The following is a 121,896-nucleotide window of genomic DNA, read 5'->3' as shown; positions in this document are numbered from 1 at the left end:
GAAAAAGATTGGTATGATGATCCTAAGATGTCTTGTCTTGAACTTGAGAGATAGTACAGGGGTTAAGTACTTGCCTTGCACACACCAAACCTGGTTTTAGCCCTGTTACTGCATATAATTTCCTAAGCACTGTCAGCAGTGATATTTGAGCACTGAATCAGGAGTAAGCCCTGAGCACTGCAGAGCATACCCCCCATAGACCTCCAAAAAGATGTCTGGTCATAGTCAATGACTACATGGCCAAGTTTTTTTTTTTAAAGGAGTTTAAAAAAAGAGAATAAGAAACTAGTTTCAGGGTCATACAGACAGTATAGTTATAGTATAGATATACAGTTGCCTATCATGTGGCAGTGACATGAACTCTGGTTCAAATCCTGGCATCACATATGGTACTCTGAGCATTGCCAGATAGCACCTCTGAGCAATACAGGGTGCACCCCTCCAAGAACCTAAAAAGCCCATAAAAGGCAGAACTGCTTTCAGAAGAGACAGTTTCAGAAGAGCTCAATTTTTACCATCTCAATTTGGGTATCATCTAGCAGATCCTCCTTTTGGAACACTGAGCTGCACATAGCAGCCTCTGAAGCCAAAACAGATGTGTTTAGTCAGGGAGAGGATGAAACAAGGTGGCTACTGAGAAATTAGTCATGGAGAACACAGTTCTAGGGAAGGAGCACGTAGTAAAGAGGGAGAGAGGTGAGGAATCAAAACAGAGGCCCGGTTTATGAATGAAAATTATTTTATTTCATTTTATTTTTGGTTTTGGGGACACACTTAGCTGTGTTCAGGCTTACTTCTGTACTCTGTACTCATGTCCCCCTGGTGGGGCTTGGGAGGGACCATATGTAGTACCACGGATCAAACCTGGGTTGGTCTCTTGCAAGGCAAGTGTTCTACTCATTCCACTATTGTTCTGGATCCAAAAGTTATTCTTTAAGGACAAGAAAGATACAGACTTAAAAGGGTTAATCACATCTGTTGATTCAGAAGTGCTGAAATGTTCAGTAGACTCTGGGGTCAAAGTCTCATAAAGACATGTTTAAGAGCAAAGGAGGAAGTGAGGAAATGGATTGTTTTTTTTTATAAAAAATATTAGCGACTTGGAAAGGATAGAACTATGTGTGGCACCAGGTTGGAAGGAAAGGACAAGAGTCAATTCTTAAAGCTGAGTCTCTGACAAGATAGGAGATGTGATCAGTCAAATGAAGATGAAGTTTGGAGAGGGGAAGGTGATGAAATTACAAAAATGTAGGAAATTGAGGTCAGGCAGTCACACCTTATAGCCTTTGTTTAATGAGAAGAGGCAGAGTCTGCAGAGATGACGGGCAAAGGCGGGGCGGGCAAACAGGTTGGTGAGGGGCTGGAGTGATAGCACAGTGGGTAGGGCGTTTGCCTTGCATGCAGCCAACATGGCCGACCCAGGTTCAATTCCCTGCATCCCATATGGTCCCCTGAACACCGCCAAGAGTAATTCCTGAGTGCATGAGCCAGGAGTAACTCCTGAGCATCGCCGGGTGTGACCCAAAAAGCAAAAAACAAACAAACAAACAAACAAACAAAAACCCAACAACCAAAAAACCAAAAAAAAAAACAAAACAGGTTGGTGAAACAGTTTAGGAAAGTGGGAGAGGAAAAGGAAAACAATTACTGTGAGATGCTGAGAGCATTTGTCTAAGAATTTCATAGTCATCAGTATAAGAAATATTCCTCGCTTGCCTTGTATGTATGAGGCCCTGGGTTCAGTCCTGGGATTGACCCAGGGCTGAAGCCAAAACAATCTTAGTCCCCAACAAAATAAAATACCATTTCCTTTCAATTCAGTGTACAGGGTGTAAGGCATAAAGGTGACAGATAGCCGAGAAAGAGTTACTGGCAAGGTAAACCGCCTGGTTGAGAGCCTATGAAATGCACCATACATTGTGCAAAGAGGAAGTACATCTTCCTCTTTGTACTCTAGGACAAGTTCAATAGCTTTTGCATTCCAAGGTCTTTAAGGAAATTTAGCCTGCCTGTCTTCCTTCCTTCCTTCCTTCCTTCCTTCCTTCCTTCCTTCCTTCCTTCCTTCCTTCCTTCCTTCCTTCCTTCCTTCCTTCCTTCCTTCCTTCCTTCCTTCCTTCCTTCCCTCCCTCCCTCCCTCCCTCCCTCCCTCCCTCCAGATAGGGGCCATTACTCACGGTATTGAAGTATGAGGCACCCAAGATAGCAGGAATCCAATGTGGGACCTTACACATACTCCACCAGAACTATCTCCCTGCCCCAGCTGGAACCGTTTTTACTTATTTTAAACTTAAACAATCTTGCAGGGCGAGGGGGCTCCGAGGCAGCGTTCAGAGGCGCCAGGGGCCTCTCCCTCTGGGAGATGCTCAGCCCACTTGGCATGTGCTAGGGCTGGAGCCTGAAGACGCGGTGCTGCTCCAGCCCTGCGGAGCGTTGGAGTTTGCGGGGCCATTCTGTTGGTGTTGGGGACACTCCAGTGTCGCTGGAGGCGGGGATGACGGATGGGATGGTGGGGGATCAGGTGGTGCGGGCGCTCCCACCGGGTCCGGTGCCCTGCAGGGGCCCTAACCCTACCCTGCTCTCTCCCGGAGCAACCCGGGAAAGCGAAGGATGAGCTGCCGACGGAGCCCTGCCTCGCAGATCGATCCTCCGGGAGGCCTGGCAGGTGTCTGCTGCGGGTCGCGGGTGGAGCGGGGCGCCCGGGAGGCGGAAGCGCCTCTGCCATTGGCCCGGAGGCGCCTTTTACCTGCGCGCTGCCCGCGGGCTGGAGCGCAAAGTTCGCGGCGCGAGGCCCCGGAGGCGGCGATCGGTGGCAGCGCAGGTGGCCTCGGCCGTCGGTCCGGCAAGATGCCTTTCGGGTTGCGGGGAAAGGACAAACGCTCGTCCAAGGAGACCGCCCGGCTGGTGGACGGCGAGGAGGGGCCGGGGGGCGCGGAAGGCGGCCCCAAGGAGCCCGCGCGGCGGCTGGAGTTCCACGCGCAGCTGGCGCACGGCAGCCCCACGGCCCGCTTGCAGGGCTTCTCGAGCAACCAGGAGCTGTACGAGCAGATCGCCGGCGCCTTCTCCCTCTCACCGGCCGAGGTACGGGCGGGGGAGCCCAGGGGGCACTGGCAAGGGACGGAGGTGCCTGGGGGAGTCCCCCCGCGCGCAGAGGCTAGGCGTGGGACGGCCCTGGGGCCACCTGCACTTCTGCTCGTGTGCCCCCCCCCCCCCCCCCCGGGTGCGGCCGAGGCGGGCGTGAGCGCTGGTCCTGCTGCGGGACACGGACACGCCCACGTCGGGTGGACTTTGCTCCGTGGCCCTGGGGGGGAAGGGGGGAGGGGGAGCGGAGAGACCCATTCAGGCATTCAAAGCAAAGAAAAGGTGGGGAAAGCATTAGATGGGGTTTAAAGTAGAAGGCAACCAGTCTTATAAGAGAAATATATTTTTTACATATATATGCACACAAGGTTCAACCTTTAATAACATATTAGTAATCTCTTATGGAAGGGCTTAATGGCCCCAGGGTGAAATACAACAATCTTCACACACTCTCCCCTAAGGAAAGTTTTTGGGAGCATTTTCAGCAGTATATTCATAACAAACAATACCAAATAAATGATTTCGGTTCTGCTTGGGGGCAGGGATTGGGGTTTGGGATAGAAACATGCGAAATATGGTGGTGGGAATTTGTCATGGTGGGATTGGTGTTCGAATATTAAATGTAATCAAATCTTTTGAACTACTTTATAAAAATAAAATAATTTAACTGAAAAAAATAGATACACACACAAAAAGAAAAGGTGGGGAAAAGAAGTCTTTTGTAGAGGGCTTGCCTTTGAGGCCCTCCCCCCACACAGATTGACTCCTGGGTATTCTTCAGTCTCCCAGAAGTTTGTTATTACAGGGGCCTGCTATCTAAGTGATGGGTTTCAAGCATTTCAGACAGTTCTCCATTGTTTTGCATCAAGTGGGTACCTGTCAGAAGCTTGAATAAGGGACTGGCATTTTGCTTTCCTCAGGTGACCTGGGGCAGGAGTTTTTGCTTTATCAACGATCCAGGGAAGCACTAGTGTTTGTCACATCTCTCTCTATCCTGCAGGTGCAAGCTGCAAAATGTAGGTGTGAGCAATTAGTTCCAGAAAATACTTTGTCACCACACCTAAGGGATGTGTGACGTTTAAGAAAAGCATGCTAATTTGTTGCCCAGGACTCCTGGGCTTGCAGTGTGCTTGCCTTTGAGGGCTCTAGACTGATGTGTGGGTATTATTCCGTAGTGTTTATCAAGTTATGTTCAAAGGAAATTGAGGGGGAGGCGAAGTTCCAAGAGATGAGAGTTTGATGTTATTTCAGGTACTGAGGGTGAATACAAACCGATTTTGTGAATTATGTGGATATAGACTAGTGCAACAACAACAATAACAATAATAATAATACTTCTGACATCTGAACAAGACTTCTCATTGAAAAAGCACTACACAGGAACAGTTTCCTTAACGTTTGCTAGGAACAGGTGGCAGGGGTCCATCAGCTAGTGAATGTTGATTTGTAGAAGGATAAACTTGAATGTAGATGCAGTTCTACAATTTAGCTTGAACAAGTTTAACTTTTCCTGTTACAACCATATGTAAAGCAGATAAAAATGCCTATCGTGAAGGATTATTGTGAGGAATAGAGTCCACAACCCTCCCAAATTTCATGATGTGTAGTCAATGGTTATCATATTTGTGATAAACTAATACCTAACGGTAAAATTGGGGGGGTGGGTGCGGGCCTGACAAAGAATGACTTGGCCTTGGCCAACATCATAGAGCTAGCAAGAGAAAAGCTGGGATGCTTTTAAAACCTGGCTCTACTGGTTTCTAAGCTAGTGAGCTAACTTCGCATACTTAGTTCACAACTTTAAATATATCTCCTGGGTTGTTCCCACTTGAACTTCTCCCCCGCACTTGTGGGAGAGTCTTTGCTACTTTCTCTTTTCCTTAAATAAAGGATTCACTTTAGTCTCTAGCAGGGTGGTTGCCTCCTCCAAAAAAAATAGAGAGAAAGGGGGAGAGAGAGAGAAAGAGAGAGAAAGAGAGAGAGAGAGAGAGAGAGAGAGAGAGAGAAGAGAGAAGAGTCTCCAGATTTACTTTGCATTAATAATTTTCCTCCTCCTGTGTTTAAAATGCCTGATTTTATTCAATCCACTTATCCTTGAGAATTAGGCCTACTTTGTAGCAGAAGCTGGATTTAAGTCTAGGTTCTTTTCTGACCCGACAATCCATAAAGTTATTTTGTCATTCAACCTCCCGAATTTCCAGTGTCTCAGACATAATCAGCATTTTCAGTTGCAAGGTAAAATTTTAAGATAGGATATAAAAATCAGATGTTTTGATAGGTTATATCGAACTTCAGATTTTTTATGACCTCTATATGTTTTTATATATATTTATACATATATATGTTTTGCATATATTTATATGTTTTACACATATTTAAATGTTTTACATATATAAGTTTTGGGGTGACACCTGGCAGTACTAAGGACTTACTCCTGTATCTGTGCTGAAGTATCACTCCTGATGGGCTCAGGGATCATATGACCATTTGGAACTCCCTGGATTGAACTGTATGCAAGGCAAGTGCCTTACACACCATGCTATCACTCTGGCCCATATGTCTATATTTTTGCATTTAACCAACATTAATGCACATGGAGCGATAGCACAGTGGGTAGGGCATTTGCCTTGCAAGCGGCCAATATGGCCGACCCCAGTTTGATTCCTCCGCCCCTCTCGGAGAGCCCGGAGAGCCCGGCAAGCTACCGAGAGTATCTCTCTTGCCCGCCCGGCAGAGCCTGGCAAGCTCCCCGTGACGTATTCGATATGCCAAACACAGTAACAACAAAGTCTCCAATGGAGACGTTACTGGGCCCGCTCGAGCAAATCCACGATCAACGGGAGGGCCTTTACCTTACCTTACCTTCACAAAGGGTTAGGTTTCATCGTTTCATTTATACAAGTAGGATGAATTATTGTTGTAATATAGTATGCCATAAGTATCTCAATAGTTATTATTTTGTTTTGTTTTGTTTGGAGGCCACATCTGATGCTCAGGGTTTGTTCCTAACTATACACTCTGGGATTATGCCTGATGTGCACAGGGGATGATATGGGGTACCAGGCATTGAACCTCGGATGGTTGCCTGTGTGCAAGCTCAGCATCCTACCCTGCTGTACTATTCTCAGTACTTGTGATAAAATGCACACTAATGAGCTCCTACTTCCTGTCCTGTTCATCCAGCCAAAGGAAGAATAGTGGTGTAGATTTTTGAGATGTAAGTGAGAACAAAACCAAAAATTTCTCCACTTTGTAGGTTGAACAGATAGATGATTAACTCTCTGTTGTTTTTAGAGAGGTGGCTGTGTAAATTAGTACAATATATGAAGAGCTATATCCTCTTTATTAAAGGGGAAAAAGGAAAGAACTTGACTTTGACCTAATGTCAGGCAGAGCAGTTTCAGGTAGATTTTACTTGACATTTATCATGTGCCGGGTCTGTGCTAAGCCCGTGTTTATACCATGGTCATCTCATTTTAGCATACCACAGAGGTATGGATTCTTCTTAGCTAAAGTTGCGCTAAGTGGGGTTTTGAGAAGTCAAGAAATTTGCCCAGTTACTGGCCTGCTAAGTCAGAGTGTCAGGTGGGGTTGCTAGCGGTGGTGTCAATGAAGCCATGATGGCAATTGTAGCCTTGGGTACGGTTGAGGGGGCATTTTCTGTTTGTTTAAAAAAGCTGAATTGGGGCTGGAGCAATATCACAGAGGGTGGGGCGTTTGCCTTGCACGCGGCCAACCTGGGTTCGATTCCCAGCATCCCATATGGTCCCCTGAGCACCGTCAGGGGTAATTCCTGTGCGCAGAGCCAGGAGTAACCCCTGTGCATTGCCGGGTGTGACCCAAAAAGCAAATCAATCAATCAATCAATAAAAAAGGTGAATTTCCAGAGGGTGGCTGTGCATTTTTCTCATCCAAAATGGTGCTCAGGCTTCTTCCAGTTACATTCCTCCAGGGTTCAATGCTTGGAACTGAAAATGCGGTGCTGTTGGACCCTACTGAGTGAAGGGTCCTCTGGACCACATCTAACAAAGCCCAGAAGGCCACATGGTGCTAGCTATTGTTCCAGGTCAGATGCATGCAAGGCATGTACTCTTAACTCCTGTCCTGCCTCTCCAATCTCCTGAATATCTTCCCAGCCTCACTGAGCAGCAGTTCTTCCCTGATGAAAAGTGGGCAGCATACCAAAATAGTTTGTGAACCTCAAACCGTCCTTAGTAATTACATAGAAATTAATAAATTGTTCTTTTAAAAACAAGTTGGGCCAGAGAGGTAATACAGAGGTTAAAGCATTTGCCTTGTGTGCATCCAATCTTGGTTTGATCCCTGGCTTCGCATATGGTCTCCTGAGCACTTCCAAGAGCAACCCTGGAGCACAGAACCAGGAGCAGTCTAAAAACCTCCCAGTGTGCCTAATAACCTCTCACCCCTCCTCAGAACAACAACGACTACAACAACAAACAATACAAAAGCTCAAATCAAAATCAAACAAGCAAAAAGTGATCTTTTCAATTAAAGCCTCAGATTCAACCACAAAAATACTTACTTACAGTCTCAGAAAAGTTCCATTGTGAAGCTGACACTTCTGGCTAACTTCAGCTTTCCTGATGGAGGAAGCTAATGCAACATATGAATCACTTGAGATTTCTTACCAATTTGGTACAGTCTGTGAACATTACCTTGAAACAGATGGTCAATTGTGCAAAAGAATAGCAACAACAAAATAAAACAAAAAATCCCCAAGCCCTCATAACTGGTGTCTTTTCCTCCCTAAATACTAAATGAGCAATTAAGGAAAAAAAGAAAAATCTCTTCTAAAAAAATAAAGAACAGTTAACTCATAATAAAAGTATGTACACTTTTACAAAAGGTCTAATTCTATTCTTTTGAATGTTCAGGTTACATATGTGAGTTGATCTTTCAACATGCTGTAAATCTTAAAATTTTTGAATTGGCATATTGAATCTAGTACTTGTTTGGCAAGTAGTTTGTGCCATGATGTGTTTTCTTAATTCTTTATTATGTGAAAAAGTTATAGGATAAGGTAATAATTTGAAAGAGTTGCTCAAGGAAGTCAAAATTTGAAAGAGTTTTCAAGGAAGTCAGTTTGTAATTAGATGCCTTATATGCCTAGAAATGGAAAACTCAGCCTTTAAAATCAGAAACTATTTTCTTTTACTTGGTCATATTAATTTGTACATAATACTAAATAGTTTATTGAATCAATGGTTACCAAATAAATATACTCCTTTTTTGATACGTATGGCCACGTAGATGGGGGATCTGGGGGATCTGGGGGATCTGGGTGGAGGAGGCCCAGTCCCAATCCGAGCAGGCTTGGACATCTACGCCCTGGGCCCTGCACACCTGGGTTTTTCTGCCAGTTCCTTCATGCGTGAGGCTCATCCAAACATATGGAGAGTGGTCTTAAGCATGGCTGTGGCTGGAACCGGAGATCTTTAGCTGCTGGGGCTCTGTTTGGGGGGGGGACTCAACCCACCCTCCTCCAAGGGGCCCTGGTGAGGACAGCTAGGCGCAGAGGCAGGAGACGCTGTGCTGTTCTCTTCTGGGAGCAGGGTTTTATAGTCTCTGGGTCTTGGCCGTTGATGGGATTACATGGCGCCCGGGGCAGTTGGTGGGTGTACTGCTCGGATTGGGACTGGGGCCTCCTCCACCCAGATCCCCCATCTTCCAGGCGTTACACCCACCAACTGTCCCCGGTGCCGTGTAATCCCATCAACGGCCAAGACCCAGAGACTATAAAACCCTGCTCCTGGAAGTGTGTGGCGGCGAATGCAACATCTTATTATCTAGTTTTTACTCTGAAGAACCTGGCAGGCTACCAAAAGTATCCTGCCCACACTGCAGAGTCTGGCAAATTCCCCATGGCATGTTCGATATGCCAAAAACCAGTAACAATGATGGATCTCATTCTCCTGATCCTGAAAGAGTCTCGAATGTGGCACTTTTTAAAATCTCAGGGCTAGGATGAAGGAAACCTTACTGGGGCCTGCTCGAGGCAATCGATGACCAACAGGATGACAGCGATACAGTGATGGCCATGTACTTGGAAAGCAGAAGAAAATTGTGATTAAACAAACTATGAACAGGAGATGTGTTTCCATTTCTTCATCACTATCACTATCACTATCACTATCACTATCACTATCACTATCATCCTGTTGCTCATCGATTTGCTCGAGTGGGCACCAGTAATGTCTCCATTCATCCCTGTCACGTGCTAGTGTAGCCTGATGGCATATTGGGGGCTCTTTCAGGGTCAGGGGAATGAGGACCATCATTGTTACTGTTTTTGGCACATTGAGTACGCCACGGGTAGCTTGCCAGGCTCTGCTATGTGGGTGGGATACTCTCGGTAGCTTGCTGGACTCTCCGAGAGGGATGGAGGCTTTTGGGGCAGCCTCTAATCACCTTTACAGGTGTTCCCAGTGAGGAATATATGTGGGCAGGAGACTCTTGGTAGCCTGCTGGGTTCTCTGAGAGTGAGAACTAGACAATAAGAGGTCTTGTGGCTGTGAATGCAGCCTTGTGCTTCCGGGAGCTCAGTTTTATAGTCTCTGGATCTTGGCCATTGATGGGGTTACATGGCAGTTGGTGGGTGCAACTGTCTAGCTACTGGAAGATGGGGGATCTGGGTGGAGGAGGCCAGTCCTGAACCAAGCAGGCTTGGAGATCTCAGCCCTGGGTCCCGCACACCTGTGTTCCTCTGCCGGTTCCTTCATGCATGAGGCCTGTCCTAGTGTGTGGAGAATGGTCTCAGCTTGGCTGTGGCTGAGTCCCGGAGGTCTTCAGCTGCTGGGCCTCTGCTCAGGGTGGAGAGGAAAACTCAAACCGCCCCCCTCTAAGGGGCCCTGGTGAGGACAGCCAGGCACAGGGGCAGGAGACTGCGTTGTTCTCCTCCGAGAGCTTGGTTTTATAGTCTCCGAATCTTGGCCATTGATGGGGTTACACGGCAGTTGGTGGGTGTAACTCTCTAGCTACTGGAAGATTTCCATTTCCTCATGTCCTCTTTTATTTCTTGAAGTAGTGTTTTGTAGTTTTCTTTGTATAGGTCATTTACCTCTGTAGTTAAGCTGATTTCGATTTTCTGAGGCACAATTGTGAATGGGATAGCTTTTTAAATGTAACTTTCCTCTCTTTCATTATTTGCACACAGGAAAGCCATGGACTTTTGGGTATTGATTTTATGGACTGTGACTTTACTATATAAGTCTATTGTTTCTAGGAGCTTCCTGGTAAAAACTTTAGGGTTCTCTAAGTATAGTATCAAGTTATCTGCAAATAGTGAGAACTTGATTTCTTCCTTTCCTATCTGGATGCCTTTAATATCTTTTTCTTGCCTAACTGCTATGGCAAGAACTCCCAGTACTATTTGAATAGAAGTGGTGAGAGTGGGCATCCTTGTCTTGTCCCTGATCTTAGAGGGAAGGCTCTTATTTTTTCCCTATTGAGGATAATGCTTGCCATGGGCTTGTAGTAGATAGCTTTATAGATTATATTGATTAAAAAAACAAACAAACTTGGAACCCTATTATTTAGCATACAAACATGTTGCTACTTCCCTTAACAGCAATTCTTTGCTGTTACCTTATTTTTCTTTCTTTATAAATTTTATTTTATTTTTATAAAGTTGGGCTGGAGCGATAGCATAGCGGTAGGGCATTTGCCTTGCACGCAGCCAACATGGCCGACCCGAGTTCGATTCCTCCGCCCCTCTCGGAGAGCCCGGCAAGCTACCGAGAGTATCTTGCCCGCACGGCAGAGCCTGGCAAGCTCCCCGTGACGTATTCGATATGCCAGACACAGTAACAACAAAGTCTCCAATGGAGACGTTACTGGGCCCGCTCGAGCAAATCGATGATCAACGGGAGGGCCTACTAGCTACTACTAGCTACTAAATTTTATTTTTATAAAGTTGGGCTGGAGCGATAGCACAGCGGTAGGGCATTCGCCTTACAAGCGGCCGACCCGAGTTCGATTCCTCCGCCCCTCTCGGAGAGCCCGGCAAGCTACCGAGAGTATCTCGCCCGCACGGCAGAGCCTGGAAAGCTCCTCGTGACGTAGTCGATATGCCAGACACAGTAACAACAAAGTCTCCAATGGAGACGTTACTGGGCCCGCTCGAGCAAATCGACGATCAACGGGAGGGCCTTTACCTTTACCTTTTTTTATAAAGTTGTTCAGAATCATTTATTGTATTCAATATTCTAACACCAATCCCACCACCTAAATTACACCTTCCCACCACCATTATTTCCAGTTTTCTCAACCACTGCCCAAGCTCATTTTTCCTTTATAGCAAAACTCAATAGTTTCTACCTTCAATAATATATACTCTACCTGTTTTTTTCTTTTTTTTTTTTTTGGAGTGGTGGTGTTTGTATAAGGGTTTAAACCCATTGCCTTGAACCTGCAAAGCTGTGTGTACAACCCTTGAGATACAGATTTTCTGTATCTGATCTCTCTGTTAAAAACTCTCCAGTAGCTCCCCAGTGCACTCAGAACAAAGGCCAAAAATTCTATGATGAGCTACTGGCCCAGTTATCTCTCCAATATCATTGTTTCTTTTTTCTGGGCAGTTTGGTCTCTTGATTCTTCCTGGAACACTGGAAACTTTGTGCTTCCACATTATTGTCTTTATCAGAACATTTTTCTGCAGAACACTATTATCTTTATCACAGCACTTTTTCTACATTAAGTCAGCTCAGATATACCTTCTCAGTAAGGCCGCTACTGATCAACCCATTAAAAATTCTAGCACTCCTGTTTCCTTCCTCGCTTAATTTTCCTTCATGGCATACTAACAGCATAAGTGTATTAAATTAATTTCATATTTTTTCTGTTTTTCTCCTCCGTGATCTAAAATGTAAGTTCCACAAAGGCAAATATTTTATTTACTGATGTAACTTGGAGGTTCAGAACTCTGGAACTTAGTTGATATTTTAAAAGTGGAATAGAAGTATCCCCATTAATTTAGCTTTTAAAATCTTGATCTGTGAATAACATAAAACATTAGTAAAAGTTATAGCACTCGTAACTTACATCGCCATTAATTTCATCAAGATCTAATGTGAGGAATGAGTAGTGTTTGAAGTGGGGGTGGGGTGGGGGTGTGGGCCGGGGAGATAGGAGTGAGAAGCACTATGAACTTGTAAGGGTAGATTGAAGTATAGACCCTGCAAAGCTATGTTAGTTATTTATAGCAAACGTCCACCTAGCTGCAAATTCCAGTAATCATGAAGGAAGAGGTTCTGTTTGCAGGCAAATTCGCCTTCTAAATTAGCATTTGCTTCCTTTTCTTAGCTTACTGGCACTGGCATTGAGCTTTCATGAAAGTCAGTATCCTGTACTTTCGAGATCCTGAATGCTACAACACGTAGCGTTTCTAGTCTACATTCAGCAACTATAGACTGAACACAATACCACTCAATACCTCTATTGCAAACTACAACACCCTAAAGGAAAGAGTGAGCAAAAGGGAATGCCCTGCCACAGAGGCAGGTTGGGATGGGGGGGATGGGGTGTGGGGGTAGGAGGCCTACTGGGATTATTGGTGGTGGAGAATGGGCACTGGTGAGGGATGGGTACTCGATCATTGTATGACTGAAACCCAAGCACGAAAGTTTAAGTCTACAACTGTACCTCAAGATGTTTCACTAAGAAAAAAAAAGACATAGCATTTCTCAGCATTGCAGTTAACTGGCAAATAGAACTATGAGACTATGAGAAATCTTCACAACTGGGAAGAGAAGAATAGAATGGGGCGCACTGACATGTGCCCGTCTTTCTAAGGAAAAACAAAACTCCACCAAAGACGAAGGCATTAGGATTCCATTGTGAGTTTTATCTTCAGATGACAGACTACTGAGCCAGGGGTATAGCTCAGTAGTAGAGCACAGTTTACTCCCTGACATTGTAAAAACAAAAAGATTCCAAGGACTATGAATCAAGCCCAACAAAAGGATTGAGAGTATAAGAAAAAAAGCTTCACCCACACAGCTGGGAGCTGCTGGTGTGGCATTCTCCTGTTGGGCATAGATGAGTTCACAAAATAGCAACATCAGATAAGATGCTTTGACTGATGAACCAGAACAAAAAAGACTGTTCTGTAATTTTCTGAATAGAATAAAAAACATGAACATTGTCCAGACCACAAAACGACCAGGTGTCCCCCCTCCCCCTTGCTTTGACTGATTTAAATGATTGCTGCTCCTTTAGTAATCTCGGCTTTAGCTTTGATCCTTTCTCACTCATTAGATAAAGCTTTACTAAGATTGTCATGAACTTGCTCCCATGTACTGACAGCACCTGAGCAAGCACAGGCTTTTTATATTTTGCTGGAGGGCCTCGCCCCCCTCCCCCAACACTGCTGTAATCTACCAGAACAATACCCAGTAATAGAGGTCACTGGTGCAAGGGATTGTGCCTGGGGCCCTGGGCATGCCAGGCATGTGTCCTAATCTTTCACACTACCTCTTAGGCCTATATGTTTATTTGAATCTACCTCCAATTCACCTAATACAGAGGTTTCCCAAACTTATTTGGCCTACTGCAAGCCTGCTTTCTTTTTACACAAATAAAAAGTCTGGGGCCGGAGCTATAGTCCAGGAAGTAGGGCATTTGCCTTGCATGTGGCCGACCTGGGTTTAATCCCCAGCATCCAATATGGTCCCCCAAGCACCACCAGGAGTAATTCTTGAGTGTAGAGCCAGGAGTAAACCCTGAGCATCACTGGGTGTGACCCAAAAAGCAAAAAACTAAAAAAAAAAAAACCAATTTCTTCCTCCCAAAAAAACCCAGTCTGTTTGTTGGGTCAGAGACATAATACAATGGGTAGAACACTTGTCTTGCACACTGCTGACCTGGATTCAATCCTCAGCACTTCATAAGGTTCACTGAGCCCCACCATGAGTGATCCATGAGCACAGAGCCAGGAGTAAGCCCTGAGCACTACAGGGTGTGACACAAAAGCAAAACAAAAGTTTATCAAAACAGAATGTTCCCAAAACAGCCTTTGAGGCCACTACCCGCTCCCCACATTGTTTCAATGGAGGGAGGGAGGGAAACCACCTACTTTGGAAAATAACCTAATGCAAGTTCCAAATTCTTCCCACTCTCTTTACTGAGCTCTTCCTAGGCTTCCCTTGTTACGAGGATCAATAAATGAGAGCTGTTTTGGTAGAAGGGCACTGACAACATCCCTGTTTGGATTTTTACAATGCAGATTCTAAAGAGGTGCCCTAAATATGGTTTTCCTGACTCTGCCCATATGTTTTACTTTTTCGATGCTTTCAACATAACAAATCCTAAAGATCTCCTGGTCTCCCAGTTACACTGCTGTTTTACTCCATTTGTGCTGATGTTCAAAAATACCACTGATTGGGTGGTTTAAAAACAAAAAAAAATTATTGATTGCAGTTCTAGGGGGAGGGTAATTTAAGATCAAAGCACAAATCCTGCTCCCAGTAGTTGGGGCCCAGTTCCTGGTGCATAGCTGGCACCTTCTAGCTGTGTCTGCAGCTTGTAGAAGGGACTAGTGATCTCTTTGGAGCCTCCTTGGTATTAATTCTCCTCATGAGTGCTCTGTCCTTCTGATTTAAGCAACACCCACAGTACCCACCTACTACTACATTCCATTTTGAGGGTTAAGATGTCAATATTTGCATACCAGGAGATGGGGGTTGGGGGGATGAGGACAGAGACATGCAGTGCATAGCACCTACAAATAATTCACTCCAGCAAGTCTCCTGGTTCTGTTTATCTTTTGAGTCATGTCCTGTTTATGCTACTCCACTCATTTGTATGTTCCAGGATATTTAACTCTTTTATTTCTGTGTATTTTGTTATGCTGTCACTTCCTAGTTCTAGTCTCCCCTTTATCCTAGCTGTCACTTCCGCTAATAACCCCGCAGTGGGATAGAGAGATAGTACAAGGATCAGGCCTTATGGGTAAGGCATTATCTCTGATATGCCTGGTGCCCCAAGTTCCACCACGAGTGATCCTTGATCACTGAGCCCGGAAATAGCTCCTAAGGACTGATAGGTATGGCCTCGAACTACCACTTCAAGAAAGACCTACCTTGCAAAAGCATCAATTTAAATTATATAGCAGATATATTACTACTGTTGTAATCAGTATTATAATTAACCACTAATATAGTCTATTAATGATTAATGTATCATTAGAGGTGAAAATTAATCATTAAAGGTAATGATTATCATTGAATTCAATGAATTTAATTGCTACTTTAACTCTTCCTGAGTCCTAGAACTTTTAAAAATATCTTTTGCTGGTTGCTTTAGTTGTTCCACAAAAGTTTTGATAACTAAGCAATGGATGCTATAGAAGATGGAGCTGAAGAAGCTAAAGACAAGGAAGCAAGACCACAAATGTTCTGGGAGCTATCCAGATATTATTCTCTAAATACTGAGTGTAACTAAAATATTTCTCAGTAGAGGAGCAATCCCAACTGCATTTTGTAAAAGCAGAAATACATCGCCTATTTACTCTATTTTCTTTATAGATAAATGTGTGGTAAGGTGAATATAATGGTGTTTTGTGGAATTGCATGGTACCAACCTAAGAAGTTCTAAATATATCACAATCATTATGTGAATGCATGCTAAACCTCAGGAGCATCAACCTCGTTTTTACATGAAAAACTTAAGCAAGAGAGAAAAACAACCCGTGACTCATTTTGAGAAGTAGGAGGATGATCTAACCAGCTGCCATACAGTCCTAATTGCTATCAGGAAGATAAGAAGTAGATGATGATTTCTTTTTTGTCCTGGAACTTTCTTGAAGGTGTATGAGCAATTCTTGGATATAATTCAATAATGTCCAAGTGTCTGGGCAGAGACTCTCTCCCCAAATCCCTGCTTAGCTCATCAACCGTTGGTTGTCTTCCCTCACCTGCTTCCACCCTTCCAATTATCTTGGGTGAGCTTGGAAAACTCATGTAGGTTGTCGGAGGTGGAGTTCCTCAGATTAGAGCAGTTTGTACATGAGTGTTTATTACTGTAATCCTGTTTATAGCCAGGCTGTATTAGACTGTCATCTGATCCTGGTACACAATGGAACAGACTCAGATGCTTCTGTTGCTGCCATGGCCTGCATTCTATGGCTCAGGAATGATGTTAGGAATATCCAAATGACCATTGGCAGTAAAAGGGTCCCCATCCTAACTTAAAGGGAGGTAAGGAAGCACTGAAGAACCTATGTAACTGCATATTCAGGATCTATGAACAGCTGCACTAATTTTCAGGCTCAGGTGAAAATAGTAAATTCTAGAGAACCAAAAGCAAATCAAGCTGAACTTCGCTGTCACCTCCCATCTTCTCTTTCCTCCCTGACTTCCCCATTCCTTCTCTCCCCTTCTTTTTCTCCCCATGGCTTCTGTGCTTCCTGCCCTCCCCCACTCTCTAGGCCTCATTCTGCCTCAAATTTAAATGTGTGCTGTTATATTGGCGAGTCTGGGTACAGTTGACTGGAGAGATTGAATGCTTAGGCCTGTGAGTCAGGGGCTTATTTCTGGTCCACTCCTTGTGGGAAGAAACTTATTGCAGAAGACAGTGGGCATGACAGATATTTGGAGAATTCTTGAATAAGGAGAGAGGCAATTATCTTCCAGACCGGTGTAGACCTTGACATTAAGTTTTTGGTTCTCTATGGCTTTTATGTATTGCATTATGATTCTTATGCATTTTATGCATTCCTGTTGCTTGACAATCTCTTTTTTCTCTTTCCATCTTTCTCTTTTTCTTTCTTTCTTTCTTTCTTTGTTTCTTTCTTTGTTTCTTTCTTTGTTTCTTTCTTTCGGATAGGTGGGGAGGTGCACACCAGGCAGTGCTCAGGACTTACTCCTGGCTCTGTGTTTCTGATGATGCTCCGGAGACCATATGTGGTGCTGAGGTTTGAACCTGGGCCTGCCTGTGTGCAGTTCTGTCCTGTACTACCTCTTTCACCCATTTCTTAGAAATCTTTTTCCTATTTCTTTCCCATTAAAAGTTAGACTGAGGCCTATGAAAAAGAGTTTGAGCAAAAATTGATCCAAGTTGTACAGTGTGGAAGCAGAAGTGGTCAAGAGTGCTCCACAGACTGAAGTTGGGCTTAGGTTTCGTGGAGAAATCACAGAAAGCAAGGAATTTGTCTGACACCTATGGAGTTGCCTGAGAAAGCCAACATAAAGTGTTGACTGGAAAAGCTTGGTTGGCTGTGTGTGATGAGTTGTCCCCAATTTTTTTTTTGATCTTGAGGCATTTATAAGCTTAAGCTTTGGCAGCCAAATTTAGAGGGCAGTAAAATCATCTCAGTTATAAAAGGGCACCTTGTGTATTTACTTGAACAACTTTTACTTAGGCTGTGGGACTCAGGGCTCACTCATTTCCAAAAATAAAACCTTCCTCCATCTCAGGATTGGATTTTGTGCTTCCCTGAGTTTCCATACCTTATATCAGACATAATGGTAATCACTGATTTACTGTCTTATCTCTTCAGCAAGGTTAAGAATTGCTCTGTCCAGGGATTAGCAGTTGGCATATGTTATTCCGGCCCCTCCCCTCCCCCATTTAATAGTGAAATCCTAAATACATGCAAAAGCATAGTAAACTTGGGGCTGGAGAGATAGTACACGAAGTAAGGTGCTTGTCTTGCATGTACCCAACCCCAGTTCAACCAAGCAATGTAGGGTGTGACCCTCAAATCAAGCAACAACAAAAATAGTGTAATTAACTTTCTTTGTACCCAGCTTCAAAGACTCACTATCTTGTTAACACTTTTCCTTTCCATTTCTACTAAAATAAGCTTTATTAAATGTAACACAACCAGAGAAAGAAACAGAAACCAATTGTATGACTTAATAGATAAGCAGAGACCTTGTAATCACACCTGTGTGAGAAGATAGAGTTTGTCAGCCTTTCTAGAATGTTCTGTGTACTCCCTTTCACCAGTACCTTGCCAATAATCACTGTTTTAATTTCTATAATCGATCTCTTACTTTTCTTTATAGTTTTATTACCTAAATTTAATTTTCTAAATATCTTAATTTCAATTGATTTTGAATCTCTAATAATCTATAGATTCCCTCCCATCTTAACTTTTCCTTTCTAACACATTTGTTGATAAAAGTTATTTATCCTGTATCATTTTTACTGTTTGTTTTGCAGGTGCAGTTGTTTAGTGTAGTTCTGCTTTCTTGTCATTATAGTGTTCGTAAGTTGATAGTTGCACTTAAAATTTTTCAAATTTAATATTTTTTCCCTTGTTGGTATACATACCATATCTTCTTTCTAGTCATCTGTCTCCATATCCTAGCTATTGTACAAAGTGCTGCAATGAACATAGGTATGCATACATATTTTTAAGTTAAGACTTTTGTGTTTTGGGGATAGATGAGACGTGGAGACACTGCATCATATGGAAGCTGTATTCTCACTTTTGGGAGAAACCTCTATACTGTGTTCTATAAAGACTAAACCAGACAACCTACCCAACAACAATGAATGACAGTTCATTTTTTCTCCTCATTCCTAATGATTCTGGTTGTTTCCAGTCTTTTTTTTTTTTTTGTGATGTAGGAGTACTGCTCTTTATTCCGCCATTGATTAAGTTGATTGAATTGGGCATGAACTCCACATTACTTTTTTTAAATTCAGTATGTTAATTTTATTTAATTATTTGAAATTTTTAAATTATTATTTTTAATCACTGTGAGATATAGTTACAAAGCTTCCCTGTTTGAGTTTCAGTCATACAATGATAGATCACCCAATCCTCCACCAGTGCACATCTTCCATCACCAAGGTCCCCAGTACTAAAGAGCCAATATTACTCCCTGCCAGTCAGATCTATTTTTTAAAAAGTGAACATGGAGGTGGGGGCTTGGTGAGTTAGTACAGTGGGTAAGATACTTGCCTTAAGGAGTGATCCTTGGGTGCAGAGTCAGAAAGGAATAAACCCTGAACACTGCCTACTGTACTTCCTCAAACAAACAAAAGACATTATATATTTGATAAAAGAATCTTGGAAAATAGAATTCCATATATAATATTCATTAAGCCATAGTATAATAGGTGTTTAAAACAAAAAAAATTAAAACGAATGCATTTTTTTGAGTCACACCTGGCGATGCACAGGGGTTGCTGGCTCTGCGCTCAGAAATTATTCCTGGTGGTGCTCGGGGGACCATATGGGATGTTGGGAATCGAACTTGGGTCAACCACGTGCAAGGCAAACGCCTTACCTGCTGTGTTATCACTCCAGCCCCATGAGGCATGTTTTCTGCTTTTTTTGACATCACATGCATTGGGAGATTTTGAGCTGCTTCAAATTCTTGAGTATGGGCAAAATCGCAATCATTTTTTAAGACCTTTTCCTTGACTTATCTGTTTAATCATCCTCCTGTCAGTGTTCATTGTAACCTGCCTTTTGGTTCCTTTTCTCTTTATTCATACTACTTAGCTGTCAGTTAATAAGTAAGGGTACCTGTAATGTTTGACCACAGATCACTGAAATAAAGTGGTTTTTTTGTTTTTGTTTTTGGGCTACAATTGCTTTGGCACTACTTCTGGTTCTATGCTTGGGGATTGCTCTTGGCAGTTTTCAGGGGACCATGAGGTGCTGGGATCAAACCTGGAAATCCTGTATGCAAAGCTTACCCTTAGCCCATTGAGCTATCCCTCTAGTTTGAAAGTGGGCTTTGGTTTTAATTATTCAATGCAATTACTAGTAAAAATAATCTGTATGAAGCAGAATCCACGGTGAAGCTTCATAGTACATGACATTATAAAAAACCAATTATCATTTAATTTTTTTTGCAGGGGTGGGGGCTTCCATGCAGGGCACCAGGGACCTGGGAACCCACTCCTGGCAAAACACAGTTTAGTGCTAGGTTCGTTTCACTGTGTACTGCACTGGCCTAGCAGTGCTGGGGTAGAGTTTCTGGGGTCAGATGCGGAAATTCTGGGCATTGAACTTTTGGCCTTCTGCATGCAAAGCAAGTATCTAAGACCCCTGAGCTATCTCCATAGCCCCAGACTTGTTTAACTTGAACTGAAAAAAAAATGCTCATAGAAAAAATTTCAGCGTGGGCCATTTTGAACTACAATTTTCTAGCCCTATTCTCCAGAAGCATCTACTGTCTAATTTTTTCTCTAGCTTCCAGAAAAATAGTACAGCAGGTAAGCCATTTGCCTTGCAAGCAGCCAATATGTCTGGCCCGAGTTCGATTCTTCCGCCCCTCTCGGAGAGCCCGGCAAGCTACTGAGAGTATCTCGCCCACTCAGCAAAGCCTGGCAAGCTACCCGTGAAGTATTCAATATGCCAAAAACAGTAACAACAAATCTCACGATGGAGATGTTACAGGGCCCACTTGAGCAAATCGATGAATAATGGGAGGAGCGTGACCATGATCATGACCAGAAAAGTACTCTATGAATTAGAGTGAAAGAAAATGAATATCTGTGAGAACTCAGTTTCCCTTCCACTTTTCTTTAAACCAATAAGGAGCATGTAAAATTTTTTCTATACAATTGATAGTGACAGAAGTAAAGGAATGGACCTAAGAGAGATGTCGAGGTCTAGAAATGGCAGAAGCAGTGGGATCTTTGCATTGTTCAGAGGGCCACCAGAGCATCTTGCTGCCAGGAGAGCCGATAATATGCCTTTTAATGAGATTAGTTCCCCGGCTCTTTTATCCCCCCTAGTACCAGATTAAATCTAGGACATTATACATGCAAGACTTATCACTGGGCCACATCCTTGGTTTTGATCCAATTTTTAATACTTTCTAAGAAGTCTTTATGTCTTTCTGTGTTTCCATTGCTTTCCCCTGACTTCAGTGATAAACCCTCATCACTGGGGTAACTAAAGGTCTTCATTGAAACTACTTATTCAGATAGAAGCAGTTAACATTGACCTTTCGATTGTTTCTTGGGCTTCCATGTTGTTAATTTATGCTCTATGTTTTATTAATTCTTTCCTTGGCCAAATTTGTGTTCGTTTTGTTAGTCTTTTTCTAAGATCTTGAGCTTTGAGGTTAGGTTATCTATATAGGCCCTTTCTTTCTTCCTTAGGAATTCTTGCAAAACTAAATTTTCCTCTTAACATGGCTTTAGCTGCATCCCATAGGTTCTGGTAGCTCGTGTCTTCATTCTCATTTGTTTCAGGTATCTTTTGATTTCGTCCTTGACTTCCTTCCTGACCCACTCATTGTTCACCATTGAGTTGTTTAATTTCCAGGTATTTGATTTGTTTCTCCGTGTCTTTGGGTGATTCACTTCTATCTTCAGCGCATTGTGGTCTGAAAAGATTGTTGATACTATTTCTATCTTCCTGATTCTATTGAGGTATGTTTTGTGGCCTAGCACATGGTCTATTTTGGAAAATGTTCTGTGTGCACTGGTAAAGAAAGTGTATTCTTTCTTTTTGGGGTGTAAAGCCCTGTATAGGTCTATTAGCCCTCTCTCTTCTATTTCTTCCTTCAAAGTCAATGTTTCCTTGCTGAGTTTTTTTCTTGTTGATCTATCCAGAGGTGATAAGGTGATGTTGAAGTCTCTGACTACTATTGTGTTGCTAGCAATGTCCTCCTTAAAATATGTTAGCAATTGTTTTAAGTATTTAGCTGTTCCCTCATTAGGTGCATATACATTTAAGAGTGTGATTTCTTCCTGTTGTACATATCCCTTGTAGTTACTGGTTGTAGTTACTGGTAACAGTGCAGAGATGCGATCAAAGAAGACCTCAAAGAGAGAAGAGCAGAAATGCTGGTAGATGCGGCAGAAGCAGGGAAAAGTATTCGTAATGCCCACCTGTCCTTCGCCAACTACAAGACCAAGATGACTGCCCTCTGACATCCTGATGGATCTATCACATCCTCCAGAACGGCAATGGAGAAGATTATCCATGACTTCTACTCAAATCTCTTCGATAGCCATGTCCACTTGCCAACATACCAAATTCCACAGGACGGATATGTCATTCCCAATGTTCTCCCTTCCGAAATCTGACACGCCATTTTGTCAGTAAAGAAACGAACAGCACCCGGCCCAGACAAGGTCAGACCTGAACACCTGAAGATCCTGCCATCAGTACTCATCAATACACTGGCTCGGTTCTTCACACGCTACCTGTCTGAATGCAAGGTTCTGTCCCAATGGAAAACCAACAGGACTGTACTGTTCAAGAAGGGAGACATCCATGACATTGGCAACTATCGCCCGATCTGCCTATTGTCTGTCATCTACAAGTTGTTCACTCGAGTCATACTAAACAGGATTGGCAGAACACTAGATGAAGGACAACCATGTGAGCAAGTCAGGTTCCGCAAAGGATTCAGCACCATCGACCATATCCACACAATAACCAAGCTCATTGAGGTTTCTCGGGAGTTCAAGATGCTGCTCTGTCTAACGCTCATTGATTTAAAGAAGGCCTTTGATTCTATTGAGACGGAAGTGGTCATTGAAGCCCTGCCAATCAAGTTCAATACATCAAGATCCTCCATGAGCTGTATTACGGATTCACTACCAGGATCTCACCATTCTACAAAGAGGTAATCATCAATGTCAAGAGAGGGGTTTGGCAGGGTGATACCATTTCACCAAAACTCTTCAGTGCCACCCTCGAGAACATCATGCGATGACTGGAATGGGAAGGAATGGGAGTGAAGATAGATGGTCGGCAACTACACCACCTCCGCTTTGCTGATGACATTGTTTTAATAACACCAAACATCAGCCAAGCGGCACAAATGCTGGCCGACTTCGACCCTGAGTGTGGAAAGGTCGGACTACAGCTGATTCTTACAAAGACAGTGTTTATGAGAAGCAGCCTCGTTCCTGACGCCCCATTCATTCTCAATGGAATGACTATCTCCGAATGCAACAGCTGTGTGTACCTAGGTCGAAAAGTCAACATGACAAATGACCTGGCACCCGAGCTGCACAGGAGGAAGAGAGCAGCTTGGAACGCCTTCAAGAGCGTCGAAGAAATAGCTAAGAGGACGAAGAACCTCTAGCTCCGGGCACGTCTCTTTGATTCCACTGTTCTTCCTGCATTAACATATGTCTCAGAGACCTGGGCCCCACGCAAACAGGATGAGAACGCTATTCGGGTCTCCCAAAGATGAATTGAAAGAGCTATGCTTGGAATATCACGTTTCACTCAAATGAGAGAAAGAATCCGGAGTTCCGACATCCGTCGATGATCAAGAATCGGGGATGCTGTCTCGTTTGCCAAGATATCAAAAATCAGATGGGCTGGTCACGTAATGAGATTTAAAATGACCGCTGGACTAGAGCTGTTACCGACTGGATCCCACGGGATGTCAAAAGACCGCGTGGCCGCCCACCTACCAGATGGTCAGACTTCTTCATCAAGATCATGAACGATCGGTTTGAGGCTCTTCGTGTTCCTAGAGTGAACAGACACCATTGGGCTACACTAGCACGCGACAGGGACAAATGGAGACGTTACTGGCACCCGCTGGAGCAAATGGACAATTAACGGGAAGTCAAGTGATCAAGTAATCAAGTACATATCCCTTGATAAAAAAAATGGTCTTTGCTGTCCCTTCTAATTTTTTCAACCTGAAATTTATGTTGTCGGATACTAGTATGGCCACCCCAGCTTTTTTGAGGGAGCTGTTTGCTTGCAGGTTTGTTTTCCATCCTTTATCTTTGGGTCTGTGTTTGCTCTGACTGTTCAGATGAGTTTTTTTGTAGACAGCAGAATGTTGGTTTCAGTTTCTGGATCCATTTTGCCACTCTGTGTCTTTTGATTAGTGCATTTAGACCATTGACATTGAGAGAGATTATTGTCATGGGGTTTTGGCCATCTTTCTGTAGTGGTTAGTTTTGGTTATAAGTGTTTTCCTTCTTATCTTACAGGAGCCCTTTTAATCCTTCTTTTAGGTTTGTTTTTGAGTCGATGAAGTTCCTAAGCTGTTGTTTATCTATAAAATGGTGTATTGTTCCATCAAGTTTGAGTGAGAGTTCAGCTGAATAAAGTATTCTTGGTGAGGCATTCATTTCATTGAATTTTTTCACTATATCTCACCATTGTCTTCGGGCTGGAGGGTTTTCACTGATAGGTCTGCTGTAAATCTAAGGGGTGCTCCTTTGTATATGATTTCCTTCTTTGACCTTGTTGCTTGCAAAAGGTCAATGAAACCAAGACTTTGTTCTTTGAGAACATAAAAAAGATCGATAAACCACTAACAAGACTCACAAAGAAAGAGAGAGAAAGAACCCTAATAAACTAAATCGGAAATGAAAAAGGGGGCATCACGACAGAAACCAATGAAATTCAAAAGATCATCAGACAACTTTGAGAGTCTGTATGCCATGAAACAAGAGAAACTGGAAGAAATGGGTAAATTCCTGGATTCCTATAATCTCCCAAGATTGAACAAAGAAGACTTTGTTTACCAGAATAGACCCATTCATACCAAGAAAATTGAAACTGTTAACAAAAGTCTTCCCAAAAACAAAAGCCCAGGCCCAGATGGATTCACTAGTGAATTCTTCCAAACATTTAAAGAAGAGTCTCCTGCCCCCGTGCCTGGCTGTCCTCACCTGGGCCCCTTGGATAGAGGCGGGTTGAGTTTCCCTCCCCCCACCCCCTGAGCAGAACCCCAGCAGCTGAAGACCTCCAGAACCAGCCACAGCCATGCTGAGACCACTCTCCACATGTCCGGACAAGCCTCATGCATGAAGGAACTGGCAGAGGAACCCAGGCATGTGGGTCCCGGGGCTGAGATCTCCAAGCCTGCTTGGATTTGTATTGGGCCTTCTCCACCCAGATCCCCCATCTTCCAGTAGGTAGGCATCACACCCACCAGCTGCTGCCAGCGTCAGTTTGGTCCCATCAATGGCCAAGATGCAGATACTATAAAACCCAGCTCCTGGAAGAGAACAGCACAGTCTCCTGCCCCCGCGCCTGGCTGTCCTCACCAGGGCCCCTGGGAGGGAGGTGGGTTGAGTTCCCCCACTCCACCCTGAGCAGAGCCCCAGTAGCTGAAGACCTCCACAACCAGCCACAGTCATGCTGAGACCACTCTCCACATGTCCAGACAAGCCTCATGCATGAAGGAACTGGCAGAGGAACCCAGGCATGCGAGTCCCGGGGCTGAGATCTCCAAGCTTGCTCGGATTGGGATTGGGCCTTCTCCACCCAGATCTCCCATCTTCTAGTAGGTAAGCATCACACCCACCAGCTGCCACCAGCGCCAGGTTGGTCCCATCAATGGCCAAGACACAGAGACTATAAAACCCAGCTCCCGGAAGCGCGTGGTCACATTTGTGGCTATGCAACATCTTATTATCTCGTTTTTCCTTTGGAGAACCTGGCAGGCTACCCAAAGTATCCTGCCCGCATGACAGAGTCTGGCAAACTTCCCATGTCACACTCAATATACCAAATACCAGTAACAATGATGAGTCTAATTCTTCTAACCCTGAAAGAGCATTGAATATGACTCTTTTAAAATCTCAAGGCTAGGAAGAAGGAGATGCTACTGGTGCCTGCTCGAGGCAATTGATGAATAACAGGATGATCGCGATCATGATCGTAATTTAAAGAAGACCTGTTGCCAGTTCTCCTCAAGCTTTTCCAGGAAATTGAAAAAACAGGAACTCTCCCAAACAGCTTCTCTGAGGCACGCATCTCCCTAATACCAAAAGCATACAAAGACACCAACAACAAAGAAAACTATAGGCCAATATCTGTAGTGAACACAAATGCGAAGATCCTCAACAAAATATTAGCAAATAGAATCCAACAACTTATCAAAAAGATCATACACCACGACCAAGTGAGATTCATCCTAGGGATGCAAGGATGGTTTAACATTCGGAAGTCAATCAACATAATCCATCATATCAACAAAAGTAAAAATAAAAACCATATGATCATATCAATAGCCACAGAGAAAGCTTTTGACAGCACCCGTTTATGATGAAAACTCTCACCAAAATGGGTTTTGAAGGAACTTTCCTCAAGATAGTCAAAGCCATCTACAACAAACCCATGGCAAGCATTATTCTCAATGGGGAAAAACTAAGGGCCTTTCCTCTAAGATCAGGGATGAAACAAGGATGCCCACTATCACCACTTCTGTTCAATATAGTACTAGAAGTACTTGCAGTAGCAATTAGGCAAGAAAAAGACGTTAAAAGTATCCGGATAGGAAAGGAAGAAATCAAGCTCTCACTATTCGCAGATGATATGATACTATATCTTGAGAATCCTAAATCCTCTACCAAGAAACTCCTAGAAACAATAGATTTGTACAGTAAAGTCGCAGGCTATAAAATCAGTGCCCAAAAATCCATGGCCTTTCTATACACAAATAATGAGAGAGAGGAAAGTGACATGAAGAAAATAATCCCGTTCATAATTGTGCTCCAGAAAATCAAATACCTTGGGATCAGCCTAACTAAAGAGGTAAAGGACCTTTACAATTAAAACTACAAAGAGGTACTCCATGAAATAAAAGAGGATACGAGGAAATTGAAACAAATCCCCTGCTCATGGATAGGAAGAACTAACATCGTCAAAATAGCAATATTCCTGAAAGCATTATATAGACTCAACATGATCCCTATAAGGATACCCATGAAATTCTTCAAAGAAATGAATCAAGAACTCCTGAAATTCACATGGAACAAAAATGCCCTCGAATAGCTAAAACAATTCTTAGGAAAAAGACGTGGGGAGGAATCACCCTCCCCAACCTCAAACTCTACTATAAAGCGGTAATAATTAAAACAGCATGGTACTGGAACAAAGGCAGGGCTGCACACCAATGGAACAGGGTGGAGTATCTGTACATACAACACCAAATGTATGAACATCTAATCTTTGATAATGGAGCAAGAAATGTGAAGTGGAGCAAGGAAAGCCTCTTCAACAAATGGTGCTGGCATAACTGGACAAACACATGCAAAAAGTGGGCTTACACCTCGACCTAACACCATGCACAAAAGTCAGATCAAAGTGGATTAAATATCTCAACATCAGGCCAAAATCCATAAGGTACATTGAAGACAAGGTCAGAAAAACTCTCCACGATATTGAGGCTAATATTATCTTCAAAGGTGACATGCCACTGACCAACCAAGTGGAAACAGATAAACAAATGGGACTATCTTAAGTTGAGAATCTTCTGCACCTCAAAAGAAACAGTGACCAAAATACAAAGACAATTTACAGAACGGGAAAGGATATTCACCCAATACCTATTCGATAAGGGGTTTATATCAAGGATATACAAAGCACTGGTTGAACTTCCACAAGAAGAAAACATCCAACCCCATCAAAATGGAGCGATGAAATGAACAGAAACTTTCTCAAAGAAGAAATCTGAATGGCAAAAAAGGCACATGAGAAAATGCTCTACATCACTAATCATCAGGGAGATGCAGATCAAAACAACAATGAGATACCATCTCACACCTCAAAGACTGGCCCACATCCAAAAGAACAAAAGCAACCGGTGCTGGGGCAGATGTGGCAAGAAAGGGACTCTCTTTCACTGCTGGTGGGAATGCTGACTGGTTCAGCCCTTTTGGAAAACAGTATGGATGATTCTCAAAAAATTAGAAATTGAGCTCCCAGTTGACCCAGCAATACCACTCCTGGGAATATATCCCAGAGAGGCAAAAAAGTATAGTCAAAATGACATCTGCACTTCTATGTACATTGCTGCACTGTTCACAATAGCCAAAATCTGGAAAAAAACCGAGTACCGAGGCAAGCTACTGAGAGTATTGGATATGCCAGACACAGTAACAACAAAGTCTCCAATGGAGACGTTACTGGGCCCGCTCGAGCAAATCGACGATCAACGGGAGGGCCTTTACCTTTTACCTTTACCGAGAACAGATGACTGGTTAAAGAAACTTTGGTACATCTACACAATGGAGTACCCTGCAGCTATTAGAAAAGATGAAGTCATGAAATTTACATAAAAGTGGTACTGTATGGACAGTATTATGCTAAGTGAAATGAGTCAGAAAGAGAGGGACAGACATAGAAAGAGTGCATTCATCTGTGGAATATATAGTAACAAAATAAGAGACTAACAACAAAGAATAGTTGAGATAAGCACCAGGAGGTTCACTCCATGGCTTGAAGACCAGCCGCACATGCCAGGGGAAAAGGCAGCTCAGATAGAGAAGGGAGCACCAAATAGAGGGTGTTGGGAGGATCCTCCCAGGATGGGAGATGCATGATGAAAGTATAGAACAAACATGATTGCCACTCAATGCCTCTTTTGCAAACAGCACCTGAAAGGAGAGAAAAGAACAAAAAGGAATGCCCTGCCATAGAGACAAGGTACAATGGGGTGCTGAGGGTGGGGTGGGAGGGTTACTGGGATCATTGGTGGTGGAGAATGGGCATTGGTGGAGGGATGGGTACTTGACCATTGTATAACTGAAACCCAAGCACAAAAATTTGTAAGTCTACAACTGTACCTCATGGTGTTTCACTAATAAATATTTAAAAAATGAACATAGTTACATTTAAAAAATAAGCAGTCAACATTTGGGTTGCATGTTGGCTGAGATTGACAAAGACAAGAGAAAAAACAAATAAGCAAGGGGGTGATGGTGCTTTACTGGATTGAGATCTAAGAAGTTGTCCTTTTTCTGTCATCTCAGAAATGCTGGCTCTGCTGGTTGGGAGTCTATTATGCACTCTGAGGTTGTGGAGATTATGATGTGGAGTAGAAAGCTGAGATTTGGGCATGACTAATACCAGGGAGGTTCTGTGGCTTCTAAGGACATGAAAGGAAGAAGGGAGACCTTGGCAGTGGTAGAATTGTTAACTTTTAGAAACATGCCTGACCTTCAGTAAATAGTGGATAAAGAGCACAAGAATGAGAGTATTTAAAGAGTGTATTTGTTATTTATGAAAGTCTGCCAGGAGATAATTAGAACACACATAGAGGAGCAAACCAACTTCTTCAAAATGGCCCAAGTCCAGATTCTATATCTGTAAAAGTCACAAGTTCTTGAGTTACAGTGTTAATTTTAAGTGGCCTTAAAGGGATACACGGGAACAAAGTTGAGGAACTAGTAATGATTCTGTGTTCATTCTTTAAACAATTTGCACATGCTCTCAAGGCTTTAATGCAATATTGATTGTGTGATTGGCTTTATCATATATTTTTAAATGTATCTTAAAAGTATATCTTTAAACATCCAGGGTCTAACTCTTAAAATTGAACCTCTAATGTGAAGCTTCTCACCTTAATTTTTGGAGGTTATTAGATGCTGGTTATGATTTCTGTTACTTTATTTCTGCTCTTTATATTTTCCCCCTTTTTATCTTAACTTTCCCTCCTTTATGCAAGGATAAGTTGGGGGAGGGGAGGCATATTTTGAAAACTATGGAGAAGGGAATTATTATTGAATGCCCATTATCATCACTTACAGTATCATCATCTAACATGTACTATCATAATCAGAAATATAAATTCTTTATAAAAAGTCCAAAAATGATTACAATCTATAGATGATGCAGTTGGATCCCAGAGCAAAAGTAAATAAGTTCATTCATGCAATTCAAGACTGTCTCTGATCTTAGTTTTGTCTAAAGCCAAAGCCTGTCTCTTTCATACAAGAAGTTTTATCAGAACTAAGGATCTCCACTAATAAAAAAATTATATTTGAGCTACCCTTATCAGTGCTCAAGGCCTACTTCTTATTCTATGCTCAGGGATTACTCCTGGTGATGCATAGGGAATCATCTGGAGTGTCAGGGATTGAATTCAGACCAGCTGTGTGCAGGCCAGCTCCCTGCCCACTATACTATCTCTCTGGCCCCTAATATAAAGTATCTTATGATATAATTTTATTTAGCCTGAAATAAAGTTTAAATATTACCTAACTATACACATAACTTTAAGTTGATGTATTTTTTAATTCTACTGTTAGAAGGAAAATTGAACTTTAACATGCAAATGCTTAGGAAAACTATTTTATAGACAAATGACTATGTGCTTATAGCTATTTATAGTAAATATTTATTAATTTTAAAAAAGAACAAGATAGTAAACAATTGAATGTTGGCTTTTCTGTGGGTGTGCAACACCCGGCAGTGCTTGGGATCATTCCTGATGTGGTACTTTTTATAGGTCACATTTTCAAATAAGGGACAAATATATGCTAAATAATTACCATAATGTGACAGCACTAGGCACAGGCAGATATAAATGTTTTAGTAAAAAAAAAAAACTTCAAGCATCAGGAACAGCATTGCTGTCAATGACTTGTTTTTCTGAAATGTTAAACAACTTGGTAAGATTCTGCACAAACCAGTTCTTTTCTTAATTTACATGGTGATTATGTTTGGGGAAAATTCATAGCAAAAATGTTTACCTGTAACAAAGTTAGGTCTAGAATTTAATCATTCCTTAATTTTTTCCCATCATCAATTTATTGTGGGACATTTGAAATTCAGCTGGAATGTCAAGAGCTCTTCGGGGTGCTGGGCTAATAAAGTACAGAGTGTATGCAGTATCTCCATCCCATTCTCTGTCACTCCCAAATGCAGGTGCCATCACATAATCATTGGAACAGCCAGAAGGCCCCTACCTGATTTCAAGCTGTTTCAGAAAAGGACACTCTTATTCTTCCCTCTAGCATCATTGTTTTACCCCAGTTTGTCTGAGGTTCAATATTTTGTCTATACTTTAAAGCTGATTTAGGGGAAAAATGTGAAAACAATTAAAAAATGAGAAAGACCTCTTATTGATCTCATACTTTGAGTTTTATGATAAGTCTTAACAATTATAATTAAATAGAATAGAACATGTAATAGGTTGGACAGACTTAATGTCCCAAATTTAGGGAATAGCTCAAAACAACATGTTACAGTGGCTGATAGGGCTGATAAAGTCAATTCAGGGTAGAATGACAGAAGAGTTTTCAGATTAGTCCTGTGGATAGGTGGGTTTTAGTGTGGGATGGCATGCCTTGGGGTTAAATATCGGAGATACAACTCTCATACAGCAGTTTTCTTTCTGGCAAAATGTATAAAGTAATATCTTCCTTACAGAATTGTTGTGTCTAGAGCAGTGATTTAAGAGACAAATATTATATCTCTTTATTTTCCTAAAAACTATTAGGATTATACTGACATTTTTGGGAGGAGTCTTCCAAGCAGTGCTTGGGGAGGGTGGATCTACTCCCAGAATACTTGGCCAACTCAGCTGGATGGTTCAATGCTAGGACCCAGTGATGTGGCACTATTCAGGCCCCCCTTAGGGGTCCACCAGGCCTGTACCTCCAAGGACCTCCAGGTCTGTTATACTAAGCACTGTTTGGGGCCCATCTGCTGCCAGAGATCAAACTCTGGGCCTTGTGCATGTGCCTGACCCCTTAGAGCTATTCCCTGGCCCAAATTTTTATGGTAAAGTTTTCCTTTCAACTTTTTTTCATTTTTCCTTTCAACTTTTTTTCATTAGCCTGGGGATGCTCAGGAGTTTCTTCCAGATTAGAGCTCAGGAGGCTCTCTGCAGTGATGGTCGGTTGTCCATGTGATGGTGGGTTTCAAGTTTAGAACTCTTCTATACAAAGCATTTGCTCCAACCTGTTGAGCTATTTCTCCAGTCCATCTTATAACTTTTCTACTCTAGATATGAACTATTTTTTATTTTCCCATCCTTTGCCTAAATCTAGAAAACAAGAAAAACAGAATTGAAGGTATATCTCAGCAACTGATCTTCAAACTGAACTAGCTCAGTGTGAAATTGTGTTCAAATTCTGGCTTTAGTTAACAAAATAAAAAAATATCAGTTGAGAAATATTATGATATGCTAAGGTATTTTTTAATAGTCCAAGTTAATAGTCCAAGTTAATTAACAATACTGGGTCATTTCTAGAGTTAGCTAATACCTATGAGCAAATTGGCCTTGCATAAAATTCTATTATTTTGTCATTTTTCCTCTAATGAACTTGTAGATGTCATTTCCAACTTCCCCATCCTATGTTTCCTTTTATTTTAATTGTGTTCACGTGATAAGCACCATTATATGCTTCCTGGAAACTTCTGGTAAAGATCACTTTAATGCTAAGAATTAAGAGAAGAACTTCACTAGTGCCTTTCCCCAATTTCCAAATGAAGATTTCTTCTTTTTAAATCATGTGGGCTTAGCCTTAGTATCCTGAAATGGCAACATGCTTGTTTGGTCAACTTAATCGAAAATATAGAGAGATCCTGTAATCGATTGTAACTCTAGAGAGTAAGCAGAATGATATTAATCACTACTCTGGGACAACGGCATAAGCTGGGCTTTGGAGTCTCCTTATTATAACCATATGGCCTTCGAGAAAAAGAAAAAAACTATGATGTGGAAAAGTTTATCATACATTTGTGAACCACGCAACACCACATATGCCAGTTGCCTGGGCAGTCAAGAAAGCTCTTGCATTATAGGTGTTGGAAAGGGAGCTGGGGTGAGGTATGTGTCTTAATCCAAGTAGAAGCAGGTAGAGATGGGTGCAATGTCAGCAACCTGACAGGAGCCATGAGACTCTGGTACTGCCCGTCCTGGCTCCTGCTTGGTGAGACATTCCTGGGAGCTGAGGATGGAGACCTTTGGTCATCTGCCAGCTACTTCGGGAAGTCTCCCGACCCTGCTGGGTCCTATCCTCATCTTCACTCACTGTCCCAGCCCCAGAAGTCTTGCAGTCAAGAGTGCCAGTAATGCTGGCATGCAGAGGGTGAGTAAAAGCTGCCTTGGGGCGTGGGGAGCATATTTAGTCATAAATGCCAAGCAAAGGTGAGAGTTTTTCAGTTGGCATGTACCTAAATGTCTCAAGTTTGTGACAGAGTTCTGTTCCTGACAGTCACTCTCCAACTCTTGCCCATTTCTGCTCTTAAGGCTGTCTGTCCCTGGGTGGTTCAAAGCCAAGCAGCTCTAGAAGAAGCCTCACACATGTTCCCAAGATTGAGGGCTAACCATGTGTAGTTATTATGTCCCAAAGACTTTATCCAAGAGTGATTTTATTTTTCTGTGTTTCTCAAGCTTTCTAATGAATAATTTAAATGTTTTCCTCCACCCTTTGCCATGGCTCAGCTAGTGTACCTATAGTACACCTTTCTTTCTCACCTCTTACCCCATCATCTGAGATTATATTTTCTCAATGTCTCTCACACGTCTTAATTTAGAATAAAAGTCAGTTTTTTTTTCAAAAAACCTTTACCAAGATGTTTCTAGTTTCTCAAATGTCCCACCTGTAGGATAAAGTGTTCATTTTTTTTTCCTTGTGAGTTTCTATTGTGGGGACTAGAAGGACTGGATCATGTTCCATCTTTATTCCACCTTGACACCTAGATGGCTCACCAAGCTTCCCTTCCAGTTTTCCATGATTCATTTGAGTGCTTTGTAAATATCACATGCTTTGTTGGCATTTCATATTGAGGCTGGTAGGTAGGTCTGCTTCCTGGACTAGTACGAACACAGTGTCATGTGAACACACACTAATTAAGAAAATACAAAAATGGTGTCAAAAATGGTAATTTTTAAAAGGTATATTCATGTACTTATTTTGGCAAATGTGAAGGGTTCATCAAATGTTTTAGTAGAAATGTGAAGGGTTCATCAAGTGTTTTAGTAGAAATTATAATTTATCATGTTTCAAGGGCCCTACTACACTATGCTCAGATGTAAGATATCTCCTTAATTACAGTTTCTTCTTGCTCTTTTCAGTTGTCCTCCTTGTAAACTGTCAAAAAAATAGGTGATTTTTTTTTTTTTAGAGAAGATAAGTGCTTTAGAAAGCTAGAAAATTTGAGACAGCACTGTACAGGGGGAACGACAGTGATTTATGATGTCTTTAAAAATGGCATATAACTTGCAACATTATTAGACTAGCACAGAGCACAGATCCCTCCTGATGGAAGAATATTTTGGAAGAGTTATATATATTATATATAAGTGTATACATATATAACATATATGATTACATATATATATCTATATATCTGTATCTGTCTATCTATCTATCTATCTATCTATCTATCTATCTATCTATCTATCCATCTATCTATATCTGTATTTATATATTGTTACTGGCGCCTGCTAGAGCAAATCAGAGATCAACGGGATGACAAGTGATACAAGTGATATCTGTATCTCCACATGTCATTTCTCCATCACTTTCACTTTGGTGTTTTATGATTAGTTTGGAACTTTGACTTTCTTAGGTATACATTACTTGAATTAATTTATACTGGCAAAAAAAAAAGCTACACAGGGAAGCTACTTGGTAGGTTAAAATAAAATTGAGATTCTATTTATATTTTTGGATATTATTTTCTTATTTTCTTATTTTATTTCCTAAACAACTGGAAAATAGTAGTTGTAGCAGAGAGGAAAGTGTGCAAAGGATGATTCACCTTTTATTTAAGACTTGGCAGTGCTGACCCAGGTCAGCTAATTTAGAAGTGAATCATTTTTAGAAAGTTCTACACAGTTCGAGTCGTGCTTTGTATAATATCCTCATGAAGGTCTAAATAAAGCTTACAGTATCAGGTTTCTAAATATGTCTGGTTGCCAATTTTATATCTTTTCCAAACTCTGGGATGTGTTTCTGGAAGACTGTAGCCATTACTAGGGTGAAAACAAAGATATTATATATATGAAATAATGTATATTTAAAAAGAATCTTAGAAATTTAGTATATGTGTTATGCTGGAAAAAGAATAGGCTTGATGTTTTATTTGTGCATTTTTTTGTTTTTGTTTTTTGGGCTTTACTACCTAATTCTGTGCTCAGGGGTCACTCCTGGTAGTGTTTGGGGGACCATATGTGGTGTCAGGGCTAGATGGCTGAATACAAGGCATGCAACCGACTTGACTCTTGTACTATCTCTCCGGTCCCATATTTTAAGACTATTTATAATATCACTGTATCACTGTCATTCTGTTGTTCATCAACTTCCTCGAGCAGGCACCAGTAATGTCTCCATTCATCCTAGCCCTGAGATATTAGCAGACACCACATTAGAGGCTCCTTCAGTGTCAGAGGAATGAGACCCATCATTGTTAGTAGGTTTTGGCAAATCAAATACGCCACAGGGAGCTTGCCAGACTGCCATGTGGGCAGGATACACTCGGTAGCCTGTCGGGTTCTCCAAGAGTGATAACTAGACAATATTATTATATTTTATTATATATGTATTATAAATGTGTTATTTATAATACAAAAATATAAATGTAGCTAGCCAACTTAAAAATTAACTGCAGAAACGAAATCTAATGCTGTAAATAAAATCAAGTAATATACAATTATTTTGGGTTCATATAGAGCAAAATGTTTCCGCATAATCTCTTATTTTTAGGTTTTTCCATTAATTTTTTAAATTGAATCACAGTGACAAAATGCTTTCTATTTTCAAACTCAAAGCTGAGTTTATAGAATGGTAACAGGATTGTGGGTTATAAAAGGCCCCCAGATTTGGGCCTGACTGATAGCACATACCTTGCATATTGCCAACCAGATTTGATCCTTAGCATTCCACACGGTTCCCAAAGTCCATCAGGAGTGATCCCTGAGTCCAGAGTCATTACTAAGCCCTGAGTAGCAGTGAGTATGGCCCCCAAACAGAAAAGGTCCCTAAGTTTGAATTTTGTTCTGACACTATCATATATTAGCTATATGACCTTCAACAAATGATTTAATATGGCTAAGGGATATTCTTCCCCTGACTGTTGACAGTGGTGCCTTGCCCTCCTGGCCCGACTCTCGAGGATTGGTTGAACTGATTTTTTAGGAAGTGATAACAACAAGTCTCATGATGGAGACGTTACTGGGCGTGCTCGAGCAAATTGATGAACAACAGGAGGACCGTGACCGTGACCGTGATCAGTAATTTATATGTCTCTTGTAAATTTTAGATGTCAGATAGTCAAGATTTCTGAAAAAGAGCTTGGAGTTGGACAAGGGTTGGAATTCCATTTGCACTGGATGTACCCTGTGGCCCCATATAAGCCATTTTATTTAAGTTTAAGAAAATATATCTGAATGTTTTAAGAATATTTAATTGAAATATAGCACTTATTTTTATGTTAGACTATTAATTCAGTATTTGTATATATTATGGAATGATTTAAAGTCTAGTTACATCTGTTATATACTTAGCTACTTAATTCTGATTTCTTTAATTCACTGTCACTGTCACTGTCCTCCCGTTGTTCATCGATTTGCTCAAGCAGGCCCAGTAACATTGTGAGACTTGTTAGTGTGTTTGGCATATCGAATATGTCACGGGGAGCTTGCCAGGCTTTGCCGTGTGGGCGAGATACTCTCGATAGCTTGCCAGGCTCTTGAGAGGGGCGGAGGAATCGAACTCGGGTTGGCCATGTTGGCTGCGTGCAAGGCAAACGCCCTACCCGCTGTGCTATCGCTCCAGCCTTTTATTATTACTATTATTATTATTATTATTCCAACTGCAGTTTGTTGCTTTTGCTGTTATTTGCAGCTGATAAAGTTTTTATTGTTAAATCAAGACCTTATAATATTACTGAAGATACAAGACACAAAAATTCAACTGCTTAACCTTTCTTATCAGTCAGATGCTAAGTTTACCTTCCCTTTTTTCTTTCTTTCATTTTTTGATTTATTGCTCCCAGTGCTTAAATAATATAAAATAATATAAAAATAATATAATTACATGATACTTTTTACACATATTCATATATTTTTGACTTCTAAAAACACCTATCAAGGAGAGACTTATTCACAATGTACAGAAGGGATCATGACTGTTAAGCAGCTTGACTAGGAGCCAGAGAGGCCATTTGTGTGTGATGATTTGGGGTCTCGTTGGGGTGGGGAGGACAGGACCGGCTCCCCCCCATTTTGTGAGACCCTGAATGTCTCGTCACTGGGGGCCCAACATGATTGTCTGATGCCTCTGAAGGATGGCGGCCACTGGGGAACAGGCCAAGGCACGAAACCTATTCCCACCTGGAGTGGCCCAGCACTGTTAACCTACTGCAGGGACCAGACGCATTTCTGCCAAAAGCCGCTGGGTTTCCAGATTTGTTTCTGAGTCTCTGGGATCATGGCTATTAAGCAGTTCAATCAGAAACCAGAGAGGCCATGCCTCCAATTATATAGCTGAGCTGGAGGTGGTTTGTGGGTGTGTTTCCCACATACCTAACTTTTGGCCGTTTACTTTCTTGGTAAACTTTGCTCCAAGTTTTTGGGGTCTGGCCAAAGGCACAGCAGCAATTTTGGGGTATATGAAAGTCTGAAGGCGCCATCAGGCTGCTGATGCACTCGCCTTACAGGTACAAATTCACCTGCTGGCGGCACTATCCCCCCATACTTGCTTATATTTAAAGGCAAATCCAGGGCCAGAGAGATACATTGGGTGGGGCATTTGTCTTGCACCTGAATGACACTGATTTCATTCCTGGTACCTCATATTGTTCCTTGATCTCTGATCCAGAAGTAAGCCCTGATCATCACTGGGTGTGACCCAGTCCCTGCCAAGAAAAATCCAGTTTACAAATAATATAATTCCAGTTACATAAACGCATGATTTCTTCCAGAGCTTTCTTGGAACATGTAGAATTTTAAGCCAACTCAGTTCCTGTTTAAGGAAAGCATGAAACAAAGGAGAGTTGGAAATGAACTTCCTGGAGTTTTAAAAATGAATTTGGTGTGTTTTTGGAGAGATTTTTTAAATTGTGGGCAGAATGTCTTTTGAAACATACATAAAGAAATTATTTGTTTACTCCAATTATAAAGTTATATTTGTGGAATATATAAGGGTGCCATCAAAAAGAAAATCAGTGCCATCAAAAAAGAAAATCAGTATTCATATTAATGGCTTAACAGTCATGATCCCTTCTGTACATTGTGAATAAGTCTCTCCTTGATAGGTGTTTTTAGAAGTCAAAAGTATGACATAAGTCATTTAGCCATACTTAATTTCAAGAGTGAATGATTATAACCTCATTTGGGAATTGAAAGATAGCAGTTGAAGTAGAAATGTGCGGTATGGAATACTATTTACAGTTCCAGGGATGCAGTTCTATATTAGAGTAGTTTGCCTTGTAAACATGAGGCATTTAGTTTGATCCTCAGCACTGCCACTGCTGCTGCAAATGTTCCCAGTGGCCTTGCTGTTCTTAATTCCTGGTGATACAACAAAAAAGTGCAGTAGGGTTTGTGATGCAGAGTCTCCTGCCCCCGCGCCTAGCTATCCTCACCGGAGCCCCTTGGAGGGGGGCGGGTTAAGTTTCCCTCCCTGCCTGGAGCAGAACCCCAGCAGCTGAAGACCTCTGGAATCAGCCACAGCCATTCTGAGACCACTCTCCATACGCATGAAGGAACCGTCAGAGGAACACAGGCATGCGGGTCTGGGGCTGAGATCTCCAAGCCTGCTCGGATTGGGACTGGGCCTCCTCCACCCAGTTCCCCCATCTTCCAGTAGGTAGGTGTTACACCCACCAACTGCCCCCAGTGCCAGGTAATCTCATCAATGGCCAAGACCCAGAGACTACAAAACCCAGCTCCCAGAAGAGAACAGCACAGAGTCTCCTGCCCCTGTGCCTGGCTATCCTCACCAGGGCCCCGTGGAGGGGGGCGGGTTGAGTTTCCCTCCCCGCCCTGAGCAGAACCCCAGCAGCCGAAGACCTCTGGAACCAGCCACAGCCATGCTGAGACCATTCTCCACACGCATGAAGGAACTGTCAGAGGAACACAGGCGTGTGGGTCCTAGGGTTGAGATCTCCAAGCCTGCTTGGGTTGGGACTGGGCCTCCTCCACCCAGATCCCCCATCTTTCAGCATTTGTGGCACGTGACATCTTATTATCTAATTCTTACTCTGGAGAACCCTGCAGGCTACCGAAAGCATCCTGCCCACGAACTCCCCGTGGCGTACTCAATATGCTAAAAACCAGTAACAATGATGGGTCTCATTCTCCTGACCCTGAAAGAGCCTTGAATATGGCACTTTCTAAAATCTCAGGGCTAGGACGAAGGAGACGTTACTGGAGCCTACTTGAGGAAATTGATGAACAACAGGATGATCGTGATCGTGATCATGAGGATTTGTGATGTAGCCCAATGGTTGATGAGCATGTGTGAGGCTCTGGATTTGATCCCAGGCATGGCACATACATGCGTGCATGCACCCACACCCACACCCACACACACATGCTCACACAAAATAGAAAGAAATGTGAAATTTTTGGAACATTACAACCAAGTGTATGTGAGAACCACAATTAAAGTGTGTGATTACCCACTGAGCACCACAACTAAGCATTTAAATATTGCTCCAACTAAGTCACTGAGGGGGGAGGGGTATGTTGTTCACAAGTTACCTTTCCATCACAACAATTTTGAAGGATAATTATAATTTACAGGGGACAATGAAATCCATCCTGGTTATGATATTAAAAAGAACAATATCTGCTATCTCCAGGGAGAATCATACAATTTAAGAAGCTGTCTTTAGCTAATTTTTTAAAAATATTATTCTGCAAGAACTACCTTGTATACCAGGATAATAATATACCAGGGATAATAAAAAACTTTAGAACAATTTTTTTATAAAAGTTTTTATTAGTGAGACACCATGAGGTACAGCTGTAGACTTACAAATTTTTGTGCTTGGGTTTCAATTATACAATGATCAAATACCTATCCCTCTACCAGTGCCCATTTCCCACCACCACGGATCCCAGTATCCCTCCCACTTCAGAATATTTTAAGGTCGGAAAATATTTTTTTTTTATTAGTGAAACACCATGAGGTACAGTTGTAGACTTACACATTTTTTTTGTGCTTGGGTTTCAATTATACAATGTTTGAGTACCCATCCCTCCACCAGTACCCATTTTCCACCACCACGGATCCCAATATCCCTGCTACCCTCCAGCCCCCCATCCCACCCTGCCTCTGTGGCAGGGCATTCCCTTTTGTTTTCTTTCTCCTTTTGGCTCTGCGGTTTGCAAAAGAGGCATTGAGTGGAAATCATGTTTGGTCTATAGTCTACTTTTAGCATGCATCTCCCATCCTGGGAGGATCCTCCCAACACCCTTTATTTGGTGCTCCCTTCGCTATCTGAGCTGCCTCAGAAAATAATTTTTATATACATTCTATTTTTGTTTCCCTACTCACCCCCCAGAGCATTGTTACTTAGGGGTTGTCTCAACTATACTTGTGGACCATGTGGTGCCAAAGATTGCATCTGGACTCCCAAATACAAGACAGTCTTTCTCACCAGCCCAATCGTGTTTTATTGAGTGTTTGTAACTGTGATATAGGTGAGATAATACTAGTACCATGATGGACATGCAGGCCAAAGAGGTTAAAAGATTAAGCTCACAGCATACAAAGTTTGAATTGATTCTAGTTACTCAGCCCATAATCTGTCTCTCCCTCCTTCCCTTCTTATAGTTTCCCTACAGGTGGTTCTATTAAACTTGACCTTTATGAATGTACTTTCTCCAAATATGAAAGCTAATTTATGCTAATTTATGCATTTATTGTGGTTTAGGTAGCATGGCTATAATATCATTAATGTTCATGGTTTGGTTTGGATGTTCATGGTTCACCTTGAGTCTGGAGCAGTAGTACAGCAGGCAGGGTACTTGCCTAGAATGTGGCTGTCCTGGCTTCAGTCCCCTGGCACCAAATCTGGTCCACTGAGCTCACTAGGATTGATCTCTGAACACAGAAGCTAGGAGTAAGCCCTGAGCATGCCAAGTGTGTCCCCCAAATGAAAACAAGAACAAATAAGGTTATTGCACTTCACTACCACCAAAGTGCCCGAGATCTTCCGTCAGTGTCTGATGCCACTTATAGTCCACCTCTTCTTTATTACTCAACCCTCTTTTCCCACTGCTTGGGAATCTCAGTTTTGTAACCTAAGGCCAAGGTTTGTCATCATTTGATACTGTATATTCCCTTGGTTCTCTCTATTGTCTATTCCTTTATTTCTCTCTATATGACAGATGAGTGAGATCATTCAGATTTTATTTAATTGTTTAATATTTCAGGGTGGAGCGATAGCACAGCAGGTACAGCGTTTGCCTTGCACATGGTCAACCTGGGTTCGATTCCTCCGCCCCTCTCGGAGAGCCTGGCACGCTACCGAGAGTATTCCGCCTGCACGTCAAAGCCTGGCAAGCTGCCTGTGACGTATTTGATATGCCAAAAACAGTAACAACAAGTCTTACAATTTGTTGTGAGATGTTACTGGTGCCCGCTTGAGCAAATCGATGAACAACAGGAGGACAGTGCTACAGTGCTACAGGTTAATGTTTCATTCAAGTTGAAAGGAACTGCAGTATTTCATATTTTTCATACCTAAATAGACTCTCCCAAAGAAGACCTATGAAGGGCCAGAAGGCATGTAAAAACTTGTTCACTACATTGTCAAAAAATGCAAATCAAAATGATAATGATATATCATCTCTACACCAATGAGAATGGCACTTATTAAAAGGAATTGAAACAACCAGTATTGGCAGGAATGTGGTGAAAAAGGAACTCTTATTGTTGGTGGGAATGTCATCTACCTTAGCCTCTTTTGCAAAGCATTGTGGTGCTTCCTCAAAAATAAGTGCTATTAGAGCCTCCATATGATCCAGCGATTCAACTTCTTGGAATCTACCCCAGAAGAGAAAAACATTGATTAAAAATATATGTGCACATGTATGTTCATTGCAATAATAAGTGCAATGGCTAGTACGTGGAAACAATCCAAATATCCAATGACAGATAAATGCATAAAGTTGTGACATATATACACAATGGAATTTTATGCAGTTGCGAAAAAGGTGAGATATTGCAGCTCACTGTTAACTTGAGTGAACTGGAAAGTATTGGATTAACTGAAATAAATCAGAAAAAGAAGGACAAATACCAGTTAATCTCATTCATCTGTGGTATATAAAGAAAGAAAACTAGGGAATAGCAATGTTGAATATAACAAACCCTTGACTTTTGATTACAAAACTTTTGATTCCCAAGTAGTGGGGGGAGTGTGTTGTTGTTTTTGTTGGTGGGGGTGGGGAGAGATAGACCAGAATTGACATAAGGATAGTGATCTTGTTTGCCTGGTGGTAGTGAAAGCATAATAACTTTGTATATCAAACCACCAACATTGACAGTATTTTAACCATGTACCCAAACTGCAGTAAAAATAGAAAATTAAAAATATGTATGATTTAGACATAGACTGAGAAGACCCTGTTTTAGACACTGTAACAGAAGGATGACTAGCATCTCTTAGAGGGAAAACACCTGTTAAACTAATCGAACTTTAAGGCAGGATGACTCAGATACTCCAAATGTTGTTCCAGATATAAAGTGTAGTAAAATGTAAAGGGAGATTCCTCTTGAGCAGTCATATTTGAGAGTATCTTAAATAGAAATGGGTAGATTACCATCCGCTTTAGATTTTGGATTGAAGGAAATATATGAGTTACGGTAGAAAGTTCACAATATGTACATTTAAGGTTCTTTTTGCTTTATGTATTTGTAATTCTTGTATTTTACAATTGGTTTCATGTTGCCTCACTAACATCTATCAGCCTGGGGGTTCCTTTTGTATAGAAACTGTCATAATCATTATACATGCAGTATGCAGTGTAGGACCTGGTAAAAAATAGGTTTCTAATAGGTAATTGTGAGTTAATGAATGACTGAAACTTGGTAGCATTAGAAAGTGGTATATTCTTTTAGTTCAAAATGTGATTTTGGCTGTAGAAGACAGTCCAGAGTTAATGCTCTTCCTATGCATACAGCTGACCCCAGTTTAATCTCCAGCACCTCTTGGTCCTCCAAGCATTGGTGAGAGTGACCCTGAGCACAGAGCTGAGACTAGCAACCACTAAATAGCACTGGATGTGGCTCAACCTGCTAATTCTATTAAAAACACAAAACACGATAAGTTATTTATGAAGATGTGTTTTATTGCACAGCGGGTAGGGTGTTTGCCTACCCGGGATCGATTCCTTTATCCCTTTCGGAGAGCCCGGCAAGCTACCGAGAGAGTATCCCACCTGCAAGGCAGAGCCTGGCAAGCTCCCCGTGGCGTATTTGATATACCAAAAACAGTAACAAGTTTCACAATGAAGACATTACTGGTGCCCACTCGAGCAAATTGATGAACAACTGGGAGGACAGTGCAACAGTGCTACAGTTTTATTTTTCAGGTGCTCACTTATAGATACGTTTACTGATAGTGTGTGTAGAGATTATGTGTTGAGGTTTTGATTGTCCTTTGAAGAACTGATCTGAAATCATGGAGCTTTAGCTACTTGTTGCTACTGAGGGTTCTCATTTTAACTTCCCAGACACTGTTACATTTCTCTAGGTTTTGGCACAACTTTCTAGAAAGCTCCATTCAGAGGTTTAGCCGGTTCTATCTCTTCTAACAGAAAATGATTTCTATCCTGCCAACTTTTGGCTGTCTGGAATGAGGCATTATTCTTTTGCATGGGAGGAAGCATATGGAAAATGGTCATACCTACAGGAAACCTAGTATTTCTCTGAAGCAAAATGTTTGAAAAATTGAAGGAAGCAGCCTAGTAACCAGACATTCATTTTGTGTGGGATTTCCTACTGAGGACTTTCCCGTTAATAGCATATCACTATCTTCCAGTGTTTTGTTTCTTGTCTAGACTTCTGCTTTTTATATTACTGGTGTTTGGGCCTCACATTGAATTCTACTAGCAGATTTGTGGGCATGAAAAGAAAACTTTTGACTTCACTTTCTCCATAATTTTGACAAAGGAAGCAAAAAAAAAAAACCCATATTCTATGTATGCTCCTTTTGCTCTTTACCTACTATCAATTGTTTTTTGTGAGTGGAAAAATTATACCATTGATCTTAGAGTAAGAAATAGCTATTCTTGGCTTTTTTTCTTTTTACTTTTTTTGAGTAATATAATTTTACACTAAAATAACCTTGCAAAAACAGACTTTCATCAGAAAAAACACAGGGATTTTACTAATTAGCTCCTCTCACTGCAGACCTGGATGAAATGAAGAATGGGCAGGATACTTTTTTTCTTATAGCGTGTCATTGTTTTTGTACCCTGTGAATATTTGTCTTCATCACTGTCTCTTTTCATCTACCTCTGCAGTTGGGTCAGAGCTTTTTTGACTTTGCTGGACCTTTGATAGCATGATGGGGAGGGCTCTTCAAACTCACAATGGAGACATTTGTTATGACCTAAAACACTTAGTAAATGTCAATTATATTGTTTCTGAACTTGAGGACATATCTATATCTAATATATTTTTTAGAAACTCGAGGATTTATATACATAGATATATATTTATATATAAATATACAATATAAAATATTTCCCTCCCGTTGATCGTCGATTTGCTCGAGCGGGCCCAGTAACGTCTCCATTGGAGACTTTGTTGTTACTGTGTCTGGCATATCGAATACTCTCGGTAGCTTGCCAGGCTCTCCGAGAGGGGCGGAGGAATCGAACTCGGGTCGGCCATGTTGGCCGCTTGTAAGGCGAACGCCCTACCCGCTGTGCTATCACTCCTGTGTATATATGTGTGTATATATACCTGGCGTGCTTAGGGGATCCTATGTAGTACCAGAGATTGAGCCAGATCAGCTGCCAGTGGGAATCAGGAGTGTTATAAAAACTCAGGATTCAGGGTGAGGATTGAAACTGAGGGCTGAAGCAAAGCTTGTAGAAGGGTTAGCTATCTGTAAGCAAACCTTACTTGGCAATGAATAAAAAGTTTCCCTTAGCTATTTTTTCTGTGAACACATGAATTACAAAGTTATTAATGATTGGGTTTCAGAAGTACAGTGTTTTGGTACCAATCCCTTCACCAGTGTTCTTTTCCCTCCACCAATTGCCGCCACCCCCATTTCACTCCCACCTACCTGCTTGCCTCTATGAGAGTTTTTTTTTAAATAGCTTTTGACACTGGTTTACAGCACTGTTGTCAGAACAGTTTCATGCATAGCACTTTATTATCTTTCAACACTCTCTTTTTAAAAAATTTTTATTAGTGAAACACCATAAGGTACAGTTGTAGACTTACAAATTTTTGTGTTTGGGTTTCGATTATACAATGTAAAATACCCTTCCCTCCACCAGTGCCCATTTTCCACAACCATGGATCCCAGTATACCTCCCACCCCCATCTCCCCCATCTCACCCTGCCTCTGTGGCAGGGCATTCCCTTTTGTCTCTCTCTCTCCTTTTGGGTGTTGTGGTCTGCAAAAGAGGCATTGAGTGACAAACATGTTCAGTCCATAGTCTACTTTCAACATGCATCTTCCCTCCTGGGAGGATCCTCCAAACACCCTTTATTTGGTGCTCCCTTCTCTGTCTGAGCTGCCCTTTCCCCTAGCATGCCCGGCTGGCCTCTAAGCCATGGAGTAATCCTCCTGGTACTGATCTCGGCTATTCTTGGGTATTAATCTCCTATTTTGTTACTTTGTGTCCCCCAGATGAATGCAATCTTTTTATGTCTGTCCCTCTCTTTCTGACTCATTTCACTTAGCATGATACTTTCCATGTAGTACCACTTGTATGTAAATTTCATGACTTCATCTTTTCTAACAGCTACATAGTACTCCATTGTGTAGATGTACCAAAGTTTCTTTAACCTGTCAGTCATCTATTCTTGGGCACTCAGGTTTTTTCCAGATTCTGGCTATTGTAAAGAGTGCTGCAATGAACAAACAAGTGCAGATGTCACTTCGACTATACTTTTTTGCCTTTCTGAGATATATTCCCAGGAGCGGTATTGCTGGGTCAACTGGGAGCTCAATTTCTAATTTTTTGAGAATCGTCCGTACTGTTTTCCAAAAGGGCTGAACCAGTTGGCATTACCACCAGCAGTGAAGGAGGGTCCCTTTCTTGCCACATCCGCCCCAGCACCGGTTACTTTTGTTCCTTTGGATGTGGCCCATTCTTTGAGGTGTGAGATGGTATCTCATTGTTGTTTTGATCTGCATCTCCCTGATGATTAATGATGTAGAGCATTTTCTCATGTGCCTTTTTGCCATTCGGATTTCTTCTTTGAGAAAGTTTCTGTTCATTTCATTGCCCCATTTTTGATGGGGTTGGATGTTTTCTTCTTGTGGAGTTCAACCAGTACTTTATATATCCTTGATATCAACCCCTTGTCAGATGTGTATTTGGCGAATATCCTTTCCCATTCTGTAGACTGTCTTTGTATTTTGGTCACTGTTTCTTTTGAGGTGCAGAAGCTTCTTAGTTTAAGATAGTCCCATTTGTCTATCTCTGTTTTCACTTGCTTGGCCAGTGGCGCGACATCTTTGAAGATACCTTTAGCTTCAAAGTCATGAAGGGTTTTGCCAACTTTGTCTTCGGTGTACCTTATGGATTCCGGTCTGATGTTGAGGTCTTTAATCCATTTTGATCTTACTTTTGTACATGGTGTTAGGCAGATATCTGAGTCCATTTTTTTTTTTTTGCATCTAGTTGTCCTGTTTTGCCAGCGCAATTTGTTAAAGAGGCTTTCCTTACTCCACTTCACATTTCTTGCTCCTTTATCAAAGATAGATGATCATATACTTGGGGGGAGATGTCAGTATATTCAACCCTGTTCCATTGGTCTGCAGCTCTGCCTTTGTTCCAGTACCATGCTGTTTTAATTATTACTGCTTTGTAGTAGATTTTGAAGTTAGGGAGGTTGATTCCTCCCATTTTCTTTTTCCCAAGTATTGCTTTAGCTATTCGTGGGGCTTATTGTTCCATATAAGGAGTGAAGATAGATGGTCGGCAACTACACCACCTCCGCTTTGCTGATGACATTGTTTTAATAACACCAAACATCAGCCAAACGGCACAAATGCTGGCCGACTTTGACCGTGAGTGTGGAAAGGTAGGACTACAGCTGAATCTTACGAAGACAATGTTTATGAGAAACAGCCTCATTCCTGACGCCCCATTCACTCTCAACGGAACGACCATCTCCGAATGCAACAGCTATGTGTACCTAGGTCGAGAGGTCAACATGACAAATGACCTGGCACCCGAGCTGCGCAGGAGGAAGAGAGCGGCTTGGAACGCCTTCAAGAACGTTGAAGAAATAGCTAAGAGGACGAAGAACCTCCGGCTCCGGGCACATCTCTTTGATTCCACTGTTCTTCCTGCATTAACATATGCCTCAGAGACCTGGGCCCTACGCAAACAAGATAAGAACGCTATTCAGGTCTCCCAAAGAAGAATAGAAAGAGCTATGCTTGGAATATCACGTTTCACTCAAATGAGAGAAAGAATCCGGAGTTCTGACATCCGTCGATGATCAACGATCAGGGACGCTGTCTCATTTGCCAAGGTGTCGAAAATCAGATGGGCTGGTCACGTAATGAGATTTAAAGACGACCGCTGGACTAGAGCTGTTACCGACTGGATTCCACGGGATGTCAAAAGACCGCGTGGCCGCCCACCTACCAGATGGTCAGACTTCTTCGTCAAGATCGTGAACGATCGGTTTGAGGCTCTTCATGTTCCCGGAGCGAACAGATGCCATTGGGCTACTCTAGCACCCGACAGGGACAAATGGAGACGTTACTGGCGCCCACTCGAGCAAATCGATGACTAACGGGAAGTTAAGTGATTAATTGATTAAGTGATTGTTCCATATGAATTTCAGGAGTCAACACTCTCTCTTTATCCCAGTTGAACACTGCCCTCTTCCATTGTTATAGTGGTCCTTTCTCTGTCCATTCCCCTGCTATCCCCAAGTGGCATGCTTCCTACTGAATACCACTTCTCATGTTTCCTGTTTCTGTTGCCTTCGAACATTTGTTATTGCACTGCTCTGTTTCATTATACCCTAAATATGAGAGAGATAATTCTGTGCTCTTCTCTTAATACTACATATTTTAGTAAGTTCATCGTATTAAATAAAGACTTGGTAAATAAGAAGTATGTTCCTTTAAAAGCTCTACAGCTTTCTACCATTCCAGTTTCTTTTTAATTTATTTTTTACTATGGTGTGAATTTGAGCAAGTTGTCTCAACCTCTGCAAGTGATCCTCTGATCCTTCTTAAAACATAAGGAAGTGGATGTTTTTTAAAGTTCATTTTATTTTATTTATTTTTTTTAAAAAATAACTAGTTATGATCGTCAAATGAATGATGTTTAATTGGGGATGATAGCTACCCCTTGCTAAGGGACATTTTTTGAATCAAAGTTCCACAGTACTTACTTTCTTTTGGCTTTGGGGTCATACTTGGTACCTGGGGGTGTTTATGGTGCCAGCATTTGAATTGACACTCCAGCATACACAGCATGCACCGTAGCTTTTTTGGGTTATTTTATATGTATTTTTTGAGGGGGCACTCTGGTGCTTTGGGGCTATTTCTGGCCTGTGATCAAAGGTCACTCATAGCAGTGATTAGAGAACCCTATGTGGTGCTGGGGATAAAATGAGGTTTGGCTATAAGCAAGGTAAACACCTTACCCCACCGTGCTATCTCTCTGACCCCTTCTTTATTTACAAATTGTCTTTATTATTTTTGATCATCCAAGCAGTGTTCAGAGGCCTTGGGTCCATTCCCTGTGATACTCGTCCAGCTATGCTGCAGTCTACCCCCAAGTAATGCTCAGAGGGCCATTTGTTCCTGGAAGTTGATTCTGAGACCTGTGCATGCCAGACATGTGCATTTCTCTGAGCCATCTTTCCAACCAGGGTTCAATTTAGACATTTTCATTTTTAATACCTTATTCACTAATTACTTACCTCAACTACTGCAATGCAAAATGAATGTAAATTAGCACAGCTTGGTCTATAGAAATTTCTCAATACTTGTTATCTAATGTTACTGTATAATAATATGTCCAATATTCCATTATTCAATAAATTTTCTGATGTAACTCTCTGTATTGTAAATGGAGGATTCTTTTATTTGATAAATATTTGTGAAATTAATGGCCAAAATGTTTTCCTCATCAGATACTGACCTAGAATAATTTCCTCTTCTCTTTTCAGATCTTATACTGTACTTTAAACACACCTAAAGTTGATATGGAAAAACTCTTAGGATCACAATTAGGTCTTGATGACTTCATATTTGCCCATGTTAAAGGGCTTAAAAAAGAAGTGAATGTATATAAATCTGAAGATTCACTTGGTCTTACCATCACGGATAATGGTACTGGCAGTGCTTTTATAAAGGTAAGTTTTAAATAAGAACTATGTGACATGAGGGTAACATCTAGGAAACTGTACCAAATCAAAGAAGCTTGAAGATAAATTTTAGAGTGACAGCTGGTTCAGTAGGGATGGAATGGTTCAGCAATATTTTATTTAAAAAAATAAATGCTTTCAGGGGTCAGGGATTGGGCTCAAGTGGTAGAGTATGTACAAGGTTCTGGGTTTGGTACCCAGCATTATTATGTCTACCCCCAAGTAATGCTCAGAGGGCCATTTGTGGTTGTGGTGGCCCCGAGTCTGTCCTGCCTTCATCACTGTCCATTCCAGGCACTGCCCCATCCTAAAACTCAGGGATAGCCACAGAGACCCTTTCACATCACGAAATATGGCTCTTAAAAGAAAAAAAAGATTTCAGTGATATCATTTTGTTAAGCCTTGCTTTGAACTTTTCCCTTTCAGTTTAAACTTTCCCCAGAATTTAGAACTAATCGAAAAGGAAAAACAGATTTGGTGTCCACTTATTATCCATATGAGCTCTTGTTCATCTATTGCAAATAACCACTGGATGATGATTTTTTGTGCTAGTTTTCAGTGGCTTAGTGTTATTTCCAAGTATATTTATTTTGGTCACCCTCTTAACTTCTTTAAAAATACTCTTCATGGCCCAGAAGAGAAGCCCCTAATAGCAGCCAAGGTTGCCTGGCCTGTAAGTGTCCAGTCACAGATTCAAAGGCCTGGTGTCCGCCATGCAGTGAGTGTGTTCCTGGTGGCTCTGCCATCTGTGAGTCCCTGTGCTGTGAGTGATTTCTTTCTACACCACAAACAGGTGTGTATGAGTTCTACAAAAATGTGGGTGCCCCCAAAGCAAGAATTGCAGCTGAAAAGATGTGTAAGCAGAACAGTCAGGAAGTGTGACCCCTAGGAAGTACATATGTGAAACACCACTGGGATTCCTGGTGGGCACCACAACCAGAACTTGTGTTCTTCAACCAGGCAAGCCCTGGTGAACATATAAAAGCTGCACAATTCAAGGAATGCAAGCCTTGGTGAGCACTTTGATTAAGTATGGAGGCATTACAGCCTGATGTGCAGTCACCAGTGAGATGCACAATAAAAAATGGGGGAGATGGGTCTGGGAGTTAGTATAGCACTTAAGTAAAAGCACCCGTCTCTGGTACCCCATGGCCTCCCAAGCACTGTTGCAGTTATCTCAGCACTTTTAGCACTGTGGACAATGCTCTTGGTCCCTCACATTTAACCACTGACAAAACAGGACAAATATTACTGGGAGTGGCCTTTGACCCCCAGATCACTAGTAGAAGTCCCCCCTTTCCCTCCCCCCACCCCAAAATAATGTGGAAGCACCACAGCCAGGATGGTGTCAAGGACAACTCCTGTCGTTGCAACAACAGTAACAATGACTAAGTGATATTGCGGGGGAGAGTATTAATATTGAATACTCCTTTAGTATTAGAACATTGCTCTTAGGTTTTTTTTTTTAAAAAAAACTTTTGATTCCTTCATTTACATGTAGAGAAAACAATATAGATATGCAAAGGCAAGAGAAGGAAATTTGAAGTGTCATGGAAAATTTCAGAACTGAGATAAAAAGAAGAGGAGATTCATCTAATTCCATTTTTGTAAAAAGTAATCAGAGAACTAGAGAGATAGTACAGAGGGTACCTTTTCTTAGCATGAGGTCAACCCAGGTTTAATCCCAAGCACCTGAGGGTCTCCTGAGCCATAAGGGTGGAAGCAGAAAAATCAAATAGGATGCACAAATAGCCACCCCCTCCCTTTGTTCCCCACCCTAAAGAGTCATTATAATCATAGCTGACTGGTGACTAATACCATAGACTAGGCATTTTGCATACTTTTGGTCCTTTAAAGCTTATAATTCCACTGGGTTGGTTGCATTTTCTTTTTATTTGATTTTTGCTGAGGTGTAAGAAATTTCTGACATACACCTTTTTGAATTTATCATACTCAGTCCTATATAAGCACCACCCCAGTCAAAGGACATTGCTCTCTTGTGCCTGTTTGTAGGAAATTCTTCTCTCATACCAATGGTAGCCGTTGCTTGGTCCCAGCCACAATAACTGCTTGTTTTTGACCTTCAGATAAATGAAATCATTTGTACTCTGCTGTTTCCAGCTTCTTTTATTCTGTATAATGTCTGTGATATTCATTTGTGTGTAGGGGCTATTCTCAATCTGTATTCTACAGAGATTGATTTAGAGCCAGGAAGGGTAAGTAGCTGTCAAAATCAGGATCTGAATCTAGGAGCTTCCATTTTAGAGACAGTGTTCCTACCCACTGAACAAAGATTTTAGGAATAAAATACATTTAACAAAGCACATTTCATGCCTTTGTTTTGTTCAGATTATTTGAATTACTAACACTTTGTGATTTAGAAAATGGTCTTAGGGACGTTATCTTCGTCACTGTAAATTGTACTTTATTTAACTTCCCACTTGATAGAATGGCTATTTTTAGCTCTGCAAAAGATATGACTGTGCTGAAGATTGAGTGGGTGACCAAATGGAAAATCCGTGAGTTGGGAAAGTCATGTGGTATTATCTGGGGGAAGCTCAGGACATGAAGTACATGTAGCAATGCCCTTCTAATGTCAGCAGGGAAGGGCTTGGAAGTTTGGCAAATCGTATGTGGAGTTTTTAGATCATAGTTGCTGATATTCAAAACTTGTGTTCTTTTTTCCTTCCTTCCTTCTTCCCTCAATTTCTTTCTTTCTTTCTTTCTTTCTTTCTTTCTTTCTTTCCTTCCTTCCTTTCATATTCCCTTTGTTATTTATTTATTTATTTTTTAAAAAAGAAATGCTTTTTATTATAATGTGCCTGTCTCTGAATGCTAGCCACTAGCCTTCGGAGACTGCCTGGTGACAAAGAGAAAGTGGAACATAAATTAAACTGCCGACATGTAATTCAAATTTAAATAAGAATTATTATGCTGTGAACACAGTTAATGCTACTTTTAAAAAATGGGGAGATAGTGAAGATTTACTGAAAAGGTAACAATACCCAAAAAAAAATTCCAAAATACCCTATAATCCAAATCTCCAAGTTTTCCAACTTGCTACATTTGCTTTATTGTTCTTGCTTATACTTCTGGTATATGTAATTTTTCTGAACTATTTGAAAGAGTGAGTTGCATATATAGACACATATGTGCATATATGCATATATATTGCATAAATACTTTAAATACTAAATAAATTAAAGTATTTACCCTTTAATGCTTCAGAATGTAGCTGCAAGAATGTAGATATTTACTTATAGTACAGTTATAAAATTCAGATTTTTTTATTATTGATACAGTACTTTAAGCTAATTTACAGTTCATATTGCATTTATGTTGAATATTCTAATGTTTGGTATGGCATATTTTTTTTCTGGTATAGATCCATGCCAAGATTATGCATTTTACCTACTAATGATATCCTTTCAATTGTCTTTATTCTAGAATATAGTTTCTCAGCCATTATAGATGTTAGAATTTTGTTTCTTTATGCTGACATGTATCTTGTACAAGAAAATTAGGTAAAGAATATTGTGTCTTAGTAGTATATACCACATCAGAAGGTGCACTGTTAACTTGTCTTATTATTTATGATGTTAATTTTTGATGTTATGATAACTTATGAGGTTAATTAACATCACATATCTAAGGTGTTATCTGCCAGTAATTGACTTGTAACTTCAAAGTTTTATTTTATTTTGTAATACTTTTTGAGTAGATACTTTGATTATGAAAATAACCTGTTTTCTTGTACCACAAAGACTTGGCATCTGTTGATTCTGTTTAGTCTTATCTGAATCCAATTTTACTCTAAGGATTGCAAAGTGGGGATTCTTTATTACAACATTTGAATCATCAAAAAAGTCCATTTGTTTACTTACCTTATGATTTTCTATTTTATTTAATGGTTTATAATCCATTCCCAGAATTAATTTTCTTGCTTAATTATTTGGAAATAGTCCTAAGGGTCCATGCTGATTTTTCAGTTAAAATGTTTGCTTTTAAAATTATTGAACTATTTATTGATTTGTTTATAAAATATATACAGAATCATTTCAGAATCGCCACATCTATACTACAGTGTAAAATAAGAATATGAAGAGTTTAATATTTGTGTGTGCCTTTGTCTTTAAGTTTATATATACATATATATAAAATCAAAGTATTATATCCTGAAGTGACTTAAATATAAGTTCTTTTCTGACCTCTGGCCTGTAGGCAATTGTTATTTATTTGAAATATTGAATTCAGTGGCTTCTCTTTGAATAGAGTTTGAGTTTTGCCTCTTAATTTTGGTTGATTTAATTTTATTTTCTGAACATGAAAAATATTAAACTGACTCAAAAATCAGTTATATCAAACATCACTTATTATTATATCAGCACCATTACTCATTCCTGTATTCCTTCTATTCCATTACTCATTTCTCCCACTCTTTAGACATAATCAATTTAATCAATTTTGGCCTACCCTTCTAGTCTTTCTTTTTGCCAAGATAAGCAGAATAAAAAGTGAAACGTTTCAAGAGTTTGTCTGTTACCCTTACACAGGGACCGTGTTAATCTGTTCTATATGGTTTCGGTTTTAGTGCCTGTGCTGCTGATTTAAGTGTTTATTTACTCTCAGCAGTGATCCGAAGAAGGAGAATGGTATAGTAGGGATTCAGACAGTGGTAAGGAGGCAGAATTCCATGTTTATAAAGGCAGTGCACTGTGAAGCATGGGAACATGGTCTGCAGAATCAGACAGCCTTTCACTCATGGTCAAACAGCTGTTTGCTTGCATATCACCATGGACAAGTCATTAAACTCCTCTGAATCCTATCAAATAGATCATCTACTTGGATCTAAATAAGGACAGATATTACGTGTTTGATAGCTAATGCTTTTTATAAAAATAGCAGAATTATATCATTGCATAGTTAGAAGGTGAGAACAATGGCAGAGAAATGTATTCAATAGTACTTCCTAATTCTCTTCAGGTCAAGCTATTTTTTACAGCAGGCATAATCATTCATGAAAGCACTCATAATTTTAGTACCTAAGTCTCAATATTTCTTGGAACAAGAGTATATGGACAATAACAATAAAAATATGAAAATTTTGAATATATTTTAAAAATCTTTAAATTTCTAGAATAGTTTGAATCATTTAAGACTTAAATTGGTAAACATTTTCTATAAAGAGATAGATGATATATATATATACATATATGTATGTAAATGTATATTCTTAGTGGTTACTCCTGGCTCTGCACTCAGGAATTACTCCTGGCAGTGCTCAGAGGACCATATGGGATGCTGGGAATTAAACGTAGTTTGGGTGTGTGCAAGGCAAGTGCCCTACCAATTGTTTTATTGATCAGCCCCATGTATACATTTAAAAAAAGGTATTTATTTTTAGAGCATGCCTGGCATTGTTTGGGGGCTTTATAGTACAGGGGATTGAACCTGAACTTCCTGCATGCAAACCATTTGCTCAGTCTTTTAAGCTATCTCTCTGGCTCCTAGATGGTAAATATTTTAGATCCTCTCATAATTAAGGTCATACAGTATTTGTTGGTAAAATCTTGATTTAATAGAACTGAGTTCTATTGTGTATTTGGTTGTATTATTTTAGTCAAGCCATATCATAAACTGTGGCTTGATTTTCTCATTCATTAATGGAATGAGGTTATAGTGAGGACTAAATAAAACTGTTTGCTATTAGGATAGGAACATAGGAACATTAGGACGATGTTTTGGAGGATCAGATGCACAGAGGCTAAAGGTGCTAACCATTGCAAAAAAGCATTCAGCTCAAACAGCTTTGACTCTATTGCTTAAGACTTGGAGGAGGTTGGAGGTCACCCAAAAATTCTGTTGGACTCTGTGAATTAGAAGACAGTTTTAGAAATATATGAGATGGGGAACCTCTATGGCTAATGGAAATTCTGTCTCCTTCCAATATTTATTTTTGCTTTTTTGGGCCACACTGGCAGTTCTGAGAGCTTACTCCTGTGTCTGCACTCAGGGATCACTCCTAGCAGTGCTTGGGAGAATCACATGGGGTGCTGGGGATCAAACTTGGGTCAGCCGTGTGCAAGACAAGCACCTTAACCACTGTAATATCTTGCCATCCCCGTCCCAAAAATATTTCATAAATCTTCTTTGCCATTTGTTATACCAAAGCCAGATGAAAGTTCTAAGAATTCGAATGGTATTATGGTATTAAGTTACTTAATGGCATTAAGTGACTCAGCAAATTTAAGTGTAAAATTAAGGCCTCATACTTTTTTCTTTTTAGTCCTTTATGCCCTTGAGCATGTCTAGCAATTTTATTAATCTCTATCAAGTTATGGTATGGTTATCAAAACTGTGTTGCTTTCAAAAACTTTGCTCAAGTGCCCCATCATCTTTATCTTACTCAGGAAGTTAACAGGATGACCCGCAGAGCATATAATCAATACCACCCAATGTGCTGCTATATCTGATTCACCTTCAGATACAGAAGGTGGTGCTTTTCTCCAAGTTTTCTATATTGATTTTTCTGTCTCTTCATCCTAGATCCTTATCTGCTACTGCCCTTGATAATGACTTATGCTTTGACTTTTCTCTTGCCCACCTGGACTCTAACTTTGCTGCCTGCTCCAACTTCTGGTGCATTTCTTTCCTCTGTGTGGCATTCTGCTGTGAGCTCCATGGCAACTCGCAGGGCCAGGTGATCTGACTTTTGTTATTTGGACCTTTTAATTCATGGTAAGATACATACATATCTTTATAGTCTTTAAACTTTATTTTTTTTTGCAATTTTTTTATTTGGACGCTGTGATATTCAATGTTGTTAATAGCAGTGTTTCAGGCATACAGTGTGCCAATACCATAGTCCACCACCAGAGTGCCAGTGTCCCTCTAACATTGTCCCAGATTTCTAGATTTGCTTCCAGTTCCCCCACCGTTACCTACTTGGCAAACTCTGCTCTGGAGTCCTGTTCTCAAGGGATGTTACAATTATCCATTGGTTTTTTATTATTTTGCTTTTTGGGTCACACCCAGTGATGTTCAGGGGTTATTTCTGGCTCTGCGCTCAGGAATTACTCCTGGTGGTGCTTGGGGGACCATATGAGATGTTGGGATCAAACCTGGGTAAGACCCGTGCAAAGCAAATGCCCCACTGCTGTACTATCACTCCGGCCCCTTTACTATGTTTCTTTATGTAGTTTCTGATTTTAGAGGGGTCTCACCCATGGCATTCATGGGTCTCCAAGACTACATCTGGCAGTGTGTGTGTAGGAGGCTATGCAGTGCCAGGGATTGAACCCAGGGCCTTATTGCTAGTCATGTTTTCTAAATCCTTGAGCTATATCCCCTGCCTCATGTTTATTTTAATAAAATTGTAATAAAAAGTCTTAAAGCTAAAATGTGGTAGGCACTATAACTTGATGTTGTCAAAGCAAAAAGGTCCAATAGATAATAAAAGATGAGTTAGAATAAAAACTAAGGAAAAAGTCAGTTAGAATTTTTATATTATAGCAAATTAAAAATGTAGTTGAGGGAATATTTAATGTTTTTGCTTTATTACAGCTTTATTACATTCTTGTTTTTTACTTAATCTTCTTTCTTTCTTTCTTTCTTTCTTTCTTTCTTTCTTTCTTTCTTTCTTTCTTTCTTTCTTTCTTTTCCTCTCTCCTCCCGCCTGCCTGCCTTCCTTTCTTTCTTTCTTTCTTTCTTTCTTTCTTTCTTTCTTTCTTTCTTTCTTTCTTTCTTTCTTTCTTTTTCCATATCCAGCACTGTTCAGGGCTGACTGCTGGCTCTGCACTCACAGAATACTACTGGTAGTGCTCAGGGTACCATATAGGGTGTCAGGGTGTCTGGGTTGGCCGATTACAAGTCAAAGATTCTTCCTGCTGTATGTTTCTTTGGCCTCTTCTGGGGGCACTTTTCTCTGTAGGTATCTATCATGCAAAGCATAGGGTATATAGTGGTAAATAAGATAATCTCTGAACCTAAGGGTCTTAAAGGAGACTGAGAAGTAAATGAACCATTGCATGTTGAACTAGGTGAATTACTTGATATTTTCAAGTCTTAATTTTCTTTCGACTTGAGACTTTTATAGACGCTATTAGAATTAAGTGAGATGGTAAATGTAAAGTACTTGGCTTAGAGCTCAGCATGGAGATCAACACACACTTATGGGAACATGAGTTGGGCACCTTACACAGTCTTTTTTTTTTTCTTTTTGGGTCATCCCCAGCAATGCTCAGGTGTTACTCCTGGCTTTGCACTCAGGAATCACTCCTGGTGGTGCTCAGGGGACCATGTGGGATGCTGGGAATCGAACCCGGGTTGGCATGTGCAAGGCAAATGCCTTACCCGCTGTGTATCGATCCAGCCCCCTTACCCCGTCTTGAGGGCATAATTTGAAAGATGTCAGGAAAAGTTCTCAGTGGAGTAAGACCATTGTATTTCTGTTGTTGTTGCTGACCTTTCATCTTCAATCATTAAATTACTTTGTTGTATGTCAATACATTGTACACGATGTTGTAAGAGCCAGAAAAGTCATGTTTCACAGTTTTATATTGTGTATTTTCCTTTTCTTTCAGAGAATTAAAGAGGGTGGTCTCATTGATTCAGTTAAAACAATCTGTGTGGGGGATCACATTGAGTCCATAAATGGAGAAAGTACTGTTGGATTGCGTCATTATGATGTTGCTAAGAAGTTAAAGCAATTAAAAAAAGAAGAAATCTTCAACCTGAAGTTAATAGAACCTCGGAAGGCATTTGGTAAGTTGATCTTATGTGTATGTGAAATGTTCTTCTGGGACTTATCTTTCTGAGGGAAATCGGCACTGTGATGTAGTGCCATGTGCTTTTAGTCTATCAGTTAAGAATGCAGAAAATGATAAGACATCATACACATTAGGAAAACAATTATCAAAGGAGAAAAAAATTGCCTAGAAGAACATTTTCCAAAAAAAGACACTTGGAATTACAACATCTGATGTGACTTTGATGTGGTTGTTCCAAACTCCAAGAACAGCACATTGTCTTGCATTTATCTTATTGAGCTGAACGATTTTGATTGAGCTTTCTAAAACTGTAATAACAGTCTTTCAGAAACTTCAACAGAAAAGCCTTAGTTACACACAGAATTGGTATTTAAAATAGTTATCTAATCCATTTAAAAGACTTCCTTCAATACTTTTCCTCTATCAGCATTTTGAATTTGGCAGCATAGGACGGTGTGAAATTACTTCTCCTTTGGTCTGACATCTGTACTTGCTTGGTTTTTGGCCATAGCAGCTGTGTTCCAACTGTTGCTCAAACCTTCAGGGTCTTCTCATCTATAGGAAAATGTGCCAGTATCTCTCTCAGTAACCAGCATAGCTTTAATAAGTCAGACAATAGCCTAATGTTCATTGACATTAAAATGTCTTCAGCAGAGTCAATCCAGATTGCCCCTACTCATCGAGGCCCCAACCAACCTTTGTTTTGCTCACAGAAAATAGAATTTGGGGGGCTGGAGCAATAGCACAGCAGGTAGAGCATTTGCCTTGCACATGGCCGACCCAGGTTTGATTCCCAGCATCCCATATGGTCCCCCGATCACTGCCAGGAGTAATTTTTGAGTGCACGAGCCAGGAGTAACCCCTGTGCAATGCTGGGTGTGACCCAAAAAGCAAAAAAAAAAAAAAAGAAAGAAAATAGAATTTTTTAAAACTTTTCTATTTGTTTGGGGTTTGAGCTATATCTGGCTGTGTTCTAACTTTCTTCTGGTTCTGTGCTCTTACCTGCTGTCATAATGACTAAGGTTCTTTTTTCAAAATTCCCTCCTTTCATTATTATAGATGGTGTTGTGATGTTGAAGGGTTGCATAGGTACCTGGATATAGTTATGCGCATTAAAAAAGTAGGATCTTTTTTTGGGGTGTGGTAATCAGAAGGTTTAGGCACTGTTCCCAGTGATTTTCAACCAACGGGGCTGGATGGTTCAGTGCTCAGACCTAGATACTGCTAAGGCCATCAGTGCTTAGGGCAACCAGGGCCACACTGGACAGTACTTGGGGGTCTTCAGGGCTACCAGAGTTGGCAGAGTTTCATGTTGGGATTGGTCTATGGTACTGGAGATTGAACTTGGGTCCTTACATATGAGCCCATGATTCCTGGCCTTCCAAATAGGATTTCTTACAATTAGTGTCTCATGGTTATTTTCTCAGGGTAGTTAATGAAAATAATGGCAGAATTCAGTGGGTAAAGAAATTATGTTCTGTCCCTTAGCAAGTAAGTGGCAGACCTTAGCCTAAATGAAATTGGAAAATTGTCTCTGCTTCTGAGTGATTCAGAGTAATTTAGTAGAAATACAGAATTATAATATGTAGTTCTAAGTAAAAGGAATAGATGCTTATGATAGTGCTGCTCTTTGAAGGAAGCATTCTAGGAGCCATAAATATCAGGGTTCTGTGTGATACCCACCAGTACCAGCATTCACATTGCAGGGAGGAAGGGGGAGTGTTTACATTTCTATGCAGCACCTTCTTTAGAAGTAACATTGTTACTTAGATGCTAATAACATGATACAACTCCCTAGGTATCATGCAGATGAGCCAATAGGTAGTAGAAAGCTTGAAATAAGTATTTATATTTGATTTATTCTTCTTGTAAGTCAAATACATGCTCTTAGTACAACACAGGAAGTGTAATTTTGTTCTATGTTTATATATAAATATAATTTATTTCCACTGTATAATCTGTTTGCAACAGTTAATCTGCTTTCATTTTCTCCTGTTGTCTGAATCTAAATATTGTGGTTTCTGTGTTTTTGTAAAGTTGTAGATGCTAGGTTAGTAATTGTTGAAGTCATTTACGAAGATCATTATGTTTAGTTACCAGTGCTGTGAGATTAGGGTTTTCTCCGTTTAGTATCTGAGAGATGTGTAGATGATGGGTATATGTCACAGTTAATGTACCTCACTATTATAAAACCTGCTTTGTGGTCTCATGAATCTCATAGATACATTTGAGATAAGCATTGGTAAGTTTTTCCTAGCAGGACTATATTATGTCAGCATCTTAGATTCTGGTGGGGCTGGGGTTTAAGGTATGTGGAAACTGTTTTAGGAGAGATGATAGAATTTGTTTCCTAGGGTTTCTATGGCAGCTTAACTCAACCAAATTTATATCTGCTGCAGTGTAAGTTTGTTCCTCATCCTCTGGCTTCATCCCAGAGCTTAGCCCTTTTCCAGGAAAGGGAATATATGATACCAGAAGGTGCTTGGGGGTGGGGGTAGGAGGATAAGGTTTTCTCCAATGTTCTTGGTCCTAAAATTCTCGTTTGCTCTGTCTTTTCTCGTGTTCTCTAACATTTTCGTGATGTATTGATTCTTCATTTGCAATGGAACTTTACACTCAGTCATCATTATCTGACTCTGTCAGTTTCGATTCCTATCAATAGAAAGGATTGGCTTAGAACTTTACACTTTGCTCTTATGGCACAATAGTGGCAGTTTGCTCTTGCTTTTCAATATGACTCTTGCTGTGTGTCATGTTGTTAGTCTGGGTATATATATGAGAATGGACCTGGAGGGAGGAGTGTGTTGTCAGTTGGCTTTGGGTGTCTAAGTCTTACTAATGGTTTTAATTTTCCCTGGGTTCTTGGCTTCCTAAAGTTGGCTTTGTTAGCATCAAGCTTTCTTTCAGGGAAAGCATAAAGCCATTTTGTTCTTGGTGCAGTCACTAGATTTGGAAAGGGTCAGAATTCACAGATTTGAACTATACTAGAAAGGCTCTTTGCTTATATAGCCCACATTTAATTTTTTGAGAACCTTCTGTGTTCCAGGTTCTCTGCCAGACACAGTGGATATTAAGAAAGAAAACTAAGCAATATCTACTTCCTTTTGACATCTAGTAGCAGGATGCTAATGTCCCCTAAAATTTGCTTATTGAAGTCTTAATCTCCAGTACCTCAGGATGTGCCTATATTTGAAGATAAGATTTTTAAAGGGATAATTAACTTAAAATTAGGTCTTAAGGTAACCTCATTTTAATGATTTCAAGGTGTCTGCAAGAAGAGGAAATTTGAACATAGAATCATTAGAGGGAGGATGTGAACAACTCTATGGCATCTACCAGCCAAGGAGAGAGGTCTCAGAAAAAGGCAACCCTGGTAATACTTGGTCTCTGAATTCTGACCTCTGGATCTGTAGAGAATTAAATTTCTGTTGTTTAATTCATACACTCCTTTGTTATGACATCTCTGGGAGACAGAGCTAAAACAGAGGCTAGAAGGTAAAAAAGGGAAGAATTACTGTGCAAGTTCTTTGACAGTTGATTGTGGACTCACTAACAATTTAGAAGCCAAAGGTATCTTAGCATTTCTCTGACTTTGGGCAGGTGGAAAGAACATAGTGTTTTCATTTAGCAGATTTTGAGCAATTAATGTATTTCAGCATTTCTCAACCTTTTTTACACCTACTGGTTGGCACCTGTCCTGAATGTCAGTCCATGGAAAAGCAGTTATAACCAGGCAATACACCGGTGTTTTTCAACCTTTCTGCACCCCCAAATGACACTGATCCGTGGACTGGTGAATGAAGAACAGTGGTCTATATATGTCTTAGATTCCTGATTCCCAGGATGATGATATGCATTCATGAGAACATTCCATATTATATCACCATGCCACATGCTTGGTATAAGATAATTCCATTTCTTTCCTTTAATAAATTCATGATATGATGGATGAAGATATGGGAAAAAGACCCATGCCATAAAAATGAGTATTAAGAGGTGTTAAAATGTATTGAAGATATAAAAGTGGGAGACATCAGGTATATCTAAGCAATCTAAAAAAGCTCTTAGAGAAGAGATTTGAGCTGAATATTAGTTTACAAAGGCTTCTTAGGGTGCTGGGGTGATAACTCAAAGAATTAGTACCTATATTTTGCATACATTATGCCCAGATTTGATCCTTAGCATTTCATGGTCTCCTGAGCACTGCTGAGAGTGGCCCTCAGGCACTGTGCTGGTAGTAGCCCCTGAGAACCATAGGATGTGCCCGCCAAGCAACCCCCAAGCAAGCAAGCAAAAAGCTGCTTTACTGAACAGAATAAGCAAAGGTAGAGGTTTGGATCAGTAACATATATTTAGGAGTGCCACGTATGTCAGCTTTATTGGAACAGAAGTTATGTAGGTGGTGATGTGGCAAGTGTGGAGAAGTTCTAGTTGGTGGAGATAAGATTGTCAAGGGCCTTTGATATGAAGATAAAGAATGTGTAATAGAGAGCCAGAGAGATAATACAGTGGGTAGAATGCTTGCCTTGCACACGTCTGACCCAGGTTTGATCCCAACATCCCATAGGGTCCCCTGAGCATCGCCAGGAGTAATTCCTGAGTGCAGAACCATGAGTAGCCCCTGAGTATGTGGTCCCCAAACCAAAATTAAAGAGAAAGAAAGAGAGAAAGAAAGAGAGAGAGAAAGAAAGAGAGAAAGAAAGGGTAATAGAGAACCAGTGAAGGCTTAAGAAGAAAAGTAAAGAAACAAACATGGTGACCTTTCAGTACCTGTATTGTAAACCTTAACGGTCAAAAGGAGAGGAGAGGAGAGGAGAGAGGAGAGAGAGAAAGAGAGAGAGAGAGAGAGAGAGAGAGATATGCCTGCATGGATGCATAGTTGGGTGGAGGATGGCTACAGGAGAGAAACTGGGGATATTGGTGGTGGGGAATGTACCCTGGGAGAGGGGTGGGTATTGGAACTTTGTATGACTGAAATCCAATCATGAATATCTTTGTAACTGTATCTCATGTTGATTCAATTAAAAACCAACTAAACCTTATCTATAATCTCAAAATAACATTAAATTTTAAAATAAATTTAATAAACTTTTATAATGTTTAGATAAAACTTATCAGGGCTATTAGATCCTCTCCCCAAAATTATGATGTGTAAAAGTGTTTTTATACATATAATTAGAAATTTATTTTACTAAATGAACATAGCATAGTATGGTAGGAAATTATAACCTATGTATTAAATTTTCCGGGGCTGGAGCGATAGCACAGCGGTAGGGTGTTTGCCTTGCACGCAGCCAACATGGCCGACCCGAGTTCGATTCCTCCGCCCCTCTCGGAGAGCCCGTCAAGCTACTGAGAGTATCTTGCCCACACGGCAGAGCCTGGCAAGCTCCCCATGTCATATTCGATATGCCAAACACAGTAACAACAAAGTCTCCAATGGAGACGTTACTGGGCCCGCTCAAGCAAATTGATGAACAACAGGAGGACAGTGACAGTGATAGTATTAAATTTTCCATAGAATTTAAAATATGAGCTATAAAACACTGTTAAGACATTTTAATAAACTATGTATTCATGCAAAGTTTTCAAAAAATTATGTGGGGTTCAAGTTAAACAACCTTTTCACTAGAAATAATTTTTTGTTATGGAGAAACATGTGTATTCTGAAATAGCATTGTTCATGATGCCACAACATTCAGAGATAGCAGTGTACAAGAATCCCATTGCCTCCTCTACATTTTATCAGCTAGTGCAGGAAGATTTTTTTAAAAAATTTTTCTGTGTTTCTTAGTATATTGAAAGGGACAAAAAAATCTGTAGTTAAAAAAAGGGGAGAGTAACAAGATGAGACCTGGATTTTTAGAAAGATATTATATAAACTATATCAGATGGAGCTGGGGAATTTGAGATAAAGGTCAGGAAATCCATAAAGATTCCATTGAGAGACAATGCAATCTTTATTAGGTAAGTAACAGTAGGCAAGAAGATGAGAAGAGGTTCGGAGGACTACATAGTGGGATGATGGAGTTGTTTGTGCTTTTTTCTCCTCAATTCCATGTTCAGTGACTTCATGTTAATGACTTGACATTGGCTATGGGGTACTTATGTCATAGAGATGGCCAAGTACTGTAACTCAGACTCTATTAGCTTGGAAATCTGATGGTCAAAATTTTACCTGCACACCCATGAAGATTAAGAAAATAGAATTATGTGCAATTGGACATAGAGGTAAAGGAAAAGAGATTGCTATCAGTCACCTACAGACTTATACTTGTGTGAGGGATATCAAGTGTGGTGCCATTCTTTGAGATGAGGATAGTTAGAAAAAGAATTTGTGAGCAGGTAGGGAGGAGCAGGTGCTTAGTATAGTTTTGGATCTGAAGACTGAAATCTGGGACAATTCAGTTGGGGATATGAAAGAGGATATTGAGAATTGGGGCTAAGAAAGTGGGGTTTATTAGCTATTGTCCTGTATCTGTAGTAGATGTCATGGGAGTGGATCTTATCACTCAGTAATAAGAGAACAAGACAGAACAGGACTATGGTATTGAAAAGTAGAAAGGGAAGTGGCCAGCAGAAAGTGTGGCCATATGAGTTGGCTTCTGGATAGTCTTTACCAATGCACTCAAGAACAATTCACTTGTCTCATTGGCCGATTCTCTACTTTCTTGAGTTGACTGTGGTCTCAAAGGGAGGAATAAAAGCAATTTAAAAACATATCCTCAGTATCTCCTGTGCTGTTCAGAGTTTAAATCACTGACTAGTGGGTTTTACTAAAAATATTGATTTTTAAAAAAAATTAATTTTAACATATATATTTTTTGAATCACCATGAGGCAGTTATAAAGTTATTCATAATTGAGTTTCAGTCATACAATGTTCAAATCACCTGTCCCTTCACCAGTGTACATTTCCCATCACCAATGTCCCCAGTTTCCCTCCTGCCACCATTCCTGTGGCAGGCACTTTTCTTCTCTCTCTCTCTCTTTCTCTGTCTCTTACTATCTCCCTGTCTATCTCTGTATCTCTGACTCTCTGACTCTGTCTGTCTCTTTCTCTTTCTCTTCTTTTGGGCATTATGATTTGCAGTACAGGTACTCAAATTTATCACGGTTATCATATTTCCCACTTCACTTTCAGCACGAAGTTCTTGTCCAGTGTGATCATTTCCAACTATCTTAGTATAGAGGTCTCATCTCTATCCTAGCTGCCCTCTCCCCACCACCACCACTTGTGGCAAGCTTCCAACCTTGGACCATTCCTTCTGGTCCTTGTGGAAGCAATGCTTTAGAACTCAAAATATTTCAGGGTGCTTTGTGTCTAGAAAGGATATGTTGTATTCGTTTTGTTGTTTTTATGTATATCTTCATTTCAGTAGTATATGTAATATATATTTGTGTTTGGGTCATGACATAATGTGTATATTCATCACTGTGCATCACAGCAAAACTTAAAAGCAAAGCAATCCCAAACATTTAAAAGCAATTAATTTTAAATGACTCTCTTGTTTGATGATGTGTAGTTTAATGGGAACTTTTTTTCCCATACTTAATATGGTTCCTCTTGATCCACTACTTTTTGACCCAAATTTTCCCTTTTCTAGCCTTGAGTTGATGGCAACTTTCCCAACCCTTATCAAATATCGACTGGAATGTTTCTGGTGGTATTTTTTTAGGGCATGGCTCACTTCCTCTTCTCTCTGGCAATGCAATGAAAAGGAACATGTCTCCACAATGAGTTCAATCTTATAAAGTTGCCCTGTAAAGTTGAATTTTCCCAAGCCTATGAAAATCTGCTTTTCTGCATAAATGGGCTTTAGGGCAAGACAACTTCAACTGGTTTGTTTCTCTCTCTCTCTCTCTCTCTCTCTCTCTCTCTCTGGCTTTTTGGGTCACACCCAGTGATGCTCAGGGGTTACTCCCAGCTCTGCACTCAGGAATCACTCCTGGTGGTCTCGGGGGACCATATAGGATGCTGGCAATTGAACCTGGGTCAGCTGTGTGCAGGGCAAACACCCTACCCGCTGTACTATCGCTCTGCCCCCCTGGTTTGTTTCTTAATGATGGCTTTTAATTGCAGAAAAATAACTACAAAGTTTGAGATTTTATTCACTTTTATTTAGACAAGTCTCTATCTTAGAGAATTAATTTTTAATTGTTGCCCTATATAGAAAAAGATCTGTGGAAAGGAGGCCTGAATTTTCTAAAGTGTTATTTATTTATTATTTTTTTTAGTGTTATTTATTTTTTTTTAAGTAGAAAGTAAAAATTACCACCGAATAAGCACTGATAGTGTTGGTTTGGGGTGAGACTTTGTAACAGGTCTCTGAACTATGCCTTTTTTTTAGACTTCCATTTCTGTGCTATGTGTCCATCAGACTAAGATGTTCAGTATGTGAGGCACGTCCTAGTCCTTTGAGTCATTCACAGCTGGAAAGCTCGGACCTCATCTTCATGATTCAGCTTCACTGTTGTGCTCATTTTCAAAGACTATATATTTTTGGTATTCTGAGGGAAACTTTGGCTTTTAAAAATCTTATGTGACTTTTTAGATTGACACTTCAGACCCTAATATTTCTTTCTATTCATGCTTTTTCTAATGAAAGATGTTTGACCACAAACTTTCTACACATGCTGAGTCCTACAGAATATACCAGAACATATAAAAATAAAAAGGTATAAAGTGCAAGCAGTTAATTATGTAGACTACCATTTTCAACCCATGTGATGACATGAGGTGGGATGGATTACTTCATCTTACTGTTCTTTGGTTTCTTCACACAAAAAGTGATGGTGGTGTCACTTTGGACCTTTGTGAGGTTAAATGAATACATGAGGTTAAATAAATACATGAATGAAATAATGGAACCTACTTCTGGTGCATAGTAAATCTTCCAGAAAAGTCAGCTATTACTATAATGAAGGTGTAACCTTTTCATTAAAGAGTAATTTTAGGAACAAGATGAGCCCACATAAAAAAATGAAAAATAAAATAATGATGGTGATCTGGTGATTAGCAAGTATTTGCTTAGCTCTGTCACTCTTCAGCTTCTGGAAAGACAGGTGATACTATCACACCTTATATCAAAGAAATATATCAGCATGTCATTGGAGAAGCTTCCATTTACTTTTGTAAATAGTTTCTGAGTCACAAACCATTTAATCCTTACCATCATTGTAAATGGCTAAGCAGTTTGTTCCAGATCCATGGGCCTTCAGAGATCTGGAACTTATGTATAAGTCAGTAGGATTGTTGTCCTCAAGGAGCTTAGAATTTACATAAAAAGGTACATTTGTGACTAATAAAATGGTTGTAATAGTAAAAGTAGCTATTGTTTATTGAAAACATATCAAAAATAGTATAGGATAGTGTTGAGAGTATGGACTCTGAACCCAACTGCTTAGGGTTCTTGTTTTTGCATCCTTTGAATGGTGTGATCTTCAACTAGTTACTTCTTCCCTCTAAACTTGTTTTATGTGGCCATATAATGCAGTGAGAACTAATTGAATTAGTATATATGGAAAGCACTTAGATATTTATACTTTGTTGCTGTTAGGCTCAACTATTCTGACCTGATTTTATCCTACTGTCATTTCTATGAGGGTTTCCAGGTAAGACCAAAGAGGCTTTAGGAAGTTAAATAGCTCACTGAGGTCACTTAATTGTAGTGGTAAGTGCAACTGTAGCACTCTTGTCCTGTTTGCTCCCAAAACTTGGGCTGCAAACATGTGTAACCCACCTCATTCGACCGTAATGCTCACTATGATCAGGCTATGATGCAGATTTAAATAAAAGGCAGTTATGCTGAGGGCTGACTGTCCTTGTTTGGGTTCTGAAGCTTAAAGAGTAATGGGAGCTGGGGTGCAGTGGCAAGATTGGAAAAGAACTTCTTCAAAGATAAAACCATGGAATGGGAACAAATGTTCCATTCTCATGTAAGTTCTCAATCATGATGATAGGATGCCCAATAAAGTAGAATGCCACTCTACCTAGGGATGCTAGCACTTTAAGAGCTCTGATCTTGCAGCCTGAGGTGAAAGATCCTCTGTGCCCTGGACTTGATGTCTGAGTGGGTAGATACTGACTTGGATGGAGGGTTGCCGGGTAAGGTCAGTTTTGGACTGAGCACATTTGCCCTCTGAATCCTGAAACTTCCAAACACAAAACCAAGGCTGAAATTCTCACCAAGCCTGTAGAGTGGGGCCTCAAATGCAGAGTTCTTCTGTTTCTTTTTATTTCTAGAGTTGTGGAGTAAAAATTTAAGTCCAAAAATTTCAAATTATATTAAAAAATTGTTACTAGGACAGACTAAATGACAAAGGTTCCTATAGGATTGTGCTTATACTAGGACTTAGAGTATGAAATATGTGGAGAAAGAGGGAGGGTTTCCTGTGGAAAAAATTTAGGACAATGAAAAGCCAAACCTTAGGGAAACTATTGCAACTCAGATTGCAAAATCAGATTGGGATCATGTTAAAAAGATCTTTGAAAACTAGGTAGGGAAGAGGCTGGAGCAATAGTATAGATGGTAGAGCATGGCTTTGCATGTGGCTGATTTGGGTTTGATCCCTGACACTCCATGTGGTTCCTGAGTCCCACTAAGAATGATCCTTGAGGTCAGAGCCAGAAGTAAGCCACGTGTGACCACTGGCCCCCTGCCCCCATCAAAAAAACCCCAAACCAGTAGAGAACCTGAGCTTATAGAGAATAGTAGGAAATCATTTTGATGTCAAAACTGAAAAATGAGATGATGAAATAGATGTTGGGAATTAAGCCTGGAAGAGCAGTGTGGTTGTATTTGATTGGTGGAGAGACCATTTAGGAGGCTGATGCAGTAGTCCTAGGATCAGGGCTGGTGTTAGGGACAGCAGGGGAATTCAAAGGAAATAGAAAAGCCCAAGTTAATATTGCAATTAGGAAAGAGGATAGAAGGTCGAAGAGAAGCCCCATTTCACTAGAAATGAGGCAGTCCCTTGAAATGGTTCAAGGAAAAGTCAGAGAGAAGTTCCATTTTAGATATATTACATTTTATCTGATGCTGGATTCTCTTGTTTCTTTTTGGCAAAGATTGAAAGTGGTCACAGTTATGTTTTAAGTAGTAAAACGTGCTAACTAATCATCTTTTTTTGTGTCTTAGGGTTTGTTCTGCTCTTCTTATATCTAGTCAGACTTTGGCACTTACCACAAAGTAACTTTGGGAGAAGATCAGTGAAGAGCCATGTCTTCATTTGTGAAGTGTGGCAGATGTGTTAGATGAATAGAGTACAGCTGATAAATGTGTTTTTCACAGCTAGAGGAAGACTAAGCAAAATGTGTACTCTAAATGTATGCATTTTACTTTAATTGCAAGCACTCATTACAATAAAAACTCATTAAATGCTCATGTTTCTTATTCTGAGAAAGTAAAATTATTATAGTTTCTAACATGAAAACCCTTTGTAACCTTTATTTTTTAAGGTTGCTCGTGTCCTAGATCTATTTTTTTTCTTTTTGGGTCACACCCAGTGATGCACAGGGGTTACTCCTGGCGGTGCTCGGGGGACCATATGGGATGCTGGGCAAATGCCCTACCGGCTGTGCTATCGCTCCAGCCCCCAGATCTATGTTTTTAAAGGATTATTTGGAATTAATAGGAATCAGGACTAATGGTAGATAACAGTTTTCAGCTGGATTTAAGTCTGTAAACTTAGCAGTGTAGGATGAAAGTGTCAAAAATGCTAAAATATAAGTGGCTTTATTAATATGGCTAAATAGTATGAGTGTAAATGAATTACCAGAAAACTAATTGTAGTAATATATATTCTCTCTGAAAGTATTTGGTGTGGTAGTTATCACCATATAATTCTAAGAAAATGAATATAACATTACATTCAAAGTATGTTTTCACCAAAAGTTAAGCAGGTAAACAGTTCTATGTATAAAAATGTTTAAAAATATTAAATAAAAAGATTATAAATGATATAGGTAAACATGTCATAAAAACCACCCTTAAAAATAGGAGAAAATATAGTATAATATTCGTACTGAAATACTGTTATCTTCCCCTTTTAAATTAATATTCTTTTTTTTACAAGAGAGAAGTTTAGAGGAGCAACTTAATACAGGATCCAGTGTATCCATCACCCAAATTCCAGCATCTCACTCCTAGCAAAGACCCTCTGTCCATTCTTCTTACTTATCTTCTGCCTCCTCCATCCAATAACCACCAAATTTTACTTAAGGAAAGTTAGCCTTTTTTCCTATAAGAATCAGTTTTTTTCAAAATGCCAGTTTGCTTTCACTTATAAATGGTATATATGTGAAACTACCCAGCAATATCCTTTCACATTCTTACTTTGCATAATCCCATCATTCCACTTTGCATAATCCCATCAAATTCCATGCATTTTGTCTCAAAAAGCACTATTTCATGGCAGAGTGTATCTTCATATGTTCTGCAGCTTTTTTTTTTTTTAAATCTAGTTACCTGTTGATGGGCATTTCAGTTGATTCATTTTGGGGGATGTTATGGATAATGCTGCTATATTTGGGGTGCAAGTGTATTTTTTGAGTTAGTTTTCCCATATGCTTCAAATAAATGCCCAGAAGCATCAGCAGTATATATGGGATTTTCATTTTTATTTTAAAGAAGCCCTATGCTATTTTCCATATGAGCTACGCCAATTTGCATTCCACCCTTTCTCTCCGTATCTTCACCAACACTTATTTTTAGTTTTTTGTCAGAGGGTGTGAGATTATTTCTCATTGAAGATTTTGTCTTTTCTTTGGGGGGCCGTGGGGGGTACATCTGGTGATACTCAGGGGTTACACATGACTCTGGTATTTGGGGTTCCATACGGGATGCCTGGGATCGAACCTGGGTGGACTGCATGAAAGGCAAATGCCCCACCCACTACACTATCTCTCTGACCCCTCTCATTGTAGTTTTAAATGTGCATCTCCTTAATAAGTGACGTGACCATTTTTCTTTCATGTGTTTATGGGTCATCTGCATGTCTTTTTGGGGGAAGGTTTCTGCTTAGGTCTTTTACCGAGTTTTTTGAGTGGTCACTTAGGTTTTTTTGTTAAGTTGGTGAGTATTTTAAATATTTTGACTATCAACCTCTTGTTGAATGTATAACACCTCCTCCCTGTTGCTGAGGTGATGTTTTTGTTTTTGTGGTAGTTTCTTTGCTATATGAAAACAAAACCTCACCATAAAAAGTTGATGTCCCAGATAGAGAAGGGAGCACCAAATAAAGGGTGTTTGGAGGATCCTCCCAGGAGGGGAGATGCATGTCGAAAGTAGACTATGGACTGAACGTGTTTGCCACTCAATGCCTCCTTTGCAGACCACAACACCCAAAAGGAGAGAGAGAACACAAGGGATTGGCCCTGCCACAGAGGCAGGAGGGGGACGGGGGGGATGGGGGTGGGAGGGATATTATCCACGGTGGTGGAAAATGGGCACTGGTGGAGGGATGGGTATTTGATCATTGTATAATCGAAACCTAAGCACAAAAAATTGTAAATCTACAACTGTACCTCATGGTGTTTCACTAATAGTAAAAAAAAAAAAAAAGAAAAAAAGTTGATGTCCTTATGTTTATTCCTTTTTTTTTTGCTTTTTGGGTCACACCCGGTGATGCTCAGGAGTTACTCCTGGCTCATGCACTCAGGAATTGCTCCTGGCGGTGCTTGGGGGACCATATGGGATGCTGGGAATCGAACCTGTGTCGGCCATGTTGGCTGCGTGCAAGGCAAACGTCCTACCCGCTGTGCTATTGCTCCAGCCCCGTTATGTTCATTCTTGCTTTTATTTCCCTGCCTATGGGACTTCAGTCATTAAACAATTTAGGTGTTGAAGTATCATTTCTATTTTTTACTATTTATTTTGTGGTTTAAGGTCTGATATCTAAGTGGTTCACACAGTTTGAGTTATTTTTTTCATGTACTATTAGGTAGTAATCTAATTTCATTTATTTCACACGTGGTCCTCACACATACAAAGTGTTTCCTTTAGTGTTGAATTTATGAATGGCCTTGCTTTAGGCTTTAGCACTTTTTACATATTTAAATGTAAAATGAACCCTTTAACTTTGATAAACAGGAAACTGTTATTTGGCAGAGATGTGGAATCATTCTTTGAATTTTTATTGAGGTGCTGTGATGTACAATACTATTAGTAATAGTTTGATGTATATGTCTTTTCATCACCATAACCACCCACCAAGTGCCTGCTTCCCTCCACAAAATGTCTCAAGGAACCCTTCCCTTTCCTCTCAGACTAAGTTCTATGGACCAACTTTCTTTCTAATTACGTTGTTTTTTGCTTTTTTTTTTTTAACTCCCTTACTTAGTATGTATGTATTCCACATATGAGCTGGATCATTCATTCTGTATCCGTCCCCTTCCTTCTGACTGACTTAACTCATCACGATATCCTCTTATTCCATTGACATGGTTGTGAATTGACTGATTTCATCCTTTTTTACCATTGTATAGTTTTCTATTGTATATATCTCAACTTTTTGATCCATTCACCTGTAGTTGGACATTTGGGTTGTTTCCATATTTTGACTATTTTACTAAGTACTGCAATGACATAGATATTAATATATCCATTCAAATGAATGATCTTGTGCTTTGGGTCTATAGATGCAGCAAAGTGTTACTGCTGAGTCATGTAGGAATTCTATTCTTACTTTTCTGAGGTATCTCCATATTTTCTATAGTGGCTTAACCAGATGACATTCTCTACCAACAGTGAATAAAGGTTCCCTTCTCACTACATCCCTGTCAATTTTGATTATTTCCAGACTTTTTGATATATGTCATTCTCACTGGTGTGAGATGATTTCTCATTGTTGTTTTAATTTCCAGATAAAAATGACCATGAACACTTTTTCATGTATCTCCGAGCCATCCATAAATCTTATTTAGGGGAAGTGTCTGTTATATTTTTTAACTAGTTTTCATTTTTTTTTTGCTTTTTGGGTCACACCTGGCGATGCACAGGGGTTACTCCTGGCTCTGCACTCAGGAGTTACTCCTGGTGGTCTCAGGGGACCATATGGAATGCTGGGAATCGAACTCAGGTCGGCCGCTTGCAAAGCAAACGCCCTACCCTCTGTGCTATCTCTCCAGCCCCACTAGTTTTCATTTTAAGCAGTTTTCTTTAATATTATTAAAATAGCTCCATATTAGAAAAATGCCACAAATATTAAATTCTATCAACTCTAAATTGGCATAAATATTTTAAAACTACTCTTTTTTAATTTTGTTTTGATTTTGGACCACGTTTGGCAATGCCCAGGACTTACTCCTGGCTCTGCACTGAGTGATCCTTTCTGGTGGGCTCAGGGAACCATATATGGTGCTGGGGATTGAACTAAATGCCCAACCCACTGTACTATCATTCCAGGCGCTTAATACTATTCTTAAGTTATTAAAGGCTAGGAGGAAAATATGTGTAGCAAACTGCAATAAAAATGATCAAATTAGATTTTTTGAATTCCCCTGATAAAATTATACTGTGGAGTAAAACAAGAAAAGAGCAAACATAAAATATTTTAACCAGCACTTTCTATTTTTATGTCAAGTTGGAGTCTAGAGGCTTGTAATCTTTTTTTGGGGTAAGATGTTTACCCTGGCAAATTCGTGAATCTCTAGAGACGCAATTAACTTTTGACTATAATTTCAGGGAGTTACAAAAATAGGGCTGCGTTTTTCTTAAATGACAACTTAGTTAAAGAACAAGAAAATTTGGGCACACTTATTCCACTTTTGACACTTGTCATGTATTTTCAGTCTCATCAAAGAATATATGAGAGTAACTTTGCTTTCACTTGGCTTGGTTTATGCATTGCCAGTTCTTTGGATCAGATAACTTTTATCTACCTCAGCACCCTAACAACTGAGTTAAAAAAAAGGGCTTGGAGATGGATCAAAGGTCAGGAGCACATCTTTTTCACGAAAGAATCCTGGTTTCAATTCCTAACACTATATGGTCCCCAGACTACACTGGGAGTGTCCCCAAAGAGAAAGGCAATACCAAAGAAAGCTTAAACTCCTATAATAATTTTTCTTAAAATATGAGAAAATATTAGAGAGAGGAAGGGACACCTAAAAAAAGGAATTTATAGTTAAGCTCTTATGTCCTGGCATAGCTATATATGATTTTTTGTTTGTTAGTCCCCTCTCGAGAGCCTGACAAGCTATGGAGAGTATCACAGCCGTACAGCAGAGCCTGGCAAGCTCCCCGTGGCATATTCAATATGCCAAAAACAGTAACAAGTCTCACAATGAAGATGTTACTGGTGCCCACTTGAGCAAATCGATGAACAATGGGAGGACAGTGCTACAGTGCTTATGTCCTGAGACACAATTTAAATTTTTTAATTAACTATTCTGAAAAATTGCGTGTGTGTGTGTGTGTGTGTGTGTGTGTGTGTGTGTGTATAGTAGGAGGAGGATAGGGATCACATGAGCTATTTATAAAGCTGTCATTTTTGTAAGTAAGTAAGTAAAGTAAAGGCCCTCCCGTTGATCATCGATTTGCTCGAGCGGGACCAGTAACGTCTCCACTGGAGACTTTGTTGTTACTGTGTCTGGCATATCGAATACTCTCGGTAGCTTGCCGGGCTCTCCGAGAGGGGCGGAGGAATCGAACTCGGGTCGACCATGTTGGCTGCGTGCAAGGCAGACGCCCTACCCGCTGTGCTATGAAAAGTTCTTTCATGGCTTAGAATTCTGTCTATAACGTGCCTTTCAATTAGAGACAGTAGAAAATCCTACCTGTTTTATGAAGAAGGGGGAATACTATAAATCAGTTCGTGAGTGAAGTTGGTATCAGTGAAGCTTTTTGTTAGGCACAAATAATGGTCAGAAGCCAGATCAGAATTTTTCTCTTATTCAACTAGCTCCACTCTTGTCCCAAAATGATGGTTAGTAATTTGCTGGGACAATCTATTTCTTATTCACATGGAACAGAAAAGGAGAGCCTGTTTAATCTCCAGGCGGCTAGGGGAAGCCTTGGCGGCTCTCCCTCTGCCTCTTGCCGCCAGCATTCGCCACGAGCATTCGGTGGACTCAGGCTGCTCCCCCACCCAGGGCGGCTCATGCCATGGACGGATGAAGGAGGAAACGAGGGCCACCAGGCTGATTGATGATCAGTTGCTGTTTATTCCATTCTCCCCATGCGCCTGTTCCACGCTCACTAAGCTCCCCAGTCTAGTCTCACACTGCCTCTCCTTCCTGTCTCCTGTCTCTCCCGCTCATCTCTCTGCAATTCCTCTCGCAGCCGCGTCTCTCTTCTCTCCATGCATCTGCTCTTGCATTCATAGCTCACAGCTTGCCCTGAGTCCATCTAGTTCTTCATTGGAACCCTACCTTGGGGATCTAGGAAGTAAAGGCAACTGAGGTTTAGATGAACAGATGCCCCGGAGGTCATATTTTCTAAAGTCAATTAACTCCCATGTTACAAAAGTATAGCATTAACTGTCTTCTTGTGCCCATGCAAAAAGGACATTGCTCTGAATTAACTATGCAAAGAACTTAAGGAGAAGAGAAAAACAATAAACAATATTTACAAGTCAACAGAGCACAAAGAAAGAGGTTACAAATAAACACAGAAGAATGGGAGCACTGTGGCAACCTCATGGAAGGGGGGTGTTCCCGGCTTGTCCTTCACGCCCTATTGAGGTCACGAATTGCCCCACACAAGCGGTTCTCCAGCACAGCCATGGCTCCAGAGCTACAGAAACTAATCTCGTAATTATCTGGCTCTTGGCAAAAATCCCTCTGGACTTAATAAGTAAAATATCAGAAATCCAAAATCGCGCGGCTGCGTCTTCATTTGGTTCTCATAACCAGCTATAGAAAACAAATTATTTCACAATGCCTTTCAGCAGTTCTGATTGTTGGGTGGAAACTCTAAACAATAATGGTGCATCTTTTGTCGAAATAATGAATGTAATCAAAGTAGATAGTAACTTTAAGTAGAATTCATCTGCCTCACAGGCATTGGGAGGGGTGGGGGGATATTAGGGTTCTTGGTGGTGAAAAATAAGTACTGGTGAAGGGAAAGGTGTTGGATCATTGCATGACCAAGACTTAAACCTGAAAACTTTGTAACTTTTCCCACAGTGATTCAATAAATAAATATTAAAAAAAAAAGAATGGGAGCACTGTAATGGGAGTAACCCAATAAACCCAAGCTCCCTGTGGCAAGGCAGAAAGGACAAACCAATGTTATCCTACAAGAGCCCTCTTGTCTCAATTTCTAGAAAAAGACCTTAGAAGCCTTTCGACTTTGACCACATCCCCAGCTCTGAAATTATCAATGTTGAAAGACTTCAGCAATGTTGGTTCATTCAGGTGTTTCATCCCTGGAACAGGGAGTCATCAGTTTCTCCTGAAGCACAGCAGGCCTTGAATGACCAGTGATTAACTGAGCTGTCTATTAGCAGAGGCAACCCATTGTCTGTAATAGAATACAAAGTTAAGTAATGGCTCTAGGGTAGAGACTGCTGACCTTTCATTTTCCTGCTCTACTACTTGCCACTTGGTGAAATAATTTTATTTTTCTAACCCTCCGTTTCCTCAGCCATAAATGAAAAGAGTAACTATCTTATAGAACTGTAAAAATAAAAAGACAGCGGAGAACAAATCTATCGTAGCTGGGGATGTATTCTATGTTCAGTTAAAAGAAAAATAATTTTAAATGGGCTTTCTCCTGATGATTTATGTGATTGTCCCTTATGAATTATAGCATATAGATATTTATTCCCTTGAACCAAAAATTTCCACCAATAATAACATTCATACAAGAGATAGCACTTAATGACTGGTAGTTATTTGTAGGGAAATCCTAAGAGTTTGCCTGCAAATGAGGGATGGGGGATAAACCCCAGGTAAAGCTATTGTTGCTTTATACAAAGGTGTCAGTCTCTAAGAGACGAAACTTTTTGTAAGGAATTGCCCAATTTGAAAAAGTTGGCAGCACATGACAGCAACTCTCAAAACAACACACACAACAAAAAAGTCTGTGGATCATATATAACTATGACCTACCAGTTCACATGTCCCTCAAGCCCAAGCGATTTCATTGGTAGCCAGTGGGAAGAAAGTCTCAAGTGAGTCATTTCCTGGGAGGCTAGAGGCCTTGTGAACTGAGGGTCATCAGTTGGGAGGGACTCTAAAACCAAAACTCTCCCCTTCTTCCTTTTAGAGCCTTTAAATTTACAGTCTTTTTTTGTGGCTATCTCTCTCTTGGCGTTCCTCACACATTCATGGAGGTGCTGTACCAGTCGATCGTATTCCTCGTCAATGTTGTCAACAATGGTATCTTCCCATGTTGCTGCAATAGTGCCAAAGAGCTCCCAGTTGGTGGTCGTTCTGGGAGTTCTCTTCTTAAACTTTGCAGCCCTTTCTCCCCACTCTGTGAAGTAGAATTTTGCACGAAGGAGACAGTGGTCTGATCCCGTTCAGAATTTTGGGACAACAGCGACATCGGTCAGGCAAAACCGTCGATTGAATATGATGTGGTCTATTTCGTTGTGGAATCGTCCACCGGGAGACTCCCATGTCCATCGTTTAGATTCTGCCTTCTGGAACTGTGAGTTACCATGGATGGTCTTGGTCGACATGATGAACTCAGACAGTCTTGCACCCTGTTCATTCCATTCTAGGCCATGGGTCCCCATGTGAAGTTCTTCAGCTGATCTTCTTGGTCCTATCTTGGCATTAAAATCACCCACAATGATCTTGTAGAAGGTGTGGTCTTCTTTATAGAACTTCTCCAGCTCCATGTAGAACTTCTCAATTTCTCTTTCATCATAATGAGATGTTGGTGCGTAGACAACGAAGATAGAAACTGCAGGCAGTGAGCCACATCTATTCAAATGTAAACATCCGATTCGGGTTGTTAGGCATTGGAATGAATCAATGCTCATGGCCAAGTTTGTGTTGACAAGAACACCGATGCCTCCGACACCTCTTTTATCGCATGTTCCAAGGAACAATTCTTCTCCAGTGTCGAAAACGGCATGGTGAGATTCGTGCCTTCTTGTCTCGGTCAGACAAATGATGTCGTACTTGATCATTCGCGCTTGTACCATCAGGTCCTCGATGGATGCATCTGATGCTAGCGTACGTGCATTGAAAGTACAGACGATCATTTTTGTCTTCCTTCATTGTGGCAGCCTAGTCCGGCCTTGAGATTTTATCGGCCTCTCCTTTCTCATCCTTCTCAGTGCTGCCATGTTGGTGAAACCTTCAAGGTCAGGTGAATGAGACCAGTTGTAGTTACTGGTTTTGGCATATCGAATACACAGCGGATAACTTGCCAGGCTCTTCCAAGCGGGCGGAATACTCTCGGTAGCTTGCCAGTCTTTCCGAGAGGGATAGAGGCTTTTGGGGCGACCTCTTATTGCCCTCGTAGGTGTTACCATATTGAACCCTATCAAATATGGTACGACGATTCTGGAAGATGGGTATTTAGTGTCTTATGATGCGGTCTCGCGGGTCCGGAAAACGTACTGGAGTGTGGCGGCGGGTGGGTAGTGGAGGTAGTGTTCGTAGTGTCTGCCAGTGGGGTATTTATCTGGTCCCGGTAGGGGTAGGGTGGGTCTTCTGTGCACAATCCCTGTCTTCGAAAACTCTTGAGCTTATTCGCCAGCGTGGTTTGGTGCATGCCTCAGGCAACCGCAAGCTAACGTCTGAGCTCACAACGCAGTGCAGAGATGCGATCAAGGAAGACCTCAAAGAGAGAAGAGCAGAAGTGCTGGTAGATGCGGCAGAAGCTGGGAAAAGTATTCGTAACGCCCGCCTGTCCTTTACCAACTACAAGACCAAGATGACTGCCCTCCGATGTCCTGATGGATCCATCACATTCTCCAGAACGGCAATGGAGAAGATTATCCATGACTTCTACTCAAATCTCTTCGATAGCCATGTCCACTTGCCGACATACCAAATTCCACAGGATGGATATGTCCAACATTCTCCCTTCCGAAATCCGACACGCCATTTCGTTGGTAAAGAAACGAACAGCACCCGGCCCAGACAAGGTCAGACCTGAACACCTGAAGAACCTGCCGTCAGTACTCATCAATACACTGGCTCAGCTCTTCACACGCTACCTGTCTGAATACAAGGTTCCGTCCCAAAGGAAAACCAGCAGGACCGTACTACTGTTCAAGAAGGGAGACATCCATGACATTGGCAACTATCGCCGGATCTGCCTATTGTCTGTCATCTACAAGTTGTTCACTCGAGTCATCCTAAATAGGATTGGCAGAACACTAGATGAAGGACAACCATGCGAGCAAGCTGGGTTCCGCAAAGGATTCAGCACCATTGACCATATCCACATGATAACCAAGCTCATCGAGGTTTCTCGGGAGTTCAAGATGCCACTCTGTTTAACGTTCATTGATTTAAAGAAGGCCTTTGATTCTGTTGAGACGGAAGCGGTCATTGAAGCCCTAGCCAATCAGGGCATTCAAGCCCAATACATCAAGATACTCCGTGAGCTGTATTGCGGATTCACTACCAGGATCTCACCATTCTACGAAGAAGTAATCATTGATGTCAAGAGAGGGGTTCGGCAGGGTGATACCATTTCACCAAAACTCTTCAGTGCCACCCTCGAGAACATCATGTGATGACTGGAATGGGAAGGAATGGAAGTGAAGATAGATGGTCGGCAACTACAACACCTCCGCTTTGCTGATGATATTGTTTTAATAACACCAAACATCAGCCAAGCGGCACAAATGCTGGCCGACTTTGACCGTGAGTGTGGAAAGGTAGGACTACAGCTGAATCATACGAAGACAATGTTTATGAGAAACAGCCTCGTTCCTGATGCCCCATTCGCTCTCAACGGAACAACCATCTCCGAATGCAACAGTTATGTGTACCTAGGTCGAGAAGTCAACATGATAAATGACCTGGCACCCGAGCTGCGCAGGAGGAAGAGAGCGGCTTGGAACACCTTCAAGAACGTTGAAGAAATAGCTAAGAGGACGAAGAACCTCCGGCTTCGAGCACATCTCTTTGATTCCATTGTTCTTCCTGCATTAACATATGCCTCAGAGACCTGGGCCCTACTCAAACAGGATGAGAACGCTATTCAGGTCTCCCAAAGAAGAATAGAAAGAGCTATGCTTGGAATATCACGTTTCACTCAAATGAGAGAAAGAATCCGGAGTTCTGACATCCGTCGACGATCAAGAATCAGGGATGCTGTCTCATTTGCCAAAGTGTCAAAAATCAGATGGGCTGGTCATGTAATGAGATTTAAAGATGATCGCTGGACTAGAGCTGTTACCGACTGGATTCCATGGGATGTCAAAAGACCGCATGGCCGCCCACCTACCAGATGGTCAGACTTCTTCATCAAGATCATGAACGATCGGTTTGAGGCTCTTCATGTTCCCAGAGCGAGCAGATGCCATTGGGCTACACTAGCACGCGACAGGGACGAATGGAGACATTACTGGCGCCCGCTCAAGCAAATCGACGACTAACGGGAAGTTAAGTGATTAAGTGAAATTTACAGTCTAGAATAGGACTTCTTCTTCTTCTTCTTCTTCCTTTTTTTTTTCTTCGCTTTTTTGGTCACTGTGGGCTGGAGCGATAGCACAGCGGTAGGGCGTTCGCCTTACAAGCGGCCAACATGGCCGACATGAGTTTGATTCCTCCGCCCCTCTCGGGGAGCCTGGCAAGCTACCGAGAGTATCTCGCCCACAAGGCAGAGCCTGGCAAGCTCCCGTGACATATTCGATATGCCAAACACAGTAACAACAAAATCTCCAATGGAGACGTTACTGGGCCCACTCGAGCAAATCGATGAACAACGGGAGGGCCTTTACCTTTACTTTTACCTTTTTTGGTCACACCCGGTGATGCACAGGGGTTACTCCTGGCTCTGCACTCAGGAATTACTCCTGGTGGTGCATGTGGTACCTTATGGGATGCTAGGAATTGAACCCAGGTTAACCTTGTGCAAGGCAAATGCCCTACCCCGCTGTGCTATCGCTCCAGCCTCTAGAATGGGACTTATTAAGTTTTTTACACTCATGACTATACCATTGATAAATATTTATGCTACCCAGGCATATAGATGTATAAAATAGTTGTACAAATTAATGATATAAATCATAAAGAAATTTATTTTAAAACAAACTTTGAAAAGTTATCTAGAACCATGGCTCGGCTAAAAAAGCTAGGATCTAGATTACTTTTTTTTCTTCCTTGACTTTTTTTTCATTTAGCCTTAGGTAAAGGTAAAAGGTAAAGGCCCTCCCGTTGTTCCTCGATTTGCTCAAGCGGGCCCAGTAATGTCTCCATTGGAGAGTTTGTTGTTACTATGTTTGGCATATCGAATACGTCACAGGGAGCTTGCCAGGCAGCTTTAAATTTTAATTTTTGTTATGTTACACTTGGTTGTGCTTGGGGGCTTCTGCTGGCTCAGGGTGGTGCTTAGGGGTTGCTTCTGGTGGTCCTCTTGGGACTGTGTGGTACTCAGGTTCAAACTCAGGGCTCGCTCATGCAAAATATGTGCTCCAATCCTTTGCACCGTTTATCCACCAATCATAAATTCTTGGTGATTAGCTGTCTGCTAATTAGCTTGTCCTACCCCCTGTGCTATCACTCCAGCCCTATACTGTCATATGAAAAATATATGTAGAACTACAGTTTTTATATGAGTAAGAGTATAAAATGGTAGATTTGAAGTTTTGGTTGATTTTGGGCTGGTAGGGCATTTGCCTTGTGCGTAGCCAACCCGGGTTTGATTTTTCCAACCCTCTCAGAGAGTCCAGCAAGCTACTGAGAGTATCCCACCTGCATGGCAGAGCCTAGCAAGCTCCCTGTGGCATATTCGATATGCCAAAAACAGTAACAGCAAATCTCACAATGGATACGCTACTGGTGCTTGCTCGAGCAAATCGATGGACAATGGGAGGACAGTGCTACAGTGCTACAGCGGTCTGCTTGAATATTACTTCTCTAGTAAGTTTTAGGCTCACAAAGATGAGGTATGAGAGCTCACTTTAATCCTTTACTAACATCTTGTGAATTAATAAGTTTATACGATTTTCTCTCTTTGTCTTGAATTTGGTTAGTAGGACTCAATCTTTGAGATTTAAGTTAGCTTTGGAACAGGGAGAAAAAGTAAGCATTTCTGGGCTGTAGTGTAGCTGGTCACTGAGTAAATAGCTTGCAAAGTTTTGCCATCTGGTCGTCATTTTGATGTTCCTCTTGATGCATGTAATGGAAATGGCAGAAACTGATCAGCATATTAGGTTAGGTACCAAAGCTCAACTTACATGGGTTGTAGGAGAGGGGATGGTGATATGTAAAGTTAGTGGCCCATGTGGGGCCCCTGTAGCTCTAATAAGGGATGCTTTCAGGGGTTGGATTCCCATGGTATGGAGTACCTCCATGGCTGACTGTCTCCTCAAGGGCCTGGGTTTGAACTCAGCCACATTGGAAAGCTCAAAGTGGAGCAACAGGAGGTCATTTGTTGTTTCTACTTCCTCTAAATTGAATGGGGTGGAGGGTGGAAGTAGGGGGAGGCCGTGGGGAATCACTGTCTTGAGAAAAGACAAAATAGAAAAAAGAGAGACATTTGCCCCTGCTATTTGAGGCAACAGCTGTCCAAACATTTGAAGAGGCCTGCATGTTTCTCATTCTCAGAAACCAGTGCAGGTTGTTTTATTGGGAAAGAGTAGGAAGAGCAGATTTCTCTCTCTAGGTTGGACTGTACCAGCAGAAGCAAATGACAAAACTTCAGCATTTCTGCGATATGACCCAGAGTGTCGGACTGGGCACCTCTTCCCCATTTGCCCTTTAAATGTTTAAATCAATACTTTGTGTAGGTAGAATTTCTCACTTTACAGATAAGAACTTTTCTTTTCTTTTCTTTTTGGTTCATACCCAGTGATGCTCAGTAGTTACTCCTGGCTCTGCACTCAGAAATTACTCCTGGCGGTGCTAGGGGTACCATATGGGATGATGGGTATTTAACCCGGGTCGGCCGCGTGCAAGGCAAACGCTCTACTCGCTGTGCTATCACTGCAGGCCCCAGATAAGCACTTTATTTTTAAAAAATTTATTCTGTTTTCTGTAAGTGGAGGAGGTGGAATTTTAACTCAGAAACTTTAATTTTGAAGTCCAGGCTCTTAACTATTCTACTCTGAATAATTCAATCTGCCACAACATCAATTTTCTCATTAGGTATGCATGGTTGGAAAGCTGAATGAGAAGGTCGAGGTGATGAGGACTCAGGAGTAATGTCCTCTGCAAGCATTTAAAAAGAGGCAGATATTAAATATGTTGGAAAGATCAGGAAAATAGAAATTGCCTAATCTAACGAGAAATATTATGAAAATGGTTTTATTTCATTTTCAAACTCAGTATGACTGATATATTCTTTTTTTTCCCCTGTCACCCAAGTACCACTTATATTCACCTTTCTTTTCTTCTAGCAGTGTGCTCCTTACAATGTACCCCTTTGATATTCCCATGAATTTTTTATGTGCTCAAAAGAATGCTGATTCTGTTGGACACTTCTCTCCACTGTTTTTTATTTAGACAACATGATTTATGATACTAATAATAGTGATGTTTCAGGCGTAGAATGTTGCTATACCACATCCACCACTGGAGTGTCAGCCTCCCTCTCCCACTGTCTCTCTAGGTCCCCCAATGCCCTCACTCTTTCACAAACTGTTTCATAGGCTGATTCTCTGGGTCAGTTGTTATTGGCTTCTATATTTCACATACAAGAGTATTTGTCCTTCTCCCTCTCCTTTTGCCCAACATGATCCCATCTAGATTCACTCATCTACTAGTGAGCTACAGGATTTTCATCTTTTCTTATTCTGCAGTTTCAGAAGCATTTCTGGACAATTGACCAGTTGAACTGTCACTGCCACTGTCCTCCCATTGTTCATCAATTTGCTCAAGCGGACCCAGTCACGTCTCCATTGTGAGGCTTGTTGTTACTGTGCTTGGCATACTGAATACGTCATGGTTGCCAGGCTTTGCCATGAGGGTGAGATACTCTTGGTAGCTTGCCGGGCTCTCCGAGAGGGGCGGAGGAATCCAACCCAGCTCGGCCAGGCCAGCAAACGCCCAACCCGCTATGCTATTGCTCCACAAATTGGAGTTCTAGAAAGTCTTACATAAAAATCAAAATCTTACTGTGTGTGTGTGTGTTTGCGCGTTCTGCTTTGCTAAAAAGAATAACTACATGAAATGCCGAATGTTAAAGATATTTTTTCCTATGAAACTAGAGAGACAGTACAGCATGGAGGATGCTTGCCTAACTTGTGTTTGATTCTCAACATAATATATGGTCCCCCGAGCTTCATCCGGAATAATCCCTGAGCCAAGATCTAGGAGTAGCTCTGTCACTGTTGGGTGTGTTCCCAAAACAAACAAACAAAAGTTTTTCTTCCTAATCTTCTAGCATCATCTTGCCTACACCTATTTTTTTTTTTCTAAGTTACCATTAAGGAATGTTTCCAAAGCTGTTAACCTAGTTTTCACATGAACAACTCTTTGATTCACACTTATTTCATCAGCTCATGTACTTTTAAATTAAATTGCACAATTAAAGTAACAGAATTGCCATAATAGGCTTCATTTTATTTTATTATTATTATTATTATTATTATTATTTTTGTGGGCAGGCACCACACTCATCAGTGCTCAGGGCTTACACCTGGTTTTCTGCTTAAGCCCTACTGGGTTTGGGGGACCATATGTGGTCCTAGTGATCAAACCTCAGTTGGCTGTGTACAAGGCAAGTGCCCTATCTGCTATACTGTCTCTCTAGTACCATCAACATGAACAAACCCGACTGCTTCTTGATGTCCAGCTCAGCTGGGAGCAGCTCTGTCCCCTATAGTTGAGTCCCTTTGCCAGCAGTGCCTGCAGCAGATGATGGATGGGAAAGGAAAGGCTCAGGAAAGACACCTAGATCCAGTGGACCCAGCTCACTGTAGGCATCAGTCTGTGAACAGTATCTCTCTCATCTTCAGATCCGAGACTTCCCTAATATGGGTATCCACTCAGGGAAAGTGAAGTGGCTGGCTTAGGAATGGACCTGGTTGGTGAGACAGGCTTTGACACACTGCACTAAAAACATTCATGTTCTTTGACAAATTTAAAGAAAAACAACAAAAAAAACACACCACAGTTATTTTCTCTTTCTTGGAAGCCCATGGAATCTGATTGCCTTTTTATATGTAAATCGGTTGATTTATATCACTGAATGACAGGGTCATAGAGAAATATTTTTTTTGTTTCATTAGAACCACCGTAAAAAATGCCTTTCTGGAGCTTGGGCCAAGACTAACTTAAATTTTAACCTTTGTTGTGGTGCCACCAAGTGGTTTGTTTTGAGATTCCATTCCTGAAGAAAAGATCTCTTAAGAAGGTGATGGAAAAAAAAAACTGAGGTGAACGGCACATGCAATGATATTTTTTTCAGTCTGTGAAATTATTTTATATGATCCTACAAAAAAGTTTAGAGGTATCATTGCTCATCTGTCTGAGCTAAAAGAGTGTGCATCAAAGCGTGAAGTCTAACACAGTTGATGGACTTTGAGATGTGTCAGTGTAACAAGTGCCACTAGGGTGGGGGATCTGAAAAAGGTTGGGGGAGATGTACATTTGTGGAATGCAGAAGAAATATGGGAATTCTGTCCTCTTGGTTTTTCTGTGACCCTAACAATGCTTAAAAGATAAAAATTATTAATAATAATGATAACAAAATAATGAAAACCTCACTTCTATAGGCATTTTCTTTTGATCTACTGGTGTTACAGTTTAGAGCAGGTAAGGTGGGAATATGATTTAAGGAGATGGGATAACTCTTTTAAAGCATGGATCACGATCCCTTCATGAAGTTAGAGTCCAAAGGCTGAAACCTTAGTTTTGTGAATCCTAAAACTCTCTGTATCTAGAGTTGTTCAACACTCCAGAGTTTTATATTGCTCACTGAACTTACAGGATGCTTATTTATAGGTCAGGGTGCCAGTCTATCGCTCCACAGATAAAACGTCTATACAGTGGGTAAGCCCAAACATGCATGCTCACTCACTTGATCATTTTGCACCCAGTAGGAAATTTTTATGGAAAGATAATTATGCCAAGGGGCAGTAAAGCAGGTGGGGTGCTTGCCTTGCATGTGGCCCACTTGGGTTTTGATCCCAGCACCCCAAGTGGTTCTCCCAAGCCCCACCAGAAATGATTCCTGAGCTCAGAGTTGAAAGTAAGCCCCGAGATCAGCTCAGTCTAGCCCCCCAAATACAAACAAACAGGGGCTGGAGTGATAGCACAGTGGGTAGGGCATTTACCTTGCACGCGGCCAACCCGGGTTCGATTCCCAGCATTCCATAGGTCCCTCAAGTGCCACCAGTAATTCCTGAGAGCTTGAGCCAGGAGTAACCCCTGTGCATCGCCAGGTGTGACCCAAAAAGAAAAAAAATACCCAAACAATTGTGTGTGCATGTACGTGTGCGTGTGTGTGTGTATATACATTTAATACATGCCCTTTATTTATGTGGCCAGAATTATCATAGAAACTCCCATGTAAAACTATATGCTAATAAGTTGTCATTATTTTGAAAAATTCTATAGAAAAGCATATCTGTATTAAATCACTACAACAGTTGTACATGCTTTAACTTTTATATATTTATTTATTGATTTTATTTTTTATTGTTTTTTTTTAATAATGTAGAAATACTGCTATTTATATGCTTTAGCTTTTAGAACACTGACTTGGAGTTCTTTCTAAGTGTAAGCACTTTTCCATGTTCACTGTTTGTTTCTAGAAATAGGACCCAGGTCAAAGACTGTGAAGGCATCAGCAGAGATAATTGGCACTGGAAGGGGCACTCTTCGCCTGAGATCTAAAGGTCCGGCCACCTTGGAGGAAGTGGTGAGTTAGAGCCCCCACTCCCCATCCTGCTTGGAAATGTGTATTAGGACTGGAAATTAGTTAAAAATCACAAAATTAAACTATCATGCTTTTTTTTTTTTGCTTTTTTGGATCACATTGGCTATGCACAGGGGTTACTCCTGGCTTTGCACTCAGAAATTACTCCTGGCAGTGCTTGGGTAACCATATGGGATGCTGGGAATCGAACCGGTTTGACCTTGTGCAAGCCAAATGTCCTACCCGATGTGCTATTGCTCCAGCCCCCTATCATGTGTGTGAGCTTTGTAAATTGCTTACTTAAACAATATGAGTCTTCTCATACTTCTCATATTTAATGTAAAAAGAAAATATAGATTCTAGTGCATGAGAAGAGATTATGATCGGTAGCAACCCTCTTTTACCTGCAGATAACTTTTCCTAGGATCTGTAGATAGCTGGACTGACTGAAAAAAAAATAAAGAAAGAAATCAACCAAAGTTCTCTGAGAGTTAAGATTGCAGGTGAGCTCAGAGCACTTTAAGGAGTAAACTATGGAGGTTTCGGATAACGAAAGATTATATTGGGAAACTCCTGTCTCTTGGGTAGACTGTTTTATCGTCATGTTTTGTTCTCTTTTATGTCAGTATTTCAGAAGCATACAATGTTGCGCTATTGCTGTCAGCACCTCTTTGGCCCTGGGCAGGAGCACCCTGTCCTCAATGTTATAGTGACTTTTTTTCAGTCTTCTTGCCTCCACACTGCCCTCTTCCTTCTGGGTCAGGAGAGCTGCCAGCATTATCTTGAAAGCCTAAGGAAGAATATCAGGTTCCTTTCTTGTAACAACGACTTGCTCCCAGGGTTGCCCCGAATAAAAGCTCCACTCCTCAGTGAGAATGCCTTGACTGGACTCAGCATTTCTTCTCTGGTCTCATCTCCCACTGTGCTTCCCCTGCCTCCCCCTGCTTCAGCCATCTGTGCCTTCTCAGGCCCGAAAGCTCCAGAAGGAGCTCTGCTCAGCTCTGCTCTGCGCTTACCTTGACCTGGCTGCTCTACTGCCTCCTCAGCGTGGCTGCTCCCTGGCCTTCTTTATGTTTGGCTCACGTTGTCACCTTATTTTATTCGTTTCTCCCTTCCTATTGAGTTGTCATTAGTTTACAGTAGAGAGTTTCAGGAGTAGCGCCTCACATCTCTCTGGGTTATAGGATTCACCACCACCAAAGTTCCAGTACTACCCCACCTCCAAAAGACTCCCGGTCTCTATTCTTCCCTCCCTTAATCATCAAGTAACCATGATATTTTCTTCATTGACTGCAGGAGTTAGTTTTATTACATTTTGTCAGTGTGTTTGCTTTAGTTGTTTCTGTTGCCCGTGTGAGTAAAACCATCCAGTAATGGTCTTTCACTTCCTTTCCCAGTTCACTTTAGCACGATCACTTCAGGGTTTGTTGGTTTTGTCCTAAAGAGCACAATGTCGTTTTTCTGCACCTCACACCTCTGGCAGGATAGTATTTCATTAACTGTCTGTTCCACAGCTACTTTATCATCTTCTGTTGATGGGCATTTAGGCTAATTCCGTATTTTGGCAATTGTGAACAACACTCAATATAGAATACAAGCACCTTTTCAAATACATGTTTTCATATCCTAGAGATAAATGTATATAGAAATGGTGCTGCTAGGTCATATGGTATTTCTGTTTCAATTTTATTTACTCTGTTTTATCTATTTTTGTCTTATTTTCATTCACACCTGGCAATTCTTGGGAAGCTACTCTTGCCTTGTTGTCAAGGGACACTCCTAGTGGTGCTTGGGGAACCATATGGTAGTGGAGAGTGAACCTGCTTCGCATCTACGTAAAACATATGCTCCAGCCTTTTGCGCAATCTCCCAGGCCCAATTTTTATTTTTAAATGGAATCTCTGTGCTATTTTTTTAGAGATGCTACACCAAATTTCATCCCAGCCAACAGCATCACTTTATTTTATTTATTTTATTTATTTATTTATTTTTTCTTTTCACAGCCTTTAAAGCCCTTATCTCATCTTGTATGACTAAGATTTATGCACGTTACATACACTGTTGTGTATATGATACATATGAATAACATGTTATTCATATGTATCTTGTATGAATAATAGTTCTCACTCCCCCTTTCCCTGGGGAGCTTTCCTTGTCCTTCTTCTTCAAATTACTAACCACAGTAGTACTTTTCCATATTTCTCCTTCTTGTCTGCTGTGTGGCACCCTTTGTCTCCTGTGCCTTTCACTGCCATAACCCCAGCACCTAGACCAGTACCTGATACTTCCAGAGGAGCTTGAAACAGTGCAGGGTTCATGGATTTATGATTGATTTACTCAGGCTTGACAAGAAGAAGGGTTCTGTTGATGGACTGGGTCAGAAACTGAGTGAAAAACCCCAGGAGAGGAGACAAAAGGAAGAAACATGATGGAGGTAGAGGACAATAGAGGGTGAAGGGTGGCAACCACGTGGACTTGGGGTGGCGAGATGATAATGATGGAGGTGTGGTATCTGGAAGGTGGGCTGTGTCAGAGGGGGCATCAGGCACTGCATAATCTGCTGCAGACTTGGGTGCAGACCCTGGACCTCCTGTTCCCCACTGGGGTGCATGTTGTCCAGGACACTCCGTGTGTCTGATGTTTGGAGAGTGAGGCAGGAGAGTAGACAGGAGCTGTTTTCACAGAGTGGCACCCAGAGCTCACAGATGCTGCTGCCCAGGGCCCATCATGGGCCTAGTTCATGGGAAGCAAGAAAGTCTAGAAACCTGAATTGGGTGGTTCTGAGTGGTCAGTCAGCAAGAGTGGTATTCAGTGGGGAATCTGAGAAAGATTTCCCTTGGAGCCTCTCTGTCCTTGGTGAGCAAGAAGTGATCAGGGGACAGATGGCAGTGAAGATGCCTGGAGAACCAAAGCACTTTGAAGCAGAAACCTCTGGAGGTGTAGGAAACAGAGTAGGGCAGAAACTGTCCTTCCCAGCTGTCCTTTTCCTGTACCCAGCACATGGTCCAGCAGAGTGCCTCAGGCTTGTTCATGTTTGTTGAGTTAAGAAGGGATTGGAAGAGAATGGAGTCACAGGAGCAAGGAGCCGGCCGGAGGGAACTTGGGGAAGGCCAGCTGTGCAGAAGTGATGAGAGACCTTCAGATGGCTCACCCAGGAAGCGGGGTGTTAGGAGAGCCCCATGTGGGGCTTTGTCTGTTGAGTCATGGTCAGCAGGTGGGTTGAGGACTTTCTGATGTCAGATGGCATGTAAAAGGGCAGCTGAAGATGCTGTGGGGAGAGGTGGGGCGGAGTCACAGCTAAACCTCCAAAACCCCATTCCTAATTGCATGGCCTGTTTCATTAAATAGGGCGGTTAAAAATAACGCTTAATAAGGGGAAAAGCAAATTCAGTGCTAATATTAAATTTGTTACAGATGACAGTCTAACTTCATGCACTGAAGAACTTACATGGTTTAAACAACTCACCTCCTTATAAATCAAATGCAGATGCTGAAAATAAGTTGCTCTGCCTCTCTCATTTCTGAGTTTATTCACTCATGAGACAAGATGAGACAAAGATGGATATATGACTTGGCTATGTGATAGAGCATGTGCCTACCTACTCATGTGCCTACTCACGAGACCCTGCCCTGTCTGTACCCCCCAACACAACTGGGTGTGGGCCTGTTCCCTGTAAGTCCTCTGGGGGTGATCCTGACCTTTTGAGCACCCCTCAGTGTCACATGAACACTAAAATACCATGACAGCATTCTCATAGAAGTGGGAAATAAAATTTTATTTGTGACAGATGCCATCTTTAACCAGCTTAGAGAATATAAAATAGCATACAAGTATAGTGGTTTGAAGATGTTATTGCTCTCTTGCCATCTGATCCTAAATTTGTACCTGTACCAGTGAGTGAATATTGAACAAGTTTCAGCTGTGACACTATTGAACACCAGCTATCAAAATACATATATCCAGTCTCGTTCTTTGTTAAAACGTAATTATTTTAGGAATACCAAACATGTTTTGACACCATTAATTCATGGTGAACGTACAATAATATTCTTTTTTTCTAAATTTTATCTTATTTTTATAGTTATTCACAATATTTGATTACATTTCATATTTGGATACCAATCCCATCACCATTACACCTTCCCACCACCATATTTCAAATGTTTCCATCCTGAACCCCAAACCCTGCCCCCAAAGCAGAACTGAAATAATTTATTTTCTACTGATTGTTATGAATAATCTGCTAAAAGTGGGACAGAAAAGGTTTCTTAGAGAAAAGTATGTGAAGATCATTGTATTTCACCCAGGAGCCGTTAAGCCCTTCTGAAAGAGATTAGTAACATGTTGTTAAAGGTTGAGACTTGTATGCATATATATATATATATTTATGTAAATGTATCTCTGTGTAAATATATTTTCCCCTAAAATTGGTTGCATTCTATTTTAAACCCCATCAAATGTGCTGTGCTACTCTTGGTATATTGGTATATCATTGCTGAGATGTCCAGGGATAGATTGACTCATGGGTGAGACTTGGCCTGAGCATGTGGAGAGCAGCGGTGAGCATGGTGGTAGTTGAGTTCTGGAGGTTTTTGGCTGCTGGGGCTGGCTCTGTTGGGGCAAGGAGAGTTCTCATTCATCCTCCTCTGGGTTGCCCTGAATGAAACAGCCTGGCTTTGGGGTCTGGAGGCATGGCTGTGGTGTATTGTTCTGTGCTCTCTTTTGAGAGATTTATTACAACAACATTTCTGACTGTGATTTTGTGTGTGTGTGTGTGTGTGTGTGTGTGTGTGTGTGTGTGTGTGTGTGTGTGTTTAGCTCAGGTCATACTTGTCTAGTTCTATGTTGGTGGGTCACTTCTAGCAGGGCTTGGGGACTATATGTGCTGCTGGGATTCAGCCCAGGTCATTTGGAAGGAGGTAGTCTATACCTTAAATCATAATACCTAAATCAATTAAAAATAATATAATATAACGTATCTGATCATTATCAGATGGAGCAATAATATAGTGCAACATCAAAAAAGTATGTTAATGCATATGTGTCAGCTATGGAAAACATAATACAACAACATATAAAATAAATCAAATGGGGCATATTCAGAAAAGTTTTCCTATTTGGCGAAGCCTCTGTAATGTTTGGAGACTGTTGTATGATAAAGACACAGCCGTGTCCACTCAGGACCTCTCAAAATCTATTTCAACTCTGAGCCCATGTTCCCCAGTTACACAGAACTTTTTTATAGTTCTTTCCCATGTTGTTGTTTTCATTTTGCAGCATCTGGGACTGCACATTTATGGCAGATCTGGGCTTAGACATTTGGTTGTGCTTCTTGCATACATTTGGTTGCAATGCTTGCTGGGGACCACATACTTGTGCTGGTGCCAGGGATTGTCCTCTGGGATGTGGACTGGTGCTTGGGGAATGAGGCCTCATGCATGCAAGGCAGGCACCCTGCTGCTCAGTCACCCCCCCCCGCCCCCCCCTCCCCCAGGCTCCTAACATGCTGCAGTCTTTGAGCAGAGTTCCAGACCTTCAGATTTTGCATGCTTTATTGCTTTCTCCTTGAAGTGCCTTTTCCTTCTGATCTCAGACCAGTTCCTCTCTAAAAATCCAGTCATTAGGTAACCTTGTTTCTGAGTTCTTCTGCTGCCCTAAAAGATTTAGAATTTATTCCAGGCCACTCTCTCCCCACCACTGTCCTTCATGCCTCTGTGCCTTTCATTTCCATTTGAAATCGCCCCTAGAGACAGTGTCCCTGACTTCTCTTGTATGAATCCATATAACTTAGCACTGACATGAAAAATAACTGTTTACAGTACTTGAATTGAGTCATGGAGCATATTCCAGATACATTTTCATTCACATTCACTGAAGTACACAAGCATAAAAATCTGGCTTTGTAGCAGGTTTCTCCCACTTGTGTTTTGACATTAAAGAGATTTCATACAATGATCTTTCTTGCTCTTAACCTGATTTCTCTTTTCTTTGATAAAGCCATCTGAAGTCACAGCAAAAGCAATTGAGAAGGTTGATGATCTTCTTGAATTATACATGGGAATTCGAGATTTTGAATTAGGTAAGCTTATTCTATTTTGAAAAGTTGATATTTTTAATTTGGTAGAGTGTATTTATGTTTATGCTTATTTGTATCTTGCTTGCATTTGTAATACCAAGTATGCTTTTTTTTAGAGAAAACTATCTATGGTGGGACTGGAGCAATAGTATAGTAGGTAGGATGTTTGTTTTGCATGTGGCTGACCCGGGCTTAATCCCTGGCGCCCTATATGGTCCCTCATGCACTTCCAGGAGTAATTCCTGAATACATATCCAGGTGTAACACCTGGATATCATAAGTGTGTTCCCCAAATAAAAAATGAACAAAAATGTTTATTGGGTGATGAAAAGCCTAAATAATAGAAATGTGAAAATAAAAGAAAGATGAAAATAACAATAGAAAAGAATATTGACAGATATTTCCCTCACCACTTATTAATATAATTTTTGATGCCATAACAACTTTTTTAGCTTTAGATTCTCATCTATACATTTTGAATAAGTCTTTCCTTGATAGGTGTTTTTAGAAGTCAAAAATATATGAATATGTGTAAAAAGTATCATGTAATTATATTATTTTTATATTTTTTATATTATTTAAGCACTGGGAGCAATAAATCAGAAAAAATAAAAGAAAGAAAAAAAAGGAAAGGTAAACTTGGTATCTGACTGATAAGAAAGGTTAAGCAGTTGAATTTTTGTGTCTTGTGTCTTCAGTAATATTATAGGGTCTTGATTTAACAATAAAAACTTTATCAAATGCAAATAACAGCAAAAGCAACAAACTGCAGTTGGAATAATAATAATAATAATAATAATAATAATAATAAAAGGCTGGAGCGATAGCACAGCGGGTAGGGCGTTTGCCTTGCACGCGCCCGCTGCGGGTTCGATTTTTCCGCCCCTCTCTGAGAGCCAGGCAAGCTACTGAGAGTATCCCGCCGGCACGGCAAAGCCTGGCATGCTCCCTATGGCATATTCGCTATGCCAAAAACAATAACAAATCTCACAATGGAGATGTTACTGGTGCCTGCTTGAGCAAATCGATGAACAACGGGAGGATAGTGCGACAGTAATAATAAAATAATAATAATAATAATAATAATAATTTTTAAAAAGGAGGTAGAAATGTGCTGCTTTCTACAACAGAAAGTCCTCTGGGAACTTTGCTTCAAGAATGGCTGGATTTGGAGTTCTTGATCAAGAGTCATCAGCCTTCAGGATGCACTTTCTCCTTTCAATTCTGGCTTCATTCCTAATTTTGTTTTTCTGATCTGAACTATAAAAATTAAATTTCAGTATTAAATGTATGGGTGATATCTGTAACCAGGAAAAAAAAATCTTGGTGTGTGTGTGTGTGTGTGTGTGTGTGTGTGTGTGTGTCTAGTGCAGAGTTAAGGTCTGAGCACAGATGGATGTGGTCTAAAAACCAAAAAAAGAAAGGAAAAAAAAAAAAGAAAAAAAATGGAACTCTATTTCTAGTTCATTGAAGAGAAATACAAAATTTGTATATAATAGATTCCCAATGTACATAAACAAGAAATTAAAGCTGAGAAGTTAGCTTGTATGGCAAGATCACTAATATGGACACTATTGTAAATATATTAACAACAATAAAACCCACAATTTCTAATGGAAAAAAACTAAAACTGAGATAATACTATAGAATGACAGTGTTTTAAGACTTTCAGTATCTTAAAAGTTTCCTTAATGGGGGTTGGAGAGAAGTACAATGGTTAGAGCATTTGCCTTATATGTGGCCAATTTGGGTTCAGTCCCCGACATGTCATATGGTAACCCGAACACTGCCAGGAGTAACCCTGAGCATCACTAAGAATAATTTTTTTTCTTGTTGGGTCACACCCGGCAATGCACAGGGGTTACTCCTGGCTCTGCACTTAGGAATTACCTCTGGTGGTGCTCGGGGAACCATATGGGATGCTGGGAATCGAACCCAGGTCGGCCGTGTGCAAGGCAAATGCCCTACTCCCTGTGTTATTGCTCCAGCCCCAATAAATAAATTTTTAAAGAAAGGTTTCCCTAAAACTTTTCTAAAAACTCTTTTGCATTTGGGAAAAAGTATATGGATATTTGCATGTATGATATGTGCTTGGATATTTTTGATGTGGTTTTATAGAATTTCATATGTAAGTGAGGTCAATGGTTTTAGAAATGGCAGTGTTATTAGCCTCGTGTTAGGTAGTACTTGTTGGAAATTTTTTTTTTATTTAGTTGAAAAGTTTTCAAATAGTATAGTCTTGTGAATGTAAGATTTAGAAATGAATATATCAATTGCTGCATCTAAGTGGGCTCAAATTTATGATAAACATATTTTTTGAAGATGAGAACAGTCCTCACTTTTGGACTTAAATTGGGGTGTATGGTCTATAGTTATATAGATGTAAATTGGGAATGCTTGAATTAGTTTTATTCTTTTGTTGCACAAGGAAAAGCATTGGATAGTATAAGTGAATTTAGAAATAGGTCAGTCACTTTCTTCAGGGCTATAAACAAATTCACAAATTCGGGGCACTAAACATTCATCATAAATTCCTTGTAAATTAACTAGTAATCCCTTTGTAAAGTTAATTAATCATCTGTAGCAAATTCCTCCATTGACATGAAAAGTCATTATCATTATTACATGATTAACAGTGTTATCAGTCACCTAGGGACGTTAAGTTTAAGGAAAGTAATTATTAGAAAAATGTCAACCATTGTTAAATTAGGTATTTCTTGCATTATTCAAATCTGATTAGCATGAAATATAAGTCACAAACATGGCACTGAATCAATAGACAGATGAATATGTTTACTTGTTTGCATTTCCTGTGTTTCCTACCTTTCAGAAAATTTAATTCCAAATGCTAATTACAAAGACATTATATGATCCTGCACTTTAAAATTTGCATTTATATAAAAGATTGTAAAAAGTAATTTGGCAACAATGCTACTAAAAACCCAAAGCATTCTTTTCTAAAGAGTGTTGAGATACAGTGACCATTTGAAAATAAATAATTCAAATGAGGGGCCGGAGTGATAGCACAGCAGGTAGGGCGTTTGCCTTGCACGTGGCTGACCTGGGTTCAATCCCCGGCATCCCATATAGTCCCCCAAGCACCGCCAGGAATAATTCCTGAGTGCAGAGCCAGGAATAACCCCTGAGCATCGCTGGGTCTGACCCAAAAAGCAAAAAAAAAAAAAAAAAATTCAAATGAGTTCATGAAAGTCATCTTGCAGATCACAATGTTTCACTTGGTTATAAAATGAAGTTGTTAAGTTTTACTCTTTAATCGACCTTAGCAATATGAATTACTTTATCGAAACATTATCTATAGTGGGGAGATGAGTTCTGAAGATTTGTAGTCCTTTTATTTTTCAGTGGGGGTAGTTTTGGGTGCAGTATATGTGCTCAGGGCTCACTCCTGGTCCTGCACCCAGAAACTACTCCTGGTGGGGCTCAGGAGACCAAATGGGGTGCTGAAGATCGAATCTGGGTTGGTTGTGCACAAGACCAGGCACCCTACCCTCTATACTATGATTCCAACCCCAAAATTTCTAAATTTTTTTGAAGTAAAACAGATTTTATTTGGAGGGTCTTAAGGTATGGAGGGAGATAGGGTGAAAGAGAGAGTAATGGGCTCGAGAGAGAACTCGGGTTTCCCCGAGGGCAGAGAGAGCCCCATACACACATTCCAGCATTAGACACGAAAGCATGAAAGTACACATCTCAAGAGGGGAGATGAGGGCAACACATGTGCTTGGGCAACACATGTGCTCAGCCACATGGGCACAAGCAGCATATGATCTCGGGCAGCATACTCAGAATTTCTACATTTTAAAGAGATACAGAAATATATGAAAAGAAAACTATTTTTTTCTATTTAATTTTTATTGAGTTATCATAGTTCACAATAATATGTAAGTTGTTATTCTATGTATAAAGGAAACTTGAGAGATCCTAAGCAATTTTTTAATCCATAAAGTGTCTTCTGATTTTTGTAAAAAGTAGGCAATAAATTGCTTGAGCAGGCCCAGTAATGTCTCCGTTTTCAGACTTGTTGTTACTGTGTTTGGCATATCGAATACGTCATGGGGTGCTTGCCAGGCTTTGCCGTGCGGGCGAGATACTCTTGGTAGCTTGCTGGGCTCTCCGAGAGGGGCCGCAGAATGGAAACCGGCTTGACCAGGCTGGCTGCGCGCGAGGCAAACGCCCTACCGCTGTGCTGTCGCTCCAGCCATGCAATAATGGTATTTATTTAGTTTGCTCTTGTTGTGAGGGCCACAGCTGCACTGTGTTGTTAGTGTCACACCTAGTGGTGGTGGGGTGCTGAGGATTGAACCCAGGGTCTAACACTTGGAAGGCATATGCTTTACCAGTGAGCCATGCCACCAACTCAATAATGATGTTTTTTTTTTCTTTGCTTTTTGGGTCACGCCCGGCGATGCACAGGGGTTACTCCTGGCTCTGCACTCAGGAATTACCCCTGGCGGTGCTCAGGGGACCATATGGGATGCTGGGAATTGAACCCAGGTTGGCCGCGTGCAAGACAAATGCCCTACCCGCTGTGCTATTGCTCCAGCCCCTCAATAATGATGTTTTAATAGAGATAATTATTATGGGTACTGCTGGAAATTTTTTAACCCAATGGTTCTTTTTTGGGCTGGATGAATGAAGAAATTATTATCAAATGGATTTGTAGGAAAACAAGCCAACATTTAATGACATGAGCCAGGGAGATAGCTCAAAGGGTTAGGATGCAAACCCAGGCACTGCATGGTCTTGAAGGCATCCCTGGATGTAGGTCTAGGTGATCCCCAGCACCACTAGAAAGTCCCCATCCTATCTCTTGTACCAAAAAAAAAAACCCAACAAAAACAATGGAAACAATGGCATACATGGAGAATTTAGATGTCTATAAAATCTAAAGTAAAATGGGATGAAAGAGATGTTTATCTTGTGCTAGCGTACTTGGGGTGGAGAAAAGGGGGAGGAGTCTCACACATGGAGGAGGAGAGGAAACTTCATCCTTGCTCGAAGGGTAGAGAGATGATGTTTTCAGGTCGAGTGGCATGTCCACTGATACACTGACTTCAATGTGCTCGAGCGGGCCCAGTAACGTCTCCATTGGAGACTTTGTTGTTACTGTGTCTGGCATATCGAATACTCTCGGTAGCTTGCCGGGCTCTCCGAGAGGGGCGGAGGAATCGAACTCGGGACTTCAATGTGATAACTCCCAAATGATGCTGTTCTCTGGCATTAGGGAGAGCATGGTGGCTTCTTTGATTTAGGGGTTGGGTAAATGGATCGGGAGAGGCAGGAATATTTCCTTAGCCTTCAGGGACTTCATTGACTCACTTCCACATGCCAAAGTGACATGCATTGGAAAAAGAACTGTTCTGAAGATCTTGGAAAAAGTTTAAAAAACAAATTTCCCAAAACCTTTTTTTTTCTTTCTAGGACAAAATTTTTTCCCCAGTAAACTCAGAATATTATAGATAGTTGTTTTTCTAAGTGAAACTAATGATTAAAAAAATCACACATAATAGATTAAAAAAAAGCCTAACCATTTAAATTTTTTTTTTAAAAAAACTAAGTTTGTTTTTATAAGGTTGCTCACAATAATTTATTATAATCAATATTACAACACCAATGCCACCACCATTACATCTTCTCACCATCATTATTTTGAATATTCAAACCACCCCTAAGGCCTGCCCCTGCACAATTTATTTTGTATTGTTTGTTATGAATAATCTGCTAAAAATAATCCAAAAAAGTTTCTTAGAGAAAAGTGCATGAAGATTGTTTTATTTCCCCCTGTTGCCATTAAACTCTTGTTTATGATATTACTAACATGTTGCAGGTTGAGCCTGTGTGAATTTTTTTTGGATTGATATTGGTTGTTTTCTACTTTACACCCCATCAAATGTGGTGTGCTACTCTTGGGACATCTGTGGTGTAGAGTTTGAGATGTTGCCCTTACAAGCTCCAGGAATTCTAAATTTTTAAATAGCATGATACAGCTGGAGTTAAATTTTTTTTTTTTTTTTTTGCTTTTTGGGTCACACCCGACAATGCATAGGAGCTGCTCCTGGCTCTGCACCCAGGAATCACTCTTGGCGGTGCTCAGGAGACCATATGGGATGCTGGGAATCGAACCCTGGTTGGCCGCGTGCAAGGCAAACGCCCTATCTGCTGTGCTATCACTCCAGCCCCTGGAGTTAAATTTTTAAGTGGATGGTGGCTTTGGGGTCCAGAGGCATCTCTGTAACTTGTGGCTCTCTTTCGAGATTTATTTGTGAGTGTCTGGATCATGGCTGTTAATGAGCTTATATGGTGCCAGAGGCAGTTTGTGGGTGTGACTGCCAGGCTCCAGGAAGAACAGGGAGATGGGGGGAGGAGGTCTCCTGGAGATTTCAATCACAAAACTTGCATACCTGAGTTTTTCAGCAGATTCAGTCAAAAAAAAAAAACACCCATTTTTATATTCTCTGTGTTTTTGATGTTTGACCCAGCTGAATTGCTTGAAATGGGCTGCTGTTTATAAAAAGCCTTATTAAAAATAAATGCTGAACCTTCCACAGAGATGCATAGTTAATGGCTAAATTAACAATGGATATAGTTAATTTTAAAAATCCTTCATTTGAAAATAGATTCAGCTTGCTCAAAAGTCAGCTAAGAGCTGAGATGCAATTCTTATACTTTAACACTAAAATTTCCGCCAAAAGTATTATTTTATCTATGAAGATTCTGTTAAAATATTTAAAACTTAGTGAAAATACAGAATGACTTGTGTTGAGTGAAATTTGTCAACAATAAAGTTTAGTAATAATGATATAAAGAAAGATAGTCTTAAAATAACCACTAGAGGTCAGCACATAGCTACTATATATGGTATCACAATTCTAGTGGAAATTTTTGGTATTTAGGTGTTGCATTATTGCAGTGTATATTGTGTATTTATAATTGATAACTGATGGAGCATTTACTCTTTCATTATTATCTGTCACTTTCCGGATATTATTTTATTTTATTTATTTATTTATTTATTTTTAATAGTTTATTTCTTTATTGAATCACTGTGGGAAAAGTTACAGAGCTTTCGGGTTTAGGTCTCAGTCATGTAAGTATCAAACACATTTCCCTTTACCAATACTTATTTTTAACTGTGAACCCCAATAGAACCCCACCTCCCACCCCTCCCAATTCCTGTGAGGCAGATGAGTTCTAGTTAATACTCTATCTACTTTGACTAGGGCTGGAGTGATAGCGCAGCGGGTAGGGCGTTCGCCTTACAAGCGGCCAACATGGCCGACCCGAGTTCGATTCCTCCGCCCCTCTTGGAGAGCCCGGCAAGCTACCGAGAGTATTCGATATGCCAAACACAGTAACAACAAAGTCTCCAATGGAGACGTTACTGGGCCCGCTCGAGCAAATCGACGATCAACAGGAGGGCCTTTACCTTTACCTTTACTTTGACTAGATACATCGTTTCGATAGAAGATGCACAATTATTGTTTAGAGTTTACGACCCCCACCCCCCCAATCAGATATGCTGAAACAGTGTTGTGAAATGATTTGCTTTCTACAGCTGGCTTTAAGAATAAAATGATGTCGCGCGGCCACAATAGCGGCCGCGCAGTTTTGGATTTCTGCTGTTTCACTTATTAACCCTGGAAGTATTTCTATTAAAAGATAGTTAAGAGATTGGTTTCTGTGCTCTGGAGTCGTGGCCGTGTCGGAGAGCCGCTCGTGGGGGGCAGCTGGTGACCTCGGTCGGGCGTGAAGGACGGCCCAGAACGCCCCCCTTCCCATGAGGTCCCTGCTGCCCCCCGCCCCCCGCTCAAACCTGCTGTCCACAAGGCTCCTGTGCGGCCCCCATCTTTCTTTCCAGAGAGCCCGGATATTATTTTAATTGGTTTTTCTCTTAAAATATTTCTCTTCGTACAGCAGGTAAGTCACTTGCCTTGCATGGGTCCAACCTGGGTTTGATCCCCAGCATCCCATACAGTCCCCTGAGCAGCTCCAGAAGCAATTGCTGAGTGCTGAACCAGAAGTAACTCCTGAGCATCGGCAGGTGTGACTGAAAAACTAAAAAAAGAAAAATAAATAAGTCAAACATTTCTCTTAACAATCATATCAAAAAGCTAAAATTATACCTGATTATATTACTCATTATGCAAGACTATTATCTGGATGTTTAAAAATTATTATTTATGAATTAGAAAATGATTTATAATTATAATTGACATTTTGTTGTTGTTGTTGTTTGATTTTGGGGTGTGCTCAGGACTTACTCCTAGCTCTATACTCAGGGATCACTTCTTGGGTTTGGGGAACCATATGGAGTTCCAAAGACTGAACCAAGTTGGTCTCATGCAAGGCAAGCACCTTACCTAATGCTATCTCTCCACCCCCCCACCCAATTTTATAGTCAGTGTGCTGCACACACCATTCTTAATTTATTTTTATTAATTTTTTTTTGAGATTTAATTGGCTTTATTTAAGGATTTGTGAAACTGGCAACATGTACTTTGGCAACTAGAAAGACATTAAATGATTGAAGGAGGTTTACAAAACAGAGGTTTTATAGTTAGAAAGAATGGGACAAGGTTATTAACAAAATACAAACCTATTTTATATCTTAAGCAATAATTTCTTCAAAAGATTTTTCTTTTTTTGTTTGTTTATGGACTATACCTGGCAATGCCCAGGGATTACTTCTGGCTCTTCACTCAGGACTCACTTCTGGTGGTGCCCTGGGCAGCATATGGGATGCCCGGGCACCATAGCCACTGTAATATCTTTCTGGTCCCTTAATTTCTTTGTTGTTGATGTTTTTTTTGTTTCTGTTTTTTGGGCTGTACCCAACTGTACCCACTACTCCTGGCTGTATGCTCAGGGATCACCCCCCCGGTGGGCTCAGGGGACCCTGTGGTGAAACGGGGATCAAACCTGGGTTGGCTACATGCAAGGCAAGTGCCCTACCCACTTTACTATCACTCAAACCCTCTAATTTCTTAACTTGGACACAAAACTCATTAGTTAAAAAAGGAAAGAAGATAAATTGCTCCTTATTGCTGCCAGTGGCTCATAAAGTGGGGAGCACAGGAGGGAGACTCGAGGAAAGAGTGCTCCTGCCTCCCCTGGACCCAGCTCGACTGCCAGCTCTGGGGAAATGACTGGCCTGCGTCAGGTCAGTCCCAACCTCAGCACAGCACTTTGGGTCCCACCGGCTTTCCCTCCCACGAAAGAATTTCAGGAGGAGGCGAAATGGTGAAGCAAGAAAGTTTTATTGAAACTTATTTAGAAAAATGGGAGGGGAGAGAGAGGGGGAGAAGTTTATGCTTGAGAGAGAACACAGGCTTCTCTAGAGGGGAGATAGGCAAGCATTGCGACAAGCAGGTGAGATATGTGTTCAAGGGAGAAAGTGGCTCGAAAGGCAAGTTTCTAATGGATTTAAAAAGCACTATATTATATAAAATGTGTCTCTTCTCAATGATAAAACGGCCAAATTGTTATTTTTTTGTTTTTACAAGACTAGGAGTTTTTGGAAGACACAGACTTACTTAGTTCTTTTTTTTTTTTTTGGAATGGGGATAGGTTTTGGGGTCATAATCTGCTGTACTCTGGCCCTGTTCCTGAATTGGAGCTCTGAAGTGCCCTCTGGGGTGATTGGAGAATTACCTGTGGTGCTGAGGATTTGAACCAGGGCTGTGCCTGCTGCAGTTGCAAGCAAGGCAAGATCCTTGTCTCCTGCACTATTTCTCCAGCCCTGTTGAAATAATCTTTAGGCCACTATTTGTCTAAGTTCTATATAGGTCCCATGAGGAATACTGAAGATGGCAGATTCCGCAACATTCTAAACTGAAGTCCCATTTTTTGCAATCCTTACCTTTCCATTTTGGCTGTTCTTTCATGTCTTGGCTATCAAAATGTAATTTTAGACAAGTTCCTCTCAGTGCATTACTAACTGTGCCAGTGTCAAGTCTATTTAAGTTTAATTCCAAGTTACTTTCCATGCCTACTCATCTACGAGTATTTACTATAATGAGACACAGAGCTAGTTTCTATAGGCCTAAAAGACTGGTGCGGGAGGGGGGGGCTTTTCAATATCCTTTGTGGGTCACTTCTTAAAATAAGAAGTTTAAATACAGATGGAAGTAATAACAATGCAGAAAAGTATTAAATATGCTTTAGAAGACCTTATCATTCAAAGTGTGGTACAGGGACTGGTTTTACTTGAGAGTTACTGGAAATGCAGCATCTCAGTACTTGCTGTAGAACATTTGAATGAGAATTTGCCTTTTTCCAAGGTCCTAGTGATTTATTAGCCCACTCGAGCATGAAGAACACTAGGGAGTGAAATTATTACTTCCGTTTGTGAACACAGTAGTTCGTGGAGGAAGGAGTCTTGAAGGACAAAAGAGGTTTTGATAATGAATCCTGTGATTTAGGACTGTCATCTGGGCGAAGGCAAGACGGAAAGAAGGCAAAAAATTGAGATAGTTACAAAGGCATAGCATTAGTATAGAGGATATGATTATCTGAGAGGCGGGGGCTTTGGATCAGAATGACAGGCTAAGGTTTAGACATTCAGGAATAGTATGCAGTAGCAGGAATGAGAGATTGTTAAGGTAGTATCAAAGGGAGACAATGTTTGGTCTACAAATGTGAAGAGCACAACAGGGAAAAACGGTTGCACCGCTTACAATGGCAGTGGAAAAAGGTGAAACGGGAGCAGTTTCCTCAGAAGGAAAGATAGTGTTTGCTTTATGGCCATGCTGCTTGAGATGATAACAGGATACCTAGGAAGACTTGTCTACAAAGAGACATAATCATTTGTCCATGAATGAAGTAACGAGAGAAATCAGGTATGGAAGCAAAACTTGCTACTTTTCTGCTCCATGATCCCAGAGAGCTGAAGATGTGGAGAATATCCCCAAGACAAGACAGTGTAAGGAGAGGGACACAGCCATCCTGATCGTGGGGAATATCAAGAATCTTTAAATAAATCCAAGCCTTGGTTTATTCAGGTGAATACAGATGCCCTTTGAGGGTAGTTTCCTCTTTACTGGGTATAATATTTTGACTGTTGAAAGAGACGAAACATTCTTTGTAGTGTTCCCTAGTATTTTACAAATATTTTATTTTAAAATAGAACTAGTACTCTGGAGCATACCCCTAAGTAAATATCACAAGTCAGCTATAGCTGTACTGAGGGAAACAGGCCCTAACTTAGAAAATTAAGTTTTTCTCCAATCTGAAGTGTCTGCTATATTTGCTAAGTGTTCTTCCATTGTCTGGGTTCAGGTTCATCTCCCTAATAGTCTATTATGAACATGGCACAGTTGTCTTTTTAATTTAGTTTATTTCCTGATTTTTGTACCACACCCAGAACCACTCCAGGAATACTCCTGGCTCTGTACTCAGGGATCGCTCCTGGCAGACTCGGGACCCTATGGGATCCAGGGGAAGTTGAACCCAGATTGGCTTTGTTTTAGGCAAATACCCTTCGCACTTACTATGACTCTGGTCCCAGGCAGTACATGTGCTTTTCAGTCTATACCTTTCACCTGAATTCTACCATTATTATCTTTTTATTTCGGGGGGGGGGGTGTGGGGTGGGTTGGTGATTCTCAGGGCTCATTTATGGTTCTGCACTCAGGAATTACTACTGGTAGTACTTGAGGGTCCATATGGGATGCTGAGAATCGAACCCTGGATGAACACATGCAAGGCAAACACCCTACCCACTGTGCTATTGCTCCAGCCCCATACAAAAGTATTTTAGATGCATACATTTTCGAGTTTATTTTTTATGCTTGTCTTCATGTTAAATTCTTTTAGTTTAAAGATTTTTCTTCTCAACATGGGGTGGGGGAGCTGGGCATTCAACTCATTCAAGTGACCTCTGGCTTGCAAGCAGGCCCTTTACTACTGAACTATCCTTGGGTAGGATATTGAAAAGAGGTAGATATTCTCAAAGTGGGAGTAAATGTTAGTAGATCAAAAGATACAAACATTATAAAGGGTTTTACTACTTGCTGCTAAAATTATTTTTAAAATAAAATAATTAAAATAAAACTAAAAAGTTTTACAAAATAATTAAAAAGAAATGCCCCCAAATTTAGAGCATCAGTGACTAGAGAGAAGATGGCTATGGGATATGTCATGGTCACGAACCTCCCGTTGTTCATCGATTTGCTTGAGTGGGCCCAGCAACGTCTCCATTGTGACACTTGTTACTGTGTTTGGCATATAGAATACATCATGGGTAGATTGCCAGGCTCTGCTGAGCGGGTGAGATACTCTCGGTAGCTTGCCGAGCTCTCCGAGAGGGGTGGAGGAATCGAACTTGGGTCGGCCATATTAGCTGCATGCAAGGCAAACGCCCTACCGCTGTGCTATCGCTTTAGCCCATGGGACATGTGATGGGACTAATAAAAGGACATTGTGATTTCTATCAGAATAAAAACCTCCAAAACCAGATGTACAAAGTCAGAACAGTGTATCTGAGTGTTTGCTTCACTATATCTCATACAGCCTTCATATTTAAATAGGAAAAATTTACATATATGTGTTAAGAAAAAAAACTGCATATTTGGAGGGGTTTTTTGAGTCGTGGGTGAGGTCTGGGCTGGTGCGATAGCACAGTGGGTAAGGTGTTGTAAGGTGTTTGCCTTGAATGCGGCTGACATGGCCGACTCAGGTTCGATTCCTCCTCCCCTCTTGGAGAGCCCGGTAAGCTACTGAGAGTATCTCCTCTGCACGGCAAGGCCTGGCAAGCTCCCGTGATGTATTCGATATGCCAGAAACAGTAACAAGTCTCACAATTTGTTGTGAGACATTACTGGTGCTTGAGCACATCGATGAACAACGGGAGGACAGTGCTACAGTGCTACAGTGGTTGAGGTCTGAGGTGTAAGAGAGCAGGTGATGGGAAAGAGGAGATTCAATTCATACCTACTTTTTTCTGCTTACAAAAAAGTATTTTGAGGGGGAACCATAGTACAGTGACTAGAGCATTTATCTTGCACATGGCCGACTGGGTTTGATCCCCAGCATCCTATACTGTCCCCTGAGCACTGCCAGGAGTAATTCTTGATTGCAGAGCCAGGAGTAACCCTAAGCATGGCTGGGTGTGACCCAAAAAGAAAAAGAATTGGAAACAACCTCAAAAGTACAGAAAAGTTACAAATATAATAATATAGTACAAAAGTTTTTTCTCTTGGACTATTTGAGAGGAAAGCAATGTATTCCATTGTCCCTAACACTTCAGTGCCTGTTTCATACAAAGATTTTCTCTTATCTAACGAAAGTATAATCACTTAGTTCATGAAATAAACATTGACATATTATTCGCGCTTTTTTCTTTATGTTGGTTTTTAGGCCACACCTGGCAGTGTCCGGGGATTACTCCTGACTCTGTGCTTAGTGATTTTGCTTCTGGTGGCACTTGGGGGACAATATGCAGTGCCTGGGGTCAAATCCAGGTCAGCTGCTTGCAAGGTGACCTTACCCATTGTACTATGTTTCTGACCTATATTACCAACATTTTGTATCTTCTTTTTTTATATATATTTTTATTAGTGAAATACCATGACATCTACAGTTGTAGATTTACAAATTTTTGTGCTTGGGTTTCAGTTATACAATGATCAAATACCCATCCCTCCACCAGTGCCCATTTTCCACCACCACGGGTCCCAGTATCCCTCCTACCCCCCCATCCCCGCATTCCACCCTGGCTCTGTGGCAGGGCATTCCCCTTTGTTCTCTCTCTCCTTTTGGGTGCTGTGGTTTGCAAAAGAGGCATTGAGTGGCACTAGGTTTCTCTAAAATTATCTTCTTCTTTTTTTGATTTTTTCAATCCTGACTGTGTTCAGGGCTGACTTCTGATCACAACAAGGGACCAGGGAATTAAACCTAGGCCAGTTGTGTGCAACACAAGAGCCTTACCTGCTGTGCTATCACACTGTCCTCCTGTTGTTCATCAATTTGCTCGAGCGGGCACCAGTAATGTCTCCATTGTGAGACTTGTTGTTACTGTTTTTGGCATATGGAATATGCCATGGGGAGCTTGGCAGGCTCTGTCGTGCTGGTGGGATACTCTCAGTAGCTTGCCGAGATCTCCAAGAGGGACGGAGGAATCGAACCCCGGTAGGCTGCATGCAAAGCAAATGCCCTACCCGCTGTACTATTGCTCCAGCCTAACATTTTTTTTTTTTTGGTTGTGGTAAATCGCGGTGAGTTGTTTTTTTTATTTTTTTTATTTTACAAAGTAGTTCACAATGTTTGATTACATTTAATATTCAAACACTAATCCCATCAAAATCATGGTGAGTTAGTTATAAAGTTACAAAGATACTCATGTTTCATTGCTTCTTGGTCCTTTGGCTAAGATCAAGTGTAGTACAAAGATACTCATGTTTGAGATTCTAGTGCAAATGTTCCAACAGCAATCCCTTCACCAGTGCCCACTACCTTCACCAATGTACCCAGTTTATAACCCCAGTCTACCCCCAACCCAGCTTCCCAACCTATCACAGGTACTGCTCAATCCACCGTGGGCCTAGTGATCCTTTCCCTAACTTATCTCCCACTTCCAACCCAGAGACCAGTTTTACTCACATTCTCTATTGTCTTTGGAATGAATTCTTTACAAATCAACCATTATACATTACTAGTACTATAACGATACTTACAGATGTGGTTTTCAACTGAAAACCATTCATTATTCATTTATCTATCTCATATTCGATGCACATTTGATGAAGAGGAATTGAGAGGAAGGCAGAGAAATGCCGATAATACAATACCATTGTTTGTTGTAATACAATAACATTCCTTGGAGAAGATGTCAAAGTAGAATTGCTGGGTCATAGGAAAGCACAATGATTAGTTTTTGACAAGTGTCCATATTGTTTTCCAAAGAGGTTGATATAGTTGACATCCCATGGGCAATGGCATGGCTGAGGGTCTCTGTCCCACAATCATACCAACATTGTCCAGCCTAACATTTAATATTCATAGACTATCTCATGAGAAGACTTAAGATGCATTAAGGCAAAAGAACATGTTTAAATCACATACTACAAATATAACAAATGTGCTGTCATATTCTTTTATTGCATCCTGTCAGGAGGAACAGAATCTTTGTTCTGTTGCTCGGATGCTCTTCTTTTTGATAATTTGCTTAAGGTGTTGTTTGCTAGGTTTCTCTAAAATTAGGCCTTGCTTAATAAGTCTTTGGGAGGAACACTTGAAACTTTGTGAATATTCCATTCCTCATAAATTGATCTTTCTATCTGTCAATTATCTATTAACTTGGATTCAGAGTTTCTCTTTTCCTAAATGGGATTTTAATCTTTTACCATCCTACTAATTTTGATGCTAACGTTGTCGCTGATTTGGCTGACAGGACTTGCTAACATTAATCTATACTTCATTTTCTTTTGGCACAAGATGTTCCTGATGCTTATACTTTGCCTGGAATTAGTCTTTTATCTGTGAAGCTTTGATTCTCTTTTGAATAGAATGGCCCTTAAAGCCATGACTGGGTGATTTGTCTGCCCATGGCTTTTTGAACTCCTGTGCCACATAAGTCGATGAAAGGATGTGTGTGTATTTGTGTGTGGAGCCCCATAACTGGATTAAGGTGTGTGTGTGTGTTTGTGTGTGTGTGTCTGTGTGTGTATGTGTGTGTGCACATGGACATGTAGATTTACTTCTATATATTTTCTTGTTTGTTTTGGCCACACCCGACTTTGCTCAGGGTTTTCTTCTAGCCTTGTGTTCAAGGTTTATTCCTGGTAGGGGTCTGGACCATATGCAGTGCTGGGGATCAAACCCCCCTCAGCTGCGTGCAAGGCAAACATTCTACTTGCTGTATTATCTCTCTAATCCCTACATAAATATTTTAATTTATTAAATTTTACATCTGGTTACCTGTTTTCCCTTATATGTACAATTCCAGCCATATTAGTGTCATTCTCATTTTCTGGCCTTCTCCATCTTTCTTTGGCAGTGATAAACCTGGTTCCCACTATTCATATATTTACTTATGTGCTCTGTTTCTCTGTATGCAACCAATATTTCATTTCTGTGTCTGCAGTCCCCTGGTCCCCTCTGCCACCCCCCAACTTCATATCCATTCCTTACCACACCCGAACTCCCACCCTCCACCAGGCTATGAGAGCTTTATTGGGCTCTGGAACCTTATTAGAACTTCAATCTCTGCTCCGGATCACCCCATTCACATCCTGCCCTCCTACAGGCCATATTTCTTCCTTCTGCCTAACTTGTCTATGCCAGTACTGGAATATTGGAGAAGAGGAACAGTTGGTAAATGCTCTTAGTGGAAAGAATAGTCATTTTGGCTTATGCAGAGAAGTAATACATTGATTCAGTCCAACTTTACTTGGAGGGAGGATGAGAGAGGCTAGAGCTTTTTCTCTCAATCTGTTTTCCTTTTCTGTGGCAGTTCTTCCCCTAACTCCCAAATAACATTCACACTGTCTTTTCCTAGCTGCTAGTCCTTATCAGGGGTGAGAAAAAGCCAGCTGGTCTCTCAGGGTCCCTGCCAGCTGGGCAGGCTCCTTAGGAATGTATTTTCTTAAGATGCTGGTTCCCAATCCATAGAATATGGGGCCCAGGCAACTTACTAGAGAGAAACAGAACAAGAGCACTACTTTTGCTTTCTGTCCCAAACTGGAAGGGAGTTAGAAAAAGATGCCTTGTTTTCCTGAGAAGACAGATTTCCCTCTTTCCTTCCTTCTTGCTTGATTGCTCATATAAACTATAGGGATTTCTGTTTTTTTTTTCCTCTAAGAAGCACTAGAGAATCCATCAGAGTTGGGATGGGGGATTGGTGGAGGGACCAGAGAGAGCCAGTGATTATGGCGGGATGGGGGAAGGGAGCCGCTCTAATTTTCCTGCCTGGGTTTTTGTTGGGAGTGCTTATTTTGTTCATTGCATGGGAATTTCAGAGATTTCCAATTCATGGGCTCTGACATTGGGGAAAATTGCAAACTGGGACGTGGTGGAAAGATTGCTTAAAAATATCTGCATTGGCCAGGGAGAGAACTCAGCTGGCTGGAGTGCAGGCTTTGCATGCAGGAGCCCTGGGAAGCAAAGTCCTTGGAACCCAGCAACATGTTATCTCCAAGGACCACCTGGAATGACCCTCAAGTCCTGCAGGATGTGGCCCCCAAACTCATATCTATATCTATACATATATGCTAGACTTCCTATTTTTTATTTAATTTTTTTACTTTTCCATTTTTTAAAGGTAAAGGCCCTCCTGTTGTTCATCGATTTGCTCGAGCGGGCCCAGTAACGTCTCCATCGGAGACTTTGTTGTTACTGTGTTTGGCATATCGAATACGTCACGGGGAGCTTGCCAGGCTCTGCCGTGCAGGCGAATTTTATTAGTGAGTTACCGTGAAGTACAGTTACAGACTCACATTGTGCTTGCATTTCAGTCATACAATGATCGAGTACCCATCCCTCCACCAGTGCCAATTCTCCACCACTAATGATCCCGGTATCCTTCCCACCATACTCCCCTTTCCCCTCCCTCCTACCCCCCTCCTCTGTGGCAGGGCATTCCCTTTTTTTTTTTCCTCTCTCCTTTTGAGTGTTGTGGTTTGCAGTAGAGGTATTGAGTAGCCATCGTGTTCGGTCTATATAGACCTCCTATTTTTTATTTGAACTATGTGTGTGTGTGTGTGTGTGTGTGTGTGTGTGTTGTATATATGTGTGTGTATGTATATGTTTGTTAATTTTAATACTTTTCTGGTGATATTTTTCTCAGTTCTTTGATACTATTTTATGTATCATTAACTTTCACAATTTTATTTTTGATAGCTACCACAATGTTTGAAGCTGGAAATGGTAAAGGTAATTCAGAGGAATTTTCAGTGGAAATCAACAAAACTCTTGGAGAGTTTGCATTTCCTGAAGAATTTGTCTTTGATGTTTGGGGAGCCATCAGCGATGCCAAACAAGGACGGTTATGATGTGGATGTACCATCTCTGGAGAAATGAACCATTGTTCCCTGAAAAAGCTAAGCATCATAAAATCTGCTTTTAGACACTCTTACCGACTCTGGTTTGGTTTTATGGATGTGGGACCCATTCTTTGAAATATAATTTCTGGGTGTTTTTAAAATGCAGTTGCTTATGTGGTATGCTTAAGATAAATGATCTAAAATAGGATATGATTTTACTCTTTATTTAATACCCCCTGGAGCGATAGCACAGCGGGTAGGGCGTCTGCCTTGCACGCAGCCAACATGACCTACCCGAGTTTGATTCCTCTGCCCCTCTCGGAGAGCCCGGCAAGCTACCGAGAGTATTCGATATGCCAGACACAGTAACAACAAAGTCTCCAATGGAGACGTTACTGGCCCCGCTCGAGCAAATCGATGATCAACGGGAGGGCCTTAATACCCCCTTTAATGCAGTTTCATGGAGTGTTTCTAGATAGATGATTTTGCTCCCTATTAATGCCTTTGCTTTCTTTGTTTTCCCACCCATGAGGAACTGAATGTGATAACCTTGTAGTCCTTCTGCAGAATCTAAATGCAGTGAAAATGAGGATTGGAATATGGTTTGCCTTGTACCTTCATTTTATTACCTTGAACAGTTCACAGGATGGGAATTATGCCTTTTATAACTCTAGAAGCATAGTTGATCCACCAAAGGGAGGGATGTTTGTATGGCCCTTTGATATCTATGGTGCACTTTTTCCACTTTGTAAAACAAATGTTGATTGATTTAATTGATGTAACTGCTTCTTGGCTTCTTAAAACCTATTGAAATTGGTTGTAATGTTATGAGTTTGCAAACTTGGAAGAGAGTGAAAAAGAGGAGATAGTACAGAAATCACTTATACTTGATTTTTTAAGACAATTCTTAAAACATTTATTTTGCACCATCCCCACTTCTATGTTATCGTTTATAAGCACACCAGGGAGGATTTTTATAAAAATTTTCTTTTGAAAGATATTTTCTCAGAAAATAACTGTGTTTGAGAATTTTTTTGGGGGGAGGGGTTAAAGGTCAGTGCTTTTAAGCATCCTAAACTTTAGAGCAGATAGGATCAGAAATAGATTTTCTCCCAGTAGAAATAAAGGAAGAAGGTAGACTTGAGAAAATATTTTAGTCTATTATTTTAGAGTTCTATCATGCTCTCTCTCAAACCTTATATTATTGAGGAAATTGAGGGTAAATGACTGTCTTATCATTCTTAGTTGACATTTTACAGGTCTAAGATAAATGGAAATGAATGGTTTCAACAAAGCTCATTGAATATGGCAGAACATGGTGTGATCAAGCAGTCCTCTAAAGTATTAGGTGGAAAATGTTGTTCACTGCCATGGTAATCAGAAATAATAACCCATAAGGGATATATCATGGGAAATCAGAAGTGGTTCCTTTTCATGCTGGGTTAATTCTTGGATAACTCTTATTTTCTGGTACAGCTTTACTTTTATTGCTTCTTCACTAACCTTTTATGTAAGTTTAATGCTACAAAGTTGTTTTTTCTTTGCCTCATTCATCTGAAACCTGCACAGACACTATTTTAGTCATTAATGTGTAACTGAAGTAGTTTACAGAATGTGGATTGTCATATTCTTCTTTCCTGTCATTTGAAAATAGGATCCTGTTTGGTATATAATTGGTTGTTATATGGATTTCATTGGGACTCCCCGAACACCCCAGAAGTTTTGGGGGTATCAGAGATCTAACCCAGGTTCTCATATGAGCAAAGCATATTTTCTACCATGAGTTCCACCTCCTCCGCCCCTGTCTCCTACTAATTCTTAATAACACCATGATACTGCCTTAGAAAGGCAGGGATGGGAATATTATTGGGTGACTTCAGAAATGTTTAAAATAAAATTTTTTCTTGACTCCCAAGGTAGATATGAAATAATTAACCATTGTTTATTAGTGATAGGCATCAGTGTCTCCTCCCTGTGTGGGCATACTCCTGAGCTGACCCTTGCTGCAGATGCCCGTTGGCTTAGAGAATGTCTCACTGAGTGGGTGTGTTTACCGTGGTTGTAGAGTTTTGATGTGGATGGCATAATATCCCTACACGATTGTAACAGTACTTGTCTTATTAACACTAAAGAAGCAGTTTTTATTTGGACTTAAAGTGGACCTAGCTGCCTTGATATGACCCTTAGCCCTAATAAGTTTTCTTTTTGGAATGTCTATATTCCAGCCCTATAGCTAAACTGATAAATCTGGTTTCTTTATGTCCTTTTCTTCTACCCAAAACTATATCTCTGTGAACTTATGTATCTTTCTGTAACTCTCACCACCTCCTGCCACCTCCCCACATCACCCAGCCCCCTACCCTCCACCCCTCAAGCTGGGTCTGATTTATAGTTTTTACAGGCTATAAGCATGGGTTCTGCTGCTGCTATAATGAAACCAATTGTACTCCCATTTGCACAGCATTTTTAAAAATACTGATTTCTCTTTTGTCTTGTAGATTTCTTCATGGAAGATAATTATTTTATTCTTGATTTTTTTCTGTCAAATCAGCATGTTTAGTAGAATGAAGAGCACATGATTTCTCTCTGTACACATGGATATAACAGAGAAGGCAGATGACTGAACTTTGGGCCCATTGGGCCTTCAGTACAGCTCAGTCATGATCATATGCACATGTTCTGATTACACATAGTGCATTTTGGTTTTATGTAATTCAAAAACATAACTATATAATTATAGGGTATGAAATGCTTAATCCAAGAATAAAAGCAGGCAGCAATCAGTTAACTGCTGTTTGGGGCTTCTTATCACAAATGTGACCGACAAAAATAAATGAGTACTTCCAAATGATGTTCCTTATGTAGCATTTCTGCCTGTAACTTCAACATATAGTTAATGTTCAAATAAAGCTTACTATACTTAGGTCCATGTTATTAATAGATCTTCATCAAGTGTAGAGAAAGGTTCCTTGATTTCCTTCCATTCTCATTGTCTACTTAGCAGCAAATCTGCAGAAGTTCTACATGGAGCACAATTATCCACCAAAGATGTAAAACGATGGTCATATGAAGAGGTTTTGCTTTCTGATCTATCTATCTGTCTGTCTGTCTGTCTATCTATCTATCTATCAATCAATCATTTATCACTTTGCTCTTTTGGTGGAATTACTAGGCTAGAAGTATAGTTAAGTATTTTTTTCTAAGCTATGAGTGTGTAGAAATAGGAGATGCTATCCAAATACACACTTGTTATGTTCCTGACACATATTGGAAAGAGGGATCAGTAATTACAAGTCACACATCATAGTTTTAAATCTTTCTAAGATTGTGAAGTGTACAATGGTACAGGCTGTCCCTGCCTATTATCTGAAAACCTAATTCAAAGAAATAACTCCTGGTTATTATCTGCTAGCAGTGTGAAAGTTGAATATGTATCTTTATTTCCACTGAGACACTTAGTTTCTCTAAGACTTTAGCCTAGACATAGATATGTTCAGGCAGTAAGTAAAAGGAGAAATAAAAAAAGTTCTGAAATGCAGTTTTAAGTAAATATTTTACAGTCTTAATAGTTTGTGCCATGGAATTTTATTAACTTTAGATAAAATACTAAGCATTTTTGAAAACTTTTCTCTTTTATAAAAATCATGGAATATACTTGAAAGTATTTTTTGAATGTCAGAACTTGTTGATATGTGAGATTATAGATTATATTTTACTATTGTTTAAAAATGTTTTCTTGGCTGGGGATGTGGCCCAGTGAGAAAGTGTGTGCTTTGCATATGTGAGATCTTTAGTTTGGTTGTAGGCACTGCAAATAAGAAAGAGATGACCTGTTTTTCTACCTACATATTTATGCATTATATTGCATTGATCAAGAAGTAAATTATGTTTAAGGCTATGGTAAGTTTATGTTCTTTATACTTGAAATATTACTTATAATAAAAATCTTTTCATGAAAAAGGTGCTGTTTTTATTGCAAGAAAAGATTCTGTATTTTAAGTGTTAGTGTTCTGAATTTTGTTTAAATGATGGCAATAACATAATTGGTCAAGGCTTTATGTTTTTTGTAGGATAACATTGGTTTTTCCTTTCTGCCTTGTGACAGGGAGCTTAACTTTATTGGGTTACTCCCATGACAGTGCTCCCATTCCTCTGTATTTATTTGTAATCTCTTTGTGCTTCTTTCCCAACCGGTCAGGTCATTCACCTTTATTTCCTAGTCAGACTCTGTTAACTTGTAAATATTGCTTTTCTTTTCTCCTTAAGTCCTTTGCATAGTTAATTCAGACAATGTCCTTTTTATACAGACACAGGAAGACAGTTAATGCTATGCTTTTGTAACTTGGGAGTTAGTTGACTCTGAATGATATTCAATGGGGAGCATATGTTCTCTTCACTTAAGCCTCAGTTGCCCTTATTTCCTTGAAAACCTAATTCAAAGAAATAATAGCACCCCAAAATCAGGGTTCCAGTGAGGGACTGGATGGACCCAAGGCAAGCTGTGAGCTATCCTGGCATTGAAATGGGTCAGGCCAAAGCACCATACTTATAAGTTAAGAGCATGGACATGGGCAGATTCTGTCATGATTCAAAAAGCAACAACTGGATTAGGACCCTGCTAGGGTTAGGAAAGATTAATCTGTCCTCAGCACTGTAGTCTGAGTTCTATAGTGAGATGTCTTTAGGAGAGCTACCCTCCAAGCTTAATGTATCTCTTACTGTGCCAGTACAAAATAACTAATATTAAGAAGTAGAATTAAGATGTTAATTAAGAAAAAAAAAGATGTTAATTAAGATGTTAATTAAGTTAGTGGACTAAGGAGAGGAGAAACACCCCTAAGAGGTATTTTGCCCTTGAGTGGAAGAAGGGCTTTCATATGTTGATTGTGCTACTGAACCTAGTGGTGGTGGCTACCCCCAAATGGGGGGAGTTGGAGAGAAATGAGAAAGAGACCAGGCTGAGATATGGAGTGCAGAGAGATGAGTGGGAAAGATGAGTGGAAGAGACAGGAGGAGACGGGAATGAGGGGCAGTGTGAGAATAGAATGGGGAGCTTAGTGAGACTAGAACAAGCATGTGCGGAGAATGGAATAAATGGCAATTGATCACCAACTCACCTGGCCCTCGTTTCCTACTTCATCTGCTCATGCCATTGGCCATCCCAGATGGGAGAGCGGCCAGAGACCACCAAATGCAGGTGATGAGAGAGAGAGCCGTGGAACTCCTCAGTCATCTGGTGAATACACAGTTTTTTTAATATCTTTGGTACTTTATTTTTTATTTATAATTTTCATATTCATTATATTAGTTTCTGATGTATAACGCAATTCTTTGATATTTGTACATATTGCAAAATGGTCTCACAATAAATTCATTAACAGCTATTACTGAATGGTGTCATTATTTTTCTTGTTTACTGGGCAACTCTCTGAGTGGCACTCAGAGCTTACTCCTGGCTCTGCTCAGGCATCACTTCTGGAAGTGCTTGAGGAACCATATGTGGTGCCAGGGATTCAAACCTGGATCAGCTGCATATAAGGCAAGCATGTTAACTGCTGTACTATCTCTCTAGCTCCTATAGTGTCCTTTTAATTGTTAAATAATATTCCAATGTACAACACATTTTGCTATTTCATTCATTCATTGATGAACACTTAGGTTGCCTCCATGCCTTGGCTAATTGTAAATAGTGCCGCAGTTGGGTAAGGGTGTACAGAAATATTTTTGTGGGTGGCATATTTTTTTTAATGTATTTTGTACAAGGTATAATCTCTCAGATACATTTATTTTTTTTGGGGCCGGGGGCAGGGTTCCCAAGGTTTAGGGATCAGGGTGCTACTTCCAGTGATTGTGTGGCACATCATGTGGGCCTGCTGATTTATTTGTTTTGGGTTTTTTTTCACTCCAGCAGGGCTCAGGGATCACTTCTGGCTCTGTGCTCAGGGATCACCTCTGGTGGTGTTCAGGGTTGGAGTTCCAGGGCTCAAATTATGGTTGGCTGAATGCAAGGCAAATGTATAAATCCCATACGATCTCGTAAGCACTTTTTTTTGTTTACACAATAGAACCAGTCAATACTGTGTATGTTTTATACAACAGGGCTGTTCCACTTTTCCCACTACCAGAGTGCCTTAAATATTTCTTATAATAGATTTTTCTTTTGGCAAGATCTTTTCGAGTAGGGGTTCAGGGGTAGAATAATGATTCAGTATCCAATGTGTCATCTGCAGTAATATTGTATGCTTAAAACATACATAGTGATATTATTATAAAAACATAATATCTCATTAAAAAGAAAATAAAATTGAAAACAACATAAAAACCTACAAAAAAGATAGGAAATATGATTTTAAAAACTTACAGGTTTGGTGAATTTATTTAGTCTTGAAAATGTTGTTTCTACTGACATCTAAGGACAGTTGATACAAGGGCCAGGAATATTGCTCCATAGTTGAAAGCCTTCCTCATAAGCTGGAAGAGAAGGCAGCTGGAATAGATGTCACTTAGTGACATCACTAAGTCAACGATGGTTGCAGGAATCCTTTGGGATGGGAGATATGTGCTGAAAGTAGATAAAGGACCAAAAGTGACTGCCTCTCAGTATCTATATTGCCCAAAAGTAGAGAGAGAGTATGGAGGGAAATTGTCAGCCACAGAGACAGGGGAGGGTTGAGATTGGGGGGGAGAGGAATACTGGGGACATTGGTGGTGGAAAATGTACAATGATGGAGGGATGGGTGTTTGATCATTGTACGACTGAAACTCAAACATGTAAACTTTGTAATTGTATCTAATGTGATTCAATAAAAAAGGTGTTTCTTTAAAAGTTGGTGTTTCTATTCCTTTGTTGTTCAAATAGGTTATGATAGAAATAATTAGTATTAATTGTGTTTCAACAGCTTTCCAGTGAAAAGTAAATAAATACAAAAATGAAGTAAACCAAAGACTTGTTTCCCCATAAAACAAAACCGCTTTCCCCCCACCTCTATGGCAGTATGGAGAAAACAAGGCACCCTTTGGCAAGGAGAAAACCAAGGAAATAAAATCCTCCAAATTTACAGGGTGTTGGAAGAGCTGAAGAAAACTTTAGGGAACATGAGAGACTTTGGGAACTCTACAACTCTAATGAAGTTCTCTTTTCTCCTCTGCACTCCTTTTCCTGGTTCTTCTCTGCCCACCTTTCATTCATAAGGAGTCCCCAGTCCTCTGGGTTCCTGTCTTTCACGCTATTATTTTAATTTATATGGTTTTGGGTTTGGGGGCCACACCATGTGGAAACTTCTCTATTTTATCTCAGCCACTAGAAACACAGTAGCCAATAACTCATAAGCTTATCTTAACTCACACTGCATATCAAGCAGAATAGTAACAGTGAACGTGAAGGACTAAACCACACCTCTCATAATGGTAAAGCAACGCAAAAGCCCACCAAACTTTCATATTGAAGAGTCTAGCCCAGATGACACCAACAGTACTGTAGTGTTAGACAACCTCTCTGGCAAGGAATTCAGAAGGGAGCTACTTAGGATGCTTAGGGAATTAAAAGAAACAATGGAAAGCAATGCCAATAGAAGACAAGAGGATCTGAAGGCAGAAATGAGGAAAATGCAATCAGAAATGTCAGACCTGAAAAATCTCGTAGGCGAATTGAAAAGCTCAGTGGAAGGCCTCAGCAGCAGAGTAAGAGCTGCTGAGAACAGAATCAGTGAGCTCGAAGATGAAGTTCAGAAACTCTTCAGAAATGAGCAGAAAATGGAAAAGAGACTCACAATTTGGGAACAGATGGCAAGAGAAGATCGTGATGAAGCCAAGAGGGGTAACATAAGAATTATTGGAGTCCCAGAGGTACAGGAAGAAAACCTTGATGAAGAAGAAACTGTCAAAGACATCATTGCTACAACGTTTCCAGAGCTGAAGAAAACTTGTGACCACATTCAGGAGGCCCGAAGGGTACCAGCTAGAAGAAATTCGAATAAAAATACCCCAAGACACATTCTGATCAAAATGACCAAAACCTTAGACAGAGACAAAATTCTGAAAGCAGCAAGATCGAAGAAAGAAATCTCTTACAAAGGAGAATCCTTAAAATTCACAGCTGATTTTTCTGATGAAACCCTCATGGCCCGAAAACAGTGGTGGGACATAGTGAAAAAACTCAATGAAATAAATGCCTCCCCAAAAATACTTTTCCCAGCAAGACTCTCATTCATAATAGAAGGAACAACACACAGTTTCACAGACAAACAACAGCTCAGGAACTTCATAGACTCAAAACCATGGTTACAAGAACAACTAAATGGGCTACTTTAAGGCAAGAAAGACCCCTCAAATACACCAAATTTTAACAGAACAATGGGAAAAAATCCCATAACAATAATCTCTCTCAATGTCAATGGGCTAAATGCACCAGTTAAAAGACATAGAGTGGCAGGATGGATTAGAAAATTGAACCCAACATTCTGCTGCCTGCAAGAAACGCATCTCAATAGTCAAAGCAAACACAGACTCAGAGTCAAAGGCTGGAAAACAATCCTACAGGCAAACAGCTCCCATAAAAAAGCTGGGGTAGCCATCCTTATATCAAACCACATCGATTTCAGAGTGAGGAAGGTCATAAGAGACAGTGAAAGCCATTTCTTATTGATCAAAGGATCTGTACAACAGGAAGAACTTACAATAATAAATGTATATGCACCTAATGAGAGACCAGCAAAGTACTTAAAACAACTACTCATAGATTTGGAAAAAGACATCAATAGCAACACAATACTAGTGGGAGACTTCAACACTGCTTTGTCACCTCTTGATAGATCAACCAGACCCAAGCTTAGCAAAGACATACTTCATTTGAGGGAAACAATGGAAGAAAGGGACTTAGTAGATATATACAGGGACACTTCATCCACAAAAAGCTGAATACACATTCTTCTCAAGCGTAGATGGAACATTCTCCAAGATAGACCACATGCTGAGCCACAAAACATGCCTCCATAAAATTAAGAAGATAGAGATTGTATCAACAATCTTCTCAGACCATAAAGTGCTGAAATTAGAAGTAAATCACACACAAAAACAGAAAACTAAATCAAACACCTGGAAATTAAACAGTGCACTATTGAACAACGAGTGGATTAGACAGGAAATCAAAGAGGAAATCAAAAGATTCCTAGAAATGAATGAAAATGAGAACACGAGTTACCAAAACTTATGGGACACAGCAAAGGCTGTGTTAAGAGGAAAGTTTATAGCTCTACAAGCATTCCTCAGGAAGGAGGAGCGAGCACACATAAGTAACCTAACCTCACAGCTTAAGAGCTTGGAGAAGGACCAAAAAAAGGAGCACAACCCGAACAGGAGAAAGGAAATAATAAAACTCAGAGCAGAGATTAACGAGATGGAAACCCAAAAAACAATCCGAAAGATCAATGAAACCAAAAGCTGGTTCTTTGAGAAAATTAACAAGATCGATAAGCCTCTAGCAAAACTAACAAAGAAAGGGAGAGAGAAAACCCTAATAAACCAAATCAGAAATGAAAAGGGGGTCATTACAACAGAAACCACAGAAATTCAGATTGTTATGGTATAACAATGATCCAAGTCAGATCAGCTGCATGCAAGGCAAATGCCTAAAACTTTAGATTATTCTTACTTTTATTCAGGTTTTAATTTTAAAAAATTAAAATTAAAATTCCTTCACTGTTGGTGGGAATGTCCACTGGTTCAGCCCTTCTGGAAAACAGTATTGACGATTCTCAAAAAATTAGAAATTGAGCTCCCATTCGACCCAGCAATACCACTCCTGGGAATATATCCCAGAGAGGCAAAAATGTATAGTCGAAGTGACATCTGCACTTGTTTGTTCATTGCAGCACTCTTTACAATAGCCAGAAACTGGAGAAACCTGAATGCCCAAGAACAGATGACTGGTTAAAGAAACTTTGGTACATCTACACAATGGAGTACTATGTAGCTGTTAGAAAAGATGAAGTCATGAAATTTACATACAAGTGGTACAATATGGAAAGTATCATGCTAAGCGAAATGAGTCAGAAAGAGAGGGATAGATATAGAAAGATTGCATTCATCTGGGGGATATAAAGTAACAAAGTATGAGATTAATACCCAAGAATAGCTGAGATCAGCACCAGGAGGATTACTCCATAACTTAGAAGTCAGCCGGGTATCCTAGAGGAAAGGGCAGTTCAGATAGAGAAGGGAGCACCAAATAAAGGATGTTTGGAGGATCCTCCCAGGAGGGGAGATGCATGTCGAAAGTAGACTATGAACTGAACATGTTTGCCACTCAATGCCTCTTTTGCAGACCACAACACCCAAAAGGAGAGAGAGAACACAGGGGATTGCCCTGCCACAGAGACAGGGGGGGATGGGGGGATGGGGGTGGGGGGATATTATCCATGGTGGTGGAAAATGGGCACTGGTGGAGGGATGGGTATCTGATCATTGTATAATCGAAACCCAAGCACAAAAAATTGTAAATCTACAACTGTAAAAAATAAAAATAAAAAAAAATAAAGGGAAAATTATGAAAAAAATATTTTTCATTTACATCTTCATTTACATTTACATCTTAGTTTAGGCCTTGTGGCTGCATTCTGTCTAATACTCAACTGCTTCCTTGAGAGCTCCCGTTGGTGTCTTGACACTTGAACATGTTGTTTGAAATTTTCCATTACTTTTGTTGTTGTTGTTTTTGGTTCTGGGGCCACACTTGGTGTGTGGAAGATCAGGGCTTCTTCCTGCTCTGCACTCAGAAATCATTCCTGGTGGGGCTTGGGGAACAATATGGTATAACAATGATC

General features: G+C 40.6%; 1 protein-coding gene across 1 annotated transcript; it reads left to right on the top strand.

Moving 5' to 3' along the window:
• The first annotated feature begins 2,819 nt into the window (after window positions 1-2,819).
• Window positions 2,820-111,165, top strand: GIPC2 (GIPC PDZ domain containing family member 2). Its single transcript, XM_056123771.1, has 6 exons — window positions 2,820-3,078; window positions 49,090-49,275; window positions 57,870-58,050; window positions 86,897-87,003; window positions 92,999-93,080; window positions 110,934-111,165. The coding sequence occupies exons 1-6, from the start codon at window positions 2,845-2,847 to the stop codon at window positions 111,083-111,085; spliced, it is 942 nt and encodes a 313-aa protein (XP_055979746.1). The 5' UTR covers window positions 2,820-2,844; the 3' UTR covers window positions 111,086-111,165.
• The last annotated feature ends 10,731 nt before the right edge of the window (window positions 111,166-121,896 follow it).

This window comes from Sorex fumeus, unplaced genomic scaffold (genome assembly GCF_029834395.1).
Source record: "Sorex fumeus unplaced genomic scaffold, SorFum_2.1 ptg000047l, whole genome shotgun sequence".
In the NCBI taxonomy this organism is placed as follows: Eukaryota; Metazoa; Chordata; class Mammalia; order Eulipotyphla; family Soricidae; genus Sorex; species Sorex fumeus.
This window is presented reverse-complemented; position numbering and strand designations above follow the sequence as displayed.

Coding starts and splice junctions, on each gene's coding strand:
- GIPC2 (XM_056123771.1), top strand. CDS start 2,845: ATGCCTTTCGGGTTGCGGGGAAAGGACAAACGCTCGTCCAAGGAGACC. Junction 49,276..57,869: donor CTGGCAGTGCTTTTATAAAG/GTAAGTTTTAAA, acceptor CTTTTCTTTCAG/AGAATTAAAGAGGGTGGTCT. Junction 58,051..86,896: donor AGAACCTCGGAAGGCATTTG/GTAAGTTGATCT, acceptor GTTTGTTTCTAG/AAATAGGACCCAGGTCAAAG.